The sequence below is a fragment of the Heterodontus francisci genome, chromosome 10, assembly GCF_036365525.1.
Source record: "Heterodontus francisci isolate sHetFra1 chromosome 10, sHetFra1.hap1, whole genome shotgun sequence".
NCBI classification, from domain to species: domain Eukaryota; kingdom Metazoa; phylum Chordata; class Chondrichthyes; order Heterodontiformes; family Heterodontidae; genus Heterodontus; species Heterodontus francisci.
In genome coordinates this window covers 86,550,344-86,694,522 of record NC_090380.1, presented here as the reverse complement: position 1 = coordinate 86,694,522, position 144,179 = coordinate 86,550,344, and the positions used below count along the sequence as shown (strand labels likewise).

Genomic DNA, 144,179 nt, shown 5'->3' with positions numbered 1-144,179 from the left:
TGAGAACATTAAAAAGACACAGTCTGAACACAGCAAGAACATTAAAAAGACACAGTCTGAAAACAGCAAGAACATTAAAAAGACACAGTCTCAAAACAGCGAGAACATTAAAAAGACACAGTCTGAAAATAGCAAGAACATTAAAAAGACACAGTCTGAAAACAGCAAGATTATTAAAAAGACACTGTCTGAAAACAGCGAGAGCATTAAAACGACACAGTCTGAAAACAGCAAGAACATTTAAAAAGACACAGTCTGAAAACAGCAAGATTATTAAAAAGACACAGTCTGAAAACAGCAACAACATTAAAAAGACACAGTCTGAAAACAGCAAGAACATTAAAAAGACACACTCTGAAAACAACAAGAACTTTAAAAAGACACAGTCTGAAAACAGCAAGAACATTAAAAAGACACAGTCTGAAAACAGCAAGAACATTTAGAAGACACAGTCTGAAAACAGCAAGAACATTAAAAAGACACAGTCTGAAAAAAGCAAGAACATTTAGAAGACACAGTCTGAAAACAGCAAGAACATTAAAAATACACAGTCTGAAAACAGCAAGAACATTAAAAAGACACAGTCTGAACACAGCAAGAACATTAAAAAGACACAGTCTGAAAACAGCAAGAACATTAAAAAGACACAGTCTGAAAACAGCAAGAACATTTAGAAGTCACAGTCTGAAAACAGCAAGAACATGAAAAAGACACAGTCTGTAAACATCAAGAACTTTTAGAAGACACAGTCTGAAAACAATGAGAACATTAAAAAGACACAGTCTGAACACAGCAAGAACATTAAAAAGACACAGTCTGAAAACAGCAAGAACATTAAAAAGACACAGTCTCAAAACAGCAAGAACATTAAAAAGACACAGTCTGAAAACAGCAAGAACATTAAAAAGACACAGTCTCAAAACAGCGAGAACATTAAAAAGACACAGTCTGAAAATAGCAAGAACATTAAAAAGACACAGTCTGAAAACAGCAAGATTATTAAAAAGACACTGTCTGAAAACAGCAAGATTATTAAAAAGACACAGTCTGAAAACAGCAACAACATTAAAAAGACACAGTCTGAAAACAGCAAGAACATTAAAAAGACACACTCTGAAAACAACAAGAACATTAACAAGACACGGTCTGAAAACATCAAGAACATTTAGAAGTCACAGTCTGAAAACAGCAAGAACATTAAAAAGACACAGTCTGAAAAAAGCAAGAACATTTAGAAGACACAGTCTGAAAACAGCAAGAACATTAAAAATACACAGTCTGAAAACAGCAAGAACATTAAAAAGACACAGTCTGAACACAGCAAGAACATTAAAAAGACACAGTCTGAAAACAGCAAGAACATTAAAAAGACACAGTCTGAAAACAGCAAGAACATTTAGAAGACACAGTCCGAAAACAGCAAGAACATGAAAAAGACACAGTCTGAAAACATCAAGAACATTTAGAAGACACAGTCTGAAAACAATGAGAACATTAAAAAGACACAGTCTGAACACAGCAAGAACATTAAAAAGACACAGTCTGAAAACAACAAGAAGATTCAAAAGACACAGTCTGAAAACAGCAAGAACATTAAAAAGACACAGTCTGAAAACATCAAGAACATTTAGAAGACACAGTCTGAAAACAGCAAGAACATTTAGAAGACACAGTCTGAAAACAGAAAGATTATTAAAAAGACACAGTCTGAAAACAGCAAGATTATTAAAAAGACACAGTCTGAAAACAACAAGAACATTAAAAGGACACAGTCTGAAAACAGCAAGAATATTTAGAAGACACAGTCTGAAAGCAGCAAGAACATTAAAAAGACACAGTCTGAAAACATCAAGAACATTTAGAAGACACAGTCTGAAAACAGAAAGATTATTAAAAAGACACAGTCTGAAAACAGCAAGATTATTAAAAAGACACAGTCTGAAAACAGCGAGAACATTAAAAGGACACAGTCTGAAAACAGCAAGAACATTTAGAAGACACAGTCTGAAAGCAGCAAGAACATTTCGAAGACACAGTCTGAAAACAGCAAGAAGATTTAGAAGGCACAGTCTGAAAACAGCAAGAAGATTTAGAAGACACAGTCTGAAAACAGAAAGATTATTAAAAAGACACTGTCTGAAAACAGCAAGATTATTAAAAAGACACAGTCTGAAAACAGCGAGAACATTAAAAGGACACAGTCTGAAAACAGCAAGAATATTTAGAAGACACAGTCTGAAAGCAGCAAGAACATTTAGAAAGCACAGTCTGAAAACAGCAAGAACATTAAAAAGACACAGTCTGAAAAAAGCAAGAACATTTAGAAGACAGTCTGAAAACAGCAAGAACATTAAAAAGACACAGTCTGAAAACAGCAAGAACATTTAGAAGACACAGTCTGAAAACAGCAAGAACATGAAAAAGACACAGTCTGAAAATAGCAAGAACATTAAAAAGACACAGTCTGAAAAAAGCAATAACATTTAGAAGACACAGTCTGAACACAGCAAGAACATTAAAAAGACACAGTCTGAAAACAGCAAGAACATTAAAAAGACACAGTCTGAAAACAGCAAGAACATTAAAAAGACACAGTCTGAACACTGCAAGAACATTAAAAAGACACAGTCTGAAAACAGCAAGAACATTTAGAAGACACAGTCTGAACACTGCAAGAACATTAAAAAGACACAGTCTGAAAACAGCAAGAACATTTAGAAGACACAGTCTGAAAACAGCCAGAACATTAAAAAGACACAGTCTGAAAACAGCAAGAACATTAAAAAGACACAATCTGAACACTGCAAGAACATTAAAAGGACACAGTCTGAAAAAAGCCAGAACATTTAGAAGACACAGTCAGAACACAGCAAGAACATTTAGAAGACACTGTCTGAACACAGCAAAAACATTTAGAAGACACAGTCTGAACACAGCAAGAACATTAAAAAGACACAGTCTGAAAACAGCAAGAACATTAAAAATACTCAGTCTGAAAACAGCAAGAACATTAACAAGACACAGTCTGAAAACAGCAAGAACATTAAAAAGACACAGTCTGAACACAGCAAGAACATTAAAAAGACACAGTCTGAAAACAGCAAGAACATTTAGAAGACACAGTCTGAACACAGCTAGAACATTATAAAGACACAGTCTGAAAACAGTAAGAACATTAAAAAGACACAGTCTGAAAAAAGCAAGAACATTTAGAAGACACAGTCTGAACACAGCAAGAACATTAAAAAGACACAGTCTGAAAACAGCGAGAACATTAAAGAGACACAGTCTGAAAACATCAAGAACATTTAGAAGACAAAGTCTGAAAACAGCAAGATTATTAAAAAGACACAGTCTGAAAACAGCAAGATTATTAAAAAGACACAGTCTGAAAACAGCAAGAACATTAAAAAGATACAGTCTGAAAACAGCAAGAACATTTAGAAGACACAGTCTGAAAACAGAAAGATTATTAAAAAGACACATTCTGAAAACAGCAAGATTATTAAAAAGACACAGTCTGAAAACAGCAAGAACATTTAGAAGACACAGTCTGAAAACAGCAAGAACATTAAAAAGACACAGTCTGAATACAGCAAGAACATTTAGAAGACACAGTCTGAAAACAGCAAGAACATTAAAAAGACACAGTCTGAAAAAAGCAAGAACATTTAGAAGACACAGTCTGAAAACAGCAAGAACATTAAAAATACACAGTCTGAAAACAGCAAGAACATTAAAAAGACACAGTCTGAACACAGCAAGAACATTAAAAAGACACAGTCTGAAAACAGCAAGAACATTAAAAAGACACAGTCTGAAAACAGCAAGAACATTTAGAAGACACAGTCCGAAAACAGCAAGAACATGAAAAAGACACAGTCTGAAAACATCAAGAACATTTAGAAGACACAGTCTGAAAACAATGAGAACATTAAAAAGACACAGTCTGAACACAGCAAGAACATTAAAAAGACACAGTCTGAAAACAGCAAGAACATTAAAAAGACACAGTCTCAAAACAGCGAGAACATTAAAAAGACACAGTCTGAAAATAGCAAGAACATTAAAAAGACACAGTCTGAAAACAGCAAGATTATTAAAAAGACACTGTCTGAAAACAGCGAGAGCATTAAAACGACACAGTCTGAAAACAGCAAGAACATTTAAAAAGACACAGTCTGAAAACAGCAAGATTATTAAAAAGACACAGTCTGAAAAGAGCAACAACATTAAAAAGACACAGTCTGAAAACAGCAAGAACATTAAAAAGACACACTCTGAAAACAACAAGAACTTTAAAAAGACACAGTCTGAAAACAGCAAGAACATTAAAAAGACACAGTCTGAAAACAGCAAGAACATGAAAAAGACACAGTCTGAAAACATCAAGAACATTTAGAAGACACAGTCTGAAAACAATGAGAACATTAAAAAGACACAGTCTGAACACAGCAAGAACATTAAAAAGACACAGTCTGAAAACAGCAAGAACATTAAAAAGACACAGTCTCAAAACAGCGAGAACATTAAAAAGACACAGTCTGAAAATAGCAAGAACATTAAAAAGACACAGTCTGAAAACAGCAAGATTATTAAAAAGACACTGTCTGAAAACAGCGAGAGCATTAAAACGACACAGTCTGAAAACAGCAAGAACATTTAAAAAGACACAGTCTGAAAACAGCAAGATTATTAAAAAGACACAGTCTGAAAAGAGCAACAACATTAAAAAGACACAGTCTGAAAACAGCAAGAACATTAAAAAGACACACTCTGAAAACAACAAGAACTTTAAAAAGACACAGTCTGAAAACAGCAAGAACATTAAAAAGACACAGTCTGAAAACAGCAAGAACATTTAGAAGACACAGTCTGAAAACAGCAAGAACATTAAAAAGACACAGTCTGAAAAAAGCAAGAACATTTAGAAGACACAGTCTGAAAACAGCAAGAACATTAAAAATACACAGTCTGAAAACAGCAAGAACATTAAAAAGACACAGTCTGAACACAGCAAGAACATTAAAAAGACACAGTCTGAAAACAGCAAGAACATTTAGAAGTCACAGTCTGAAAACAGCAAGAACATGAAAAAGACACAGTCTGTAAACATCAAGAACATTTAGAAGACACAGTCTGAAAACAATGAGAACATTAAAAAGACACAGTCTGAACACAGCAAGAACATTAAAAAGACACAGTCTGAAAACAGCAAGAACATTAAAAAGACACAGTCTCAAAACAGCAAGAACATTAAAAAGACACAGTCTGAAAACAGCAAGAACATTAAAAAGACACAGTCTCAAAACAGCGAGAACATTAAAAAGACACAGTCTGAAAATAGCAAGAACATTAAAAAGACACAGTCTGAAAACAGCAAGATTATTAAAAAGACACTGTCTGAAAACAGCAAGATTATTAAAAAGACACAGTCTGAAAACAGCAACAACATTAAAAAGACACAGTCTGAAAACAGCAAGAACATTAAAAAGACACACTCTGAAAACAACAAGAACATTAACAAGACACGGTCTGAAAACATCAAGAACATTTAGAAGTCACAGTCTGAAAACAGCAAGAACATTAAAAAGACACAGTCTGAAAAAAGCAAGAACATTTAGAAGACACAGTCTGAAAACAGCAAGAACATTAAAAATACACAGTCTGAAAACAGCAAGAACATTAAAAAGACACAGTCTGAACACAGCAAGAACATTAAAAAGACACAGTCTGAAAACAGCAAGAACATTAAAAAAACACAGTCTGAAAACAGCAAGAACATTTAGAAGACACAGTCTGAAAACAGCAAGAACATGAAAAAGACACAGTCTGAAAACATCAAGAACATTTAGAAGACACAGTCTGAAAACAATGAGAACATTAAAAAGACACAGTCTGAACACAGCAAGAACATTAAAAAGACACAGTCTGAAAACAACAAGAAGATTCAAAAGACACAGTCTGAAAACAGCAAGAACATTAAAAAGACACAGTCTGAAAACATCAAGAACATTTAGAAGACACAGTCTGAAAACAGCAAGAACATTTAGAAGACACAGTCTGAAAACAGAAAGATTATTAAAAAGACACAGTCTGAAAACAGCAAGATTATTAAAAAGACACAGTCTGAAAACAACAAGAACATTAAAAGGACACAGTCTGAAAACAGCAAGAATATTTAGAAGACACAGTCTGAAAGCAGCAAGAACATTAAAAAGACACAGTCTGAAAACATCAAGAACATTTAGAAGACACAGTCTGAAAACAGAAAGATTATTAAAAAGACACAGTCTGAAAACAGCAAGATTATTAAAAAGACACAGTCTGAAAACAGCGAGAACATTAAAAGGACACAGTCTGAAAACAGCAAGAACATTTAGAAGACACAGTCTGAAAGCAGCAAGAACATTTCGAAGACACAGTCTGAAAACAGCAAGAAGATTTAGAAGGCACAGTCTGAAAACAGCAAGAAGATTTAGAAGACACAGTCTGAAAACAGAAAGATTATTAAAAAGACACAGTCTGAAAACAGCAAGATTATTAAAAAGACACAGTCTGAAAACAGCGAGAACATTAAAAGGACACAGTCTGAAAACAGCAAGAATATTTAGAAGACACAGTCTGAAATCAGAAAGAACATTAAAAAGACACAGTCTGAAAACATCAAGAACATTTAGAAGACACAGTCTGAAAACAGAAAGATTATTAAAAAGACACAGTCTGAAAACAGCAAGATTATTAAAAAGACACAGTCTGAAAACAGCGAGAACATTAAAAGGACACAGTCTGAAAACAGCAAGAATATTTAGAAGACACAGTCTGAAAGCAGCAAGAACATTTAGAAGGCACAGTCTGAAAACAGCAAGAACATTAAAAAGACACAGTCTGAAAAAAGCAAGAACATTTAGAAGACAGTCTGAAAACAGCAAGAACATTAAAAAGACACAGTCTGAAAACAGCAAGAACATTTAGAAGACACAGTCTGAAAACAGCAAGAACATGAAAAAGACACAGTCTGAAAATAGCAAGAACATTAAAAAGACACAGTCTGAAAAAAGCAATAACATTTAGAAGACACAGTCTGAACACAGCAAGAACATTAAAAAGACACAGTCTGAAAACAGCAAGAACATTTAAAAGACACAGTCTGAAAACAGCAAGAACATTAAAAAGACACAGTCTGAACACTGCAAGAACATTAAAAAGACACAGTCTGAAAACAGCAAGAACATTTAGAAGACACAGTCTGAACACTGCAAGAACATTAAAAAGACACAGTCTGAAAACAGCAAGAACATTTAGAAGACACAGTCTGAAAACAGCAAGAACATTAAAAAGACACAGTCTGAAAACAGCAAGAACATTAAAAAGACACAATCTGAACACTGCAAGAACATTAAAAGGACACAGTCTGAAAAAAGCCAGAACATTTAGAAGACACAGTCAGAACACAGCAAGAACATTTAGAAGACACTGTCTGAACACAGCAAAAACATTTAGAAGACACAGTCTGAACACAGCAAGAACATTAAAAAGACACAGTCTGAAAACAGCAAGAACATTAAAAATACTCAGTCTGAAAACAGCAAGAACATTAACAAGACACAGTCTGAAAACAGCAAGAACATTAAAAAGACACAGTCTGAAAACAGCAAGAACATTAAAAAGACACAGTCTGAACACTGCAAGAACCTTAAAAAGACACAGTCTGAAAAAAGCAAGAACATTTAGAAGACACAGTCTGAACACAGCAAGAACATTAAAAAGACACAGTCTGAAAACAGCAAGAACATTTAGAAGACACAGTCTGAACACAGCTAGAACATTATAAAGACACAGTCTGAAAACAGCAAGAACATTAAAAAGACACAGTCTGAAAAAAGCAAGAACATTTAGAAGACACAGTCTGAACACAGCAAGAACATTAAAAAGACACAGTCTGAAAACAGCGAGAACATTAAAGAGACACAGTCTGAAAACATCAAGAACATTTAGAAGACAAAGTCTGAAAACAGCAAGATTATTAAAAAGACTCAGTCTGAAAACAGCAAGATTATTAAAAAGACACAGTCTGAAAACAGCAAGAACATTAAAAAGATACAGTCTGAAAACAGCAAGAACATTTAGAAGACACAGTCTGAAAACAGAAAGATTATTAAAAAGACACATTCTGAAAACAGCAAGATTATTAAAAAGACACAGTCTGAAAACAGCAAGAACATTTAGAAGACACAGTCTGAAAACAGCAAGAACATTAAAAAGACACAGTCTGAATACAGCAAGAACATTTAGAAGACACAGTCTGAAAACAGCAAGAACATTAAAAAGACACAGTCTGAAAAAAGCAAGAACATTTAGAAGACACAGTCTGAAAACAGCAAGAACATTAAAAATACACAGTCTGAAAACAGCAAGAACATTAAAAAGACACAGTCTGAACACAGCAAGAACATTAAAAAGACACAGTCTGAAAACAGCAAGAACATTAAAAAGACACAGTCTGAAAACAGCAAGAACATTTAGAAGACACAGTCCGAAAACAGCAAGAACATGAAAAAGACACAGTCTGAAAACATCAAGAACATTTAGAAGACACAGTCTGAAAACAATGAGAACATTAAAAAGACACAGTCTGAACACAGCAAGAACATTAAAAAGACACAGTCTGAAAACAGCAAGAACATTAAAAAGACACAGTCTCAAAACAGCGAGAACATTAAAAAGACACAGTCTGAAAATAGCAAGAACATTAAAAAGACACAGTCTGAAAACAGCAAGATTATTAAAAAGACACTGTCTGAAAACAGCGAGAGCATTAAAACGACACAGTCTGAAAACAGCAAGAACATTTAAAAAGACACAGTCTGAAAACAGCAAGATTATTAAAAAGACACAGTCTGAAAACAGCAACAACATTAAAAAGACACAGTCTGAAAACAGCAAGAACATTAAAAAGACACACTCTGAAAACAACAAGAACTTTAAAAAGACACAGTCTGAAAACAGCAAGAACATTTAGAAGACACAGTCTGAAAACAGCAAGAACATTAAAAAGACACAGTCTGAAAAAAGCAAGAACATTTAGAAGACACAGTCTGAAAACAGCAAGAACATTAAAAATACACAGTCTGAAAACAGCAAGAACATTAAAAAGACACAGTCTGAACACAGCAAGAACATTAAAAAGACACAGTCTGAAAACAGCAAGAACATTAAAAAGACACAGTCTGAAAACAGCAAGAACATTTAGAAGTCACAGTCTGAAAACAGCAAGAACATGAATAAGACACAGTCTGTAAACATAAAGAACATTAAAAAGACACAGTCTGAAAACAGCAAGAACATTAAAAAGACACAGTCTCAAAACAGCAAGAACATTAAAAAGACACAGTCTGAAGACAGCAAGAACATTAAAAAGACACAGTCTCAAAACAGCGAGAACATTAAAAAGACACAGTCTGAAAATAGCAAGAACATTAAAAAGACACAGTCTGAAAACAGCAAGATTATTAAAAAGACACAGTCTGAAAACAGCAACAACATTAAAAAGACACAGTCTGAAAACAGCAAGAACATTAAAAAGACACACTCTGAAAACAACAAGAACATTAACAAGACACGGTCTGAAAACATCAAGAACATTTAGAAGTCACAGTCTGAAAACATCAAGAACATTTAAAGGACACAGTCTGAAAACATCAAGAACATTTAATGGACACTGTTCTAATGTGAATGACGTGGTAGGCTCGGGGAGCCCTTCTTGATCTGCTCCCGCCTCTGCCGCCACTTTACACGGGGCGGTGGTGGCGAAAAATGGCCCGCCCACCCCAGGCCAATCAGAGCCCTTATGTGGCCAATTAACGGCCACTTAAGGGCCGCCAGCTGCCGCCACTGGGCTTTTACCATTGGCTGGTCGGGCAGCCAGGCCCAAGAAAAGCTGCCTGTTAAAAGTAGGTGGCTTTCCGACAGCCTGGTGAGTGCCCTCCTGATCTGGTACCTTGCACCTGTCGGAGGACCGCCCTCAATGCCCCAACCACCCCTAACACCCAACACGCCCCCTGTCCCCTCAATCGACCACCCTTGCCTCACTGGGGCCTGACTGATTGCCCCCGGCGATGCCCCAAAAACTTACCTGGTCTTTGTGGCTCCCTGCCTGAAATCTTCCATCTTCAGCTGGGTTGCTGTCTCAGCAGTTTGAATATTACAGCGCAGTACAGGCCCTTCGGCCCTCGATGTTGCGCCGACCTGTGAAACAATCTGACCTACACTATTCCATTTTCATCCATATGTCTATCCAATGACCACTTAAATGCCCTTAAAGTTGGCGAGTCTACTACTGCTGCAGGCAGGGCGTTCCACGCCCCTACTACTCTCTGAGTAAAGAAACTACCTCTGACATCTGTCCTATATCTATCACCCCTCAACTTAAAGCTACGTCCCCTCGTGTTTGCCATCACCATCCGAGGAAAAAGATTCTCACTATCCACCCTATCTAACCCTCTGATTATCTTATATGTCTCTATTAAGTCACCTCTCCTCCTCCTTCTCTCTAACGAAAACAACCTCAAGTCCCTCAGCCTTTCCTCGTAAGACCTTCCCTCCATACCAGGCAACATCCTAGTAAATCTCCTCTGCACCCTTTCCATAGCTTCCACATCCTTCCTATAATGCGGTGACCAGAACTGCACGTAATACTCCAGGTGCGTTCTCACCAGAGTTTTGTACAGCTGCAGCATGACCTCGTGGCTCCGAAACTCAATCCCCCTACTAATAAAAGCTAACACACCATATGCCTTCTTAACAGCCCTATTAACCTGGGTAGCAACTTTCAGGGATTTATGCACCTGGACACCAAGATCTCTCTGTTCATCTACACTACCAAGAATCTTCCCATTAGCCCAGTACTCTGCATTCCTGTTACTCCTTCCAAAGTGAATCACCTCACACTTTTCCGCATTAAACTCCATTTGCCATCTCTCAGCCCAGCTCTGCAGCCTATCTATGTCCCTCTGTACCCTACAACATCCTTCGGCACTATCCACAACTCCACCGACCTTAGTGTCATCCGCAAATTTACTAAACCACCCTTCTACCCTCTTCCAGGTCATTTATAAAAATGACAAACAGCAGTGGCCCCAAAACAGATCCTTGCGGTACACCACCAGTAACTAAACTCCAGGATGAACATTTGCCATCAACCACCACCCTCTGTCTTCTTTCAGCTAGCCAATTTCTGATCCAAAGCTCTAAATCACCTTCAACCCCATGCTTCCGTATTTTCTGCAATAGCCTACCGTGGGGAACCTTATCAAACGCCTTACTGAAATCCATATACACCACATCCACTGCTTTACCCTCATCCACCTGTTTGGTCACCTTCTCGAAAAACTCAATAAGGTTTGTGAGGCACGACCTACCCGTCACAAAACCGTGCTGACTATCGCTAATGAACTTATTCTTTTCAAGATGATTATAAATCCTGTCTCTTATAACCTTTTCCAACATTTTACCCACAACCGAAGTCATCCCTACCATGGGGAACAGACTCTGGCTATCTACCCTATCTATATCTCTCATAATTTTATATACCTCGATCATGTCCCATCTCAGCCTCCTTCACTCCAGGGAAAACAGACCCAGCCTATCCAATCTCTCTTGATAACTCAAGCCCTCCAAATCAAAGTAATGTTCAAAAGACAAGCCTTAAGGCTTTGTGCCTTCATGCGCAGAGCACTCGCAATAAAGTGGATGAATTAATCGCGCAAATAGATGTAAACGGGTATGATATAGTCGGGATTACGGCGACATGGCTGCAAGGTGACCAGGGATGGGAAATGAACATCCAGGGGTATTCAGTATTTAGGAAGGACTGACAAAAAGCAAAAGGCAGTGGAGTTGCATTGCTGGTTAAAGAGGAAATTAACGCAATAATGAGGAAAAATATTAGCTCTGACAATGTGGAATCTGTATGGGTAGAGCTGAGAAACACTAAGGGGCAAAAAACATTAGTGGGGGTTGTATATAGACCCCCAAACTGTAGTGGTGATGTTGGGAATGGCATTAAACAGGAAATTAGAGACACATGCGGTAAAGGAAAATCTGTAATTATGGATGACTTTAATCTGCATATAGAACACAAAAGTCCGAGTGTATCAGGCCTGTGTCCTCAGTACCTTGCTCTATGGCAGCGAGGCCTGGACAACGTATGCCAGCCAAGAGCGACGTCTCAATTCATTCCATCTTTGCTGCCTCCGGAGAATACTTGGCATCAGGTGGCAGGACTATATCTCCAACACAGAAGTTCTTGAAGCGGCCAACACCCCCAGCTTATACACACTACTGAGTCAGCGGCGCTTGAGATGGCTTGGCCATGTGAGCCGCATGGAAGATGGCAGGATCCCCAAAGACACATAGTACAGCGAGCTCGCCACTGCTTTCAGACCCACCGGCCGTCCATGTCTCCGCTGTAAAGACGTCTGCAAACGCGACATGAAATCGTGTGACATTGATCACAAGTCGTGGGAGTCAGTTGCCAGCATTCGCCAGAGCTGGCGGGCAGCCATAAAGTCAGGGCTAAATTGTGGCGAGTCGAAGAGACTTAGTAGTTGGCAGGAAAAAAGACAGAGGCGCAAGGGGGGAGCCAACTGTGCAACAGCCCCGACAAACAAATTTCTCTGCAGCACCTGTGGAAGAGCCTGTCACTCCAGAATTGGCCTTTATAGCCACTCCAGGCGCTGCTTCACAAACCACTGACCACCTCCAGGCACGTATCCATTGTCTCTCGAGATAAGGAGGCCCAAAAGAAAGATTGGGCAAATCAAATTAGTCACAATACCGTAAAGGAGGAATTCTTGGAGTGTATACAGGATGGTTTTCTGGACTAATATGTTGAGGAACCAACTGGAGAACAGGCCATCCTAGACTTGGTATTGTGTAATGAGAGAGGAACAATTGACAATCTCGTGGTGTGAGACCCCTTGGGGAGGAGCGACCATAATATGATAGAATTCTTCATCAAGATGGAGAGTAACATAGTTGATTCTGAGGCTAGGGTCCTGAAACTTAGTAAAGGAAACTACGAAGGTATGAGGCGCGAGTTGACTATGACGGATTGGGAAACGTTACTTAAAGGGATGACGGTGGATCGGCAATGGCAAACATTTAAAGAGCTCATGGATAAACTGCAACAATTGTTTATCCCTGTCTGGCACAAAAGTAAAAAGGCAAAGGTAGCCAAACTCTGGCTGACAAGGGAAGTAAGAGATAGCATTGAATCCAAGGAAGAGGAATATAAATTTGCCAGAAAAACAACAGATCTGAGGATTGGGAGCAGTTTAGAATTCAGCAAAGGAGGACCAAGGGATTGATTAAGAAGGGGAAAATAAAGTACGAGAGCAAGCTTGCGGGGAACATAAAAACAGACTGTAAAAGTTTCTGTAAAAGATTGGTGAAAACAAATGTAGGTCCCTTACAGTCAGAAACAGGGGAATTTATTATGGGGAACAAAGAAATGGCTGACCAATTAAATGCATACTTTGGTTCTGTCTTCACAAAGGAGGACACAAATATCATACCAGAAATGTTGAGGAACAAAGGGCTGAGTGAGAGAGAGGAACGAAAGGAAATCAGTATTAGTAGAGAAATGGTGTTGGGGAAATTGATGGGATTGAAGGCCAATAAATCCCAAGAGCCTGATGGTATGCATCCCAGAGTACTTAAGGAAGTGGCCCTAGAAATAATGGATGCATTGGTGGTCATCTTCCAAGATTCTATGGACTCTGGAACAGTTCCTATAGATTGGAGGGTAGCTAATGTAACTCCACTATTTAAAAAGGGAGGTAAAGAGAAAGCAGGGGATTATAGACCAGTCAGCCTGACGTCGGTAGTGGGGGAAATTCTAGAGTCCATTATCAAAGATTTTATAGCAGAGCACTTACAGAACAGTGGTCGAATCGGGCAGAGTCAGCATGGGTTTATGAAAGGGAAATCGTGCTTGACAAATCTACTAGAATTCTTCGAGGATGTAACTAGTAGAGTTGATGAGGGCGAGCCAGTGGATGTGGTGTATTTGGACTTTCAGAAGGCTTTCAACAAAGTCCCACATAAGAGATTGGCATGTAAAATTAACCGCATGGGATTGGGGGTAGTGTATTGCGATGGATAGAAAATTGGTTGGCAGACCGGAAGCAAAGAGTAGGGATAAATGGGTCTTTTTCCGAATGGCAGGCAGTGACTACTGGGGTACTGCAGGGATCAGTGCTAGAACCTCAGCTATTCACAATATATATTAATGATTTAGATGAGGGAACTAAATGTAATATTTCCAAATTTGCAGATGATGCAAAACTGGGTGGGAGGGTGAGTTGTGAGGAGGATGCAAAGAGGCTTCAGGGTGATTTGGACAAGTTGAGTGAGTGGGCTAATGCATGGCAGATGCAGTATAATGTGGATAAATGTGAGGTTATCCACTTTGGTAGCAAAAACAGGAAGGCAGATTATTATCTGAAGGGCGATAAACTAAGAGAGGGGAATATGCAGTGAGATCTGGGTGCTCTCGTACACCAGTCACTGAAGGTAAGCATGCAGGTCCTACAAGCGGTAAAAAAGGCAAATGGTATGTTGGCCTTCATAGCGAGAGGATTCAAGTACAGGAGCAGGGATGTCTTGCTGCAATTATACAGGGCCTTGGTGAGGCCACACCTGGAATATTGTGTGCAGTTTTGGTCTCCTTATCTGAGGAAGTATGTTCTTGCTATAGAGGGAGTGCAGCGAAGGTTCACCAGACTGATTCCTGGGATGGTGGGACTGACGTATGAGGAGAGATTGAGTCGGTAAGGATTATATTCGCTGGAGTTCAGAAGAGTGAGGGGGGATCTCATAGAAACCTATAAAATTCTAACAGCACTTGACAGGGTAGATGCAGGAAGGATGTTCCCGATGGTGGGGGAGTCCAGAGTCCAGGTCATAGTCTAAGGATACGGGGTGAACCTTTCAGGAATGAGATAAGGAGAAATATCTTCACCCAGAGAGTGGTGAACCTGTGGAATTCACTAACATAGAAAGCAGTTGAGGCCAAAACATTGTATGTTTTCAAGAAGGAGTTAGATATAGCTCTTGGGTCTAATGGGACCAAAGGGTATGGGGCGAAAACGGGAACAGGTTACTGAGTTGGATGATGAGCCATGGTCATAATGAAGGGCCGAATGGCCTACTCCTGCTCCTATTTTCTATGTTTCTATGTTAAATCTCAGAGAGGTGTAAAAATAATAGGGTAATCATAGTAGGGGATTCCAACTTCCCCAATATTAACTGGATAGTCTTAGTGCAAAAGGCTTAAAGAGGGTGGAATTCTTAAAATGCATACAGGAGAGCTTTTTGAGCCAGCACGTAGAGATTCCTACAAGAGAAGGGGCAGTACTGGACCTAATCCTAGGGAATTAAGCTGGACAAGTGGTAGAAGTGTCAGTGGGGGAGCATTTCGGCGAAGGTGACCACAACTCTGTAAGATTTAAGGTAGTTATGGAAAAGGACATAAATGGACCAGAAATAAAACTACTGAATTGGGGGAAAGCCGATTTCAAAATGATAAAACAGGATCTGGCCAAAGTAGACTGGGAGCAGCTACTTGTATGAAAGTCTACCTCAGACCAGTGGGAGTTATTCAAAAAGGAAATAGTGAGAGTTCAGGGTCAACGTGTTCCCATAAACGTGATAGGTAGGACCAACAAGTCCAGGGAACCCTGGATGTCAATGGATATAGAGGATTGCATAAGGGAAAAAAAGGAGGCTTATGGAAGATTCAGAGGGCTGAAAACAGCAGATACTCTAGAGGAGTATAGAAAGTGTAGGGAGATATTTAAAAAAAAATTAGGACAGCAAAGAGGGAGCATGAAAAAACAATGGCAGGCGAGATAAAGAAAAATCCTAAGGCGTTTTATAAGTATATGGAAAAGGACCATGTAGGTTTAGTCATCAGGGAGTGGGATTGTGATATACTTGAACAAATCAGCATTGAAAGGGAAGAGGTATTGGTGGTTTTAGTGGGCTTAAAAGTGGATAAATCCCCAGGCCCAGATGAGATATATGTCAGGCTGTTATGTGAGGCAAGGGAGGAGATAACAGGGGCTTTGACACAAATTTTCAAATCCTCTCTGGCCACAGGAAAGGAGCCAGAGGACTGGAGGACAGCGAAAGTGCTATTATTATTCAAGAAGGGTAGCAGGGATAAACCAGGTAATTACAGGCCGGTGAGTCTAACATCAGTGGTAGGGAAACTATTGGAAAAAATTCTGAATCAGGATTAATCTCCACTTGGAGAGGCAGGGATTAATCAGGGATAGTCAGCATATCTTTGTCAGGGGGAGATCATGTTTAACTAACTTGATTGAATTTTTCGAGGAGGTGACTAGATGTGTAGATGAGGGTAAAGCAATAGATGTGGTATACATGGATTTCAGCAAGGCTTTTGATAAGGTCCCGCATGGGACCAAGGCAATTTGGATCCAAAATTGGCTTTGTGGCAGGAGGCAGAGGGCTGATGGTCGAGAGCTGTTTTTGCGATTGGAAGCCTGTGACCACTGTTGTTTGTGATATACATAAACGATTTTGAGGAAAGTATAGGTGGTCTGATTAGCAAGTTTGCAGACGACACTAAGATTGGTGGAGTAGCAGATAGTGAAGGGGACTGTCAGAGAATACAGCAGAATATAGATAGATTGGAGAGTTGGGTTAGAGAAATGGCAGATGGAGTTCAATCAGGGCAAATGTGAGGTGATGCATTTTGGAAGATCCAATTCAAGAGTGAACTATACAGTAAATGGAAAAGTCCTGGGGAAAATTGATGTACAGAGAGATTTGGGTGTTCAGGTCCATTGTTCCCTGAAGGTGGCAACGCAGGTCAATAGAGTGGTCAAGAAGGCATACGGCATGCTTTCCTTCATCAGACGGGGTATTGAGTACAAGAGTTGGCAGGTCATGTTACAGTTGTATAAGACTTTGGTTCGGCCACATTTGGAATACTGCGTGCAGTGCTGGTCGCCACATTACCAAAAGGATGTAGATGCTTTGGAGAGGGTGCAGAGGAGGTTCACCAGGATGTTGCCTGGTATGGAGGGCACTAGCTATGAAGAGAGGTTGAGTAGATTAGGATTATTTTCATTAGAAAGACGGAGGTTGAGGGGGGACCTGATTGAGGTGTACAAAATCATGAGAGGTATAGACAGGGTGGATAGCAAGAAGCTTTTTCCCAGAGTGGGGGATTCAATTACTAGGGGTCACGAGTTCAAAGTGAGAGGGGAAAAGTTTAGGGGGGATATGCGTGGAACGTTCTTTACGCGTTGCCAGCGGAGGTGGTAGACGTGGGCACGATAGCGTCTTTTAAGATGTATCTAGACAGATACATGAATGTGCAGGAAGTAAAGAGATACAGATCCTTAGAAAATAGGCGACATGTTTAGATAGAGGATCTGGATCGGCGCAGGCTTGGAGGGCCGAAGGGCCTGTTCCTGTGCTGTAATTTTCTTTGTTCTTTGTTTCATTACAGTTTTTCCTATCAGTCGCTGGTTGCATTTTATCCTGGCTAGATCCCTTTTCATCGCATTGAAATCAGCCCTCTTCCAATCTAGCTGGTCTACCTGATATCTTTTCTGCATTACTAGTCTAAACCTTATGATTCGATGATTACTCTTTCCCGTGCTCTCCTCGAGACAGTTGGTCCACTTGGCCCACCTCATTTCCCAGCACTAGATCCAACAATGCCTCCTTTTTAGTTGGGCCGAGAACATACTGATCAAGGAAGTTCTCCTGAACACATTTCAGAAATTCATCCCCCTTCTTTCCCTCTGAAATTATCCCAATCGACATTTGGGTAATTAAAGTCTCTGAATATCACCACTCTATAGTTCTTGAACATCTCTGTGATTTCCCTGCAGATTTGCTCTTCTATCTCTCTCTCTCTCACTGTTTGGAGGCCTATTGAATACCCCTAGTAGCATGATCATACCCTTTTTACACCTCAACTCTAACCAAATGGATTCTGTCATTGCCCCCTCAAGGATATCCCTCTATCCAACATTACAATGTCTTCCCTAATCAGTACTGCCACCCCATCTCCCTCTTTTCCTTCTCTATCTTTCTGAACACTTTATATCCTTGTACATTAAGCACCCAGTCATTACAGTTTTTTTTGGCATTTCTGGGAGGTAAGCCCTTGGCATTGACCTCATCAGTGACCTTTTTCTACTGATGGCGATGATGATGCCAAGAGGGCTCTCTGCCAGACATCCTCTCCACCCAACCCTGGGAGGAACAGGATCTCCCTCCTCTTGCCTAGCTGGACCAAAACCTCCAAAACTGCCTCAGGAAAAATGGGTGCCCTCGCTGTTCCTCTTCCGGCTATTTTCCCCATTTGAGGACGTATCCCCGTTGTCTGCAGTTCAAGTGCACGTCCCCTTTAAGAGGTGCTGCTTGCCTTTAAGTGGCATCAGTCAAACCTGAATTCCCACCACACCTCCCAACAAACAGGAATGCAGCAAATAAGTAACACTGCCTGCATAGATGACTCATGATAATTTAACGTGTTCCCTCTGACCACAGGAACAGGCACATGCAGGATGTGCCTTGCTGACTATTTGACCCATTTTCAGGTGTGGTTGAATTTCTATACTCCCATCTCCAACCACTTTGCATCACATTCGATTTCCTGTGGGCAAGGAAGGGCAACATGTGAACCACCTGTGTGAAACAGGTGACAACTTCATTTATATATTAACTTGGGAGCAGGAAGGTCCCGCGCGGCATTTTCTGAAGTTTAGGTATTCAGGTCGTCCATTGGCACTCAGACATGAGGAAAACAAGATGCGGCAATGACTTCTACCCTTAAGGAATATAGACTCCTGGTCGTAGCAGAACATTGACGGTAACAGATTGATGGGGTGACTTCTTCTGCTGAGCTGCCTTTAGTTTGCCGTAATGATTCTGTCTTATCAGTCTGGATCAGTGAAAGCATTCTTCCCTCTGAGGTGGTCAGGTGTCATTTTAAATCCCATTCCAGGATCTGAGTACATAAACTGTGTTTACACTTCAGTGCAGTACTGAAGGATTTCTGTATTACTGGACGGCCTCTATTTCAGCCAGAGCTATTCAACAGGGTGTTGGCTGGGTCTTCATTCTTCCTTCAAACACAACACCATTAGAAAGAGATTAACTTCTCATTCATACCATTTATTGTTCATGTATAAATCTACGCAGCAAATTATTGTCAGGTCATTCAAGCATTGGAGCATCACACTTAAAACTAATCCTGTCCTCACCCAAATTCCACGCACAGAAGATCCTGCGTAGTAACTCGGTCCAGAACCCTGGCTGATTTTTTTTATTTCCCCTGTTATTTAACCGAGGAGAACTGAAGCCAATTGTAGTGCACTCTAGCACCTATCACAGGACAGACTGAGGAATGAACTTAACTGCCCTACACAGTTCAGTTGTACTCCAAGTTATTGTATTTATCAAATGCTCCATCAGAAGAGCCACAGGGCTGGATTTTATCTGACCATCAGGAGCGGGAGTGGAGGCATGGGGGCGGAATAAACTGGGTGGACGCGTCGCCCAGAAACCCAATGTTGTGATGTTGGTTATGGATTTTGTCAGCGTGGTAAAGCTCCAAGGCGGCATTGCTGTCATGAAACGGTGGGGCTGCAATTTGAATTGGTGAACAACTGGTTAGAATGCATTTACATTGAACTGAAGCCAATTTTGTGGTGGGGGGTGGTGGGGAGCGTTCAAATTTAGGCAGTGACACATGCGGATCACATGCCTTCAGATCCCTGATTATTTAAAGGTGGCGGCACCAAGGCAAGGCCCCAATGATGCCAATACCAAAGCAACTATGATGAACAGCCGATGGGGACGAGGAGGGAGTGGAGGCCACTGTTGGCCTGCAGGGGTGGGTGCAGTCCTGTGTGCTGGCTTTCTGTAAGGGTGGATACTGAGGGGCATTAGTGTGCCTTTAGAATGGAGTAGGAACAGAAAGGTCCCAAGCATGTCCCTCCAAACACAATGCACGGGAGGGACAGAAATCGCTGGCATGGGTCTCATACTCCCAGCCTTTGTGGATCCCTGTGGCGCGCAGCAACGGCTCCTAAGGAGGGAGCGCCAAGTTTTGGCTGGGCTCGCCCGTGAAACTCCAGTAGAGGAGCGGCAGCAACTGGCCACACCAAGAAGGGTTTATCCATGCCAGAGAGTGTATTAAACGCACGTCAGCTGTCTCCAAATATCCAAGTGGCAGTGTCAGCAAAGAATGTGGCTCTCCAAGGAGACCACCATTGAATTATGCACCATGCTGCAGGTTGAGCTGTGACCCATGGGCTTCAGTGGACACTTAATGCCCGTGGCCCAGCAGGTCACTGTGGCACTCAACTTCTACATGCCTAGTTCTTTCCAGGGATCCACTGGGGATATGTGTGGTGTCTCCCAGGCAGCAGCCCACTGCTACATCAAGGAGATGACCAATGCCCTGTGCAGGAGGGCTGGTGACTATGTGTGCGACCGGACCGATCCTGACAGTCAGGCAGAGAGTGCCATCAGCTTCTGGGACATCGCTGGATTCCTCCAGGTGCAAGGTGTCATTGACTGCACACTGGTGGCCATCAAGGCTCCCATGGAGCACCCAGCCCCCTTCATTAACAGGAACATCTTCCATTCCATCAACATACAACTAATCTGTGACCACTGGAAGCGCATCCTGCAGGTGTGTGCCTGCTTCATATTTCTACATATTTCGACAGTCCCAGGTGCCACAGCTTTCCAGACCCCATGCTCGCCTTCAGGGATGGTATTTACGAGGACAATGGCTGCCCATTGAAGACATGGCTACTGACGTCTGTGAGGACATTGCAACAGAGGACACAAAACCCACCACGGGTCCACCCGAGTGACCATTGAGCAGGCTGAAGAAGAGATTCTGTTGCCTCGCTCTATCCAATAGAGCCCTGCAGTATGTCCTAGCGAGGGTCTCGTGTATTATGGTCGTTTGCTGTGTTCTGCACAATCTAGCACTGCAGAGGGGGGAGGCCTTGCATGAAGAGGACATGATTGATTGCCAGTCCTCATCCGATGAGGAGGAGGTGGAGGAGGTGACTGAGTAGGCAATGCTAGATATTGAAACCTTTGCACTGGAGGCCAGGGCCATTGAGAGATGTGCAAAGGAGGCATGAGACAATCTCATACATACCCATGTCCTGATGCCATGATAGCCTCTCAAAGTGAATTCAATAAAGACTCAACTCACTGTATTCCACCTGTCCTTCCTATCTCACTCCAGTGCCAAGTGCCCAGCTTCACCACATGCTCTGAGATGTTGACCAAACATGATCTGTGCCGACACTGGCAGTTATTGAGAGAGCAAGGACGAAGGCTGCTCATAAGTCAGCAATGAAAGCAAGAGCGATTTACAGCAATGAATCTGACCCCTATTTATTACAACAATTAAATAAACAATGCAAAGGCCATAATTAATACACCTGTGAAGCCCCAGGTGCATCGAGGTGTTCTTCTTTATACACTTTTGTGTTCTTCTACTTGGTGTGACCCCTGCGCTGGCAGCTGAAGTGGAGGCAGGCTGCTGATCGGGCTGTCCCCTGGCCTGGGATGACTTTGGCAGGTATCCTCTGGCTACCTGAGGTCTGGAGGTCCCTGGCTGGCTGAGGGGTTCCTGCACAGTTGCAGCAGTCTCCTCAGTTATCGTGGTTACTGGGGCTGGGGTCACTGATGGAGGGGCTGAAGAGCCACTGACCACATGGCGAACACCCTGAGAGGAGTCCCCAGATGTGGAGAGTAGACTGTTCTCCTGCCTTTCAAGACTCACTTGCATCTCCCTTCTAACCTGAGACAGATGAGGACCTGGCGGAGACTTCAGGCGCCTCGTCCCTCTTTCATTTTGCCACCGCTGCGTTGATCTCATGGCAAAGGTAAAGGTGTGCAGGTCTGCGCGCATCTGTGGATCTGTCTGTCCGTGAGGGTCACCAACCTCTCCAAGGAGGAAGTCATACACTCGCAGGCCTAAAGCATGGCAGCACTCATGGCATGGATGGACTCTTTCATCGTCCGTTCATGGCCGTGCATTGCTGCTGGCAGATCTGCCAGATTTTTCCTTACCTTCTCTGCAACTCCAGTGTGTTCTGTGCTGTTGATACCAGAGGCCCATCATTAGCCTGGGTCTCAGCATGGGGCTGGTCATCCACAGTCCTCCAACTATCAGCAGCTTTGGCTGTTACAGCCTCTTTCAGCTGCATGGGCGTGTTTGTGATGCTTTCATCAGCATGTGACCCTGAATCTAAGCCAGTGTGCATGTCCACTAATGTGAGAGTATCTGCACTGTTGACTGGTGCAAGGGAATGATGTGTCGGTGTATCCTCTGACTATTCCTCCTCCTCCTCAGAGGCCGACTGCCGCCCTCGTGTCCCAGCTGCTGAGCTTGCCTTCAAAGTGCCATGACCTGCACAAGAGAACACAAACATTTGTGGGTTCGGTTGTTCAGATCTCATGCCAACCATGCGTGATGTGGATCTCCAGAAATGTACTGGAGGACACATGATCACGATGTCACCTCACTCTCTTGTGTGGACACTCCAGTCTCACTGTCCATGATCGGACAGCCGCCCTGGGCCCCCACTAGCTCCACTGTGCTCGGGTGGCACAGTGGTGCAGTGTTTAGCACTGCAGCCTCACAGCTCCAGCAACCTGGGTTCAATTCTGGGTACTGCCTGTGTGGAGTTTGCAAGTTCTCCCTGTGTCTGCGTGGGTTTTCGCCGGGTGCTCCAGTTTCTGCCCACCACCAAAGACTTGCAGTTAATAGGTAAATTGGCCATTATAAATTGCCCCTCGTAGAGGTAGGTGGCAGTGGAATATAGGGACAGGTGGGGACGTTGTCGGAATATGGGATTAGTGTAGGCTTAGTATAAATGGGTGGTTGATGGTCAGCACAGACTTGGTGGGCCGAAGGGCCTGTTTCAGTGCTGTATCTCTAAATAAAAATTTTAAAAGAAGAACCTCCTCTGCCGACATCAGAGGATGCACATCACAGATCCCACTGCCAGTCCTCGACATCTCCCTGGTGTTATGGACCCATTTCTCCTGCAAGCGGAAAGAAGGATACAGTTAGACCTTGCACAAAGAACAACAGGACACTTACACTGGTGGCAGCCCCTCTTCCCCTCATGGGGGTCTCCCAAATGGCTCCTCCCCACATTCACTCTCAGGAAGCATAATGGGGTGAGCTTTGAAAGAAGGCGGCCTGTCGCCAAGGTGCAGCCATGCTTTTGACAGAGAATGTAGTGATGACTAACCTCCTTGCCACCGCCTTTTTGGTCACTCCCTCCCCGTGTCATGCACTCTCCTGCGTAGCCCCATGCATGCAAGAGCCAAAGATGCGATAGATATGGAGGACTCACCTTGGCAGAGTGGAGGAGGTCATTGACCCTCTTGCGGCACTGGACCCAGTTCTGGGGTGGTTGGGGGGGGGTTGGTGGTGTGGTCCCATGGCTACTGACCTCCTCTGCGATCTCCATCCAGGCTTACTTGGTCAGGTGGGAGGGTCTCTTCTTGCCATTCTTTGGAAAGAGGATCTTCCAGCTTTCAGTTGTAGCCTGGAGGGGAAACTCCAGGGAGGCATCGCTAAACCGTGGGATCACCTGGTGTCTTGCCTCAGACGTGGTTCCTTTCGGCTCCCGCACTGCCTGTTCCTCCGCAGTCCTGGTGCAGGTGTTCAGGGGGATCCAGCAGCAGCACTATCAGTGAAGGAGCATGGTGGTTTCAGCAGCAGGAGCAATAGAGATGGAGGGGGGGAGGTATCGCAGCAGCAGCAGCAGAGGGGCTCAGGAGTCGCAGGAGTAGTTGGCTAGTCCAGGAGTCACAATAGTAGTGGGGCTGGCCCAGGAGTCACAACAGTAGTGGGGCTAGTCCAGGAGTCACAGCAATAGTGGGGCTAGTCTAGGAGTCACAGCAATAGTGGGGCTAGTCTAGGAGTCACAGCCGCAGGGTGGGGGTCCAGCAGTTACAGCAGCAGTAGAGGAAGGTACTGGAGTCACAACAGTAGCAGAGTGGGGTCGATGAGTTATAGCTGCAGCAGCGGGGTCCAACAGCACTCCAAATTCACTGCATTAGTGAAAGGCATCCATACAGCAGGACTGGCAGTGCTTTAAAGATGGTGCCAGCACCTGCATTTTCATCAGCTGACACCGCCATCAATGCCTCATATCCTGCCCTCGTCCTGCATTATGATGGGCCCCGTGCCTCGGTTATATTAATTGGCCGGCCGCCGCATGATCACAGTGTGGCGATGACACCCATTTCTTGTGCTGCCGCTGAGACCCACAATGTGCTGACAAAATTCAGCCCATAGGCGCTAGCTTTAGTTGTGGTCAACCTCACTACTGAATGAGTGGGGTACAAGAAAAAAGTTCACAAACTGGAAATTTTATTTTTAAAGTGTAAAAATAAAACTATATGTACGTTGTTCTTCCTTTTTCTTTGGGTTTTCCATAAAGTATGTGCTGTTGTAATGTTTTTTGTTACTTCATTCTGAAACTATTTTCAAATATTTTGTTGGAACTTGCAACCACATTACTAAACCTGTGAGACAAGTGGCCCGGATTTTGCAGTCAGCGATGAAAGAACAGCCCTCGCTGTTCATTACTCTTACCCTTGCCTGTAGAATTTCTGTAGGCTTTTGCAGTGATTAATAACCCGAAAAAGCATGGCACCCTCTACAGGGGATCTGGGGCCTGTGCAAACAGGGCAATTGATAGTGTAAATCCTTAACCAATCAGACTGAAGAATCTTTACTCAGACAGCAATCTTAACACCCCTCCAAAAATGGGTGGATTTGGGTCAGGTGGCTAAAATGTAAAAAATCAGGAAAAGGAACCCAACCCACATCGAGCCCACACTCTCCCAGTTTGAATGGAGATGGGACAAAGGGTGGCTGACTAGTTTAGTTTAGTTTAGAGATACAGAACTGAAACAGGCCCGTTGGCCCACTGAGTCTGTGCTGATCATCAACCACCCATTAATATTAATCCAACACTAATCCCATATTCCTACCACATCCCCACCTGTCCCTATATTTCCCTACCACCTACCTACACTAGTGACAATTTATAATGGCCAATTTACCTATCAACCTGCAAGTCTTTTGGCTGTGGGAGGAAACCGGAGCACCTGGAGAAAACCCACGCAGACACAGGGAGAACTTGCAAACTCCACACAGGCAGTACCCAGAATTGAACCCGGGTCGCTGGAGCTGTGAGGCTGTGGTGCTAACCACTGCGCCACTGTGCCGCCACTAATCCACGCTCAGGAGGCAAGTCTGTCATTAAAATCTTTTAAAGAGGCTACATGGCTTCATTTTAACAAGGTTTTTATTTCCAACCATTCTGAACCAGCTTTCCTGAGCTTCAGGAAACACAGCAGGTAAAAAGAGGAGCAAAGGGCTTGATCCATCAAGTAAGTGCATTTACTGCATTACCTGTGGGCCAGGGGGGTGCAGAAGTGTTTCTCTCCAGACACAAACAAGCTAACCTGTAATTTTTGTTTTAAATCTCCAACAATAATTAAATTCTGAAGGAATGAGACTCCTGGCTTGTTAAAGTTAATTTTCAGTGCCAGAGATGTTGTTTGGCAGTAATTAAGACTTATTACACCATTAAAAATTTACTTGCACTTGAATGAACAAGCCTGTTTTCTTGGCTGTTTAGTGAGCATTGGTCACATTAGTAGTAACTGAACTTCACACCCTTCCATGTATTTCAATGCCCAGTCTGTTGGCAGGATACTCATAGCTAAGCTTCTGGAGGAGCAGAGCAACCACAACAGCAACTTCTTGATTTCTATTTTTAACTGTGCATATCCGGTTGCTGGAAGTTGCTGTCCGATTTATTCTTTAATAATGATGAATGCTGTTAACCTTACTGTCACTTTTACCACAAAATCTGGGCCATTGCTAAAAAGGAAGCAAATCTGTGAATTTTAAAAATGAAACTCAACAATAATAATAATGGCAACATTTTTCAAATTGAAAAATGAAAGAAATTTGTGCACCTCAGACCAAGCATGGTGTGGGGCGCAGTGTAGCTCAGTAATCCTCCAACCAATCTATTCAATCTCATCCTGCATGAATGATCGTTCGATCGTGGGACTGTATCTTACTTTAGCATTACCAACATGCTTGGAAAACAACACTGGCACACAAGAACTCAAGAAATGTACTGGAACAACCTTGGTCTAATACACTCTCAGAGAAATGCAACAGATAATTTATCTGCTCTTAACTTCAAACCATGTTGTTCATATCCTGTATTTGGTCTTTGTTGTAGCTCTGTATCAGGTATACAAATAGTCATTTGATGGTACAGAACTTGTGTATTGCTGAAAATAGAGACATACTGGCAAAACTTTTTGTCTTGTACTCATCAGGACAGACACAAGAATACCAAATTTAAAAGGGAGCAACAATTTATACTGCATGAGAAAAGGGTGCTGATTGTTTGGCAAATTGATTCTGATTGGTCGAGGCATTACCATGGAGAATGCACCAGAACTATTGTCCCACACACTTTGGTTTAATTCAAAAAATGGCCCAAAGCCTGCACATGTTGCATTTGCCTGCAGAGGACAGGTCCCTGTGAATGAATATATGTAGCTTCTAGCAAGTGTATGTGAGACACATTGTGAGCCCAGCTGATAATCTTAAATTGCTTGTTCGTGTAATTCTTAGCACACTCAGGATTGTTCAACAACTGTTCAGCACTCAGGATTGTTCAGCACAGTGAATTATTCTGCTGTTATTAGAGATACCTGTAAACACTTTTCTGACATCAGTAAAATTTCATGATACTGTTCATGATTCAGTGTTTCTTTGGATGAAGTCATTCATCTAATATATTATTCCAAGGAAGTGATTAAATTTTAAATAATACCAGAAATTATTGGAAATGCAGAGCAGGCATTTAGAGAACAGAAACAGAAATTAATGCTTAAACTGTTACGATATTTCCAGCATTTGCTGGATTTGTTCCAGATTTCCAGAAACACAGAGCTGGATTACTTCTGGCGACTGGGGTCTCAGTGATGGGCTGGAAGGCAGGGACAATTACAATTCGACAGCGGGCAGACAATTAACTGCCCACTTTCAGGGACGTCGTCCCTTTAAGGGATGAGCTCTTGTCTCCAGAGCTGCTGGCCAATGGGAGGACTGGCAGCTCTGCAGTATTGGCAGCATCACTGGGAGTGGTGTCCACTGCCGGTACTGCAGGAGCCCCTGTCATACTGTAGAAGGGAGGAGACTCCAGGAGAGGTAAGTGGGGCCTGGTGGCTGGCAAAATGTCCCTGGTGACATAATGGAGGGGTGTTGGTGAGAGTGGGGTGGTCTTCCCGGGGTGGGGGGGCTTGGCAGCATCTCCCTGCAGTGGTGGGTCCCTTCGCTTTCAGTAAACTTGAGGTTGAGTTGGCATCAATTGGCCTGGGGTGGAAAGGCCATCCTTGGACTTCCCAGCCTTGGACAAAATGGCAGTGGGCCCAGGCTTGTCAGGTATGGCACCGGGAACACCACACCCTGCCATTTTGTTTGTCCCCCCCCTGCTGTCTCCATGTCCGCCTCCAAGGGAAGAACAAAATCCTGCCCACAGTTTTTAAAACCACAATTCTAATACTTATTTTAGACTTTTTAAGTCAAGTGGAGCATACTATGTTGCAAGGGATAACATAGGACATGCAAAACATGAAGACCACAACATTTGCCTTCGTAGCACCCCTGGTGCTACAGAAACAGAGTGGATAGCCAGAGACTTTTTCCCAGGGTGGAAAGGGCTATCACCAGGGGGCATAATTTTAAGGTGATTGGAGGAAGGTTTCGGGGAGATGTCAGAGGTAGGTTCTTTACACAGAGAGTGGTGGGTGCGTGGAATGCGCTGCCAGCGGTGGTAGTAGATGCAGATACATTTGGGGGATTTAAGCAACTCTTGGATAGGTACATGGAAGATAGCAGAATGAAGGGTAGGTAGTTATTTTGATCTTAGAGTAGGTTAAAGGTTCGGCACAACATCGTGGGCCGAAGGGCCTGTACTGTGCTGTACTGTTCTATGTTCTATGTTCTAAGTATTGTTACATGGCAACATCCAGCAGCTGCCTTATCCTGTGAGTAATGGCATCAAATTGTCTATCCTGTGGCCAATTATGGCTGCAAGAACATGTACATGCATTATGCAGCTACAATTCATCAGAAGGATTTTCTGAGTGAAGCCTATTAATGATGTTTGTGCAGCAAAGATTTCAGATATGGGTTGGAGCTGCAATATATGCTGTACTGCAAAATGGGCACATATGGTAAGCATTCAAAGAACTGTATAATAATCTTGAATGTGAAAATCTGTGGGGGAAATTGCTTTGAAGGATCATGTTAACACACAAAAAGGGTTCAAGTTTCACTAATACCTCAAAATGAAAAAGGATTACGACAATCAGGAGTTACATTTTCTTCCATTCACAAACTTCAGTATGAAGTAGAGATGAGTATAAAGTGCAGGATTCTGTTTTATATTAACAATCACTTTTATTGTTAAAGATTAGTGAGCTGAGTAAATTATAGCCTAAATTAACAAATAAAATGCTATGTCCTTAAAATTTCTCTACACAGTGCACATTTTTCAGGCATTAACTGCCCTATGAAGTCTCCAATATATTGGGCAGGAATCACATGTGCATTTCCTGCCAGATGTACACATCACATTGGGAAAGGACAAAAAAAAATCACTGTGCAGTGCCGACTCCTGAAACAGATGTTAAACCTTTTGTGTTTGGAACTCCGGGAACTAATGCCTGTTTGAGGCCATACTGCACTGAGGTAGCCTGCGCCAGCAACAACTGCACTCAGTATAACCAGTCCTCGCATGCCAACAAAAAGTAAGCTTTTGAAATTTACTCATTTAAATGTGGAATCGGCTTCTGATCCCCCTTACCCTAAGCCCCTGCTCCACACTCCCCCCTTCCCCCAGCCTCTGATCACCTGACCTGACACAGTCTCCAATGCCCACCTCCCTACCCAGTCCCCCCTTGGCCTCTGATGCCCCCTCCCAGTATCCAATCCTCCCTCAGCCTCCAACACCCCTTCCCAGTTTTCAATCTCCACAAACCCCCCAAACTGGTCCTCCCTCAGCCTCCATCCCCCCACCGCACCCCCCCCGGCCTCTGATGCCCCCTCCCCAGCTTCCACTCCACACCCTTCCACATGGACTCCAATCCCACCTCCGTCATCAATTCAAACACTCTACCCAGCTTCCAATTCCCCTACAGCTTCTGATGCCCTATGCTGGCCTTTGCATCCTTCCCTGACATCAGCACTGCTGCAACACTGGAGCTTCATTTACACCCCACTGACTGGCTATTTGCTCCTCATTGGTTTGATGTTAATGAGACCTGATGCCCAATTTAGAGATACAGCATCGAAACAGGCCCTTCGGCCCACTGAGTCTGTGCCGACCATCAACCACCCATTGATACTAATCCTACACTAATTCCATATTCTTATCACATCCCCACCTGTCCCTATATTTCCCTACCACCTACCTATACTAGGGGCAATTTATAATGGCCAATTAACCTATCAACCAGCAAGTCTTTGGCTTGTGGGAGGAAACCGGAGCACCCGGAGGAAACCCACGCAGACACAGGGAGAACTTGCAAACTCCACACAGGCAGTACCCAGAATTGAACCCGGGTCGCTGGAGCTGTGAGGCTGCGGTGCTAACCACTGCGCCACTGTGCCGCCAATATTGAGGATGCCTCAAGTTTGATCATTTAGATGCAGGGATCTTACCCTATACACCAGCACATCCTAAAATGGGCGAGCCTGCATTGGTATCTTTGGGTAGAATTGATGACTTCTTAGAAAATTCATAATCAGAATCTTCCAAAGGACTTATGCTATTATTAAACAGACTGTTCAATAATAAGGAAGCCTTTATTTTACTTTATGCTGGAACAACATTGAAGGGCCTTTAAGATTTAGCTGTTGATTAAAATGCAGTGGATGTTGCTCGCTTTACATACACTAGATTTGCTCAGCCTGCTCTGAGTCAAGGACTACGATCACTTTGAAATGCCTGAGTTCAATCAGACAGGAGAAAGTTGCAAGTGGGCTGAGTAGCAATAACAAATCAAAATGAAGGAAGTACAATTGCTGACATTGCAAAGGTCACAAGAGTGCTGTGCTACTGTATGTCTGCGCGTCATGACACCACCTAGCATGTACGTCAGGATACAATAATGTTTCAAGGCCATTTCTTAAGTTAACATATATTACTTGTCTGAACAGGATGTGGTTTTAACAATTCTAACTAGAACTCTGTTAGGTTACGAAAAACTGAATATATTCATTATATTGGTGATGCCTGTTCTCTTATCATCAGGAAATGAGATCCTTAACAACATTCTAATATTTCGGTATATGAAGCACTGAATTAACTAACAATTTGACATCAAATTAGGTCAGACATACCTGGGAGTCAGATTAACTCACAGATACGGTCAAAGTCCCTTCCTTTTTATTGTCATAGTGTAAATATGTCTCATGCTAGTTGGTGGTGAATCACATTTAGAATTATAATAGACCACAATTCAGATTAATAGTCGGTGAGTTATTTTCCAACATTGACCAGCAAAGAATCAGAGAAACTTCCCCAGGTTTCATGATGTTGAAATGTTTCAAAAATGATATAGAGCGGGTTACTGGTAATAATATAAAATTTGCTTTTGGCAATAACCTATGTAGTGAGCCAATGAAAAATGGATAGCATTAAAAGAGACATGGGATAATTTAGAGGATGGTCTAAAGAATGTTAGATGGATTTTCAGATAGTGAAATATAAAGTTAATGTACGTTGGAAGAAGGATCCTATTTTAAGTAGGCCATTGGGGATTTATTCAAGGTAATCTGGCTCTGCAGGGACAAAGTTTAGTGTCTAACCTTAGCGAGGTGATACCACTAATAATTCTTCAAGGTGATGAAGAGACCCTATTTTGAAGTAGGCCAATCTACTTGTGAGGTTAGGAAAGTGAATCTGTCCAGAAAATAAGCATATATCTCCCTTAAAAGGTGGGACGCCACTAAATAACATGAAAGATTCCTTTTGTCCTCGAGGCCAGTATAAAATTAGAACCACATAAACCTAATGTTACAGCAATATAATCAAAGAAATGACAGCACTATTATTTCTTTAACATGATGAAGGAATGTTGTTTTTAAGTAGACCAGTTTAGATGCAGGAACAGGTTAGTCTATGAACATGCTATTGCCTCCCAATCTGTGTCCACCTTTCCCAGATTCACTATGTTTGCATCCTTTCAATCAGGTTTTGCCTCGCCGCAAGATCAAAACGGCTCTTACCAAAGTCACAAATGACACCCCATGTGACTGTGACAAAGGTAAACTATCCCTTCTTGTCCTTCTGGACCTATTGATAGACTTTGACATGGTTGTCCACACTATCCTCCTCCAATACCTTGCCACTAGAGTCCATTCTTATCTATCCAGCCGTAGACACCTGCAATTGCTTCTTTTCCCATTCCACGCCATTGCCTATGGTATCCCCCGCGAATCTATCCTTGGATCGCTCCAAATTCACATCTACCTGCTGCCCCTCAGCAATATCATCTGAAAACACAGCATCAGTTTCCACATGTACAATGCACAGCGCTACCTCATCACCACCTCTCTCAACCTATCCACTGTCTCTAAATTATCTGTTCCACATCCAGTACTATATGAAAAGAAAATTCCTCCAATTAGATATTGGGGAGGCTGAAACCATTATCTTTGGTCCCCGCCACAAGTTCCATTCCATAGCCACCTGCTCCATCCCTCTCTCTGACAACAGTTTGCAAATATATGGCTGGACTTTATGGGCCCCCCCTGAGGCGGGGTTGGAGGAGGCAGGGCACAAAAAGAATAATGGTGGGGTGACGCGGAGGGCTCGTTACCTCCCCATCACCAAGCAATCTTACCCGCTGTGGGATAGGGAACGACGGCCTTCCCGTCCATAGTCCAATTGGGGCTCTTAAGTGGTCTATTAACGGCCAATTAAGGGCCTCTTCCCGTCACCACTGGGATTTTACCAGCAGTGGGAGGGTGCTTCTGCCATGTGGGGAGGGCACCTTGTAAAATGAGACACCCTCGCAATGGGCTTTGGGGAGGAGGTCCCTCCTCCGTGGGGAATTTGTGGCCCATGGAGGACCCCTGCTGGGAATTACTTCACCCCCCAGATGCCCATCCCCCTGGACTGTACCCCCTTGCTGGGGCCAGTCCGGAAGGCCCCGGCGACCCCGCCTCACCCATCTCTGGTCTGGTGTTCCACCGCAAAGCCTGGGTCCAAGGCCTCTGTAGTACCAGCAGTGTCCACCCCCTCCAGGTGGCGCTGCCAATATTGCTGAGCTGTCGGCCCTCTGATTGGCCGACATTTCTTGGAGGCGGAATCCTCATTGTTAAAGGGACGGGGATCTCGGCTCGTGAAACTTTGATGTAAAAAGACTGGAGGATCGCTCTGGGGTGGCAGGACAAGGCTGAGGCGGGGTTCCTCCTGCTTTTTTGGCCCGGCACTGGGATCCCCGCCGCCTATGCAGAATCCAGCCCTTGGTGTTATATTTGACACTGAGATGAGCTTATGATCATATATCCACAACATCAAACCTATTTCCACCTCTGTAATATCCCCCGTCTCCACCTCTGCCTCAGCTCATCTGCTGCTAAAACGCTCATCCATGACTTTGTTACCTCTGGAGTTGACTATTCCAGCACATTCCTGGCCAGCCTTCCTCTTTCCACTCTCCATAAACTTGATGTCATCCAAAACGCTGTTGCCTGAATCCCTACCAAGTCCCAGTCACCCATCACCCCAGTGCTCGCTCTCCGAGATTGGCTCCTGTTTAAGTAATGCCACAATTTTAAAATTCCCATCCTTGTTTTCAAATCCCTCCACAGCCTCGCCCCTTCCTGTCTCTCAAGATTATAAAAGATCACATAATATTTATGGTTGAGGAAGGCCATTGGGCCAATATTAGTTAATTCATGTCAAAAGATCCTAAAGTCCTCCCATTTCAGCATCCAATTATTTCTTGAAAGATTCTATAGTTTTTGTCTCCAGTACTTGTTCTGAAAGTCTATTACTCTTAGCAAGAAGAAACTCCTGATGTCAGTCTGAAATTTACCTTCTATTTGTTTGAATCTATATCCTGTTGTCTAATGCTGACAATTTGAATTAAAGTCAAATTCCTGATTTGTTCATTCCATTCCTTTAACCTTCATATATACCTCAATGTGATCACCCCTCAGATCCTTCTCTTTAGTGCTGAAAATGTCCTGTTTCTCCAACATTTCCTCATTACCCAGATCTTTGATATTAGGGATCAGCCTTTTGGCTCTTCTCCTCACTATCTCTAAAGCTTTATTTTCTCTTTTTTATATTGGCGACTAGAGCTGGATGCAGAACCATTCCTTGGCAGTGAAGTGATTTAATGGAAACAAGCATTACAATTATGGATAAACTAAAAAAAAAGAAATTTCTTCAGCAAACTAAACATCATCGATATTAAATAATGTGTGATGTATGTTGTTTTGGTACGCTGCCACCTTAATTAGTCTAGCTGATAGAGATACTTCAGTCTGAAATAAAAACAAGACATGCTGGAAATACTCAGCAGGTCTGGCAGCATGCCAAAATGTATTGAACAAAATTCAGGTTCCACGACAAATTTCACAGTTTTAGGTCAGGATCTGCCCAACACTATATTTTCACCTATCAAAACTGGTTTCAGCAGTGATGCAGTAGGCAAAGGCTGCTCATTAGCGTTACTCCTCAAAGCTAGTTTGTTGTGGGGGTGTAAACCGTGGCGCGGAGTCAACTCCCCCTTGGCCCCTTTATTCCCGTCACCCACTTGATCCTGGCCGTCACGTGGGACTAAGTCCTCTTAATTCAGGCTCAGGCTGGGTGTTTGGGATAACGGGTTACAGGAGAGCCACCCTCCACTTAATCCACCGGCTACAGTTAATAGCTTAGTACAAAGAGGAGGAAACTCAGTCCTTTCTTTAACTATCAATTTACTTTATTCACGTTGTTGTACAATGTAAGAATAAGGCTTATACACTTAGTTAGACAAAAGCTTGCAACTCAAACAGGGTTATACAGTTAATAACAAAGCTAGCTGGAATTGATAAGCACACCCACTAGGTTCCTCTGACCTTTCCCTGACCTAATCACAGAAAACAAAGGATAATACCCGAAAAAGGGGAGAGCTGATGCTGGCCAGGCGTTCCGTTCTCTCTCTCTTTTACGTCGTCGCCGTGTTGCTCACGCAGGGTCTTCCACTTCCGCGATGGTTGTTCTCCGGAGTTTCTCGCTGGCTCTATGCCCAAGATTCTCTATTCTTATTCTCCTTCTTATCTCTTCAAAACTGAGCTGTCTCTTTCCGGTTGGTTTAAGCCTGCTCACCTCTTTCGTATCTTCTCCTAATTGGCCTAGGCCCAAAGACCCTGGTATCACACCGTGTCCAAATAAGGCTCCTTTCGTGAGATCTCTCCTTTGTCTTGTCACATAAATTAATTGGTTCAAACTGGTTTTTACCAGCACAGGCCAGTGTCTGAGCTCCAGGTTACAATAGTTCACAAACAATCCAGCAGTTTGTTAAAGATTCTGTACTTCTTGCAGCCCCTGGCCAACAGGGGTAGGCGGTTAGCATCTACTTTTTTCCTCAGCAATTTTTGAACATTCTTGGGATTATCATTTCATAATCTTTTAGGTATAAGGTGCATTTACATTTTAACTGGCAGTTGTCTGGAGCAATCTAAATAACATCTGACAAGGTTGTAAAGATAGGACTTGCTGATCCAACTCCCATATTGTTGTATGATCTGGATATGCTCCATGTGCTCCCACTACTACCCCAGGATCTGTACAAAACAGACAATGCCAATCCTACCTGGGCATGCCAGAAAAGACCTGCCTGCTTGATTGTCACCCCAGCCACCACCTTAAACATTCACTCCCTTCACCACTGTCGCACAGTGGCAGCAGTGTGTACCATCTACAAGATGCACTGCAGCGACTCACCAAGCCTCCCTAGACAGCACCTTCCAAACCCACGACCTCTACCACCTAGAACAACAAGGGTAGCAGATACTTGGGAACACCATCACCTACAAGTTTCCCTCCAAGCCGCACACCACCTTGACCTGAAACTATATCGCCGTTCCTTCATTACTGCTGGATCAAAATCCTGGAACTCCCTTCCTAACAGCACTGTGGGTGTACCTACACCCCAAGGACTGCAGCGGTTCAAGACTGCCACTCACCACCAACTTCACAAGGGCAATTAGGGATGGGCAATAAATGCTGGCCTTGCCAGCGATGCCCACATTGTATGAAAGAATTTTAAAAAAAGGATTTCTGCAGAGGCAGTGACTGAGTTTTCCTAGCTACCATAGGCTGAATTACAACAAACAAGAACTGGTCTTCCTGTAGCTGTCACAGTCACCACAGCACTCTTGCCTGGAATTTTCTGAGGGTTCTCCCAATTAGCAGTCATAACATAGGCAGAAGATCAGCGGAAACTCCGGGATAGGTGGATAAATGGGAGTTTCCACCGATCTTTCCACCAAAGTCACAATAGTTGATCAGGAGAACCCCTGAGAAAATTCTCAGTGTAAGCTTCTTTGTCACAGAATTTTTCCAGGTCATTGCAAGAGACATCTGCCAGAGAAGCCAATCACTTAAATAGGAAAAATTGGTGAATAATTTGGCACCAACAGACTTCCCAACTTCGGTTGGAATATAAAAATTTGTAGATTGTTTGGATAAGTGTTTTATCAAAGGCTATGACGCATCAAGAATGTCAGCTACTGTTTTTATGAATAAAACTTGTACTTCACTTTCTGTTCATTCATCTGAAAGAACTGTATTGTAGCAGGTCATTTACTACGTGTTAAACGGAACCACTGATGCCAGTGCGGTTTCAAAGAAAATTCAACATTTCTGTGGTGTTTACATTAGTGGGAAATGGGAATAGAAAGTCAGCCCCTGTAAGCGTCTTGTGACAATGGTGAGTCATATTGGAAGTTAACTACCACAGAGACTGAAATTCAACAAACCAAAGACAAATAACTGCAGCACCATAACTACCAAAGCATTCTTAGCATTCTAGTTAACATAATGATAAACATACTATTAATTTGTAACCAATTTCATGAATACATGCCAAAAAGCCTGAATTCACAAGCTATATATTATGTCAAAAAGTACAAGAAGCTGTATGGGGTGCACTTCACATGTGTTCACTCAAGATGAAGCCCAATGCAGCCAAAACAGTTTTGTAATTTTGCAATTTATAGGTATATAGTGAAACAAAAATGATCAGATTAACAAAAACAAAAGTTGGGCAACTGATTGAATCAGTTCATGTTGAGCAAACGTCCAGGGAATAGTCTCAACATCTTTTATTTTGTTTTACTTTCTGTGGGCGAAAAGAGAGCTGTTCAAAACATGATGACTATCAATTGGAATGAGATGACTCTCACATGTTTGTGATCTCTAATAAGTTGCTAATGGGGAACACACATATGTACAGTCGATATAGCACGGATAAATGAATTTTTCTACTGTTGTACACTAACACTGGGATGAATCATAACATTCACACAATATCAAATTCCAGTGCCTGTCTTTTCTCAGCACCGTTGTTATAATGTTAGGGTTTTAGGTAACCTAACATATCGAGGATCAAATTTCTGTTCAGTACTATCCAGAATAAGGAAATAGGCCCAATTTTTAAAAATTATTCTTGTTCCATTGTAAGCAAAACTCCTTTCTTGTCTTTGGGGTAGAAATTGATATGCGTGGCATCCATTTTTGGGTATAAGGTACAACACTGACCAATTTAGCAATGTGCCAATCTGTGATGATGTTTGGTTCATTGCTAAATTCATCAGGTCCATTTTCTAAGTGTCCAGGCAGCTATCTAAAACAGGTGTGAGGCCCATTGCCTATGTTTATTAGGGGCTTAATGCCTGTTGAAGGACCTCTCTGCAAAAAAAATGTTTACAATGAGTGGGGCAGACATTGAGCCTGGTCAGCTCAGCATTCTTCAACTAAATCACCAACTAAAGTAAAACATTTTTTAACATAACAAAAAACCTTCCTGGGGACTCAGAAGGAGCAGGCATTCTCCCCAACTCCACATTTGTCATGGTCATCAACCCCACCATAGTCCGCTCCAAATCCCATCCCAGAATTTACTTTTGGGCTCCTGCCAGTGAGGTAAATGGCTTGACATTGGTGACCCGTAATGCACTTGCTGGTTGTCAAAATAGTGGCAGTTTGTGCATTAAATGCCAATGAAGCTGAAGGCCCAATTTCAGGTTGGCCTTGAGACTCTTGATTCAGGCATGCACTGCATTTGTAGCATCAAGTCTGGGCCCACAAAATGATCCCAGATGAATTCCTACAACTTACTGTTTCAATGTCCAGCAGGAAGTTGTGCAATGTAGCTCTTGATTGTGTCATCAATATTTTTCCCTTAGGATTACCATATACACGCAGAAAATCTCCTCCGATGATCTGAAAGCCCTCAGAATGCTTTAGAACAGCTACTTCCTGCATTTCAAAGTATATCTAGAGAGTTCTAGCCCAGGTGGTGTTGCAGAGTGTAGGATCCCAGCTTAAACCACATAGCTTTTCATATGTGTTGTGGAACAGAATGTAATCTTTAACACTACTGTAAATAATAAAGGATAGAACTGTAAATATATACTTAGATGAGTTTAGAATTAACTGACGTCTCAAACAGCAAAAGCAATTTGCTGCAAAATATTCCAGGCCTCCAGTTGTTGACTAAAAATATTTTTTCATTACCTGTTTTTAAGAGAACAAGTAATGGATTAATTATATCTGAGTTTACATTCTTGGTACGTATTCCCATGACCTGCAAAGGACTCTGGAGTTTCCCACTCTCATGAGATCACAGGAACTGTCAGGCTGGCAGCTTGTGAGCCACGTCAACCTTTAATTTAAAATCCTTTCAGTCAAATTCACCTGTTTTATGGAGTGAACAAAATTACAATGTACAAAAATTGAATGTCACTCAGTAAAGAAAAGGTGCAGTAAAAATCTAAAGTAGGCTTTCTTTTTTTTTGTAAACAAAATACTTCATTTCAAAAATTAAATAAAGAAAATGCCATTCCAAAAGAACTGTCTCTGGCATCAGCTCTATGGTGAAATTGTGCAATTCATGGAAACATCTGTTCAGAACCTAAACTGTAATAATAATAAAAACGTTCTTCCACTCCTTCTTACCCAAGAACTGGATTTGCTGCCTTGCCTCCAGCTGATTTTCCTGGGTGGTGGTTGTTCTGCCTGCAGGACAGACTGCTGATGGGATCCCTGTCAGCAAGTGGGAGACTGCCACGACCAACTAGTACAGTTCAGCTGCTGTGGCACCTACAAAGGTGAAGCCCAGCTTAAAGGGGAAAGATTGGACAGATTAGAGGGCAAGCATAATGTTAGGCCTTGGAGGCTGACGAGAGGGGTGAGGTGCCCTCCAGAATGGAAACACAGGGCCTTTTGCTGTTGCCAGTGGGGCAACAGTGGAATGGGAAGATGGCAGTCAATTTGGGCAGCTTGCTGGGAGCCACCTCCCTGCCATAATTTACGTGTAGCAGGTGGGGAAGGCGTAGGCAACAGAGGAACATCCAGGTCCTGAATTCTATTGCTGTTTGCATTTTGCAATGGGAAAATTACCTGGCTTTGAGCAGAAGATAATACTGTAAATTATCAAATCTCAGTGAACTTCACGTCATTGCCAGGATTCTGTGCACAATATGTCAAATATTTGATCACTGTACTGATAAGCATGGTTTATGGAGTCAAAGACAACATTTTATTCAATTTATCTATGCCTCAGTAGGTGGTGGAGGCGGGGTCATTCAATATTTTTAAGGCAGAGGTAGATATATTCTTGTTAGGCAAGGGCATCAAGGGTAGATGGGAGTGTGGAATTCGAAACACAAACAGATCAGCCATGATCTTATTGAATGACGGAGCAGGCTCGAGGGGCTGAATGGCCTACCTCTGCTCCTAATTCATATGTTCGTATGTATTGCAGCGAGAATTAACTTGCAGTGAAATTCATATCAGATATAGACTTTGCTGAGGTTCCCTATCTACCTCCTTTATCCCTCTCCCTCGCAATAATCTGAGACTAAGCCAGTCTGTTGGCAATGTTTGTATCATATTTGACCTTGAGATGAATCTCTGACCTCATATTCACGCGATCACTAAGACCGCTTATTTCCATCTCCATAACATCGCCTGACTTTGCCCCTGTCTCATCTCATCTGCTGTTGAAACCATCATGAACTGATGCAGGGTCACAGACCTGAAACATTAACTCTGTTTCTTTCTCCATATATGCTTCCAGCATTTTCTGATTAAAAAAAAAATTAAATGCCAAATTATTGGACAAATAATTGAAGCTATAACATCTATGAAAGCTACACAATAGATATGCAGCATCCAGGGAAAAGGGCAGAGTATAATTGTGAAAACCTATAACTGACACAGATTATGGAATGAAATGTCAGTCTTATTCATTAACCAATATTGAAATCCAGGATTGTGATAGCTACTGCACCCAGTTCAATGTTCTACACTGTACTGAGATTATGTTTTAATAAATTTGCCAAGGACAAAAACAGGAGATAGTACTGTGCTCCTAATTTCATGGTGGGGTGCCCGGCCCATGATTGTGGGCCTGTTGAAACACCAGTAGGGAAGACGTAGGTGTATTCTGTTACTTTCAAAGACTGCTTTTGCGATCCTGAAGAAGTCAGATCCTGGATACAATTGAAGGCACTCAGTTTGCCTCTTTTATTTTGTTGGCAGGCCATGGTGGGAATATTATGTTCTTGCCCCTGATTGCATATTGTTAATGTAAAAACAATTTGATACAACTCATTTCTCATTCACGTTTGAAAGGTGAGCAGCTGCTGAGTTACTCCACTATTGGTGGTCGTGCCTTCAGTTGCCCGGCCGGCCCTAAAGTCTGAAAATCCCCCCCAAACCTCTCCGTCTCTCTAATATAATATAAAAACAAGAAATGCTGGAAATACGCAACAGGTCTGGCAGCACCTGTGGAGAGAGAAGCAGAGTTAATGGTCAGTGACCCTTCATCAGAACTGGCAAAGGTTAGAAATATAATAGGTTTTAAGCAAATAAAGTGGGGGTGGAGCAAGGTGTTGCTAGGACAGGGTCGCAGAGAATAACTGACCAGAAGGTCATGGAGCAAAGGCAAATGGTATGTTAATGGTGTGCTGAAAGACAAAGCGTGAGTGCAGAGAGGGTGTTAATGGACAGAAAAATGAACAGCCCTGGCCCAAAGCACAAACATGAAAAAAACAGTGGGCAGGCACATGGTAAGAAAAATGAATGATGAAGCAAACTAAAATGAAATAAAATAAAAAGAAAAAAGAAAAAAATAACTGAAAATAAAAAGGTGGTGGGGGGGAGGTGGGTGGCTGTCATGCTCTGAAATGGTTGAACTCGATGTTCAGTCTGGCAGGCTGTAGTGCGCCTAATCCGTAAATGAGATGCTGTTCCTCGAGCTTGCGTTGATGTTCACCGGAACACTGCACCAAACCCAGGACAGATATGTGGGCATGAGAGCAGGGGGGAGTGTTGAAATGGCAAGCAACCATAAGCTCAGTGTCACGCTTTTGGACTGAGCGGAGATGTTCTGCAAAGCAGTCACCCAATCTACATTTGGTCTCCCCAGTGTAGAGGAGACCACATTATGAGCAGTGAATGCGGTATACTAAATTGAAAGAAGTACAAGTAAATCACTGCTTCACCTGAAAGAAATGTTTGGGGCCTTGGATAGTGAGGAGAGAGGAGATAAAAGTTCAGGTATTGCCCCTCCTGCGAATGCATGGGAAGGTGCTGTGGGAAGGGGACGAGGTGTTGGGGGTAATGGAGGAGTGGTGTCATGAAGGGAACGATCCCTTCCAATTGCTTTTATCTCCGTCTCTCTACCTCTCTTTCCTCCTTTAAGACACTCCTTAAAACCTACCTCTTTGACCAATCTAATGACAAATGGATTAAGGGATATGGGGAGAAAGCGAGAACAGGGTACTGAATTAGATGATCAACCATGATCTTATTTGAATGGTGGAGCAGGCCCGAAGGGCCAAATGGCCTACTCCTGCTCCTGTTTTTTATGTTTCTATGGTCATCTGCCATAATATCTTCATATGTGCCTCGGAGTCCAATTTTGCTTCATAACATTCCTGTGAAGTGCTTTGGGATGCTTTATTATGCTAAACACACTATATCAATGCTTCTTGAATGTAGCCTGAAATCTCTAAAGTCGATGCCTCGGATACTAAATACTCAATTTTCTCCCATTCTGCTACGGAGCACGTATTACTTGCCAAGGAGCTGCTATAGTTTTTCCTTCCGGTTAAAGGCAAGAGACAAAGTCTGTATTACAGGGGAGGCAGTGGCGTAGTGGTAATGTCACTGGGCTAGCAATCCAGAGGCCCATGCTAATGCACTGGGGACAGGGGTTCAAATCCCACCATGACAGCTGGTGGAATATAAATTCAATGAATAAATCTGGAATTAAAATGCATTGTCGATTGTTGGAAAAACCCATCTGGTTCATTATTGCCCTGAAGGGAAGGAAATCTGCCCTCCTTACCTATTCTGGCCTACATGTGACTCCAGACCCACAGCAAAGTGGTTGACTCTGAAATGGCCTCGCATTTATTGCACCAAAATGGCTAGAGAAAAGCTTAAAAGGTCTAACTGAAACTAGACGGATCACCCGGAAACGACAACGATATAACTGACACACCAGCCCTGTCGACCCTGCAAATCCTCCTTCATAACATCTGGGAGCTTTTGTTAAAATTGTGAGAGCTATCTCTCAGACTAGTCAGGAAACAGCCTGACATAGTTATACTCATGGAACCACACCTTACAGACAATGTCCCAAACTCCTCCATCACCATCCATGGGTATGTCCTGTCCCATGAACAGGACAGAAACACTAGAAGTGGTGACACAGTTGTATACAATCAGGAGGGAGTTGCCCTGAGAGTCCTCAACATCGTCTCCAGACCCCTTGAAGTCTCATGGTATCAGGTTAAACACAGGCACGGAAACCTCCTGCTGATTACCACACACAGCCCACCCTCAGCTGATGAATCAGTACTCCTCCATGTTGAACACCACTTGGAAGAAGCACTGAGGGTACAGAACGTACTCTGGGTTGGGACTTCAATGTCCATCTGACCGAGCTGGCCGAGTACTAAAGGACATAGCTGCCAGACTGGGTCTGTGACAGGTGGTGACTGAACCAACAAGAGGAAAAAACATACTTGACCTCGTCCTCACCAACCTACCTGTCGCAAATGCATCTGTACATGATAGCATTGGTAGGAGTGACCACCGCACAGTTCTTGTGGAGTCGAAGCCCCCTCTTTATATTGAGAATACCTTCCATTGTGTTGTGTGGCACTATCACCATACAAAATAGATTTTGAACAGATCTAGCAACTCAAAACTGGGCATCCATGAGGCGCTGTGGGCCATCAGAAGCAGCACAATTGTATTCGACCACAAGCTGTAACCTCATGGCCCGGCATATCCCCCACTCTAACATTACCATCAAGCTGGAGGATCAATCTAGTTTCAATGAGAAGTGCAGGAGAGCAGGTCAGGAGCAGCACCAAGCATACCTCAAAATGAGGTGTCAACCTAGTGAAGCTACAACATCAGACTACATGCATGCCAAACAGTGGAAGCAGCATGCAATAGAAATAAGCCATCCCACAATCAATGGATCAGGTCTAAGCTCTGCAGTCCTGCGACATCCAGTCATGAATGGGGGTGGACAATTAAATGACTAACAGAAGGAGGTGGCTCCACAAATAGCCCCATCCTCAATGATGGGGGAGCCCAGCACATCAGTGCAAAAGATAAGGCTGAAGAACTTGCAACAATCTTCAGCCAAGAGTGCCGAGTAGATGGTCCATTTCTGCCTCCTCCTGAGGTCCCTGGCATCACAGATGCCAGTCTTCAGCCAATTCGATTCACTCCGCGTGATATCAAGAAACGACTGAAGGCAGTGGATACAGCAAAGGCTATGGGCCCTGACAACATTCCGTCAGTAGTACTGAAGACTTGAATATATCAAGAAACGGCTGCAGGCACTAAATACTGCAAAGGCTATGGGCCCTGACAACATTCCGACAATAGTACTGAAGACTTGTGCTCCAGAACTGGCGTGCCCCTAGCTAAGCTGTTCCAGTACTGCTACAACACTGGCATCTTCTCGCAGATGTGGAAAATTGTCTAGGTATGTCCCATACACAAAGCAGGACAAATCCAACCTGGCAAATTAACGCCCTATCAGTCTACTGTTACAACCAGGTGAGAAAGGGGTCTAGGGTTCCCTCTCAGCCTTCACCTGGTCTTATTGTAACACGGTTTAATTTTAAACAAACTGTGTTTTTAGCTCCCCCTTGGAGAATCCTTTTGCACTGCTTTCCAGTTATAAGGCAAAGAAACCAGCACAAACAGGTTTTTTTAGTTTTAAAGAAGAAAGATTGAAATTTATTAAACTTAAACTCTAATTCGGTTAACGCCTACGGATACACGCGCCCACGCTAGCATGCATAGGCGATAAACACACATGCAGATAGAGACAGAAAAGAGTGGAAGAAATAAAGTGGCAAAGTTTGAGGCAATATCAGAACTTGGTTTTGGTTACTGTTCTTCAAGCTCGCTGCAGAATTCTTGATTATAGGTAGGTCTTGCTTTTCATTGGGGCACAGTATTCTTCTTAAACCTTGTTCGATGTCGGAGACTTTTCTCTCTTGAGGTTCATGTCTTCAGTGGATTTAGAGTTCCATGAGAAAGAAATGGGATCAGACAGGAGAGGCTATGGTGAGCCAGCCAGGAGAGGTCTTTACATTCCAGGAGCAAACAGTCTCCCTTGCTCAAGCTGTTTGTACAATTCAAAAAGCTCAGGTTGCCCAGTAGGTTAGTCATGTGACCAGCTGGTTTGACCATGTCTGTTTGTGAATTCGGCCATATTAGCAGTCATCCTGGAATGTGTGCTTCCTCTCCTTCAATGTCTGGTGATCAAAGTCCATTGTGGGTTGAATGTGTCAGGGAATGGTCCCTTATCTCCACAAGCACTGTCTGTTCGTATGTAAATGTTTTTTCCAACCACTGCTGACCTGTTTAACAAGACATTTCATTGCCCCAGCAAACGTTTAAAATTCAGTTCTGAAGAAGGATCACTGACCTGAAATGTTAACTCTGCTTCTCTCCCCACAGATGCTGCCAGACCTGCTGAGGATCTCCAGCATTTCTTGTTTTTATTTCAGATTTCCAGCATCTGCAGTATTTTGCTTTTAGTTTAAAATCAATGTTCTTTTGACAAAATTAATATGCCTCTTTCTTGGCAGGTAGGGGTCTGCATGACACTACTCTCGATCATCAGCAAAGTGATGGAAGGTGTCATCTACAGTGCTATCAAGTGGCATTTATGCAGCAATAACCTGCTCAGTGATGCTTAATTTGGGTTCTGCTAGGGCCACTCAACTCCTGACCTCATTACAGCCTTGGTCTAAGCATGGACAAAAGAGATGAACCCAAGAGGTGAGATGAGAGTGTCATCAAGACAGCATTTGACTGAGTGTGGCATAAAGGAACCCTAATACAACTGGAATCAATGGGAATCAGGGAGAAAACTCTCTCCTGGTTTGAGTTACACCTAGCACAAAGTAAGATGTTGTGGTTGTTGGAGGTCAATCATCTCAATCTCAGGACATCACTGTAGGCGTTCCTCAGGGTCATGTTATAGGCCCAACCATCTTCAGCTGCCTCATCAGTGACCTTCCCTCCATCATAAGGTCAGAAGTGGGGATGTTCGCTGATGATTGTGCAATGTTCAGTACCATTCACAACTCCTCAGGTACTGAAGCAGTCCCTGTAGAAATACAGCAAGACCTGGACAGATAAGTGGCAAGTTACATTCACATCATACAAATGTCAGGCAATGACTATGCCAAACATGTGAGAATCCAACCATCTCCCCCATAATGATGTAAAATGGCATTACCATCACTGAATCCCCCACTATCAACATCCTGGGGATTACCATTGACCAGAAACGGAATTGGAGTAGTATATAACTACTGTGGCTGCAACAGCAGGTTGGAATTTGGAAATTCTGCAGCAAGTAACTCACCTCCTGACTCCCCAAAACCTGACTACCATCTATAAGGCACAAGTCAGGAGTGTGATGGCATTCTCTCCACTTACCTGGATAAGTACAGCTCAACAAATCCAGAAGCTTGACACCATCCAGGGCAAAGCAGTCAGCTTGATTGGCAGCCCGTTCACCACCTTCAACATTCACTCCCTTTACCACCGATGCACAGTGGCAGTAATGTGTACCATCTACAAGACGCACAGCAGCAACTCACCAAGGCTCCTTTGATAGTACTTTCCAAACCAGTGACCTCTACCACCTAGAAGGACAAGGGCAGCAGTTGCTTGGGAACAGCACCACCTGCAAGTTCCCCTATGAGACAGACAGCAGCCTGACTCGGAACTATATCGCCATTCCTTCACTGTCGCTGGGTCAGAATTCTAGAACTCCCTTTCTATTAGCATTGTGGGTGTACCTACACCACGTGGACTGCAGCGGTTTAAGAAAGCAGCTCACCACCGCCTTCTCGAGGACAATTAGGGATGGGCAATAAATGCTCGCCGAGCCAGTGACGCCCACATTCTGTTTAAAAATAAAAACAATGTTTATTTTGGCTTATTATGTGTGTGCTAGGGTGCTTTGCTTTGAGAGGAGAGCCATTAAAGACGATGCCCCCTGTTATGAACGCTGGACGTTGTAACATGATGATGTTTGAAAAACTATAATTTTTAAAATTTGTAGATAGAGTCAGAGAAATCAGGTGACCTCACATCCAATTGGTTTAAAGACAAGACAGAAATCTTGGTTACCAGAGCAACAAAGAAACATAGATCAAAGTCATTTTTTGAAAACCAGAGATTGCAGGGGTATCACACATGAAGAACAGTGGGTTTCATCCTCCCAGACATTTGGGTTGTAAACATGGAGTAAATGATTCTGGGGATGCAAATGTGCAGGGCAGCTGTTAACACCTGGAAACAATGAAAAGCTCAGGTGGGTCTGCTGAAGCCAGACTTGTGGACTTTGCATATTGGAAATGGGCAAAGAGCTTTTGATTCCAGATAAATTTAACAGATTTTCTGAAGGCAGACAGGCTGTAAGAACGGAAGACAGTGGTGGCAGCCTCAAGGGAGAGAGAGAGGAAACACATGCTCTCAGGAAAAACTGTTACAGCAAAAAACTACAAACATCTGAATGTGTTTTGAAAGTTGAAGTTTGCGGAGAAGTAGAAGATGAGCAGGATCACCAGGAATCGTTTTATTCATGGATGTCCAGGTCAAAAGTGCTCAGGGAAGTGAGTGAAGAGGACATGGGCTTTGAGAAGGTCTGGAAGATCCAACCAATTGCAACTAGGAGGAGGTTGGACTTTTAACTGCAAAGAGGACGGTGTGAGGATTTTTTTGTAATTTTGTAATTTGGGGTATCAGCTACTTACAAAGCACGATTTAGTTAATGGGAATTTCTTTTAGTTTAGTTGTTATAATAAAAGTCTTAAAATGTGAAATTTTGTCCTGGAAATCTTTAAATTGCTCTGGGGGCTCATATCTTGTATTTTAACATTAACTGTCAAACTGAGGTCATAGAACCCAAAGATAATTTTGAATACTCCTGCCATAATTTTGGTGCAGTCAGAAGCAAGACTACATGGAGGTATCTATGATTGCCTGTTGAGGCAAAGCCTCTATCTACTACTTGCTAACTATAAATAGGTGCCCAGTAATGTGCAGATAAACATCATCTGAAGGCTGACCTACTTGCCTGCCCGTTTTAAAATATTTTTTCATTGCTACTTCAACAGGAAAGGAATCCAGCAAGTCATAGAGTCATAGAGTAATAGAGTTATACAGCACAGAAACAGGCCCTTCCGCCCACCGTGTTTGTGCCGGCCATCAAGCCTATCTACTCTAATCCCATTTTCCAGCACTTGGCCCATAGCCTTGTATGCAATGGCATTTCAAGTGCTTATCTAAATACCTCTTAACTGTTAGAGTCATAGCGTGATACAGCACAGAAACAGGCCTTTCGGCCAAAGTGTCCGTTCCAGACATCAACCACCTATCTATTCTAATCCCATTTTCCAGCTCTTGGCCCATAGCCTTGTATGCAATGGTGTTTCAAATGCTCATCTAAATACTTCTTAAATGTTGCCTCTACCACCTCTTCAGGCAGTGTGCTCCAGATTCCAACCACCCTCTGGGTGAATTTTTTTTTCTTCAAATCCCTCTAAACCTCCTGCCCTTTACCTTAAAGCTATGCCCCCTGGGTATTGATACCTTCGCTAAAGGAAAACGTTTCTTCCTATCTACCCCATCTCTGCCCCTCATGATTTTGTATACCTCTATCAGGTCTCCTCTCAGCCTTCTCTGCTCCAAGGAAAACAACCCTAGCCTATCCAGTCTCTCTTCATAGCTGAAGTGCTCCAGCCCAGGCAACATCCTGGTGAATCTCCTCTGCACGCTCTCCATTACAATCACATCCTTCCTATAGTGTGGTGCCCAGAACTGTACACAGTACCCCAGCTGCGGCCTAACTAGCAATTTATACAGCTGCATCATAACCTCCCTGCTCTTATATTTTAGGCCTGGCTAAGGCAAGTATCCCATATGCCTTCCTAACCACCTTATCTACCTGTGCTGCTGCCTTCAGTGATTTATGGACAAGTACACCAAGGTCCCTCTGACTCTCTGTACTTCCTAGTGTCCTACCACCCATTGTATATTCCCTTGCCTTGTTAGTCCTCCCAAAATGCATCACCTCACACTTCTCAGGATTAAATTCAATTTGCCACTGCTCTGCCCATCTTATCAGCCCATTTATATCGTCCTGTAATCTAAAGTTTTCCTCCTCACTATTTACGACACCACCAATTTTTGTTTCATCTGCAAACTTACTGATCATGCCTCCTATATTCACCTCTAAATCATTAATGTACACTACAAACAGCAAGGGTCCCAGCACCGATCCCAGCAGTACATTATTGGTCACAGGCTTCCAATCGCAAAAACAACCCTCGACCATCACCCTCTGCCTCCTGCCACTAAGCCAATTTTGGATCCAATTTGCCAAATTGCCCTGGATCCTATGGGGTCTTACCTTCTTAACCAATCTGCCATGTGGAACCTTATCAAAAGCCTTACTGAAGTCCATGTAGACTACATCAACTGCTTTACCCTCATCTACACATCTAGTTAGCTCCTCGAAAACTTCAATCAAGTTTGTTAGACATGATCTCCCCCTGACAAATTCATGCTGACTATCCCTGATTAATCCCTGCCTCTCCAAGTGGAGATTAATCCTGTCCCTCAGAATTTTTTCCAATAGTTTTCCTACCACTGATGTTAGACTCATCAGCCTGTAATTACCTGGTTTTTCCCTGCTACCCTTCTGGAATAATGGTACCACATTCACTGTCCTCCAGTCCTCTGGCACCTCTCCTGTGGCCAGAGAGGATTAGAAAATTTGTGTCAGAGCCCCTGCTATCTCCTCCCTTGCCTCACTTAACAGCCTGGTATACATCTCATCTGGGCTGGGGTTTTATCCACTTTTAAGCCCACTAAAACCACTAATACCTCCTCCCTTTCAATGCTAATTTGTTCAGTATATCACAATCCCCCTCCCTGATCGCTACACCAACATCGTCCTACTCCATAACGAACACAGATGAAAAGCAATCATTTAAAAGCTCATCTTCGTCCTCTGGCTTCACACACAGATTGCCACTTTGGTCCCTAATGGGCCCTACTCTTCCCCTGGTTATCCTCTTGCCCTTAATATACTTATAAAACGCCTTGGGATTTTTCTTTATCTTGCTCGTGGCCAGGTTTATTTATTTTCTTAATGGGCCCCGTTGTATATATTCATACTGTGAGATGGGAGTGCAGAACATGTTGAGAGTTTTTATCTTTTCATATACATTCTTAATTAGGTCAAGAGATTAGGATATTAAAATCATGCTATGTCAGTTAACTGCATTGCATTAAAGAAATTATTAGTTCTGAACAGTAAGGGAAGGTTTCACAATTGACAGAGATCCAAATCTAATTCATTTATTTATTTTTTATTTAGAGATACAGCACTGAAACAGGCACTTCGGCCCACCGAGTCTGTGCCGACCAACAACCACCCATTTATACTAACCCTACAGTAATCCCATGTTCCCTACCACCTACCTACACCAGGGGCAATTTACAATGGCCAATTTACCTATCACCTGCAAGTCTTTGGCGGTGGGAGGAAACCGGAGCACCCGGCGAAAACGCACGCGGTCACAGGGAGAACTTGCAAACTCCGCACAGGCAGTACCCAGAATTGAACCTGGGTCCCTGGAGCTGTGAGGCTGCGGTGCTAACCACTGCGCCACTGTGCCAAAAATCATGTTTGGTTAGGCTCATTGTTTATAATATTTCCACATCGGTACATTTCTTTATCTCTGATACGTACTGCAGGAAGTAATCTGAAGCGGAGCATTCTGATTAATAGGTGTAGGATACTTTGGCATGCATTAGTTTAGACAACCTCCCTTCCCTCTCCAAAGTCCTTGAATGTGCTGTTGCCTCCCAAATCCATGCCTATCTTTTCCAGAACTCCATGTCTGATCTCTCCAATCAGATTTCTGCCCCGCCATAGTACTTAAACCAGTCTTACCCAAGTTACAAATGACATCCTGTGTGACTGTGGCAAAGGTAAGCTATCACTCCTTGTCCTTCTTGATCTGTCTTCAACCTTTGAAACGGTTGATCACACCATCCTCTCCAACGCCTCTGCAACATCGTTCAGCCAAGTGGGGCTGCACTCGTCTGGTTCCAATCTTAGCTATCTAATCATAGCTATATATAAATGACTTGGATCTTGGAATACAGAGCGGAATTTCAAAATTTTCTGATGATACCAAACTTGGAGGAGTGGCAAACAGTGAAGATGATACGAAGCGCTTGCAACAGGACATAGATAGGCGAGCAGAATGGACAGACAAGTGGCAAATGGAAGTTAATAGACAAGTGTAAAGTGATGCATTTTGGAAGAAGGGAAAGGATCAGGCAATCTAGACTTACTGGCACAGTTTTAAAGAGTGTGCTGGAATAGAAAGACCTGGGGATACATGGGCAATGATTTCTGAAGGTGGCAGAACATATTGAGAGATCTTGGGCTTCTGGGCTTCCTAAATAGAGGCATAGAGTACAAAAACAGGGAAGTTATGCTGTATCTTTATAAAGCTCTGGTTAGGCCCCAACCAGAGTATGGAGTTCAGCTCTGGTCACCACACTTTAGGAAGGATGTGAGGGTGCTTGAGAGGGTGCAGAAAAGATTTACCAGAATGGTTCCAGGGATGGGGGACTTTAGTTACAAGGTTGAGTTGGAAAAGCTGGCGTTATTCTCCTTGGAGCAAAGGAAGTTGAGGGGAGATTTGATAAAGGTGGACAAGATTATGACAGGCTTAGGTAAGTTAGACACGGAAAAAATGTTCCCAGTTCCCAAAACTGATGGTACAAGTTCTAGGGGATACAGATTGAAGGTATTAGGCAAGAGATGCAGGGGAAACGTGAAGATGATCTTTTTTTACGCATGGAGTGGTCATGACCTGGAACTGCCTGCCAACGAAGCTGCAGGAAGCGGAGACAATCAATGATTTCAAAAGGAAATTGGATGAGCACATGAAGGAAATAAACCTGCAGGCCTACGGGGATCAAGCGGGGAAGTGGGACTGACTGGATTGCTCCGTGGAGAGCTGGCATGGACTTGATGGGCCAAATGGCTTCCTTCTATGTTGTAAATGACTCTATGAATCTATGACAGGGTATCACCTGCAATAGCTTCTCTTCCTGCTCCTGCACCCTTACCTCTGATGTCCCTCAAGAATCTATTCTTAGCCTCCTCCTATCTTCCACCTACATGCTGTCCCTTGGCGACGTAATCTGAAAACACAGTGTCAGTTTCCACATGTATGCTGACGACACCCAGCTCTACCTCACCACCACCCATCTCAACTCCTCCACTGTCACTCGATTATCTGACTGCTTGTCCGACATCCAATACAGGATAAACAAAGATTTCCTGCAATGAAATATTGGGAAAACTGAAGACACGGTCTTTGGTCCACTCTACAAACTCCTTTCCTTAGCTCCTGACTCCATCCCTCTCCCTGGCAACTGTCTGAGGCTGAACCAGATTGTTTGCAACCTCGGTGCCATAGTTGACCCTGAGATGAGCTTCTGACCACATATCCACACTTTCAATAAGACTGATTATTTCCACCTCTGTCACACCATCTGGACAAGGCGGTGGCGTATTGGTACTGTCACTGGAGCAGAGACCCAAGGTCTCTGGGGATACGGATTCGAATCCCACTACAGTAGAAGGTGGAATTTGAATTCAGTGAATAATTCTGCAATTAAAGATGCCAGTCAAATGATGGCCATTGTCGATTGTCATAAAAACCCATCGGGTTCACTCATGTCCTTGAGGGAAGGAAATCTGCTGTCCTTACCTGGACTGGCCTACATGTGACATCAGACCCACAGTAATGTAGTTGACTCTTGGATGCCTTCTGAAATGGCCGAGCAAGCCACTCAGTTGTATTAAACCACGACAAAGTTAGTAAGGAATGAAACCGGGCGGACCACCCGGCTTCGACCTAGGCACTGGAAATGACAACAGCAAACCCAGCCCTGTCGACCCTGCAAAGTCCTCCTTACTAACATCTGGGGGCTTGTGCCAAAGTTGGGAGAGATGTCCCACAGACTAGTCAAGCAATAGCCTGACATAACAGCAAAATACTGAGGATGCTGGAAATCTGAAATAAAAACAAGAAATGCTGGAAATATTCAGCAGGTCTGGTAACATCTGTGGAGAGAGAAGCAGAGTTAATGTTTCAGGTCAGTGAACCTTCTTCAGCAAATATTAGAAATGTAAAAGGTTATAAGCAAGTAAAGTGGGGGTGGGGCAAGAGATAACAAAGGAGAAGGTGTAAATAGGACAAGGTCACAGAATAGCTGACCAGAAGGTCGTGGAGCAAAGGCGAACAATATGTATATGGTGTGTTGAAAGACAAAGCATTTGTACAGATAGGGTGTTAATGGACTGAAAATTGAACAGCCGCAAGTACAAACATGAAAAAAAAACAGTGGGTCAGCAAACTGAGCAAACTAAGATGAAATAAAATAAAATAAATACAAAAAAATATATAAAAAAAAGGAAAAAGAAAAAAATAACTAAAAATAAAAGTAAAATGGGTATCCTGACATGCTCTGAAATTATTGAACTCAGTGTTCAGTCCGGCCGGCTGTAGTGTGCCTAATCGGTAAATGAGATGCTGTTCCTTGAGCTTGCGTTGATGTTCACTGGAACACTGCAACAATCCCAGGACAGAGATGTGAGTATGAGAGCAGGGGGGAGTGTTGAAATGGCAAGCAACCGGAAGCTCAGGGTCCTGCTTGCGGACTGAGCGGAGGTGCTCGGCAAAGCAACACCCAGTCTGCGTTTGGTCTCCCCAATGTAGAGGAGATCACATTGTGAGCAGCGAATACAGTTTACTACATTGAAAGAAGTACAAGTAAATCACTGCGTCACCTGAAAGGAGTGTTTGGGGCCTGGGATAGTGAGGAGAGAGGAGGTAAAGGGGCAGGTATTACACCTCCTGTGATTGCAGGGGAAGGTGCCATGGGAAGGGGATGAGGTGGTGGGGGTAATGGAGGAGTGGACCAGGGTGTCACGGAGGGAACGATCCCTTCGGAATGCTGACAGGGGAAGGGAGGGGAAGATGCGTTTGGTAGTGGCATCACGCTGGAGGTGGTGGAAATGGCGGAGGATGATCCTTTGGATATGGAGGCTGATGGCATGGGAAGTGAGGACAAGGGGAGCCCTGCCGAGGTTCTGGGAGGGAGGGGAAGGGGTGAGGGTAGAGGGGCGGGAAATGGGCCGGACATGGTTGAGGGCCCTGTCAACCACGTTGGGGGGGGGGGGGGCGGAATCCTCGGTTGAGGAAAAAGGGAGACATATCAGAAGTGCTGTCGTGGAAGGTAGCATCATCAGAGCAGATGCATCGGAGGTGGAGAAACTGGGAGAATGGAATGGAGTCTATGTTTTATGTTCTATGAGTCCTTACAGGAGGCAGGGTGTGAAGAAGTGTAGTCGAGGTAGCTGTGGGAGTCAGTGGGCTTATAATGGATATTAGTAGATAGCCTATCACCAGAGATGGAGATAGAGAAGTCGAGGAAGGGAAGGAAAGTATCAGAGATGCACCATGTAAAGGTGAGAGAAGGGTGGAAATTAGAAGCAAAGTTGATAAAGTTTTCCAGTTCGGGGGCGGGAGCAGGAAACGGCACCGATACAGTCATCAATGTACCGGAAAAAGAGTTGGGGGAGGGGGCCTGAGTAGAACTGGAACAAGGAATGTTCAACATATCCCACAAAAAGCCAAGCATAACTAGGACCCATGCGGGTACCCATAGCAACACTTTTTACTTGAATGAAGTGAGTGGAATTGAAGGAGAAGTTGTTCAATGTGAGAACAAGTTCAGCCAGGCAGAGGAGGGTGGTGGTAGATGGAGACTGGTTGGGCCTCTATTCAAGGAAGAAGTGGAGAGCCCTCAAATCGTCCTGGTGGGGGATGGAGGTGTAGAGAGATTGGACGTCCATAGTGAAGAGGAGACGTTTGGGGCCAGGAAACTGGAAATTTTCAAAATGACCTAGGGCGTTAGAAGAGTCTCGGATATAGGTGGGAAGGGACTTGACCAGCGGAGAAAAGATCGAGTCAAGATAGGAAGAAATATGTTCAGTTGGGCAGGAGCAGGCTGACACAATGGGTCTGCCGGGACAGTCCTCTTTGTAGATTTTGAGAAGGAGGTAGAAGTGGGCTGTCCGGGGTTGTGGGACTATGAGGTTGGAATCATACCTTACAAACAATGTTGCTGCCAATGCCATCACCATCCCGGGTATGTCCTGTCCCACCAGCAGGACAGATCCAGCAGAGGTGGTGGCACAGTGATGTACAGTCATGAGGGAGTTACCCTGGAAATTTCCAACATCGACTCTGGACCCCATGAATTCTGATGGCATCAGGTCAAACATAGGCAAGGAAACCTCCTGCTGATTACCACCTACCGCCCCTCCTCCACTTTGAACACCACTTGGAGGAAGCACAGAATATGGCAAGGGTGCAGAATGTACTCTGGGTGGGGAACTTCAATGTCGAAGAGTGGCTTGGTAGCACCACTGCTGACCAAGCTGGCCGAGTCCTAAAGGACATAGCTGCTAGACTGGGTCTGCAGCAGGTGGTAAGGGAACCAACAAGAGTGAAAAGCATACTTGGCCTCGCTCTCACAAAAATACCTGTCGCAGATGCATCTGTCGATTACAGTATTGGTAGGAGTGACCACCGCATAGTCCTTGTGGAGACAAAGCCCCGTCTTCACATTGAGGATACCCTCCTTCGTGTTGTGTGGCACTACCACTGTGCTAAATGGGATTAATTTCGAACAGATCTAGCATCTCAAAACTGGGCATCCATGAGGTGCTGTGGACCATCAGTAGCAGCAGAGTTGTACTCAACCACAATCTGTAACCTCATGGCCCGGCATTTCCCTTACTCTACCATTACCATCAAGCTGGGGGATCAACCCTGGTTCAATGAAACGTGCAGGAGGGCATGTCAGGAGCAGCACGAGGCATACCTCAAAATGAGGTGCCAGCCTGGTGAAGCTACAACAGAGCGAAGCCATCCCACAATCAATGGATCAGATCTAAGCTCTGCAGTTCTGCCACATCCAATCGTGAATGGTGGTGGACAATTAAACAACTAACGGGAGGAGGTGGCTCCACAAATATCTCCATCCTCAATGATGGGGGAGCCCAGCACATCAGTGCAAAAGATAAGACTGAAGCATTTGCAACAATCTTCAGCCAGAAGTGCCGAGTGGATGATCCATCTTGGCCTCCTCCTGAAGTCTCCAGCATCACAGATGCCAGACTTCAGCCAATTCAATTCACTCCGCATGATATCAGGAAACGACTGAAGGTACTGGATACTGCAAAGGCTATGGGCCCTGGCAAAATTCCAGCAATAGTACTGAAGACCTGTGCTCGAGAACTGGCCATGGCCCTAGCCAAGCTGTTCCAGTACAGCTACAACACTGGCATGTACCTGGCAATGTGGAAAATTGCCCAGGTATGTCCTGTACACAAAAAGCAGGGCAAATCCAACCCGGCCAGTTACCGTCTCATCAGTCTATTCTTGATCATCAGTAAAGTGATGGAAGGTGTCATCGACAGTGCTATCAAACGGAATTTGCTTTGCAACAACCTGCTCAGTGACATTCAGTTTGGGTTCTGCCAGGGCCACTCAGCTCCTGACCCCATTACAGCTTAGGTTCAAACATGGACAAAAGAACTGAACTCAAGAGATGTGGTGAGAGTGACTGCCCTTGACATCACGGCAGCATTTTACCGAATCTGGCATCAAGGAGCTCTCGCAAAACTGGAGTCAATGGGAATCAGGGGGAAAACTCTCTGCTGGTTGGAGTCATACGTAGCACAAAGGAAGATGGTTGTGGTTGTTGGAGGTCAATCATCTGAGCTCCAGGACATCACTGCAAGAGTTCCTCAGGGTAGTGTCCTTGGCCCAACCATCTTCAGCTGCTTCATCATAAGGTCAGAAATGGGGATGTTCGCTGATGATTGCATAACGTTCAGCACCATTTGTGACTCCTCAGATACTGAAGCAGTCCGTGTAGAAATGCAGCAAGACCTGGACAATATCCAGACTTAGGCTGATAAGTGGCAAGTAGCATTTGCGCCACACAAGTACCAGGCAATGACCATCTCAAACAAGAGAGAACCTAACCATCCCTCCTTGACATTCAATGGCATTACGATCACTAAACCCCCCACTATCAACATCCTGGGTATCACCATTGACCAGAAACTGAACTGGAGCAGCCATATAAATACAGTGGCTACAAGAGCAGGACAGAGGCTTGGAATCCTGCGGCAAGTAACTCACCTCCTGACTCCCCAATGCCTGTCCAACATCTACAAGGCACAAGTCAGGAGTGTGATGGAATACTCTCCACTTGCCTGGATGAGTGCAGATCTGACAACACTCAAGACGCTTGACACCATCCAGGACAAAGCAGCCCGCTTGATTGGCACCCCATCAACAAACATTCATTCCCTCCACCGCCAACGCACAGTGGCAGGAGTATGTACCATCTACAAGATGCATTGCAGCAACGCACCAAGGCTCCTTAGACAGCACCTTCCAAACCTATGACCTCTACCACCTAGAAGGACAAGGGCAGCAGTTGCATGGGAAGAGCACCACCTGCAAGTTCCCCTCCAAGCCACACACCATCCTGACTTGGAAATATATCACCGTTCCTTCACTGTCACTGGGTCAAAATCCTGGACCTCCCTTCCTCACAGCACTGTGGGTGTACCTATCCCACATGGACTGCAGAGGTTCTGGAAGGCGGCTCACCACCACCTTCTCAAGGGCAATTAGGGATGGGCAATAAATGCTGTCTAGACAGCGGAGCCCACATACCATGAATGAACTAAAACAATTCTCCACCCTACCTCTGCTCATCTGCTGCTAAAATCCTCATCCATGCCCTTGTTACCTCTAGACTTGACTAGCCAACCTCCCACATTTTACTCTCTGTAAACTTGTGTCATCCAACAATCTGCTGCCCATGTCCTTACTTGCACCAAGTCCCATTCAGCCATCACCCCTGCGCTCACTCCTGGTTAAGCAACACCTTGATTTTAAAATTCTCATTCAGGTTTTCATAATCCTCCATGGCCTCATCACTCCCTGTCTCTATACGCTCCTCCAGCCCCACAACCCTCCAATTTATCTGTGCTCATCTAATTCTGGCCTCTTCAGCATCCTTGATTTTAATTGCTCCACCATTGGGAGCCATGCTTTCAGCTGCTTTGGCCCTAAGTTCTGAAATTCCTTCTCTAAACTTCTCTGCCTCTCTACCTCTCTTTTGTCTGTTAAGATGTTCATAAAAGCCTACCTTTTTAACCAAGATTTTGTTCATCTACCCTAATATTGTGCCTCAGTGTCATATTTTACTTTATAACACTCCTGTGAAGCACCTTAAGATATTTTATTATTGCTGAAAACAGAGACATTTTATCGAAGCTTTTCATCTTGCATTCATCAGGACAATTCGCAAGAATACCAATGTAAGGGAAAACAACAAGTTTATACTGTATGAGAAGAGAGCGCTGATTGGTTGACAAGTGGACTCTGATTGGAAGAGGCGTTGCCATAGAGAATGCACCTATTTATAGTGACTGACGGTTAACTGCCAAGGCTTGTTTGAAATTTAAACCAGGCAGCTTGACTCTGATTGGTGAAGGCATTGCGTTGTGGAATGAACCAGTGAATGGCTGTCACTTATTTTGTTTAGCTGAAACAGGCGCAATGTGTGTACATGTTCTTTCTGTCTGCAAAGAACAGGGCCTGTGTATTACTATACGTAGCTTCCAGTATGCGCAAATGCGCCAAGTTGCGAGCCCGACTGACTATCTTAAATTAGTTGTCAGTGTAATTCTTAGCGCACTGCGGATTATTTAGCAAATGTTGACCAATCGTGGAATCACATCTGATGTTGGACACTGTGTTTTGAGATTTGCAAGCATGGGCTGGTTGGATACGGCCTGTACCTTGCCCGTTGAGAACAGTCTTTGGAACGTACGGCCTATATACTGAGCATCACACTGGCATTGACATTCATACATCACATTACTCATTCGTGTGATAGGCAGAAAGTCTGTTTGGCTTGAAGGCAGCATCCTGCAGCATTCGCTGGTTAGTGGTGAACACCACACGTGTTGCAACTGCGTAGCAGCAGCATGAAACAGCTAGCTTCACCCGTTGCTCAAATTTTTGGGATACATTAACCTTCCAGGGTTAGCTGAGGTCGACTGGACACCTTTCAGGGCTGAAAATTATGGCCTTCGGCCCATTCATAAGTATGCGCGATATAGGAACATAGGAGCAGGAGTAGGCCATTCAGCCCATCGAACCTGCCAGCCATTCAATGTGATCATGGCAGATCATCCACTTCAATGCCTTTTTCCCACATTATCCCCATATTCCCTTATGTCATTTGTATTTAGAAATCTGTCAATCTCTGCTTTAAACATACTCAATGACTGAGCTTCCACAGCCCTCTGGGATAGAGAATTCCAAAGATTCACAACCCTCTGAGTAAAGAAATTTCTCCTCATCTCTGTACTAAGTGGCCTCCCCCTTATTTTGAAATTGTGTCCCCTGGTTCGAGACTCCCCAATCAGGGGACACATCTTAGCTGCATCTACCCTGTCTATCCCTTGAAATAGTTTGCAGGTTTCAATGAGATCACGTCTCATTCTTCGAAACTCTAGAGAAAACAGGCCCCGTTTCCCCAGTCGATCTTCAAAGGACAGTCCCTCAATCATGGGAACAAGTCTGGTGAATCTTCGTTGTACTCCCTCAGTGTCAATAATATCCTTCCTATGGTAAGGGGACCAAAACTGCACACGGTACTCCAAGTTTGGTTTAACTAAGGCTCGATATATTTGAAGCAAGACTTCACTATTCCTGTACTCAAAACCTCTTGCGATGAAGGCTAACATACCATTAGCCTTCCTAATTGCTTGCTGCACATGCATGTTAGCTTTCAGTGACATTGACAAGGGCACCCAAGTCCCTGTGTACACCTACACTTTCTTACCATTTCTTACCATGTGCAGCTGAGCCACCCATGGTGCCACAGACTTTGCTCTGGCTGCACTCCCCCGAGGAACAATCACTCTCACCAGTATCCAAAATGGAAAACCAATTAGCAAGCAAAATGGACTCAGGGGACCCCTGCACTGCCTGCCTGGTTCTCTTAGACTGCCTGGCGGTCACCCATTCTCTCTCTGCCTGCATGCTCCTAACCTACGGTGTGACCACTTCCCTAAATGTGCTATCCAGGTAGTTGTCTGCCTCGTGGATGCACAACAGTGACTCCAGCTGCCGCTCGAGTTCCAAAACCCGGAGATCAAGCTTCTGCAGTCGGTTACACTTCCTGCAGATGTGTTTGTCTAGGACACATAGTGTGTCCATGAGTTCCCACATAGCGCAGGACTTACATTCGACTTGGCCAGGCTGACCTGCCATACCGTAAATTTAAAAACTATTTATTACAATTCAAAGTAGAATAACATACCAGTTACTCACCAATCAACTTCTTCCCTTGTATCGATGATAGAGGCAGCTGAAAAAAAGGTAGAAGAAAGAAAGGAGCCACACCCTCATGCACAAAACTCCCACTTTACACTCTGTGCACTCAAATTTATTTTCTTCTTAATTTATGCTTTCATCCTTACCAAACTCCCTCAATTATCGAAGTTCCTTCACACTCTGTGTCCTCCAGCAGCACTCAGCGCAGACAAGCAGCACTGAGAGTGTCCTAGATTTATACTCTGAAAACAATGCTGCGTCAGCTCTGTGAGAGCTCTGCTACAGCTCAGAAACCAGTTTAAGTTAGCTACCTAATTAACCAGCTGCAGCTATTCTCAGTGTTGGTATACCCCTGTTTAAAATTGCAAGAAATCTAACTTACCTCTTAACTGAAACAGGAATTTCAATTAATTGCTAGATGAAAACAAAACAAAACTTAGTCTTGAGAGATTAACCCTTTAAAATTCACTCACTTACCAAACTCCCTTCTTCACTCTCAGTACAGACTAAGCCTCAAGACTACAGATATACAGCGAGAAATGATCGGATCAGATGAGCCTTTGATTTGCCCTATTTCAACATCAAGCTTGCAAGCTTGCATGGTGAGCAAATGGCTCAGGCCCTATTTGTGAGGTTGCCAATAAGGCCAATCTTCTCGCATGTGGAACTGTAAGAATCTCAATCCGTGTATTGACCAGTGAAGGTGGGCTTGCGGTAGATCATGGTAGAGAACCCCTTAGCAGGTTTCTCAACTAGTACATCAAGGAAAGGGAGCTCATTTGACTGCTCCATTTCAAAGGTGAATTTGAGCACAGGATGGAGCACATTAAGACATGTAAGGAAATTATTACATGCAGCTGCGGATTCAAATATAGCAAACATATCATCTACATATTGGAAATATGCAAGAGGTAGGAGGTTAGGTGTCATTCCCTTGAAGACCACGTTTCTCATAGAACCCAGCAAAGATATTTGCGAGAGCTGGGCCTAGAGGTGTTCCCATGGCAACACCATCTATTTGGGCATACATGGTGTCATTAAAACTGAACTCAACTGCGTGAGTTGCCGAGTTCATAAATTAAATGAATACTGATTCACACAATCGTGGCAGGTCCAGATTGCCATGATGTAGTGCTGCAGCACAAATACCTATGGCTTCCTTAAGTGATACATTGGTGAAAAGCCTAGCAATATCAAATGAGCACATGGACATGGCATTGCAATTGATATGCAAGTCCTGTATGGTCTTTGTAAATGTGAAGGAATCCTTCATTGTGTATGTGGAGAACTTGCTCAAAACTGGTTGTAACAATTCGCCCAACCATTTGGACAATTCATGTTGAGCAGAACCAGTCATAGATAGGATAGGGCTTAGAGGAACTTCAGTTTTGTGTGTCTCGGGCAGCTCATACATACGCAGACGCAGTGAGATGTGAGGACGAACCATGTCATATATATCATCTGGCTCATATTGCTCATACACAAGTCCAGCAAGAGATATTTTAGCTTGCTTTTGAGCAAGGCTGTCTGGTCATGTTTAGCTTGCTGGGCTTGTGTAAGTTTATTTACCTTATCACTCTAAACCAGTTAAAATTACTAAAATATGCGACGCATCCATGCTCACATGCTTAGGAGAGGCACACACATACACACATAGATAAAGAGGGGATGAAAAAGTTGGGAGGTTGAAGTAAATTTTCTAACAAATAGAAGTCAAATACTGGGTTGTAATGTCCTTAATTGAAGTTAAAGTCTTGGAGTACTCGCTGGAGCCACGTGCACAATTTCAGGCTTGCTTCTCTGGTTCCAGAAGGCCGAAGAGAGGTTTTATCTGTCTTCTTGGTGGTCGCCAGAAAAGTTCTGTAGTCTTGAGGCTTAGTAGCTGCCACCATGGTTTCCCTGGGACTTTGCTGCAGAGAGAGACAGAGACGGAGAGATTCTTTTCCTTGGAGTTCAGTTCCAGTCTCTTTTTTTACTCTGAGGCACAATTCAGAAACCTCCATGTTACACCAGCTGGTATGTCATTGTTTGAAAGAGCAGTTTTTTGAACTTCAGTGTCCTTCAGACATACTTGGTTGGGGTAGTGGGGGGGGCGGGGGGGTTGGCACTGTTGTCCTCTGTGGTTTAATAACCAGCCAACATTCACTGACTCGCTTGCACAAGAATGCCCATTTATGCAAAATATTGAAGGGAGACTAGTGTCTCTGGAGCTGTATCCAAGCAGGAGTCAGTGCCTACTGGCGGGGTGAGGAGTGGAAGAATATGGGCAGCAGGGATTGGGGGTGGGGGCAGGATAGGTGTTGTAAAAAAAAATTAACTGTGATGGTTTTTACTTAGTGGAACAATTTGATGAATAGACTTGTTAACTTAGTTTTGGGCTTCAAGGACAATGTAAAATTCGTGTCATGATTTATCGTTTCAAATCTGACCATTGTTTGAATGCATAGGTGGTTTCAGAAAACTGTTGTGTCGGAAAACTTTTTAAATAGATGTAACCTCACCGGAGGTGATAGTGAAATGTTATAACATTTTGAAGAGTGGGAAAAGCCCACCGTCAGCCTTTGGCAAAATAAAACACTCTGAGCTCACTGTTAGCAGTCAGATAATGTGTTTATTTTCTGAAAGTGTGGCTGTATGCTTGCATGTTTTGTGAGAGATGTCTTCTTTAATTAAACCTTTGTTGAATTTTAGTTTTAAAGCTTTAGTCTACAAATAGGTCTTGGGAAATGTGTTTTTCCACTAGATGGGTCTGTTGCTAAAGTTGACAGCAGCATTAAAAGACTCAATAATACTTCAAAAATAATTTCAAATTTAAATATAAATTTTAAAAATAATATTGCTCCGTCCTTCATTTCATACATTTTATCTGGTTACCGATTCTGTATTCCTCCTTTTTTATAATTTTAAATTGATTTTTATTTATTCTGATGTAACTGTTTTCTAATTCTAAATATAAATTTGGAAGTTTTCACTTGCCTGTTTATTTCTGCCTTGCTGCAACTGTCCAATTTGTTCAAAGTAGCTCAAAAAATGTTTTTTAATTTCCTGAAAACCATCTTTAAAAGCGAGTTTCAACCAAACAAAATCTCTAAATCTTTGTTTCATGATGGATGATTATTCAGTAAATGCTGTTCTACTTGGGTACTAAGCACCGGCCCTGAGGTTTCTTCTATGATCTGACCAAAAATAGGGAGAGATCACAGTGAACAAGGAGGAAACATTTGAGCAGTGCGGCCTGTTGCCACCTTAACCCCTGACCAGAATTTCTCTCCTCGCCCCACAAGGTCTGCCATTGGTCACTCCTTCCCCATCTGTTGCATGTAAATAACAGCAGTGGTACAAGTCCCAGAGAAGCAGCGAGATTTCTTTCCCACAATCCCACTTCCCACTGCTTCCAGGATTGCCATGTGGAAGGTGGGTCTAGGCCCAATGATTACATAGAATATACAGCACAGAAATAGGCCATTCGGCCCAACTAGTTCTTGATGACTTTTTTGTTCCACATGAGCAATTTCCCATTCTTCCTCATCTAACTCTATCAACATAACCCTCTATTCCCTTCTCGCTCATATGCGTATCCAGCTTTCCCTTAAATGCATCTATACTATTTACCTCAACTACTCCCTGTGGTAGCAAGATCCACTTTCTCACCAATCTCTGGGTAAAGAGGTTTCTTCGGAATTCCCTCTTTGATTTCTTGGTTACTATCTTATATTGATGAGCTCTAATTTTGCTCTTTCCCACAAGTGAAAACATTCTCCCTGTGTGTACTATATCAAATCCTTTCATAATTTTAAAGATTTCTATTAGGTAATCCCTCAGTTTTCCTTTTTCAAAAAGAAAGAGACCCATCCTTTTCGTCTTTTCTGATATGTATAACTTTGCGGTTCAGTAATAAAGAAAAAAGAACAAAGAATAGTACAACACAGCAACAGGCCATTCGGCCCTCCAAGCCTGCGCCGATCTTGATGCCTGTCTAAACTAAAACCTTCTGCACTTCTGGGGACCGTATCCCTCTATTCCCATCCTATTCATGTATTTGTCAAGATGCCTCTTAAACGTCGCTACTGTACCTGCTTCCACCACCTCCCCCAGCAGCAAGTTCCAGGCACTCACCACCCTCTGTGTAAAAAAACTTGCCTCGCACATCCCCTCTAAACTTTGCCCCTCGCACCTTAAACCTATGTCCCCTAGTAACTGACTCTTCCACCCTGGGAAAAAGCTTCTGATTATCCAGTCTGTCCATGCCACTCATAACTTTGTAAACCTCTATCATGTCGCCCTCCACCTCCGTCGTTCCAGTGAAAACAATCCGAGTTTATGCAACCTCTCCTCATAGCTAATACCCTCCAGACCAGGCAACATCCTGGTAAACCTCTTCTGTACCCTTCCAAAGCGTCCACGTCCTTCTGGTAGTGTGGCGACCAGAATTTCACGCAATCCTCTAAGTGTGGCCTAACTAAAGTTCTGTACAGCTGCGGCATGACCTGTCAATTTTTATACTCTATGCCCTGACCGATGAAGGCAAGCATGCCGTATGCCTTCTTGACTACCTTATCCACTTGCATTGCCACTTTCAGTGACCTGTGGACCTGTACGCCCAGATCTCTCTGCCTGTCAATACTCCTAAGGATTCTACCATTTACTGTATACTTCCCACCTGTATTAGATCTTCCAAAATGCATTACCTCACATTTGTCCGGATCAAACTCCATCTGTCATTTCTCCGCCCAAGTCTCCAACCGATCTATATCCTGCTGTATCCTCTGACAATCCTCATCACTATCCGCAACTCCACCAACCTTTGGGTCGTCCGCAAACTTACTAATCAGACCAGCTACATTTTCCTCCAAATCATTTATATATACTACAAACAGCAAAGGTCCCAGCACTGATCCCTGCGGAACACCACTAGTCACAGCCCTCCATTCAGAAAAGCACCCTTCCACTGCTACCCTCTGTTTTCTATGACAGAGCCAGATCTGTATTCATCTTGCCAGCTCACCTCAGATCCTGTGTGACTTCACCTTTTGTACCAGTCTGCCATGAGGGACCTTGTCAAAGGCTTTACTGAAATCCATATAGACAACATCCACTGCCCTTCCTTCGTCACTTCCTCAAAAAACTTAATCAAGTTAGTGAGACACGACCTCCTCTTCACAAAACCATGCTGCCTCTCGCTAATAAGTTCATTTGTTTCCAAATGGGAGTAAATCCTGTCCCGAAGAATCCCCTCTAATAATTTCCCTACCACTGACATAAGGCTCACCGGCCTATTATTTCCTAGATTAACCTTGCTACCCTGCTTAAACAAAGGAACAACATTGGCTATTCTCCAGTCCTCTGGGACCTCACCTGTAGCCAATGAGGATGCAAAGATTTCTGTCAAGGCCCCAGCAATTTCTTCCCTTGCCTCCCTCAGTATTCTAGGGTAGATCCCATCAGGCCCTGGGGACTTATCTACCTTAATGCTTTGCAAGACGTCCAACACCTCCTCCTTTTTGATAACGACATGACTGAGACTATCTACACTCCCTTCCCTAGGCTCATCATCCACCAAGTCCTTCTCTTTGGTGAATACTGATGCAAAGTACTCATTTAGTACCTTGCCCATTTCCTCTGGCTCCACACATAGGTTCCCTCCTCTGTCCTTGAGTGGGTTAAACCTTTCCCTGGTTACCCTCTTGCTCTTTATATACGTATAAAAAGCCTTGGGATTCTCCTTAATCCTGTTTGCCAATGACTTTTCATGACTCCTTTTAGCCCTCCTGACTCCTTGCTTAAGTTCCTTCCTACTGTCTTTATATTCCTCAAGGGCTTTGTCTGTTCCCAGCCTTGAAAATCTTCTTTGCAACCTCACTAGTGCTTCTTTATCATCTGAATAAGATGGCAACCAGACTGCACACAATACTCCAAGGGTGGTCTAACCAAGGTTCAACATAAGTTTAGTTTAACTTCTCTGCTTTTCAATTCTATCCCTCTTGAGAAAACCTTAGTGTGTGGTTTGCTTTTTATATAGAAGCATAGAAAAATAGGAGCAGGAGTAGGCCATTCGGCCCTTCGAGCCTTCAACGCCATTCAATATGATCATGGCTGATCATCAGTACCCTGTTCCCGCTTTCTCCCCATATTCCTTGATCCCTTTAGCCATAAGAACTATATCTAACTCTTTCTTGAATATATTTAATGATTTGGCCTCAACTGCTTTCCATGGTAGAGAATTCCATAGGCACACCACTCTCTGGGTGAAGAAATCCCTCCTCATCTCAGTTCTAAATGGCTTATCCCTTATACTTAGAATGTGACCCCTGGTCCTGGACTCCCCCGCCATTGGGGAACATCCTTCCTGCCATCTAGTCTGCCCAATACTGCTAGAATTTTGAAGGTTTCTATGAGATCCCCTCTCATTCTTTTAAACTCCAGCAACTACAAGCCTAATCGACCCAATTTCTCTTCATACGTCAGTCCTGCCATCCCCGGAATCAGTCTGGTGAACCTTCGCTGCACTCCATAGCAAGAACATCCTTCCTCAGATAAGGAGACCAAAACTGCACGCAATACCCCAGATGTGGTCTCACCAAGGCCTTGTATAATTGCAGCAAGACATCCTTGCTCCTGTACTCGAATCCTCTCGCTATGAAGGCCAATATACCATTTGCCTCCTGAACCCCCAGCTGCAACTGCATGCTTACTTTCAGCGACTGGTGCACAAGGACACCCAGGTTTTGCTGCACCTCCCCCTTTCCCAATCTTTCGCCGTTCAGATAATAATCTGCCTTTCTGTTTTTACCACCAAAGTGGATCACCTCACATTTATCCAGATGATACTGCATCTGCCATGTATTTGCCTACTCACTCAACCTGTCCAAATCACACTGGAACTTCTCTGCATCCTCCTCACAGCTCACACTCCCACCCAGCTTTGTGTCATCTGCAAACTTTTAATTCCCTCATCTATATCAGTAATACACATTGAGAATATCTGGGGTCCCAGCAGTGATCCCTGCGGTACCCCACTAGTGACTGCCTGCCACTCGGAAAAAGACACTACTCTTTGTTTCCTGTCTGCCAACCAGTTCTATATCCATGTCAGTACTTTACCCCTGCTCTTATGCCTAAGAGCGAAGACCAAAGTGTGGAAAGTCCTCATCAGGGAACTCCTCTTTGCTGACGATGCTGCATTAACATCTCACGCTGAAGAGTGTCTGCAGAGTCTCATCGACAGTTTTGCGGCTGCCTGCAATGAAGTTGGCCAAGCCATCAGCCTCAAGAAAACGAACATCATGGGACAGGACGTCAGAAATGCTCCATCCATCAATATCGGCGACCACGCTCTGGAAGTGGTTCAAGAGTTCACCTACATAGGCTCAACTATCACCATGTTTATTCCTACTCTTTGTTTCCTGTCTGCCAACCAGTTCTCTATCCATGTCAGTACTTTACCCCTGCTCTTACACCTAAGAGCGAAGACCAAAGTACGGAAAGCCCTCATCAGGGAACTCCTCTTTGCTGACAATGCTGCATTAACATCTCACACTGAAGAGTGTCTGCAGAGTCTCATCGACAGGTTTGCGGCTGCCTGCAACGAATTTGGCCTCATCATCAGCCTCAAGAAAACGAACATCATGGGACAGGATGTCAGAAATGCTCCATCCATCAATATTGGCGACCACGCTCTGGAAATGGTTCAAGAGTTCACCTACCTAGGCTCAACTATCACCAGTAACCTGTCTCTCGATGCAGAAATCAACAAGCGCATGGGAAAGGCTTCCACTGCTATGTCCAGACTGGCCAAGAGAGTGTGGGAAAATGGCGCACTGACACGGAACACAAAAGTCCGAGTGTATCAAGCCTGTGTCCTCAGTACCTTTTTTTTTTTTAGATTAGAGATACAGCACTGAAACAGGCCCTTCGGCCCACCAAGTCTGTGCCGAACATCAACCACCCATTTATACTAATCCTACACTAATTCCATATTCCTACCAAACATCCCCACCTGTCCCTATATTTCCCTGCCACCTACCTATACTAGTGACAATTTATAATGGCCAATTTACCTATCAACCTGCAAGTCTTTTGGCTTGTGGGAGGAAACCGGAGCACCCGGAGAAAACCCACGCAGACACAGGGAGAACTTGCAAACTCCACACAGGCAGTACCCAGAATTGAACCCGGGTCCCTGGAGCTGTGAGGCTGCGGTGCTAACCACTGCGCCACTGTGCCACCCCACCTTGCTCAACGGCAGCGAGGCCTGGACAACGTATGTCAGCCAAGAGCGACATTTCAATTCATTCCATCTTTGCTGCCTCCGGAGAATCCTTGGCATCAGGTGGCAGGACTTCATCTCCAACACAGTAGTCCTCGAGGTGGCCAACATCCCCAGCTTATACACACTACTGAGTCAGCGGTGCTTGAGATGGCTTGGCCATGTGAGCCGTATGGAAGATGGCAGGATCCCCAAGGACACATTGTACAGCAAGCTTGCCACTGGTATCAGACCTACCAGCCGTCCATGGCTCCGCTTTAAAGACATCTGCAAACGCGACATGAAGTCCTGTGACATTGATCACAAGTCTTGGAAGTCAGTTGCCAGCGATCACCAGAGCTGGCGGACTGCCATAAAGGTGGGGCTAAAGTGTGGCGAGTCGAAGAGACTTAGCAGTTGGCAGGAAAAGAGACAGAAGCGCAAGGGGAGAGCCAACTGTGTAACAGCCCCGACAACCAATTTTTTCTGCAGCACCTGTGGAAGAGTCTTTCACTCTAGTATTGGCCTTTATAGCCACTCCAGGTGCTGCTCCACAAACCACTGACCATCTCCAGTCTCCCAAGACAAGGAGGCCAAAGAAGACTTTACCCCCAATCCCATGTGCTTTAATTTTATACGCTAATCTCTTATGTGGGACCTTATCGAAAGCCTTCTGAAAGTCCAAATACACCACATCCACTGGTTTTCTCTTATCTATTCTGCTCACTACATCCTCAAAAAATTCCAGTAGATTTGTCAAGCATTTTGTAAATCCATGTTGACTTTGTCCGATCATGTCACTGTTTTCCAAGTGCTCTGCTATTACATCTTTTATAATGGACTCTAGCACTTTTCCCACTACTGATGTCAGGCTAACTGGTCTATAATTCCCTGCTTTCTCTCTACCTCCTTTATTAAATAGTGGGGTTACATTAGCTACCCTCCAATCCATTGGAACTGTTCCAGAGTCTCTCGACTTTTGAAAAATGACCAGCAATGCGTCTACTTTTTCTGGGGCTACATCAAGTTCCTCGTGGTGCAGATTATCAGGCCCTGGGGATTTATCAGCCTTCAATCCTGTCCATTTCCCAAACACCATTTCCCTACTAATACAGATTTCATACAGTTCCTCCTTCTCAGTAGACCCTATGTTCCCCAACATTTCTGGGAGGTAATTTGTGTCTTCCTTTGTGAAGACAGACCAAAATATGCATTTAATTGGTCTGCCATTTCTTTGTTCCCCCATTATAAATTCCCTCGTTTCTGACTGTAAGGGACACACATTTGTCTTCACTAATCTTTTTCTCTTCACATATCTATAGAAGCTTTTACAGTCAGTTTTTATGTTCCCTGCAAGCTTACTCTCATACTCTATTTCCCCTTCTTAATCAATTCTTTTGTCCTCCTTTGCTGAATTCTAAACAGCTTCCAATCCTCAGGTTTGCTGCTTGTTATGGCCATTTTATATTTCTCCTCCTTGGATCCAATACTATCCCTAATTTCTTTTGTAAGCTCGGTTGAGCCCCCTTCCTGTTTTATTTTTGCACCAGACAGGAATGAATGAACAATTGTTGTAATTTATCCAAGCACTCTTTAATTGTTAGCCATTGCCTGTCCACTGTCAACCCTTTAAGTAACGTTCCCCAATCTATCATAGACAACTCGCGCCCCATACCTTCATAGCTTCCTTTATTTTGATTCAGGACCCTAGTCTCAGCATCAACTCTCCCCTCTCCAATCTAATGAAGAATTCTATCATATGGTCTTCTTAACCTGCATCAAAACTTTTAGTGATTTGTGTATTTGTACTTGAGATTCCTTTATTCCTCTGCCCCATTTAGATTCTTATTTTCCAAGCAATATGTGACCTCCTTATATTTATTACCAAAATGTAATAATTCACAGTTATCTATATTGAAATTCATTTGAAAATGTATGCCTATTCTGCATACATAGTATATTAATGTCTTCTCGTAATTTGTTGCAATCCTCCTCAGTATTGACTATCCCTCTCAATTTTGTGCTGTCTGTAAATTTAGAAATTATGCTTTTGATTGTAAAGTCTAAGTCATTGATGGAAATTGTGAACAGCAGTAGCTCCAGCACTAAAATAAAAACAAGAAATGCTGGACATACTCAGCAGAACTGGCAGCATCTGTGGAGAGAGAAGCAGAGTTAACGTTTCAGGTCAGTGACCCTTCATCAGAACTAGCAAAGTATAGAAATGCAATAGGTTTTAAGCAAGTAAAGTGGGGGTGGGACAAGAGACAACAAAAGGCAAGGTGTTGATAGGACAGAGGGTCACAGAGAAAAACTGACCAGAAGGTCGTGGAGCAAAGGCAAATGGTATTTATTTAGAGATACAGCACTGAAACAGGCCCTTCGGCCCACCGAGTCTGTGCCGACATTCAACCACCCATTTATACTAACCTACACTAATCCCATATTCCTACCATATCCCCACCTGTCCCTATATTCCCCTACCACCTACCTATACTAGGGGCAATTTATAATGGCCAATTTACCTATCAACCTGCATGTCTTTGGTGGTGGGAGGAAACCGGAGCACCTGGCGAAAACCCACGCAGACACAGGGAGAACTTGCAAACTCCGCACAGGCAGTACCCAGAATTGAACCCGGGTTGCTGGAGCTGTGAGGCTGTGGTGCTAACCACTGCGCTACTGTGCCACCCATATGTTAATGGTGTGTTGAAAGAAAAAGCGTTAATGCAGAGAGGGTGTTAATTGACAGAACATTGAACAGCCCTGGCCCAAAGCACAAACATGAAAAAAACAGTGGGTAGGCACATGGTAAAAAAATTAATGATGAAACAAGCTAAAATAAAATAAACAAATAAAAAATAATAAATAATAAAAAAAAGAAAAAAATAACTAAAAATAAAAAGTGAGGCCCGACATGCTCTGAAATGATTGAACTCAATGCTCAGTCCAGCCGGCTGTGGCGTGCCTAATCGGTAAATGAGATGCTGTTCCTCGAGCTTGCATTGATGTTCACTGGAACACTGCATCAAGCCCAGGACACATATATGAGCGTGAGAGCAGGGGAGTCTGTTGAAATGGCAAGCAACGGGAAGCTCGGGGTCATGCTTTCGGACTGAGTGGAGGTGTTTCGCAAAGCGGTCACCCAATCTGTGTTTGGTCTCCCCAATGTAGAGGAGGTCACATTGTGAGCAGTGAATACAGTATATTAAATTGAAAGAAGTGCAAGTAATTCGCTGCTTCACCTGAAAGGAGTGTTTGAGGCCTTGGATAGTGATGAGAGAGGACGTAAAAGGGCAGGTATTACACCTCCTGTGATTTTATGGGAAGGTGCCGTGGGAAGGGGATGAGGAGTTGGGGATAATGGAGGAGTGGACCAGAGTGTCGCAGAGGGAACGATCCTATCAGAATGCTGACGGGGCGGCAGGGGAAGATGCGTTTGGTAGTGGCATCAAGCTGGACATGGCGGAGGATGATCCTTTGGATGTGGAGGCTGGTGGAGTGGAAAGTGAGGACAAGGGAAACCCTGTCGCGGCTCTGGGAGGGAGGGGAAGGGTGAGGGTAGAGGTGCATGAAATGGGCTGGACACAGTCTAAGGCTCTGTCAATCACAGTGAGTGGAAATCCTCGGTTGAGGAAAAAGGAAGATATATCAGAAGCGCGGTCATGGAAGGTTGCATCATCTGAGCAGATGCGTCAGAGACAGAGAAACTAGGAGAATGGAATGGAGTCCTTACAGGAGGCAGGGTGTGAAGAAGTGTAGTCGAGGTAGCTGTGGGCTTATAATCAATATTAGTAGACAGCCTATCCCCAGAGATGGAGATAGAGAAGTCAAGGAAGGGAAGGGAAGTGTTGGAGATGGACCATGTAAAGGTAAGAGAAGGGTGGAAATTGGAAGCAAAGTTGATAAGGTTTTCCAGTTCGGGGCGGGAGCAGGAAACAGCACCGATACAGTCATCAATGTACCGGAAAAAGAGTTGGGGGAGGGGGCCTGAGTTAGACTGGAACGAGGAATGTTCGATATATCCCACAAAAAAGCAGGCATAACTAGGACCCATGTGGGTACCCATAGCAACACCTTTTACTTCAATGAAGTGAGTGGAGTTGAAGGAGAAGTTGTTCAATGTGAGAACAAGTTCAGCCAGGTGAAGGAGGGTGGTGGTGGGGACTTTTTGGGCCTCTGTTAATGAAGAAGCGGAGAGCCCTCAAACTGTCCTGGTGGGAGATGGAGGTGTAGAGAGATTGGACATCCATAGTGAAGAGGAGGCGGTTAAGGCCAGGAAACTGGAAATTGTCAAAATGACATCGGGCGTCAAAAGAGTCACGGATGTAGGTGGGAAGAGACTGGACCAGGGGAAAAAAGATAGAGTCAAGATAGGAAGAAAAGAGCTGAGGTGAGAGTGACTGCCCTTGACATCAAGGCAGCATTTGACTGAGGATGGCATCAAGGAGCCCTAGCAAAACTGAGGTCAATGCCAATCAGGGGGAAAACCCTCCGCTGGCTGGAGTCATATCTGGCGCAAAAGAAGATGGTTGTGGTTGTTGGAGGTCAATTATCTGAACTCCAGGACATCACTGCAGGAGTTCCTCAGGGTAGTGTCCTTGGCCCAACCATCTTCAGCTGCTTCAACAATGACCTTTCTTCAATCATAAGGTCAGAAGTGGGGATGTTCGCTGGTGATTGCACAATGTTCAGCACCATTTGTGACTCCTCAGATACTGAAGCAGTGTAAAAATGCAGCAAGACCTGGACAATATCCAGGCTTGGGCTGATAAGTGGCAAGTAACATTTGCGCCACACAAGTGCTAGGCAATGATCATCTCCAACAAGAGAGGATCTAACCATCTCCCCTTGACATTCAATGGCATTACCATCACTTAATCCCCCACTATCAACATCCTCGGGGCTAACATTGACAAGAAACATAACTGGAGTAGCCATATAAATACTGTGGCTACAAGAGTATGTCAGAGGCCAGGAATCCTGAGGTGAGTCATCCAGGCCAAAGCAGCCCGCTTGATTGGCACCTCATCTACAAACATTCACTCCCTCCACCACCGACGCACGGTGGTAGCAGTATGTACCATCTACAAGATGCATTGCAGCAATGCACCAAGGCTCCTTAGATAGCACCTTCCAAACCTGCGACCTCTACCAACTAGAAGGACAAGGGCAGCAAATGCATGGGAACACCACCACCTGCAAGTTCCCCCTCCAAGTCACACACCATCCTGACTTGGAACTACATCGTCGTTCCTTCACTGTCGCTGGATCAAAATCCTGGAACTCCCTTCCAAACAGCACTGTGGGTATACCTACCCCACATGGACTGCAGTGGTTCAAGAAGGCAGCTCACCACCACCTTCTCAAGGGCAGTTAGGGATGGGTAATAAATGCTGGCCTGGCCAGCGTTGCCCACATCCCATGAATGAATAAAAAAAAAATCACAGACCTGTGATTTTATTCTTTTGGGCGGCACAGTGGCGCAGTGGTTAGCACCGCAGCCTCACAGCTTCAGGGACCCGGGTTCGATTCTGGGTACTGCCTGTGCGGAGTTTGCAAGTTCTCCCTGTGTCTGCGTGGGTTACCTCCGGGTGCTCCGGTTTCCTCCCACATGCCAAAGACTTGCAGGTTGATAGGTTAATTGACCATTATAAATTGCCCCTGGTATAGGTAGGTGGTAGGGAAATATAGGGACAGGTGGGTATGTGATAGGAATATGGGATTAGTGTAGGATTAGTATAAATGGGTGGTTGATGGTCAGCACAGACTCGGTGTGCCGAAGGGCCTGTTTCAGTGCTGTGTCTCAAAACTAAACTAAACTAAGTTCAGTGGGGCAGGAACAGGCTGAATCAATGGGTCTGCCAGGACAGTCCTGTTTGTGGATTTTAGGAAGGAGGTAGAAGCGGGCTGTCCAGGGTTGCGGGAGTATGAGGTTGGAAGCTGTAGAGTGAAGATCTCCAGAGGAGATGAGGTCAGTGACAGTCCTGTGGACAGTAGCTTGATGTTCGGTGGTGGGGTCATGGTCCAGGGGGAAGTAGGAAGAAGTGTCTGAGAGTTGGCGCTCAGCCTCTGCAAGGTAGAGGTAGATGTGCCAGACAACAACAGCACCACCCTTGTCTGCAGGTTTGATGACAATGTCGGGGTTAGACTTGAGAGAACGGAATGCAGCAAGTACAGAGGGTTTCAGGTTAGAGTGAGTGAGGGGGCCAGAGAAATTAAGATAGCCGATGTCTTGCTGGCAGTTTTCAATGAAAAGATCAAGAATGGGTAAGAGGCCAGAGGGAGCGGTCCAGCTGGATGGAGAATGCTAGAGGCAGGTGAATGGGTCTGCTGGCCAAGGGGAGGGCTCCTGGTCAAAGAAGTGAGCCCGGAGGCGAAGGCGACGGAAGGAGAGCTCATCGTCATGCTGAGCACGAAATTCACTGAGGTGGGGGCGAAAGGGGATAGAACTAAGTCCTTTGCTGAGTACAGAACATTCAGCGTCAGAGAGGGGAAGGTCAGAGGCTACAGTGAATACATGGCAAGGAGTCAGATCAGAAGGGGTGGGGTCAGAGGGAAGTGAAGAGGAAGAAGGATCTGGAGGGGCATTAGTCCCCATCAGCTGCTGGAGCTTGTGTTCCTTAACATCTGAAAGGAAGAAAAAAAGTTTTTTAAAATGCGTCGGATAAGACGAAGGATGAAATTAAACTGCGGAGTAGAACAGCTTTGAGATAAGGTGAGGCGGTGCTTCTGGAGAATGTCCAGCGTGATGCCACAAGCCCCAAACGCACCTTTCCCGTCTATCCCCTGTCAGCATTCTGAAGGGATCATTCCCTCCATGACACCCTGGTCCACTCCTCCATTACCCCCAACACCTCGTCCCCTTCCCACGGCACTTTCCCATGCAATCGCAGGAGGTCTAAAACCTGCTCTTTTACCTCCTTTCTCCTCACTATCCAAGGCCCCAAACACTTCTTTCAAGTGATGCAGTGAGTTTTGATTGGAAAAGACCTTCTCTGGCTGTGCTCCTCTCTCTATCCAGAGATACCTTTTAAGGTTGAAACTTGTCAGGTTGGGGTGTCAGTCAGGTGTCTAAGGGCTCTCTCCCCTGGGGTGATTCATACAGTGTTCCAGGAGATGGGAACCATTGTTACATGATGGCATCTGAATGTGGTCCATTTTGGGAAATAGATGTTATTTCAAATGACTTCGTAAGCTCCATTCCTGCGAATAAGAGTTGTTAGCGTGGAATGTGCTGTTTTGCCATTTCAATTTGTTTTCCCCAAAGTTAATTCAGATGTGAATAATGGATCTCATCTTCCACAGATAAAAATGTTTATTGACAGTATGGGGGTGGGCGGGGGGGGGGGGGTCACCTGACTCTACTTAATTTTGTCTGTGGTGCAAATGTGTCCTTTTTTGTAGTTCACTTCAACAGTTGACTTTTATTTCATAATTTCTCCAGATCATTTCATATTTCATCACTCTTCCCTTCATGAGTGAAACATCTGACACTACATGGTTATCTAATAGATATTTTTAGATGCACAGATGTAATCCACTTGGACCAGGAGTTTTATTCTCTTTGCATTTGATTAGTTTAGTTAATATTTCTCCTCTTTTTATTTTAAATGTGCTTATATCATTTCTAATTTCATCTTTTGATGGAATGCTCACTTGATCTATTTCCCTGAAGCAAAATAATTATTTGATATTTCTGCCATTTTACTATTTCTGCCTGTGATATTATCCTGATCATCCTTTAATAGCCCTAATCCTATCCCAACTTTCCCTGTAGAATATTTTAATATTTTGCTTTATGTTCTTGATAATTCAATTTCATAGTTCCTCTTTGTCTTCCCTATTATTTTTTCCTTTTCACTTATCTCCTCGTCTCTTCATGTTCTCTCGTCTTTTTCTCCTTTTCTGTCAATGTATTTAATGCATGTACATGCATTCCTTACCCTCAATTTTATTGTTATGTCTTTATTCATCCATGGTGCATTATTAGTGTTTAGTTTGTTCTTGTTTTTTAAGGGGAATATATTTTTCATGAGCTTTGTTGAACACCTTTTTGAATATTTTCTATTGCTGTTGAACATCTTTGTTTGTCAATATTATTATCGATTTTATTTTCCCAAGTTGTATTCTCAGCCCCTCAAAATCAGTTTTTCTCCGATCTATTACCCTGGTCTTTGACATGCTTATGTCCTTCTCAATAATTATCTTAAACCATTGTATGTTATGGTCACAATTGCCTAGACGCTTCCCTACTTTTACTTCTCTTATCAGCTCTGATCAATTCCCCATTAGCAGATCCCGTAGCAAATTCTCCTTTCTTGGGCTTCTTATATACTGGGTTAGAAAGGAATCCTGTAAACATTGTAGGAACTCCCTTCCCTTACTCATTTACCTCCATCTTCTGGCCAATTAATTTTGAGGTAGTTAAAATTCCCCATGATTATCAATCTATGTTTGTTACTAATTTCCCTAATATACTTGCCTATATTTTCCTCCACCTTCCTTCCACTATTTGGTGATCTGCAGACTATCCCTATGAGTGTGGCTTATCCTTCTCTATCTCTTATCTCTACTAAAATGGATAATATTTCAGTTTTACCAAAGGCCACCTTACTTATTTCTACAGTCATTACATCTCTCTAATTACAGCAACTTCACCTCCCCATTCTCACTCCTTAACTTTACCGTTTAACGTTAACTTTAACATTATACCCTGTAATATTCATTTCCCAGTCCTGATTTTTCTGCAGCCATGTCTCTGTAATTCCAACTATATCTGGTTCCTCATTATTGCCTCCAGTTCCCCTGTTTATTACAGAAACTGTGTGCATTGCTATACAGACAGTTTAATTCATTTTTAATAGCAGTTCCTCTCACTTCATTTTTAACTGTCTTTTGCACTCCTGTTCTATAACTCTCTTTATTCCATGACCATTATGTCCTCCCTTTGTTTAGTCTGTCCATAGCTGTCTTTTCTTGCTTCATTTATATTTAAGCTTGTTTCATTTCTTGTAGTTCACTCCCCCATCTTGCTAGTTTACAGTCTTTGCAACCTCCTTATTTACCCTTTCCACAAGGAGACTGGTCAAATTCCCTCCCATCAGTTCCTTCCTGTTGCAGTTGTGGTGTCAGTGCCCCATGAAAAGGAACTAGTTTTTCTCACACCAACCCTTTATCCATATGTAAACTTACCTGATATGTCTGTTTCGATGCCAATTTACATGTGGTTTGGGGAATAATCCAGAGATTACTACTGTTGGATCCCATCAGTTACGAAGAGAGACGAAGTCTGACCGTAACTTTTAGAAACTTTATTGCAGTATATGGTTGTTACATTGCAAAGTTACAAGCAAAACAAAAGAACATGCAAAAGAACAAAACAAACGAACATGTGCTCACTACAGCAAGTCTTTCTTATAGTTATTCAAACAAAACTAGTAACACCCCCCCTCCCCCTTGTTTCTGAGTGGTTTGCAGACTTCTGTTATCAGTGCATGATTGGTTCATTCGACTCAGCATTTTATTCTTGCATTTTATTTCACGAGTTTCACATCCCCCCTCCTTGAACTGTTAGCTTAATAGTAGCCTATTGTTTAATAATCAGCCTATCTGCAGCTGTCCTGTTAGCTTCTGCTTGTTATTTTTTATAAATTGGCTCCACAGCTTCACAGTTAGTCTGTTAGCTGATCAGTTAGTTGATTATCTTACTTTTAATCTGTTCCCACAGTCCCCCCTTTTATTCTTCAAACTCCTTTAAGAATCATTCCATCAATCCCACCTTGGTGCCTTTAATGGTCTCTACTGGTCTAGAAACAGCCTTCAACACCTGGAGGGGTTGCGCTTAATACGTCGCCCGCTTGTGCCACAAGAGGGAACGGTGGGAGCTCTGTAAAGGCATAAGCTTGGCAGGGGCTTCAGTTACTTGGTTTACAACAGCACTTAGTAAGCAAAAACATAAAATACGAAGTTATGATTATAACAAAGAAGAAGATCAAACCCTGTACCATTGAGGTCCCTATTGAGCCCAACCACCTGGTCGCCCAACCCCATAAGGTGGGAGTCAGGGGTTGTTTGAGTTTTTCTATCAACGTGCACTTCCCTGGACACTCGATTAGTTCCCCAAAATGGAAAGGTTTGGTTACCCAAAAGTAAGCAGATACTTAAAATGCATGCAAAGAGGATAATAAAAATTCAGAACATATTGGCAAATGGTAATTTTCCTGATAGCAGGTCAGTGTTTAGTCACGGGTCGCTCGCTTGTCGTGAGAGGTGTGCATCCAGGCTTTCTTCCCTTCGACTTTAACTGCTGCCTGGGTGGTCAGCAGCACCTGGAAAGGTCCCTCCCACTTGGTGCCCAATGGTTCTTTATGTATTTTCTTCACGTAGACCCAGACCCCCGGGACGATGTCATGCCCTCCTTCTGGTGGGACACCCCAAGCTGCCGATACCTGCGAAGAAGCAGAATTGATAGCATTTGTTAGGTCCTGACAATATTCTAAAGAGCGTCACTCATCAGGTGACAATCAGCTTTTCACAAATCAATTGTTCCCGGCAGAGACATGGGTCTCCCTGTTATTATTTCAAATGGACTCAGGCCCGTAATTCTGTTCGGAGTCGCCCTAATGCTGCACAGAACTGTCACCAACGCCTGGGGCCATGGTATTCCTTCTTGGTGATACTTGGATAGTCGTTGCTTTAGGGTCTGGTTCATTCGCTCCACTTGGCCTGAGGACTGTGGGTGGTGAGGACAGTGTAAATCCCACGTAATGTTCAGTAGCCGACAGACTTCCTGACACACTGCGCCTGTAAAATGAGTCCCTTGGTCAGAATCAATGCTGACCGGTACTCCCCATCTGGGGATGTAGTCCTTACACAAGATCTTAGCGGTGTGGTTGGCGGTGGCTCTTCTGGCTGGGACGGCCGCTACCCATCTGGAAAATCTGTCGACAATAACGAGAATGCTGGTGTATCCCTGGCAAGGTGGGAGAGTGATATAGTCGACTTGCAAGCATTGGAATGGGCCAGCTCTTAGTTGAGGTATTATTGTGGTGGGTCCTGGATTGTTTTTCTGACAGACCACACAGCGGTCAGCTACCAACTGGGCGTGTTTTTTAAACCCCCAACCCCACCAACGTTTCTGGAACCGAGCCATCATCTGTTGCGGGGCCAGGTGCCCCCAGGAGTGAATCTGTTGGGCTAAAAAGGGCATCAGCACCTGTGGCGCGACTGACCGAACGGTGTCCCTTTGTCTCCAGATGCTGTCTTCACGTAGCTTGATCCCTGCCTCTATCCATGTCCATTTTTCGTCTCTGGAGCACTTGCCCTGTATTATTTGTAGATCTTGTGCCAGACTGGGTGCATCCAGTTTACATATTTGCGTCCCTACATCCGAAGAATCACCCTGCGAGGCGGCTCCCTTGGCTGCCTGGTCGGCGAGGGCGTTCCCCTGCGCCTCTATGGTATTGTCCTTCATATGGGCTTTACATTTCAGAATGGACACCTCCTGTGGTAATTGCATGGCCTCCAGAAAGTCTCGAACCTCTTTCCCGTTTCGGATCGGTGTACCAGCGGCAGTGAGAAATCCTCTCTTATGCCACAACTGACCAAAATCGTGAGCAACTCCAAAGGCGTATCGCGAGTCCGTATAGACATGAGACATCCTTCCCTTCGCTATCCGACATGCCTCCGATGTGGAAGTGAGCAGAAAGGCATGGCACTATGCTAGATGGGAAATATAGCCAAGTTAGGAGTAGTCACTTTGCTGAGCTCTGATGAAATGATTTAAAGCTTGAGAAACTGCAATGAAATAGTTAAAAGTAAAGGCTGAGAGTGTGAGATCGTATAAACTTACAGGCACTGGTAATTGCAAGGACATTTATTCATTCATGACTTGATTGTGTGACTCCTTGTGGTTTGGAACAAATGGATTCCTGTGAGAGATGCTGGCCATCCCTGTGTGAGTGATGATAAGGAATGAAAGGCCACACTATCACTGTATACTGTTGCTGCTTGGTGTTACTTCATGATGTGACTTGATAGAGATTACAGGATCCCAGGACTTATCACAATTGTGGGAAGCAAAATCAGTATCTGTGGGAATCAAAATCAGTATCTTGTTTCTAACTCCTCTTCCTTTGCTAATTGTCTTAATGTCTGTTTTCTTTTAATCTTGCTGATACAAAACGATATTTTATTAGTAACAAGTATGTATTGAGAATGGAGTGTATTGTAACCTCAGTAACAGATGTACTGCATGTCACCACGTGGGTGAAGTCGAATTGTACCGCACTGATTGGTTAAACAAGGAGGTGTAGCATGAATCTTAATGTATAAACAGTAGTACCTGTATCACAAACTTCACTTACTCTGGGGGGGGACCCGACAGACTCTGGTGGAGTCAGTGCCGCTGTTCTCAGAGTAAGTCCGCTGGCGACTGCGCAAATAAAGTAATTGATTTTACCTACACATCCGACTCGGTATATTTACTGAACCAGACTGAAGGCAAAAAGAACTCAGATTTACATTTTGGTGTCAGAAGTGGGATCTCAACAGACGACCGCCAATCATCAGCGAAATCAGAATCAGACTAGTGTTGGACGGAGAGAGAGGAAATGGGCCCCCGACGTGAGTAGTTGATGTGTGACCACGCCGGTTTTCCCCTGTCTCGTAGTCCGATAAAAGTTTGATCACTCGCTTATGGTCAAGTAAGATCGTCTGGACGAGATCAATGATCAGTCTGGCGGATTAGAAAAGATAAGGGTCAGTCGAAGTAGGTACGACTGAGGTTAAGGTTAAAGTAGGTCGTATTAAGCTACGGCTGAAGGTTGATTAAAGTCAGTGTCGTTTTAGAACGGCTGACACTCAGGTTCAGTCTGTTTCTTTAGAGGACGGCTGATGGGGACTGAGGTAGAATTAAAGTAGGTCGTATTGACTACGACTGAAGGGTGATTGAAGTCAGTGTCGTTTTAGAACGGCTGACACTCAGGTTCAGTCTGTTTCTTTAGAGGACGGCTGATGGGGACTGAGGTAGAATTAAAGTAGGTCGTATTGACTACGACTGAAGGTTAAAGTAGGTCGCGACTGAAGGTTATGCGAGGTTGTTTTAGAACGACTGAGATTAAGGTTTTATTTTTATTGTGAGTAACTGTTTAGATAATTTGTAAGTAATAATAGTTTGTAATAATAGTTGTAATTATAGTTTGTGATAATAGTTGTGAATATGGGAAACTGTTTAGATAATACAAGTGATCCATCCTGCCCATTACAAGTACTGTGTGATAAATATCCGGATAAAGGGAAAGACTTCAGACAATTATCGGCAGCCTTAAATAAGAAATTAATAGACCAATGGCCCTTAGGGGGGGGACAAAAGATTTGGAAGTGATTAAAAAAAAAACCAAGAAAAAATCTGGAAACAAAATAAAGGCAATAGGGCCAAAGAATTAATTGGATTATGGATACAATATTGTCAAGAGAAAAAAAAATAGAATCCTCCTATCAAGTTGGCACGAAAACGCCCTCAAATTAGGAATACCGATTAGTGAAGGGGGAAACCAAAAGACTCTAAAAATTCCCTCCTTGTGTGTGGTTCGTCCTTTGTTTGTGTTACTGTGTCTATTCGTTTTCTTGTGTCGTTTGTTTTCTTTCGTTTTAATGCTGCTTGATTCATAGAAAAGAACTATATAGGAAAGAACTAGGGTTTGAGAAAGTAGAGGAAGAATGGGCTTGACGGCTTGTAAGGAGGAAGGGTTGCCCCCGGGGACAAGTAAATCATGTCCTCTGGAGAAAGGCGACCCACGTCCGTTTGCCCACTTGAGAAAGACGCAGAAGCGCCACGGCAAATATGTGTTTTAAAGATAGGTATGTTTTAGAGTAAAAACAAGTTACTGTGTCTTTGTTCTGTACAACTTGTGTTCTGTAAAACTGACTGTCGTTAACTCTTTGTTGTCTGGCCTTAATGATGACAGAATGAGTCTGTTACTTTTTCTATTTTTACAAGTGTATATTTTGTGGGAACCTTGAGTCATGTTTTGGTTGTGAATTAGTTGAACCTGTGTGTGTTCCTTGACATCGGGAAAGGGAATTTTGAAAGAGATTTGGTATTTTGAATTCGTAACCCATTACAGAAATCAATTTTCAAAGTTGTTTGGAATTGAATGAGTGTGAAAAGTGATTGTTGAGTGTGTTCATTTCAATTTAGTGTTGTGCATCCAGGAATGGGATATAAAATTGAACTATATTTTAAGTTAAAATTTTATTTTGATTTTAAAAGCTGGTTTTGCAACTGTAAAAGGCAATGAACAATTTTCTAAGAGATAAGCTTCAGCCTTGAAGGTCTGAAGATGTTTGGCAGAAATCCAATTTGAAGTTTACAACTCCTGCTGTAATTGGAGTTCCAGTTTAAAATCTGTTCTAGTTTTTTTTGGAGTTTAAATTAAAGACATGTTTTACTGACTGCTTTAAGTAGCAAATGTTAGGAATTGGATATTGGTCTAAGGGAGAGAAGGATAAACAAAGGAGATATAGGAAAGATTATGTCTGTTTAAAGTTTGTTTAAGAAGCTGGTGTTAAATATTTTGTGTTAAGAATGTTAAATAACTTTTTCTTTAGTTTTTGGTTTTATTACAGTCATTTGAAAAGGCGCCTGAAGAAAGAACAAGAAAATGACGTAATTTACCTATCTTTTAAAATAAGCACATGCTATTCTGTTCTGTGTGTAGTTAATAAGTAGTATAAGTTAATAAGTCTGAATTGAATTAATACTATTAAGGTTAATTGACCTGTTTAAGTTGAAGAACTGGAAATTTCATTTGTTGCCACAATGAACTTTCAAGTTTATTATTTCATGTTTTGGAGGAGTCTTCAGTTCCGGAGAGAGGACTCACTCATATAACATTGGCAGTTTTGATTTTAAATATTATTGCAGTGAATTGGAATTTGGAATCATCTTTGTTATAAAAAAATAATCATCCTTAGATTAGAAACCTCTTATAAAAGATGCCAAAAAAATAAGTTTGGAAACAATTGGAGTTTAATCTAAAATGCTGTCTTTCCTGATGGAGATGGTTTCCTTTGAAGTTGATAATGTTACTAAAGATTTTGTTGTTTGAAAATCCTAAGGATAAAAAAACATTTAAAAAGGAGTTTAGTTCTTTTCCATTAAAAAAAGGGTTACGTAAAGCGACGCAGCGGAGAATGCTTTGCTCCGCCCCCTTGGAGACAAGCAAGAAATTAACCCTGCTGCAACCATCCTTATCAATGAGACAAAGTGCTTGAGAAGGAAAGATAGTTGCAAGCACTTCTGTCTTTAACGTACAAAAAGTACAACCAAGTCTGGGCATAAGAAATTGGAATCAATAAACAAAATTAAATTGATATGAGTGGTTATTTAAAGCATTCAAAGGGAAATTTACTGTTATTTGAATTTGGAATAATCTGAAATGTTGAAAATCCAGTTTAATTTGGCAAGTGATTTAAGGAATCAAAATGTCATCTAAGGTTAAAAAAAAACATAAACAATATACACTAATGTCTGGAATCAAATGGAAATGTTTGATTTCTGTTTTAAGGAATTATGAATATTAATTGTAAAGGTTCTCCAGGGCTCAAAATGAGAGAGAATTATAATTAATGGGAATTGGCAATCAGATCTGGCTGATGCAAGCACTAATAAAGGAATTCTGGGGATAAACAAATAGTGAAATAAACAGCTAATTTCCAAGAAGCCTCGAATTTTCCAGTGAATGTCAGGAAAGTGTAGTTAAGACTAGCAATTGATAGTTTTCTCTTGGAGCTATGAGTTTTTAAGAGAGCTACATTTGAAAGTCTGGCCATAACCTGAGATATCAGGACCCTGCAGGGGGAAGTAAGCAAAGATCTCAGATAGACACCACCAGCCACCCCCCCCTTTTCATCACCGCTGATATTTGATCTTTTGATAAGATCACCTGAGAGTTCAGAATATGTGGCATGACAGTGGAATACCAGTGTAAGTGTGCAGATGTGATTTGTTATTTTGAAAGCAGCGGAAGCATTTGTGGCATTTTCAACTTCAAAGGCGAGCAACCCTAAGGATACCAAAAGGCTCGAAAAAAATAGATTAAAATGGAGTGTGGTTTTTTTTCCGATCAGAGAAGGAAAAGGTTTTGTAAAGTGACGCAGCTGAGACGATTTTGCTCCACCCCTTGGAAAAAAAACCCGCTGCAGCTGCTGTTTTTCCATTTAATCCACCACACAATTTTGCATTGCTGAGAGTAAAATTTATACATATTGGACATTGTTAAATTTTAAATTTCTAAATTGACAGATAGAATTGGACAAATTAACCCATTGGGCTCAGGGGCAGAGCCACAGTGGATTCTTTGTGGGTTGTTTTTAAGCAGGTGACGACAGGCCATGTGAGAATTGATGCCACGGCAAAAGATCCAGCAGCTTTGAGAATTTAAGACCTTAATTGCAGACATCAAATATCACAATTTTCAGCATCTGCAGTATTTTGCTTTTATTTTAGTGGACAATTTAATCTACCAGGTGTGTCAGCTTTTGACAGCAAAGGCCCTCAAGGGACCTTTTGTGTCAAAATCATTGGGGGGGTGTACAAGGGAAGGAGCCAACAATCAAACCAGCATTCAAAATTTATCAAACGGACAACAAGCTCCAATCACCTCGATTACCCCCACATTTTAATTACTAACAAGTAAGGTTACGACCCAACAGCCACAAGTGACTGGTCTCCCTTGCCCAGCCTTGACTACAGAATGGACTTGCGATAATAAAAACTAATAAAATTGTATATGATAACATAAAACTTGAGTTGGTACCGGTAATATTGAATATCTCAGATATCCAGCTACCTGGCTGGTGCCCTAAGAACCGAGAGTTGTACAAGGTTACTGTAACAATTGCTGAGACAGGAATTTGGTAATGAGGGAATAATAAAGGGAAAGAGACATAAACATAGTTTAGTGAATGACGCAGCCACAGTCCTTAATACGGGAACTTCAATTGTCAATACTATAGATTTGGAAAATGTGGACCAGAATGTTAGAACATTTAGTCAGCTAGGAAAGGATATTTTGAAAAAGGAACAAAAAGGACAGAGTGGTGTAGCTAAAGTAGGAAAGTACTTGATGAATATGGTGACAGGAAGGGTGATGAGACTGCCAAGGTATGTCGTAGCAGGTAGTGAGGAAATAGGACCCGCAAGAGAAAGAGTTAAAGATTTGTGAAGGAGCTGTGCAGACAACTGCATAAGGTGAGGCAGGAGGTTCTATAGAAACATGATAGAGGAACAGACAAAGGTGCCTGTTGTGGAAGGCAAAGTAATGGTAAAGGGAAGGGCCGATAGAAATACATGGTACCAACTAAAAAAAACATAATCAAGGGAATAATGGTAGTATTAATAGGCATTTGGACTATTATTAGATGGGTTACTAACTGGGCAAGGATTGTGGGGAACGAAACCAGAGTACAACGGGACCATATAGATAATTTCAAAAGAGTAGAGATGATAAGAATATAAATTAACTCCTGGATTCCCCAGGACATGTTCGGTCCCCACAGGTAGACATGTATCCCTCATCGGAGGATACTCACAACATGGACAAGTACTAACACCTGGTGACCACCAGGGCAGTGTGTTTAAATTACAGATATAACCACTAGTGGCGAATGGGAAAGAACCGGACTGCAGTGGCTGTGGGGCCTGATGCTAATATCCGGAGAGGAAGAACAAAGACCCGGTAATGGATGCACAACGGATTAATGAAAGGAGTATTAATATGGACTATATGAACTATGGGGCATTGCACAACATGTTGGATGGGAAGTGTGTACGGTGTTCCTCAGATGACCGTGCTAACTGCGTGACCAGACAGAAAGGGGAAGGGGTAACTGAGAGCTGTGTCTTTGGAATTATTTGTGCCCCTCCCATTGGGCAACAGATGATAAGGAAAGTTGAAAGGAACATGGATGTGTGTGGGTACATCGAGCCCAGGGGAAGCGTTGTATGATAATGTTAAACATGAGATTGTGCCTGCCCTGGTCAATATCTCAAATGCCGGGATATTGTACGGAACAGGCAAGAAATATAATAGTGTATTAAGTAAGATTGTAATGCAGCAGGCTGCTGATGCCATGGGTGCCACCAGATTTAGAGGCCAGGATCAGCTTTATAGAACAAAGAGTGGGATAGTTAATGACGTTGCTACCAGATTCAATACCGGTGCCTCCATAGTAAAATACAGTTAATACTGGCCATAATATGGGGCAGACTAGCTTGCCGTTCATACAGGCGCTATGTGCAGCAAAGGAGGATGAAAACCAGAGCAAAGGCAAGGGAGACAATTTGTCTATCTAGAAATATTATTTTAGTAACCAGTAAAATATAATATTAGTGAACAGTGACATTTCAAATAATGAGAGTGTTTGTAGTACATACAGTTTGTGAATGTTAGAACAAATTCGAGAAAATTCGAGGCAAATTGATGCAAGACAGGTGCCAGTTTGGATCAATGACACCCAGTTGGAATACTTAACTAGTCACACAAATGATAAAATTACCAGGTGCCAAATCAGAAAATTTAAAGTATGGAAAGATCAGGAATGTGTAAATACAGGATCTATGAGTATTGGAGTAGTGTTGGGAATACCTGTAATTCTGAGAGATAAGTTAGGGATGCAATTACACAAAGTAGAAAATACAGGAGTGATAAGGGGAAAGATTACATAAAATACAATGATATTTTACCCTATGTTATGGAAATTGGAAAAGAGGTAATTGGAACAATATTGTCCATTGTCTGAGTGTAGTCTGGAAAACCAGGTGGTCATACATCCTCATCCTAAATATAAAACGGCAGAATCAAAATGTGGGTTTAATGCCACTGTAAATTACACCATGGAGACTAGGAAAGCATTGTCAGAGCTAACCCATGTGGCCTATATGGGAAAGGGGAGATATTGCTTAACCACCACAGCGAAGGAGTACCAGTATGGACATAAACAGACTTGGCCGGTGAGCAACAGTACATTTTGGTTCAACCCACAAATACCAACCCGAGTAGGGAAGATGGAGTTGGTACAGATACATAAGCAAAAGACAGAAACAATAACTGTGACAGAAAGTATTAAGGAGGATTTGACTATTCAGCCATTGCCCACACGCTTGGGTAAAGAGAGACAGCAGCTAGAAGTCATTGCTGTAGTGTAATACAATTTGGAACAACAGTCGAAGATGCAACAAGATGAGATTGACAAGATAAATGATTCTACCTGGCAGGATGGCAGGAGGACTTATGGAACTGGGGGTCAGACGTGCAGATACACCCCTGGTTTAGAATTATCTCCCATGTCCTGATAGTGGTTTTGGGTATCATGGTGTTATATGTGACCTACTTAATTTGGCAACTTTAGAAATTAATTAGGCGATGTAAGAGGATGTATGAACACAGGTTGGACAGCTACCCGAAAAAGCAATCTGTATTCGAACTTACTCTATAAATGGATAGGCAATTAGTTATGCCACACAAGGGTAAATGTATAACCTATTCATATATTGTTAAAATGAATTAGTTGAAAGATCAGTATACTCTAAGAATGAAATTGCGACTGTATTATGTTCGCACAATTGATTGATTATGTAATAGTGATGTTTAAATTGTGCTTTCTTCAATATTACACTGCTTATGCTTTTGCTTTGCAAATGAAATTGTAATTGTACAAGTGTATCACCTTTTATGTTCTAAGAAAGTAGTTGAAGCCCCTGCAAAACTTATGCCTTTACAGAGTTCCCGCAGGCCCCTCTTATGGCACAAGCAGGCAACGTATTGAGTGCGACCCCTCTGGGTGTTGAAGGCTGTTTCTAGACAAATAGAGACCATTAAAGGCACCTAGGTGGGATCAAGGGATTGACTTTTAAAAATGTTTTGAAGAATCGAAGGGGGGACTGTAAGAACAGAATTTAGATTTTAGAATTTTTAAGAACAGAATTACATGGGAACATTTAAGATGAAACAATTAATCAGTCATGTACTGCTAACAAGCTAGCTTCAGTGCTGTAGGGAGGGACAGCTTATCAGAAATGACTTCATGACTTCAGGGCTGCAGAGGCAACTTGGCCTTGCAGCTGGTACAGCGAGAGAGAGAGACATTGTACTTCAACAGCACTCTTCTTATCACCCAGACATGACAATCCTAGGGAAAGGCTAGAATGCAAAACATACCGACCAGGCTAATACACGCCCCCTTATTAGAGGGTGGCTCAGCCTACCCTTCAGATTCAGCAGTTGCTGAGTTTTTTATATTAGCTTTTATATTATACTGTTTAAATGTTATTTGAGTAAATAGATCCATATAATCCTAGTGAATATATATAATCATATATACGTTGATCAGTAGAGAGAAGGTTATCATAGAATGATAAAAGGGGGGAATGTGGAAGTGAGCAGAAAGGCATGGCACTATGCTAGATGGGAAATATAGCCAAGTTAGGAGTAGTCACTTTGCTGAGCTCTGATGAAATGATTTAAAGCTTGAGAAACTGCAATGAAATAGTTAAAAGTAAAGGCTGAGAGTGTGAGATCGTATAAACTTACAGGCACTGGTAATTGCAAGGACATTTATTCATTCATGACTTGATTGTGTGACTCCTTGTGGTTTGGAACAAATGGATTCCTGTGAGAGATGCTGGCCATCCCTGTGTGAGTGATGATAAGGAATGAAAGGCCACACTATCACTGTATACTGTTGCTGCTTGGTGTTACTTCATGATGTGACTTGATAGAGATTACAGGATCCCAGGACTTATCACAATTGTGGGAAGCAAAAGCAGTATCTTGTTTCTAACTCCTCTTCCTTTGCTAATTGTCTTAATGTCTGTTTTCTTTTAATCTTGCTGATACAAAACGATATTTTATTAGTAACAAGTATGTATTGAGAATGGAGTGTATTGTAACCTCAGTAACAGATGTACTGCATGTCACCACGTGGGTGAAGTCGAATTGTACCACACTGATTGGTTAAACAAGGAGGTGTAGCATGAATCTTAATGTATAAACAGTAGTACCTGTATCACAAACTTCACTTACTCTGGGGGGGGGGGACCCGACAGACTCTGGTGGAGTCAGTGCCGCTGTTCTCAGAGTAAGTCCGCTGGCGACTGCGCAAATAAAGTAATTGATTTTACCTACACATCCGACTCGGTATATTTACTGAACCAGACTGAAGGCAAAAAGAACTCAGATTTACACCGACAGGGCCTGTAATTCGGCCTGTTGGGCTGACCTCCCCGAGGGCAGACATCCCGTCGCCATGACTTAGTGTCGGGTTGTAACTGCTCATCCTGCTTTCCGGGTACCGTGGTCAACAAAGGAGGAGTCGTCTGTAAAAAGGATTAAATCTAGATTGTGCGATGCTTCCTCCGCCGCCAGGGTCAATTCCTTTGTCTCTCTCATAGCCTCCATGCAGTCATGCTCTTCCCCCTCTTGCTCCCCAGGCAACAGGAGCATATTTGCTGGGTTTACCGGGCTGGCTCGGACTATATGGAGGTTGGGGGCCTCTAGGACCGTTGTCCATCGGGTCCATCTGGCTGCTGTCACTTGGGATACTCTATTCATGGATAGCAATGCGTGGACGATGTGCGGACACTTGAATTTTAGCTTTTGATCCAATACCAGACCTGCAGTAGCCATCACAGCTTGGCATGTAGCTTCCATGGCCCTTAGGCAACTACCCCATCTGAGGGCTATGGTGTCCAGTTTTCTCGAATAGTATCCAATAGGTCTCTGTTGGTCCCCATGCTCCTGTGTCAATATGGCAGTCATATATCCCTCTTTTTCATGTACAAACAGGGTAAACGGTTTCCCATTGTCGGGGATTCCCAGGGCTGGTGCCGAGCACAAGGCCCTCTTTAAGTTTTCGAAGGCCTCTTGTTGTTCTTTGGTTCGAGTAACTGATTCTTTAGAGGCCCGCTTTCCCTTCAAGAGATCAGTTAATGGTCGGGCCAGCTGTGTGTAGGAGTCGATCCAATTTCTGTTGAAGTTACACAAACCCAAAAAGGACCTAAGCTCCTGGATAGTGGTGGGCTATTTGGCAGTCCGAATGGCTGTGGTCCTGTCCTGGGTAAGTTCCCTCTTTCCTTTCGAAATCTTTTGTCCCAGGTACACGACCCCTCCTTGGGCTATTTGTGCTTTGTCGATACTGGCCTTGTGTCCTCTCTGATGAAGGTGGTCCAGCAGGGTACACAGATCTTGTCCGTGTTGTCCTTCCATTTCAGAGGCTAACAGGATGTTGTCCACGTACTGGATGACCATGGAGTGCATGGAAGGTAACTCCCTCAAATGGTTTTGTCGGGCCATATGAAATACCGTAGGGCTGTTGTGAAAACCCTGTGGCAGCCGGGTCCAGGTGTACTGTTGTTGTTAAACGGTAAAAGCGAACCACGGTTGGACCTCGGGTGCCAGTGGCACCGACCAAAATCCATTGGCCATGTCGATAACAGAGAACCATTCATGTTCCGGCCTCAGGGCATTGAATACCGTAGAGGGGTCAGCTACCAGAGGAGCCTTTTGATCAATACACTGGTTAGCCCTTCTATAGTCAACAGTAAGCCGCCAGGTCCCGTTTGGTTTCCGTACTGGCCACACAGGGCTGTTGGAGGTACTGTGTGTCTTAACCAGCATGCCTCACCCTTCTAATTGTCTAATTATGGGTAAGATTCCTGCGATAGATGTTGGACTAATGGGGTATTGTTTAGTACAGGGCGGAGCAGATCCCGTAAACGTTGCCAGTTCCATTTGAAGTAGCCCACAATTGTTCTTATCCTGGGCCCATATTGGGTGCTCCCTCAGCTCCTCCTTCTTTAGACTTCAGATGGACCAGATTACCTGGCCGTCTTCAAAATGCAACGAGGAGTTCAGCTGAGGAAGAACGTCCATACCCAGAAGGGCCTGGTCCATCGGACCTATCCAGACTGATGTTATCAATTCGTGTGGGCCAAGACCAATGCGTATGGGCTGGGTTTTCCTGATTACCAACCAATGGCTACCGACTCCGTGGGCAGTCTTAACTTTACCATCCATCGGTATGGAGTTCCCGTATCGTTGAGGTAGACACATCAATTCGGCTCCGGTATCCAATAGGCAGTCTATGTCTTGGTCGCCCACCCTCGCAGTTACATACAATCCATCTCTTCGTTTTCTATTAGCGCCAGAAGGGGCGCCGAAAGGGCGAGGGGGGGCTCCCCTAGTTTTTTGTCACATCAGGTAACTCCTTCTGTTGCTGGGGTGTCAACTGTTTGAACTTCTCTAGGAGGTCATTACCATCAGGGGATGGACCTGGTCTTAGTGCCGGATTGTATCCTTGCCGTCCTCTGCTCCGTCCCTTTACTCTACATGTCTTAGCCCAATGGCCTTCCTTTCCGCAGTAGTGACATGCCCCGGGTCGCTTATCAGGGCCTTTGGGCGTCCAAAGCGCCTGCAGGGCTCGGAGCTTTGCTCCCATGACCCTTCCAGCTGACTGCATCGGTCAACCACTGTTGCGAAGGATAAATCTGTGCCGTCCCAATTCGGTAGGGTTACCTTCAACATCTTTGATAGTTCTGGTTTTTATCCCGCGACAAACGCCGACTTCGGAGGTGGAAAGCGGGAGTCGTCTAGTGCCTCTGGGGTAAGGTCTGTTATCCCCGAGTATTCCGACCAAACAGATCTAAACCTCTCTTCATACTCCTGCATCTCTTCGGTACCGTGTTGGTGACAGACTATTCCAATTTTATTCCAATCCGTCTTTGCGGGACAGAACGCTCGCAGCCACTGTCTAATCGCAGCCCATCCGGCATCTAGTTGTTGCTCGTCCTCACCCAAAGCAGTTTGGACCTCTCTGTTCAGCTTTTTCCCCGCTTGCCCGGGCATCATGACGGTCAAAATCTGTACCCATCCCACGGGTGGAGGTGGTAAATTCCCTTCAGATGTTCCAACTTTTCCCATGTTTTCTGGCCCCCCTTTTTCGGGTCAGGCAATTTTTCAGACCATTTGTCAATTTTCTCAGGGTCCGCCGGGACATGTACCCAGTGTGTCTGGTGCTCAGACGTGATCACCTCATTACCGTCTGTAGTCTTCTTTTCCTGCTTGACCTTAACACGTTTCTGTTTAAGGGGGGCAAGCCACGCAAAAGAAAACTCATCATCCGAATCACTTTGATCGCTGGAGGACTCAGATTCCTCTATACTGGCTTCACGCCGTTGTGTTTTCTGTAATTTTTTTTGTCATGAGTCCAGGTTTGGATACAAGTGGGGTGGTGGAGGTCCGCGGGGTCCGCAGGGTGGTCCCGGTCCATTCGGTTGGGTCGCCTGTTCTTCCCGTAATTGTTTCTTAATTTCTTTTAATTCGGTTTCTAACTTTTCCGATTTAAGTTTCTCCTTCCTCAGTTGTTCGCAAACTGCCTTCTATTGGTCCTTCGCACTGGTCAGATCGTGGTCGCATTGAGCTTGTTGGATAATTTCATTACGCTGTCGGATCTGTCCCATTACAGTTAAGGACCATTGGGTTCGTTCTTTATCCTTTGCGAAGCAGGCTCGATGGACCATATGGTCTACTCCTGCTCCTATTCTTGTGTTCTTGTGTCATTTGTTCCAACATGTATTACAAGAGCTGAATTATCCCCCTCCCTTTCCACATTCCTCTCCAGTTGCCTGTGACAGGGAAATGCTGTAAATGGAGGAGTGCCTTAAAATAAAAGTGACATGGTTGTTGCCTGGGAATAAAGCATTGTAGACTTATCACTGACCCTCTGTACCTTGATGGAGTGGAAGTCTTTCTAGTTCATGAATACCATGGCCTTGTGTTTCAGAAGCAAGTGTTCAAATGGATGAAAACAATATCCCTCTGGACTTAGGAGAATCCTGTGATAAATTGCCCTGCCCTGCCATTTTGCTCTAGTTTTTCCATGGGTAAAGTCTAAAAAGGATGCAGAGCCACAAAAGTTGAGCATAGCTGTGACCCTGTAGTAGTTCTCTCTGTGATGTAGAGCAGCTATCAACAGATGATACAATTATTTCATGGTACCCCAGTGAACTTTACCCTGCAAAGGCAGGTCCCCTGCAATCGGGAGGTGACTGTGTCTTGTACGCAATGTGGAATGGAGGTATTTAATCCTGTCACCAGGCAGCTGCAAAGTCCCATTCTCTCAATCTCCGATGGCAGATGCAACACAGTGCATAAGGGTTGGGTAAGTGGCAGTGGTGGAAAGATAACTGGGGATGTGAGGAAGTGAACGATGGGTGCTCTTGAAACATAAGTGGGTGCGGGGAGTGATGTGGATACACTTGACAAGACAGAGTGGGGAAGGGGGAAAGTGGTGATGTGCACAAGATATAGGTGAATCTGCAACTGTACTGACTTTTTCTGACTTTGTTAGGTCACTAAAGCTGTTCCTGCACTGGATCAAGGAACAGATCACAATGCCCCTGCTGCTGACCACATCAGCCACTTCAAACCATGCTTCCTTAGTGACAGCAACAGGTTTCTTCCTCCTTTTGCTGGGGAAGAAGATATCAAAGAACAAAGAAAATTACAGCACAGGAACAGGCCCTTCGGCCCTTCAAGCCTGCGCCGATCCAGATCCTCGATCTAAACATGTCGCCTATTTTCTAAGGGTCTGTATCTCTTTACTTCCTGCCCATTCATGTATCTGTCTAGATACATCTTAAAAGACGCTGTCGTGCCCGCGTCTACCACCTCCACTGGCAACGCGTTCCACCCTCTGCGGAAAGAACTTTCCACGCATATCCCCCCTAAACTTTTCCCCTCTCACTTTGAACTCATGTCCCCTAGTAATTGAATCCCCCACTCTGGGAAAAAGCTTCTTGCTATCCACCCTGTCTATACCTCTCATGATTTTGTACACCTCAATCAGGTCCCCCCTCAACCTCCGTCTTTCTAATGAAAATAATCCTAATCTACTCAACCTCTCTTCATAGCTAGCGCCCTCCATACCAGGCAACATCCTGGTGAACCTCCTCTGCACCCTCTCCAAAGCATCTACATCCTTTTGGTAATTTGGCGACCAGAACTGCACGCAGTATTCCAAATGTGGCCGAACCAAAGTCCTATACAACTGTAACATGACCTGCCAACTCTTGTACTCAATACCCCATCCGATGAAGGAAAGCATGCCGTATGCCTTCTTGACCACTCTATTGACCTGCGTTGCCACCTTCAGGGAACAATGGACCTGAACACCCAAATCTCTCTGTACATCAATTTTCCCCAGGACTTTTCCATTTACTGTATAGTTCACTCTTGAATTGGATCTTCCAAAATGCATCACCTCGCATTTGCCCTGATTGAACTCCATCTACCATTTCTCTGCCCAACTCCCCAATCTATCTATATTCTGCTGTATTCTCTGACAGTCCCCTTCACTATCTGCTACTCCACCAATCTTAGTGTCGTCTGCAAACTTGCTAATCAGACCACCTATACTTTCCTCCAAATCATTTATGTATATCACAAACAACAGTGGTCCCAGCACGGATCCCTGTGGAACACCACTGGTCACACGTCTCCATTTTGAGAAACTCCCTTCCACTGCTACTCTCTGTCTCCTGTTGTCCAGCCAGTTCTTTATCCATCTAGCTAGCTAGTACACCCTGGAACCCATGCAACTTCACTTTCTCCATCAGCCTACCATGGGGAACTGCTACTCTTCTTAAACAAGGGGACAACATTAGCAATTCTCCAGTCCTCCGGGACCTCACCCGTGTTTAAGGATGCTGCAAAGATATCTGTTAAGGCCCCAGCTATTTCCTCTCTCGCTTCCCTCAGTAACCTGGGATAGATCTCATCCGGACCTGGGGACTTGTCCACCTTAATGCCTTTTCGAATACCCAATACTTCCTCCCTCCTTATGCCAAACTTGACCGAGAGTAATCAAACATCTGTCCCTAACCTCAACATCCGTCATGTCCCTCTCCTCGGTGAATACCTATGCAAAGTACTCGTTTAGAATCTCACCCATTTTCTCTGACTCCACGCATAACTTTCCTCCTTTGTCCTTGAGTAGGCCAATCCTTTCTCCAGTTACCCTCTTGCTCCTTATATATGAATAAAAGGCTTTGGGATTTTCCTTAACCCTGTTTGCTAAAGATATTTCATGACTCCTTTTAGCCCTCTTAATTCCTCATTTCAGATTGGTCCTACATTCCCGATATTCTTTCAAAACTTCGTCTTTCTTCAGCCGCCTAGACCTTATGTATGCTTCCTTTTTCCTCTTAGCTAGTCTCACAATTTCACCTGTCATCCATGGTTCCCTTATCTTGCCATTTCTATCCCTCATTTTCACAGGAACATGTCTCTCCTGCATGCTAATCAACCTCTCTTTAAAAGCCTCCCACATATCAAATGTGGATTTACCTTCAAACAGCTGCTCCCAATCTACATTCCCCAGCTCCTGCCGAATTTTGGTATTGTTGGCCTTCCCCCAATTTAGCACTCTTCCTTTAGGACCACTCTCGTCTTTGTCCATGAGTATTCTAAAACTTACGGAATTGTGATCACTATTCCCAAAGTAGTCCCCGACTGAAACTTCAACCACCTGGCCGGGCTCATTCCCTAACACCAGGTCCAGTATGGCCCCTTCCCGAGTTGGACTATTTACATACTGCTCTAGAAAACCCTCCTGGATGCTCCTTACAAATTCTGCTCCATCTAGACCTCTAACACTAAGTGAATCCCAGTCAATGTTGGGAAAATTAAAATCTCCTATCACCACCACCCTGTTGCTCCTACATCTTTCCATAATCTGTTGACATATTTGTACCTCTATCTCACGCCCGCTGTTGGGAGGCCTGTAGTACAGCCCCAACATTGTTACCGCACCCTTCCTATTTCTGAGTTCTGCCCATATTGCCTCACTGCTCGAGTCCTCCATAGTGCCCTCCTTCAGCACAGCTGTGATATCCTCTTTGACCAGTAATGCAACTCCTCCACCCCTTTTACCTCCCTCTCTATCCCGCCTGAAGCATCGATATCCTGGGATATTCAGTTGCCAATCATGCCCTTCCCTCAACCAAGTCTCAGTAATAGCAATAACATCATACTCCCAGGTACTAATCCAAGCCCTAAGTTCATCTGCCTTACCTACTACACTTCTTGCATTAAAACAAATACACCTCAGACCACCAGTCCCTTTGCGTTCATCATCTGCTCCCTGCCTATTCTTCCCCTTCGTCACGCTGACTTCATTATCTAGTTCCTTACAGGCTTTAGTTACTACCTCCTTACTCTCCACTGACCTCCTCATTTGGTTCCCATCCCCCTGCCACATTAGTTTAAACCCTCCCCAACAGCGTTAGCAAAAGCACCCCCAAGGACATTGTTTCCAGTCCAGCCCAGGTGTAGACCATCCAATTTGTAATAGTCCCACCTCCCCCAGAACCGGTCCCAATGTCCCAAAAATCTGAACCCCTCCCTCCTGCACCATCTCTCAAGCCACGCATTCATCCTGACTATTCTTTCATTTCTACTCTGACTATCACGTGGCACTGGTAGCAATCCTGAGATTACTACCTCTGAGGTCCTACTTTTTAACTTGGCTCATAACTCCCTAAATTCTGCTTGTAGGACCTCATCCCGTTTTTTACCTATATCATTGGTGCCTATGTGCACAACGACAACTGGCTGTTCACCCTCCCCCTTCAGAATGTTCTGCAGCCGATCTGAAACATCCCTGACCCATGTACCTGGGAGGCAACATACCATTTGGGAGTCTCGTTTTCGACCACAGAACCACCTATCTACTCCCCTTACAATCGAATCCCCTGTGACTATAGCCCTTCCACTCTTTTTCCCGCCCTTCTGAACAGCAGAGCCAGCCACGGTGCCATGAACCTGGCTACTGCTGCCTTCCCCTGGTGAGCTATCTCCCTCAACAGTATCCAAAACGGTATACCTATTTTGGGGGGAGATGACCGCAGAGGACACCTGCGCTGCCTTCCTGCTCTTTCTCTGCCTTTTGGTCACCCATTCCCTTTCTCCCTCAGCAATCCTAATCTGTGGTGTGACCAATTCGCTAAACGCGCTATCCACGACCTCCTCAGCATCGCGGATGCTCCAAAGTGAGTCCACCCGCAGCTCCAGAGCCGTCATGCGGTCTAACAAGAGCTGCAGCTGGACACACTTCCTGCACGTGAAGGAGTCAGGGACATCAGCCGTGTCCCCGAGCTCCCACATTGAGCAAGAGGAGCATAACACGGGTCTGAGATCTCCTGCCATTTTTAATCTTAAGCTTAACTTAGTCTTAACTTAGATAAATGAAAAAGGAACGAAAAGTTTTTACCCATCACATGATGAAAAAAAAAGAAAAATAGAAAAAGCCTTACCTTATCTACACTCCACCGAGTCCTTTTTTTTTTGGTTAGAGGAGGAGGGCGGGTGGGAGACACTACACGTGTAGTGTCTCGGGTTCAGAAACGGCCCAAATATACAGGTTTTTACTTACCCAGCAGCGCCCTGGTCTCCGCTGAAAACAAAAGGAAATTAAGTTTACTTTGAAACTGACCTTCCCAGCTGATCACTCGCTCGCACTCTCTGCTTCCGAATAAGCTGCTTCCCAGCTGATCACTCGCTCGCACTCTCTGCTTCTGAATAAGCTGCTGCAATGAAAAGTTTCTGTTTCCTCACTGCACCCATCAATCCATCAAGTAATGTGTCATTAAACTGGGGTGCAGCCCTAGACCGTCCTGAATCCATCTTTAAACTTCACTGTTTCTTTGCACAAAGCCCTAACCCCTGCAAGTGCCATCTTTGAATTGGCCCTTTTAATAGTCAAGTTGAGATCTCATCATGCGGGTGCACATCACGCCCGCTGTCATGCTACAGAGACGTGAAAAACCTTACATTCTGATGTGCCTAAACTACTTCTGGGTTTTGCGCCTGCTATTGCCCCCACCACCCTCCCAACACACACACCTCCACTTCGAACTCAGCTCAGGGTTATTATTGGGCTCATACAGTCCATTCTGGAACATTGCAGCTTCAGCGTTTGTGGACTGGATTTTACCAGCCCCTCGACATGGTGGGTCGTGGTGGAGAGGCCTGTAAAATGCTAGCAGGAGCAGCCCACCATGACCCACGGCGCTGTGAAGGCCCCTCCGGATATTAGCGGCGGCAGCAAGGCCTCAGTGCAGCTCCCCGCACCGCCGCTTGGCAGGGGGTGCCTTCATTAAAATATGTAAGTGAGAGTAATAAACATGCAAATGAACTTACCTGTCACCGGCAGCCAGCCCATGCCGATTTAATGGCCACCAGCCGCAACTTGCGCGCTTTCGGAACTCCGTATGGAGTTCTGAGGCAAGACACTGGTGGGGAGGGGGGAGGAGTCAAATTATCAGGGCAGGGAGAAAAGAGGGAAAAACATTTTCATTGGGTGTGGGGATGGTGGGAAGGGGGCAATAGGGTCAAAGGGAATAAATTTTGGGGGGAAAAGGTTGCTATTGAAAACTAATTTTTTTGGGGGGGATAGGCCAAAAAACTAACTGTTTATGCATTGGGGGGTGGTGGGAGAGAGGATTGCAGGTGTGAACAAATCTTTATTTAAATTTTAATTGATCTGGCACCTTTAAAAATGTAAATTTCTCCTGAAGGGCTGGAAGCCCTTTAAAAATGGCGCCGGCGCCTGCGCAGTGGTGCCGGACGCCATTGCCAGGGACACGGCAACCACCTCCTCTACGTCATCTGGGGCAGCCACCATGTCCCCTCTATTTAAATGATCCCCTGTGCGAAATATCGTGGGGACTCGGTGGTGGCTTCTCAGTGCGGGCAGGCCGTCGATTTCAAAGCGCGTTGCCGCAATGCGTGGCATGCTAATGAAATTCAGCTCGGTGTGTTGATCTTTTCTAAACCTAGTTGGCCTAAGGTGCTGGAATTGCTTGCAGTTGTTGACATTCTAAGAGTAAATTCTGGTAAAGTACGTTATTATTTAACTGAAAATCAGTGGGCTGTGACAAAAGACATGAAACAGTTGTTATACTCTACTAAAGACAGGAATTTTGTTTTCCTTGCTCTATCCTGCATTAATTTGCAATTCTAATAGGAAAGCAGATGGAAAATCTGAGAAATTGAGGGACAGAAAAAACTTACATCACCCTTAATTCATTTGATTTAAGAGTCCTGTGGTGTTGCCAATAAACAATCCAAGATTTATGTCAGTGTTTCTGTCATTCCAACATTGCTGTTTAATCATCTTTTCTGGATTATTTTTACATTTACTTTTTCCATCCATCCCTTTTCTCCTTCTTGCTTTCTTATTTATTGCAATGCACCCCTTTAAAAATACTCTTGAAACGTCAACATTTCACTAAATATTTTGGGTGGGATATTGCAACCTGTGCCAATGTTTGTCCTTATTTGCACAGAGTGGTAACATGTGGGTGTTATATTATTGCACAAAGTAGATAATGCCGAAGTGAATTTGGAACAGTGTCAAATTAGTCATTATTTTCCATTACTTCTTTGAGAACTAAAATGGTTGATATTAAAGACCATTTGAAGTAATCTATTCCTTTTGGGAGCTCCAGAGATTCTGTACTCATTGGGTTACCATAACTAACCATTTCCTAATATTCCAGTAAGAATGCTGCTCAGATGCCAGGAGATCATTCACTGGAACTTTCGAGTCAAAGTAACGCTGTCACTAAAAAAAGTCAGTGGCGTGAAAACTTTCTGTTGCTGCAGCTGATTTCCTGCTCACGGGGAAAATATGTGTGCCCCCTGCAGACCTCACCAGAATTGCAAAGTCATCCCAGTGAAATAATTTAAGCACATTGCCTGCTCGTTGTCGTCAGGAGCAGGGGGTGGTCTGCCAGTCAGTTGGTTGAGAATGAAGAATGTAGGAGCTCTGGAGATTTTGTGGACAGGTCCAGGATCAGTGTGGATGTGCTTGGCTTGGCTTCCTCTGGCACACTTTGAGCAGGGGAAGAGGGTGAGGCATTCTTTTGAGAAGCTTTCACTACAGTTGTCAATGGATGGAGCAACATGGTAAAATGTTTCAGTATATGGTTTGTTACTGGTCAGTGGATGAGACAATAGCAGGATTGGAGTGGCTGGGGTCAAATCTCCTACTTCTTCAACTCAAAGTCCCTCTATTGCTTCTTCTACCCACCTGCCTGATTTGGGGCAGGATAGGAGAGGAAAATCCAGGGCAGATTTTTATATTATTGCCTCATTATTAAGTTGATGCACAACTTTTTGTCTGAATTCCCAATATGGTGGGTAAGGCTCATACTGGGGGCTGGATTTTGTTATCGGGCTGCCGGGAGTGCCAGTGGGTGTGTAAAATGTTGTCCGTCCTGCATGTGACACTTGTGGCTGTGCCACCGTGGTTATGTGGCGGGTGGCCCCTTATCACAATGACAGCGGCCTTCCCCCCAATCACATGACTGGGGTGGCATTGGCGATGCTGTGAATTGTGTCACCTGATGTTGGATCACGTGCTGGTACCATCTCTAAATGGCTTCCAGCCCTGCATTTACACTCTTTGCATTCAAGACCATTCAAGTGTTGCAGCAACACATCTTCGGTTTGACGTCAGTTTGCATCTCAGCAAAGCTCCCAGCCCAGGCATCATTTGTTACATGTCAGTTTTAAGAGCAAGGGTGGCCCCATGGTTCAGTGATGCCTCCCTGCTGATTCTCCTCCAGGCTGCAAGGGAAAGGCAGCAGGTCCTCTTCCCCAGTGATGGCAAGAAGAGGTCCTCCTGCCTGACCAGTCAAGACTGGACAGGAATTGCAGAGGAGGTTAGCAGCTGTGGGGTTACCCTTCGTAACTGAGTGCAGTGTGGGAAGAGGGTCAATGACCTCCTACGCTCAGCCAAGGTAAGTTGCGCAGTAACATATAGCTGGCTGCGGTCTGCTTGCCCACAAGCATTAAGGCGCACATTTGACACAGTCATTCTAATGATAGGAAGGTCATAGCATAATGATAGCAGATTACTGACTGCAGTGAGACCAGTCTCCCTCATTTTTATCTTAGCCCAATTGAGATGCATGACATATAGAGTCAGTATGAGAGCAGCGACATCCCTCAGGTGCTGAAGAGGGGCCCATGTTAGCATTCACATGCTGTAGAGATATTTGGAACTGAACAGTAACTGCATCCTTGATCTTTCAGGAGAGGATGGCTCACAATAGCAGGGAGGCAGCCAGGACCAGTGATGGGGTGCCTGACCTGTGGCCTCTGTCTCAGGCCGAAGAGGAGGCACTCGAGTTAGCCAGGAGCCAAGGAGCATGTGCCATATGAAATGTTGAGCTCAGGGTGCCAGTTCAAGAGATTGATTATTGACAAACACAGGATGAACCAAAATTACATTTTTCATAGAGTTGCAATGCTGTTAGCATTGTGACATGTGTACCATAAAACTTAAGTGTCTGTTCTTCACATTGTATCTTGCAGGGCAGCACTCACAAATGCTTGCAGACACCGAGGGAACAACGACAGCCTCTGAGGACGAGCAACACTTAGAGGATGCACGGTGCCACGATACTCCTGCACCTTCCACCAGTGCAGATACTCTCACTTTGGTGGGTATCTGATTGGCATTAGATTCGGGGTCACAATCTGTTGAGAGCACCACACATGTGCCCGAGCAGCTGGCTGAGGCTGAGACAGCCGAGGCCTCCAACAGTCGGAGGACTGTGGATGGCCAGGCCCATGCTGTGCCCCAGGCTGATGGTGAGCCTATATGTCGACAGCACAGGGCATGCTGGAACTGCAGGGAGGGGTAAGGCAACATTTGGTGGAGATGCCAGAGGCCGTGCGTAGCCATGATGGTGGATGAGCCCATCCATGCCATGACTGTTGCCATGTCCCAGGCGTGTGAGCTCATGGCTTCATCCATGGAGAGGATGGCGACCTTCATGGAGAGCCACATTCGACTGATGCAACAAGACCTGCAAACCCCCGCCTTGGCCATGACTTCAAATCAGCAGTGGCAGGGCGAGAGAAGGACCAGGACTCTGGAGAGTGTTTCTGCTCTTTGTCCTTCTCTGGAGAGCAGGGAGGTTTTAACGGGCCTTGAGAGGGAGGAGGAGGGGCTGTGTTCCACATTTTGGGTCTCCCCTCAGGGTGATTCCAGTCTAGACACGGGCTCCGCAGCCCCTCCGCCAGTGAGTCCAGCTCCAGCAGCCGTGATACCTGAGCACTGCACTGCACTGGTGCAGGAAGCCATCAGGCAGCCGTGGCACTCCAGGCGTCAGGCACCCAGAGGATGACTGCCAAAGTTATCACAGGCCAAGGGGCATCCTGATCAGCAGCCTGCCTCCAGTCCAGTTGCCAGCGCAGAAGTAACACCGTGAAGGGGCACCCGCAAACATATTAGAAAGACACTTTGACACATATGGGTATTCACGGGTGAGACAGAAATGCCATAGAGTAATAGAGTCATGGAGTTATTCAGCACAGAAACAGGCCCTTCGGCCCACCGTGTCCATGCCGGCCATCAAGCCAATCTATTCTAATCCCATTTTCCAGCACTTGGCTTGTAGCCTTGGATGCAATGACGTTTCAAGTGCTCATCCAGATACTTCTTAACTGTTGTGAGGTTTTCTGCCTCTATCACCCCTTCAGGCCATGTGTTCCAGATTCCAACCACCCTCTGTGTGAAAAAAAATTTCCTCACCCTCTAAACCTCTTTACCTTAAATCTATGTCCCCTGGTTATTGACACCTCCGCTAAGGGAAAATGTTTCTTCCTATCTATCCTATCTATGCCCATCATAATATTGTATACTTAAATCAGATCCCCTCTCAGCCTTCTTTGCTCTAAGGAAAACAACCCTAGCCTATCCAGTCTCTCTTCATAACTGAAATGCTCCAGCCCAGGCAACATCCTGGTGAATCTCCTCTGCACCCTCTCCGGTGCAATCACATCCTTCCTATAGTGTGGTGCCCAGAACTGTACACAGTACTCCAGCTGTGGCCTAACTAGCCATTTTATACCTCCCTGCTCTTATATTCTATGCCTTGGCTAATAAAGGCAGGTATCCCATATGCCTTCCTAACCAACTTATCTACCTGTGCTGCTGCCTTCAGTGATCTATGGGCAAGTACACCAAGGTCCCTCTGACCCTCTGCACTTCCTAGGGTCCTACCACCCATTGTATATTCCCTTGCCTTGTTTGTCCTCCCAAAATGCATCACCTCACACTTCACGAGATTAAATTCCATTTGCCACTGCTCTGCCCATTTTACCAGCCATCTATATCGTCTTGTAATCTAAGGCTTTCCTCCTCACCATTTACGACACCACCAATTTCCGTGTCATCTGCGAACTTACTGATCATAGCTCCTCATAGCTTCAAGTCTAAATCATTAATGTACACTACAAATAGCAAGGGTCCCAGCACCAATCCCTGCGGTACACCACTGGTTACAGGCTTCCAATCTCAAAAACAACCCTTGACCATCACCCTCTGCCTCCTGCCACTAAGCCAATTTTGGATCCAATTTGCCAAATTGCCCTGGATCCCATGGGCTCTTACCTTCTTATCCAATCTCCCATGCGGGATCTTATCAAAAGCCTTACTGAAGTCCATGTAGACTATATCAACTGCTTTACCCTCATCTACACATCTAGTCACCTCCTTGAAAAATTCAAACAAGTTTGTTAGACATGATCTGCCCCTGACAAAGTCATGATTTAGATTTTAGATTTAGAGATACAGCACTGAAACAGGCCCTTCAGCCCACCGAGTCTGTGCCGACCATTAACCACCCATTTATACTAATCCTACACTAATCCCATATTCCTACCACATCCTCACCTGTCCCAATATATTCCCCTACCACCTACCTATACTAGGGGCAATTTATAATGGCCAATTTATCTTATCAACCTGCAAGTCTTTTGGCTGTGGGAGGAAACCAGAGCACCCGGAGGAAACCGACACAGACACAGGGAGAACTTGCAAACTCCACACAGGCAGTACCCAGAATTGAACCCAGGTCGCTGGAGCTGTGAGGCTGCGGTGCTAACCACTGCACCACTGTGCCGCCTTGATTAATCCCTGCTTCTCCAAGTGGAGATTAATCCTGTCCCTCAGAATTTTTTCCAATAGTTTCCCTACAACTGACATTAGACTCTCCGGCCTGTAATTAACTGGTTTATCCCTGCTACCCTTCTTGAATAATGGTACCACATTCGCTGTCCTCCAGTCCTCTGGAACCTCTCCTGTGGCCAGGGAGGATTTGAAAATTTGTGTCAGAGCCCCTGCTATCTCCTCCTTTGCATCATATAACAGCCTGGGATACATCTCATTTGGGCCTGGGGATTTATCCACTTTTAATCCCACTAAAACCGCTCATATCTCCTCCCTTTCAATGCTAATTTGCTCGAGTATATCACAATCCCCCTCCCTGATCTCTACACCTACGTCGTCCTTCTCCATAGTGAACACAGTTGAAAAGCAATCATTTAAAACCTCACCTACGTCCTCCGGCTCCACACACAGATTGCCACTTTGGTCACTAATGGGCCCTACTCTTTCCCTGGTTATCCTCTTGCCCTTAATATACTTATAAAACGCCTTGGGATTTTCCTTTATCTTGCCCGACTGTGTCTTTTCATGCCCCCTCTTTGCTCTCCTAATTACTTTTTAGTACCCCCCTCTTCTTTTTCTTTGGCCTCCTTTTCTCGAGAGACAATGGGTGGTCAGTGGTTTGTGAAGCTGTGCCTGGAGTGGCTATAAAGGCCAATTGTAGAGTGACAGACTCTTCCACAGGTGCTGCAGATAAAATTGGTTGTCGGGGTTGTTACACAGTTAGCTCTCCCCTTGCGCTTCTGTCTTTTTTCCTGCCAACTGCTCCGTCTCTTCGACTCGCCACTCTTTAGCCCCGCCTTTATGGCTGTCTGCCAGCTCTGGCGATCACTGGCAACTGACTCCCACGACTTGTGATCAATGTCACAGGACTTCATGTCGCGTTTGCAGACGTCTTTAAAGCGGAGACATGGACGGCCGGTGGGTCTGATACCAGTGACGTGCTCGGTGTACAATGTGTCCTTGGGGATCCTGCCATCTTCCATGCGGCTCACATGGCCAAGCCATCTCAAGCGCCAATGGCTCAGTAGGGTGTATATGCTGGAGATGTTGGCCACCTCGAGGACTTCTGCATTGAAGATACGGTCCTGCTACCTGATGCCAAGGATTCTCCGGAGGCAGCGAAAATGGAATGAATTGAGATGTCGCTCTTGGCTGACATACATTGTCCAGGCCTCGCTGCTGTAGAACAAGGTTCTGAAGACACAGGCTTGATACACTCGGACTTTTGTGTTCCGTGCCAGTGCACCATTTTCCAACACCCTCTTGGCCAGTCAGGGCATAGCAGTGGACGCCTTTCCCATGTGCTGGTTGATTTCTGCATTGAGAGACAGGTTACTGGTGATAGTTGAGCCGAGGTAGGTGAACTCTTGAACCACTTCCAGAGTGTGGTTGCCAATACTGATGGATGGAGCATTTCTGACGTCCAATCCCATTTTCTTGAGGCTGATGGTTAGGCCAAATTAATTGCAGGAGCCGCAATCCTGTCGATGAGTCTCTGCAGACACTCTTCTGTGTGGGACGTTAATGCAGCATCGTCAGCAAAGAGGAGTTCCCTGATGAGGACCTTCCATACTTTGGTCTTCGCTCTTAGACGAGCAAGGTTGAACAACCTGCTATCTGATCTTGTGTGGAGGAAAATTCCTTCTTCTGAAGACTTGAACGCATGTGAGAGCAGCAGGGAGAAGAAGATCCCAAACAGTGTAGGCGCGAGAACACAGCCCTGTTTCACGCCACTCAGGATAGGAAAGGGGTCTGATGAGGTGCCACTATGCTGAATTGAGCCTTTCATATTGTCATGGAATGAGGTGATAATACTTAGTAGCTTTGGTGGACATCCGATCTTTGCTAGTAGTCTGAAGAGACCACGTCTGCTGACGAGGTCAAAGGCTTTGGTGAGGTCTATGAAAGCAACGTAGAGGGGCATCTGTTGTTCACGGCATTTCTCCTGTAGCTGGCGAAGGGAGAACAGCATGTCAATGGTGGATCTCTCTGCTCAAAAGCCACACTGTGCCTCAGGGTAGACACTCTCAGTCAGCTTCTGGAGCCTGTTTAAAATGACTCGAGCGAAGACTTTACCCACTATGCTGAGCAGGGAGATTCCACGGTAGTTGTTGCAGTCACCGCGGTCACCCTTGTTCTTATAGAGGGTGATGATATTGGCATCGCGCATGTCCTGTGGTACTGCTCCCTCATTCCAGCACAGACAAATCAGTTAATGGAGTGCTGAAAGTATCCCCCCTACACTTGCTATAATCCTCTAGGGCCTCAGCTATTTTCAGCCCCCTGAATCTGCCATAAGCCTCCTTTTTTTTCCTGATCCAATCCTCTATATTCCTTGATATCCAGGGTTCTCTGGACTTGTTGGTCCTACCCTTCACCTTTATGGGAACATGTTGGCCCTGAACTCTCACTGTTTTCATTTTGAATGACTCCCACTGGCCTGATATAGACTTTCCTGCAGGTAGCTGCTCCCAGTCCACTTTGGCCAGATCCTGTTTTATCATATTGAAATAGGCCTTCCCCCAATTCAGTACCTTTATTTCCAGTCCATCTTTGCCCTTTTCCATAACTACCTTAAATCTTACAGAGTTATCCCTGAAATGCTGACACTTCCGCTTCATTCCCTAGGATTAAGTCCGATACTGCCTCTTCTCTTGTCGGACTTTCTACGTGCTGGCACAAAAAGCTCTCATGTATGCATTTTAAGAATTCTGCTCCCTTTAAGTCTTTTGCACGAAGACTATCCCAGTTAATATTGGGGATGTTGAAATCCCCTACTATTATTACCCTATTATTTTTGCACCTCTCTTATGTATTTTAATTAAATGTGTTTTCCTGCCGATCATCAGCCTTTATTATCTGAAAACCATGTTCCACAATGGAGTGATTATGTGTCTTTCAATTACATTATAAGCTTTGCAGTTTTGCCAATGTGACCACTGACTTCATTGACATGCCAGTATGCATCAGGTGTCACTGCACGAATGATGTCACATGGGCAATGGCTCAGTTTGTTGCTGCTCGTCATGCTGGAGAGACAGATGTTACGGAGGCAGAGCACTTTAGATGACATGCATGATGGTGAGTTTTGTTGGCAAACATATTTATTGAAATTTATGGATTGTGGAAAAACCCAATTATCAGTCTCTGCCTTGCCTCACTTGCTCACTGCTCACCTTGTCTGGTCTCCAATGCTGCTCTCTAATTACCCATGCGTGCTTGTTCTTGTGTGCCCTCTTTATCCTCATCATCAGAGGATGTCTTGTACTCCCAGGCATCTTCATCTTGCAAGGCCTCCTCATTCTTGTACAGAAGTACAAGATTTTGCACAGAATGGAGCAGCCTACAACGATGCGCCCAATCCTCTCTGGGGCTTACTGAAGGGCTCCACCAGATCTATCGAGGCAGCGGAACCGCATATTCAGCATACCAATGGCCTGCTTGATGGTCGTTCGGGTGGAGCCGTGGCAGGCGTTGTAGCACTTTTCAGCATCATTGGTGGGGATCCTCACAGGCGTCAGAAACCCTGTCATCAAGGGGTAGCCCTTCTCCCCACAAATCCACCCCTGAAGATGAGCGGGGCGAGTGAATAGCAGTGGCACCTGGGACTGGCGCAGTATGAACGAGTCAAGGCAACTTGCCGGGAAGTGGACATACACTTGTGGGAAATGCTTTCTGTGGTCGCACACTAGTTGGACATTGATTCTGTTTATTAAGGTGACTGGTTGGTCTGTGGGAGCCTTGATGCCCACATGCGTGCAGTCGATCACACCTTGGATTTGTGGGAATCCCGCAATGGCCCCAAATCCAATGGCCCTCTCAGCCTGACTCTCAGGGTCAGTCCTGTAGCACACATAGTCGTCGGCCTTCCTAAAGAGAATGTTGGTCACCTCCTTGATGCAGCGGTGCACTGCGGGTTGAGAGACCCCACACATGTTCCTGGTGGATCCCTGGAATGATCCAGAGGTGTAAAGGTTTAAGGCCACAGTAATTTTGAGGGCTGCAGGCATAGGGTGACCACTAGGGCCCATTGGTCGCAAATCATCATTCAGTAGTGCGCAGAGCTGTGTGACGGCCTCTCTGGACATACGCAGTTGACTCTGGCATTGGTGCTCAGACATCTGCAGGTACGTCATCCGAGTCCTATTGACTCGTTGGTGTATCTGGGCTCTTCTTCGCCTTAGCGGTTGCTGCTGCTCGCATCCAGGAGCTTCCTCTTGAGCCGTACCTGTCTCTTGGGCCTTCCTCCGGTGGCGATACCTCATCACAGCAAGGGGATCCAAGAAAACAGAGTGGATCATATCCATCTCTCTGTTCCTTGTAACTTTGGATTTCTTCAATAGGTCAAATATACTTATCTGGGCAGAGATTTGTGTTCATTGAGATCTATAGTATGGCTTGATGTTGCCCTTACAAGTTTTAAATAAATGCAAGCCATCATGACCATCAGAATACCATTTCAGTTGCCTGCATTGGACCCGCGACAAAAACAACCAGCATAGTTTCCCAGTTCCGCACTCTCCCTCCCCTGCCAGCAGACAGTGTATCCATTTCCGAGTTCCAACCTCCCCTCACATCTGCAGATTAACCTTAGTGGCAACGTCTGTGTTAAAACAAATTCAACAGGATAACAAGGTGCAGCTTAACTAACCTTTGCAGACACCAAGGGCTCTTGCCTCAGTGGTACCAGCTTTTAAAGACGGGAAAGTGAGGCATGTGTGTGCCACACATCATGCAGAACATTGCAAATGGCTGGTAGGATTGTGGCGAGTTACATTCTAATTAATGCAAAATAGAATTTACCAAATCTAAATTCCGGTCACCTCGCAGGGTGGTGGAGGTGCCGCCACGGAACTTCGCTGCCTCCGAGATAATCGGAATCCGGCATTAGGTACTGCGATGGACAAAAGTGCGCCAGCTCTCCACCACCACCCCACCCCCCCCACCCCCACGCCCTGCCTTAAAATCCACCTCCAAACTGAGCACAATATCCAGCCCTGGAAGTGGGAATTTGGAAGATGACCCCTCAAATATCTCAATGTCTTTTGTGTCTACAAACTGTTTCATACTGTACACTTTAATTTATTTCAGGTATAGTTCAGTTACATTGATCTGCCTAAGGGCAGATCCTCTGCTCATTTCTCCATGCCTCGTGGTCTTGTGCTTTCCTTTTCAGTTGCTTGTAGGAGCCTCCCATTTTCAATTTCAAGTTGTCTAACATCATCATTCTCTTTCTCCCTCTTGGTCTACATCCCTCTAATCTTTCTTCAATCACCACCTTCAGCAAGTTCTCATGACATAGAAAGTGGCCAATCCAACCTTGTTGTCTTTTCTTGATGATATTCAACAATGATCTATCCTCCTTCACCACCCTGAGAAATTCTTCATCGCTCTTGGGTTCACTTCAAGTGACCCACTCCATCCTTCTCCAGAACCACATTTCACAACTTTATAGTCTTTAGATGTCCACTTTTCTCAAGGCCAACATTTCAGCCCATCACAATAAGACACTCCAAATCACAGCCTTGATAATTCTTTCTTAAGATCTCCACTCATTCCTATATTGAGCAATTCTTTTTGTTTTGAGAATGGATTCTTTGCCATTGTTATTCTAGCTTGGATTTCTTTCTGACAGTAACCATCTTCTGACAAGATGCTTCCCAAGTATTTAAGTTGTGATGCTTGTTCCAGCTGTTGACCATTTATCTTGACCTCTACTTTCCCACCATTATTTCGTCCAATTTTTGTAACTTTCATCTTTTTAAAATTAATTTTCATTCTGTAAGCTTTCAGCACTTCATTCATTCTATCCTTAGTATCTATAGATCTTCAGCTGTGCCAGCCACCTGGCCATCTGCAAATCTCACTATCTTCACCAATTGAGCTCCTACTTCGACATCTTTCTGTACTTCACCTATTGCCTCTTACATCATGGCTTCCACATAGATGTTATAGTGCAATGGTGATAGTGGACAGCATTGCCTCACCCTGTGTCCGATTACCCCAGGTTCAGTTTCAGCAAATACTGTCCTGATTGTATTCTGTCTGTCCATGTAGAGAGCTTCAATCATTCTTTTATCTCTCCAGTCAGCTCTGATTGCCTCCAGCACTTTCAACAGCTTTTGCCAGTTCACCTGGTCAAAAGCTTTTTCATAATCCCCAAAGTAAATGTACACTTCTTGCTGGTATTCTATGCTTCTTTTGCTTAATACTCTCACCAGTGCTACTGCCTGTCTAGTTCCACAACCCTTCCTAAAATTGAATTGATCACAGCCAATGCAATGGCTTGCTTTGGCTTCCAATCTAATTGCTCGGATCTTTAACATTACCATGGATTTTTTTTATTCTTTCATGAGACTTGAGCATCACTGGCAAGTTCAGCATTTGTTTAAGCTTGTGGATGGAGTGCCCATCAAGTGAGCTGCTTTGTCCTGGATGGTGTTGAGCTTATTGAGTGTTGTTGGAGCCGCACTCATCCAGGAAAGTGGAGAGTATTCCATCACACTCCTGACTTTTGCATTGTAGATGGTGGACAGGCATTGGGGACTAATGCCTCTCCAGATCCTCCTTCCGCTTCACTTCCCTCTGACCCCACCCCTTCTGATCTGACCCCTTGCCGTGTATTCACTATACCCTCTGACCTCCCCCTCTCTGATGCTGAGCGTTCTGTACTCAGCAAAGGTCTCAGTTTTATCCCCTTATGCCCCCACCTCAATGAATTTCGCGCTCGGCATGACGTTGAGCTCTTCTTCCGTCGCCTCCGCCTCCGGGCTCACTTGTTCGACCAGGAGTCCTCCCCCCGACCAGCAGACCCATTCACCCGCCTCCAGCATTCTCCCTCTACCTGGACCCCACCCCCTGGCCTCTTACCCGCTCTTGATCTCTTCATTGAAAACTGTCGGCGAGACATTGGTCGTCTCAATTTCTCTGCCCTCCTCACTCACTCTAACCTGTCCCCCTCTGAACTTGAGGCACTCCGTTCTCTCTGGTCTAACCCCGACATGGTCATCAAACCTGCAGACAAGGGTGGTGCTGTTGTTGTATGGCGTACCGACCTCTACCTTGCAGAAGCTCAATGCCAACTCACAGACACCCCTTCCTACCTCCCTCTGGACCATGACCCCACCACCGAACATCAAGCCACCGTCCAAAGGACTGTCACTGACCTCATCTCCTCTGGAGATCTTCCCTCTACAGCTTCCAACCTCATAGTCCCACAACCCCGGACAGCCCGCTTCTACCTCCTTCCCAAAATCCACAAACGGGACTGTCCCGGCAGACCCATTGTGTCAGCCTGCTCCTGCCCCACTGAACTTATTTCTTCCTATCTAGACTCTATCTTTTCTCCGCTGGTCCAGTCTCTTCCCACCTACATCCGTGACTCTTCTGACGCCCTACGTCATTTTGACAATTTCCAGTTTCCTGGTCCCAACCGCCTCCTCTTCACTATGGACGTCCAATCGCTCTACACCTCCATCCCCCACCAGGATGGTTTGAGGGCTCTCCGCTTCTTCCTGGAACAGAGGCCCAACCAGTCCCCATTCACCAACACCCTCCTCTGCCTGGCTGAACTTGTTCTCACATTGAACAACTTCTCCTTCAACTCCATGCACTTCCTTCAAGTAAAAGGTGTCGCTATGGGTACCCGCATGGGTCCTAGTTATGCCTGTCTTTTTGTGGGATATGTCGAGCATTCTTTGTTCCAGTCCTACTCAGGCCCCCTCCCCCAACTCTTTTTCCGGTACATTGATGACCGTATCGGTGCCGTTTCCTGCTCCCGCCCCGAACTAGAAAACTTTATCAACTTTGCTTCCAATTTCCACCCTTCTCTCACCTTTACATGGTCCATCTCTGACACTTCCCTTCCCTTCCTCGACTTCTCTGTCTCCATCTCTGGGGATAGGTTGTCTACCAATATCCATTATAAGCCCACTGACTCCCACAGCTACCTCGACTACACTTCTTCACACCCTACCTCCTGTAAGGACTCCATTCCATTCTCCCAGTTTCTCCGTCTCCGACGCATCTGCTCTGATGATGCTACCTTCCATGACGGTGCTTCTGATATGACCTCCTTTTTCCTCAACCGAGGATTTCCCCCCACTGTGGTTGACAGGGCCCTCAACCGTGTCCGACCCATTCCCCGCACCTCTACCCTCACCCCTTCTCCTCCCTCCCAGAACCGTGACAGGGTTCCCCTTGTCCTCACTTTTCATCCCACCAGCCTCCATATCCAAAGGATCATCCTCCGCAATTTTCGCCACCTCCAGCGTGATGCCACTGCCAGTCGCATCTTCCCCTCCCTTCCCCTGTCAGCATTCCGAAGGGATCGTTCCCTCCGCGACACCCTGGTCCACTCCTCCATTACCCCCACCACCTCATCCCCGTCCCAGGGCACCTTCCCCTGCAATCGCAGGAGGTGTAATACCTGCCCATTTACCTCCTCTCTCCTCACTATCCCAGGCCCCAAACACTCCTTTCAGGTGAAGCAGCGATTTACTGGTACTTCTTTCAATGTAGTATGCTGTATTTGCTGCTCACAGTGTGGTCTCCTCTACATTGGGGAGACCAAGCGCAGACTGGGTGACCGCTTTGCGGAACATCTCCGCTCAGTCCGCAAGCAGGACCCTGAGCTTCCGGTTGCTTGCCACTTCAACACTCCCCCCTGCTCTCATGCTCACATCTCTGTCCTGGGATTGCTGCAGTGTTCCAGTGAACATCAACGCAAGCTCGAGGAACAGCATCTCATCTACCGATTAGGCACACTACAGCCTGCCAGACTGAACATTGAGTTCAATAATTTCAGAGCATGACAGCCCCCCCATTTTACTTTCGTTTTTAGTTATTTTTTCTTCCTTTTTTTACATTCCTTTTTACATTTTTTACAATCTTTTTTTGCATTTATTTCATTTCATCTTAGTTTGTTCAGATGGTTACCCACTGTTTTTTTCAGGTTGTTTTTCTTCAGGTTTGCACTTGCTGCTGTTCAATATTCAGTGTATTCACACCTAATCTGTACTAATGCTTTGTCTTTCAACACACCATTAACATATTGTTTGCCTTTGCTCCGTGACCTTTTGGTCAGCTATGTGGCCTGGTCCAATCTGCACCTTCTCCTTTGTTATCTCTTGCCCCACCCCCACCTCACTCGTTTATAATCTGTGACTTTTCTAATATTTGTCAGTTCCGAAGAAGGGTCACTGACCCGAAACGTTAACTCTGCTTCTCTTTCCACAGATGCTGCCAGATCTGCTGAGTGATTCCAGCATTTCTTGTTTTTGTTTCAGATTTCCAGCATCCGCAGTATTTTGCTTTTATTATATTGGGGAGTCAGCTCCTGGCTCCCGGATTCAGAACATCTCTCTTTTGTCTGATCCCATCTCTTTCTCTCCAGCTTCGGAATCCAATGAAGACACACGAACTCCAAGAGAGAAAAGTCTCCTACAGTGAACAAGGTTTAGGAAGAATACTGGGCCCCAATGAAAAGCAACATCAGCCTACAAAAGGACTCTACAATGAGCTCGAAGAACGGTAACAAATTCTTCAGAAATTGCCTCAAACCTCTCCACTTTGTTTTTCTTCTGTTCTTTTTTGTCCCTATTTGCATGTGTGTATCGCGTATGCATGCTAGCGTGGGCACATCATGTATCTGTAGACGTTAACTGAATTAGAGTTTAAGTTTTAATAAATGGTGGACAGGCTTTGGGAGTCAGGTGGTGAGTTACTTGGTGCAAAATTCCCAGCTGTAATGAAGTCTGGAGATGAGTTGTCTTCGTGGAACCCAAATTAAGCAGGTTATTGGTGAGTAAGTGTCACTTCATAGCACTATCAACGCCACCTTCCATCACTTTGCTGCTGAGAGTAGACTGATGGACCTAGACTTGGGCGGTAATTGGTCAGATTGGATTTTTTCTGTTTATTGTGGGCAGGACGTATGTGGGCAATTTTCCACAATGTTGGCTAGATGCCAGTGTTGTAACTGTACTGTAACAGATTGGCAAGAAGTATGGCTAATTCTGGAGCACAAGTCTTCAGCACTACAGCCGGGTTGTTGTCAGGATCCATAGCCTTTGCTGTATCTAATATACTCAGCGGTTTCTTGATGTCACGTGGCGTGAATTGAATTGGCTGAAGACTGGCATCTGTGATCATAGGGACTTCAGCAGGAGGCTGAGATGGATCATCCACTTGGTTGCAAATGTTTCAGCCTTGTTCTTTGCATTGATGTGCTGGGCTCCCCCATCTTTGAGGATGGGGATGTTCGTGGAACCTCCTCCTCCTGTTAGTTGTTTAATTGTCCACTACCATTCATGACTGGATGTGGTCAGACTGCAGAGCTTTGATCTGATCTATGGTTGTGAGATCATTTATCTCTGTCCATAGAATGCTTCTTCCACTGTTTAGCATGCATGTAGTCCTGTGTTGTAGTTTCACCAGATTGGCATCTAAGATACTGGATATGCTGATCCATGAGGTTACAGACTGTGGTGGAATGCAATTCTGCTTCCGATGGCCCACATAGCCTCATCGATGCCCAGTTTTGAGCTGTTCGATCTGTTCTGAATGTTTAGCACTGTGGTAGTGCTACATAACACAATGGACGGTGTCCTCAGTTTGAAGACAAGACTTTGCTCCAAAAGAACTGTGCAATGGCCACTCCTATCTCTACTGACATGGCAGATGTATCTGTGACAGGTAGATTGGTGAGACCGAGGTCAAGTAGGTTTTTTTCCTCTTGTTGGTTCTCTTCCCACATGCCACAGGCTCAGGCTGGGAGTTATGTCCTTCAGGACTTGACCAGCCCAGGCAGTTGTAGCGCTACCAAGCCACTCTTGGCAACGGGCATTGACGTTCCCCATCCAGAGTACATTCTCTGCTCTTATTATCTAAAGTGCTTCTTCCAACTGATGTTCAACATGATTCATCATTTAAGGTAGAACAATAGGTGTAATCAGCAGGAGGTTTCCTTGCCCATGTTTGACCTGATGCCATGAGAATTCATGGAGTCCAGAGTCAATGATGAGGACACCGAGGGCCACTCCCTCCCGATGGTTTACCACTGTGCCATCACCTCTGGTGGTTCTGACCTGCTGGTGGGACAAGCAATACCCAGGGATGATGATGGAGGAATCTGGGGCATTGGTTAAGGATATGCCTCTGTAACTAAGACTGCCTCAGGCTGTTGCTTGACTTGTATGTCATCTCTGGTTATATTATTGACATTGACATGAAAGTACTGCTTTAACACAGGCCCAGAATTTTCTGGAGCCAAATTAGTTGTTTTGTTTCACTTAACAATTGTTAATGATGTGGCAATGTCAATGGGACGTCTGGGACCTGGTGAATGGCAGTCCAGTAGCCTACCTCTTCAACTGGTGAAGTTTGGATATCTGATTATTTAAACAAAATATATTGAAGTATTGCTGAATTACAGGCAGGAAAATGTGATGCTCTAAGTTTTTTTGCATGTGGAAGATGACACATGAACAAATAATATAAGACAGCCTTGTGCCCAAGGTTCAGATTGCATTTGAATTCATCTAGAGGGTGAAGCAGAGTTAATGTTTCAGTTCTGTGACCTTTCATCAGAACTGGCAAAGGTTAGAAGAGAGTTAGGTTTTAAGCAAGTGAAGGGGGAGGGGGTGGGGGTTGGTGCAGGTGGGGGAGAGAACAAAGGGGAAGGTGTTTGATAAGGCAGAGGGCAGGAGAGATTAAATAACAAAGCTGTCCTGGGACAAAGGCAAAGAGTGTGTTAATGCTTTTGGTGAAAGACAAAGCATTAGTCCAGAGAGAGTGTTAATAGTGGAATAATGAACAGCTCTGACTACGGGAAAATCAGGCACATGATTAAAAAATAAAATATGAAAAAAAGGCCAGTCATGCTCTGAAGTTATTGAACTCAATGTGCAGTCTGTAAGGCTGTAGAGTGCCGAATCGAAAGATCAGGTGCTGCTCTTCGAGCTTGCTTTGATGTTGGAGACAGAGAAACTGGGAGAATGGAATGGAGTACTTACAGGAGGCAGGGTGTGAAGAACAAAGAACAGTACAGCACAGGAACAGGCCATTTGGCCCTCCAAGCCTGCGCCGATCTTGATGCCTGCCTAAACTAACACCTTCTGCACTTCCGGGGCCCATATCCCTCTATTCCCTTCCTATTCATATATTTGTCAAGATGTCTCTTAAACGTCGCTATCGTATCTGCTTCCACCACCTCCCCTGGCAGCAAGTTCCAGGCACTCACCACCCTCTGTGGAAAAAACTTGCCTCGCACATCCCCTCTAAACTTTGCCCCTCGCACCTTAAACCTATGTCCCCTAGTAACTGACTCTTCCACTCTGGGAAAAAGCTTCTGACTATCCACTCTGTCCATGCCGCTCATAACCTTGTAAACCTCTAACATGTCGCCCCTCACTCCTCCGTCGTTCCAGTGAAAACAATCCGAGTTTTTCCAACCTCTCCTCATAGCTAATGCCCTCCAGACCAGGCAACATCCTGGTAAACCTCCTCTGTACCCTCTCCAAAGCCTCCACGTCCTTTTGGTAGTGTGGCGACCAGAATTGCACGCAATATTCTAAGTGTGGCCTAACTAAGGTTCTGTACAGCTGCAACATGACTTGCCAATTTTTATACTCTATGCCCCGACCGATGAAGGCAAGCACGCCATATGCCTTCTTGACTACCTTATCCACCTGTGTTGCCACTTTCAGTGACCTGTGGACTTGTACGCCCAGATCTCTCTGCCTGTCAATACTCCTAAGGGTTCTGCCATTTACTGTATACCTCCCACCTGTATTAGACCTTCCAAAATGCATTACCTCACATTTGTCCGGATTAAACTCCATCTGTCATTTCTCCGCCCAAGTCTCCAACCGATCTATATCCTGCTGTATCCTCTGACAATCCTCATCATTATCCGCAACTCCACCAACCTTTGTGTCGTCCGCAAACTTACTAATCAGACCAGCTACATTTTCCTCCAAATCATTTAGTCGCGGTAGCTGTGGGAGCCGGTGGGCTTATAAAGGATATTAGTGGACAGCCTATCCCCAGAGATGGAGACAGAGAAGTTGAGAAAAGGAAGAGAAGTGTCAGAGATGGACCATGTAAAGGTGAGAGAAGGGTGGAAATTGGAAGCAAAGATGGTAACGTTTTCCAGTTCGGGGCGGGAGCAGGAAACGGCACTGATACAGTCATCAATGTACTGGAAAAAGGGTTGGGGGAGGGGGCCTGAGTAGGACTGGAACAAGGAATGTTCGATATATGCCACAAAAAGACAAGCATAACTACGACCCATGTGGGTATCCATAGCAACACCTTTTACTTGACGGAAGTGAGTGGAGTTGAAGGAGAAGTTGTTCAATGTGAGAACAAGTTCAGCCAGGCGGAGGAGGGTGGTGGTGGGTGGGGACTGGTTAGGTCACTATTCAAGGAAGAAGCGGAGAGCCCTCAAACTGTCCTGCTGGGGGATGGAGGTGTAGAGAAATTGGACGACCATAGTGAAGAGGGTTAGGGCCAGGAAACTGGAAATTGTCAAAATGACGTAGGGTGTCAGAAGAGTCATGGATGTAAGTAATCTCTCCTGCCTCTGCCTTATCAAACACCTTCCCCTTTGTTCTCTCCCTCACCCTTCACTTGCTTTAAACCTAATTCTTTTCTAACATTTGACAGTCCTCATGACGGTTCACACAGTTGAAACGTTAACTCTGCTTCACTCTCCACAGATGCTGCCAGACCTGCTGAGTATTTCCAGCACTTTTTGTTTTTATTTCAGATTTCCAGCATTTGCAGTATTTTGTTTTTATTCCAATCTGTGTTCTTTGTTTCCTTTAAGTTCTATTATTTAGTTGTATTCCCTCATGCATCTTCTTTTCTCTGTGAAGGATTTATTTTCCTTTATAATTTCCCCAGTTCAAAATGCATTCTGGTCACATGTTTTATTTGATATGTGCAGAGCAGTTATCATTAATTGTTATCTGGTTTCTTAGTGGAAGGCCATTGGAAACATAAATTACCTCATTAACATTGTCCCTATGCTATGAAATTGTCCAACAATGTGTGTCAATTCGCAACTCACGGTGTATCTCTTCCTCGGCACCAAGTGCTGTGTTTTGAATGCATTAATAGCAGTGAATACCATGAAATTGCTGTTAATGTGGATTAATTGAGGCAAACCAGAATGGATTTGTTAAAGGCAAACCATGTTTAACTAATGTGATTGAGTTTTTTGATGAGGTAACAGAGAGGGTTGATGAGGGTAATGTGTTTGATGTGGTGTACATAGACTTCCAAAAGGCACTTGATAAAGTGCCACTTAACAGGTTTGTCAGCAAGTTAAAGCCCATGCAATAAAAGGGACAGTGGCAGCATGGAAACAGAATAGTGGTGATCTGGAGGAAGGTAGACAGTGGGGTCCCCCCAGTGGCCGTACTTTTCTTGTTTATATATTAATGACGTAGACTTGGGTGTGCAGGGCATAAATTAAAATTTTTTAGATGACACAAAGCTTGGACGTATTGTGAACTGTGAGGAGGATAGTTATAGACTTCAAAGAGGACAGACAACCTGGTGGAATGGGCGTACACGTGGCAGATGAAAATTAATGCAGAAAAGTGTGAAATGATACATTTTGGTTGAAAGAACAAGGATAGGCAATATAAAATAAAGGATGCAATTCTAAAAGCGGTGCAGGAGCATAGGGACCTAGGGGTATATGTGCACAAATCATTGAAGATTGCAGCGCAGGTTGAGAAAGTGATTAATAAGCCTTCAGGATCCTAGGCTTTATAAATAGAGGCACAGAGTACAAAAGCAAGGAAGTTATGGTGAACCTTTATAAAACACTAGTTTGGCTTCAACTGGAGTATTGTGTCCAATTCCGGGCACTACACCTTTAGGAAGGATGTGAAGGCTTTAGAGAGGGTGCAGAAAAAATTTCCGGTGATGAGCGACTTCAGTTACGTGGTTAGACTGGTGAAGCTGGGGCTGTTCTCCTTGGAGAAGAGAAGATTGAGAAAAGATTTGATAGATGTGTTCAAAATCATGAGCAGTCTGGACAGATTAGATAGGGAGAAACTCTTCCTGTTGACGGAAGTGTCAAGAAGTAGAGGATATCGATTTAAGGTGAATTGCAAAAGAATCGAAGGCGGCATGAGGAAATTGTTTTTACACAGTGAGTGCTTAGGATCTGGAATGCACAGTCTTACCATGTAACTGAAATCGCTCATCCTGGAAATCTTTTCTGCACCCTCTCTAAAGCCTTCACATCCTTCCTAAAGAGTAGTGCCCAGAATTGGACACAATACTCCAGTTGGAGGCAGATTCAGTCGAGACTTTCAAAAGAGAATTGGATAATTATCTGAAGAGAAAAAAAAAAATTGCAGGGCTACGGGGAAAAGGCTGGAGAGTAGGACTAGCTGAGTTGCTCTTGTGGAGAGGCAGCATGGATACGAATGGCTGAATGGCCTCCTTTTGTGCTGTAGCCATTCTATGATTCTTATTTTTTCAGCACTTTCTGGAATCAAAAAATGTGCAAATAACAATACAAAAAGGAATCAAATTTTTACCATGGTTGCTGGGATTCTAATTCTACTCTGCTGCCCTCTTCTGGATGCACTTCCACTTTGAATGTGTTGGGAGAATTCCAATAATACCAGGCGAATTGCAGAGCAGCACAAATCATCCAACAATTTGTGGCAATTCGCAAGTCACAGTGTATCTCTTCCTCGGCAAAACTGCTGTGTTTTGTGCACACTCATAATAGCGAGGGTCATGAACTCACGTTTTTAAGCACATTCTGGGAAACATATGTGAAAATAACAAATTATAAAGGAGTTAAAACTTGACAATTGTTGCTGTGATTCTAATTCTACCCTCCGCTGCCCTCTTCTGGATTCTAAAATATTTTCACCATAAACATATTGGGGGAATCGAAAGATGGTCGAAACGAGGAATTAAGAGTGCGAAAAGGGGTCATGAAATATCTTTAGCAAACAGGGTTAAAGAAAATCCCAAAGCCTTTTATTCATATATAAGGAGAAAGAGGGTAACTAGAGAAAGGATTTGCCCACTCAAGGACAAAGGAGGAATGTTATGCTTGGAGTCAGAGAAAATGGGTGAGATTCTAAACGAGTACTTTGCATCGGTATTCACCGAGGACAGGGACATGACGGATGTTGAGGTTAGGAACAGATGTTTGATTACTCTAGGTCAAGTTGGCATAAGGAGGGAGGAAGTGTTGGGTATTCTAAAGGGCATTAAGGTGGACAAGTCCCCAGGTCCGGATGGGATCTATCCCAGGTTACTGAGGGAAGCGAGAGAGGAAATAGCTGGGGCCTTAACAGATATCTTTGCAGCATCCTTAAACACGGGTGAGGTCCCGGAGGACTGGAGAATTGCTAATGTTGTCCCCTTGTTTAAGAAGGGTAGCAGGGATAATCCAGGTAATTATAGACCGGTGAGCCTGACGTCAGTGGTAGGGAGGCTGCTGGAGAAGATACTGAGGGATAGGATCTATTCCCATTTGGAAGAAAATGGGTTTATCAGTGATAGGCAACATGGTTTTGTGCAGGGAAGGTCATGTCTTACCAACTTAATAGAATTCTTTGAGGAAGTGACAAAGTTGATTGATGAGGGAAGGGCTGTAGATGTCATATACATGGACTTCAGTAAGGCGTTTGATAAGGTTCCCCATGGCAGGCTGATGGAGAAAGTGAAGGCACATGGGGTCCAAGGTGTACTAGCTAGATGGATAAAGAACTGGCTGGGCAACAGGAGACAGAGAGTAGCAGTAGAAGGGAGTTTCTCAAAATGGAGACGTGTGACCAGTGGTGTTCCACAGGGATCCGTGCTGGGACCACTGTTGTTTGTGATATACATTAATGCCTGTGCTGGGACGAGGGAGCAGTACCCCAGGACATGCGCGATGCCAACATCATCACCCTCTATAAAAACAAAGGTGACCGCGGTGACTGCAACAACTACCGTGAAATCTCCCTGCTCAGCATAGTGGGGAAAGTCTTTGCTCGAGTCGCTCTGAACAGGCTCCAGAAGCTGGCCGAGCGCGTCTACCCTGAGGCACAGTGTGGCTTTCGTGCAGAGAGATCGACCATTGACATGCTGTTCTCCCTTCGTCACATACAGGAGAAATGCCGTGAACAACAGATGCCCCTCTACATTGCTTTCATTGATCTCACCAAAGCCTTTGACCTCGTCAGCAGACGTGGTCTCTTCAGACTACTAGAAAAGATTGGATGTCCACCAAAGCTACTAAGTATCATCACCTCATTCCATGACAATATGAAAGGCACAATTCAACATGGTGGCTCCTCATCAGAGCCCTTTCCTATCCTGAGTGGTGTGAAACAGGGCTGTGTTCTCGCACCCACACTTTTTGTGATTTTCTTCTCCCTGCTGCTTTCACATGCGTTCAAATCCTCTGAAGAAGGAATTTTCCTCCTCACAAGATCAGGGGGCAGGTTGTTCAACCTTGCCCGTCTAAGAGCGAAGTCCAAAGTACGGAAAGTCCTCATCAGAGAACTCCTCTTTGCTGACGATGCTGCTTTAACATCTCACACTGAAGAGTGCCTGCAGAGTCTCATCGACAGGTTTGCGTCTGCCTGCAATGAATTTGGCCTAACCATCAGCCTCAAGAAAACGAACATCATGGGGCAGGACGTCAGAAATGCTCCATCCATCAATATTGACGACCACGCTCTGGAAGTGGTTCAAGAGTTCACCTACCTAGGCTCAACTATCACCAGTAACCTGTCTCTAGATGCAGAAATCAACAAGCGCATGGGTAAGGCTTCCACTGCTATGTCCAGACTGGCCAAGAGAGTGTGGGAAAATGGCGCACTGACACGGAACACAAAAGTCCGAGTGTATCAGGCCTGTGTCCTCAGTACCTTGCTCTACGGCAGCGAGGCCTGGACAACGTATGCCAGCCAAGAGCGACGTCTCAATTCATTCCATCTTCGCTGCCTTCGGAGAATACTTGGCATCAGGTGGCAGGACTATATCTCCAACACAGAAGTCCTTGAAGCGGCCAACACCCCCAGCTTATACACACTACTGAGTCAGCGGCGCTTGAGATGGCTTGGCCATGTGAGCCGCATGGAAGATGGCAGGATCCCCAAAGACACATTGTACAGCGAGCTCGCCACTGGTATCAGACCCACCGGCCGTCCATGTCTCCGCTATAAAGACGTCTGCAAACGCGACATGAAATCGTGTGACATTGATCACAAGTCGTGGGAGTCAGTTGCCAGCATTCGCCAGAGCTGGCGGGCAGCCATAAAGACAGGGCTAAATTGTGGCGAGTCGAAGAGACTTAGTAGTTGGCAGGAAAAAAGACAGAGGCGCAAGGGGAGAGCCAACTGTGCAACAGCCCCGACAAACAAATTTCTCTGCAGCACCTGTGGAAGAGCCTGTCACTCCAGAATTGGCCTTTATAGCCACTCCAGGCGCTGCTTCACAAACTACTGACCACCTCCAGGCGCGTATCCATTGTCTCTCGAGATAAGGATGCCCAAAAGAGAAAGAAAAGAGACATTAATGATTTGGAGGAAAGTATAGGTGGACTGATTAGCAAGTTTGCAGACGACACTAAGATTGGTGGAGTAGCAGATAGTGAAGGGGACTGTCAGAGAATACAGCAGAATATAGATAGATTGGAGAGTTGGGCAGAGAAATGGCAGATGGAGTTCAATCAGGGCAAATGCGAGGTGATGCATTTTGGAAGATCCAATTCAAGAGTGAACTATACAGTAAATGGAAAAGTCCTGGGGAAAATTGATGTCCAGAGAGATTTGGGTGTTCAGGTCCACTGTTCCCTGAAGGTGGCAACGCAGGTAAATAGAGTGGTCAAGAAGGCATATGGCATGCTTTCCTTCATCGGACGGGGTATTGAGTACAAGAGTTGGCAGGTCATGTTACAGTTGTATAGGACTTTGGTTCGGCCACATTTGGAATACTGCGTGCAGTTCTGGTCGCCACATTACCAAAAGGATGTGGATGCTTTGGAGAGGGTGCAGAGGAGGTTCACCAGGATGTTGCCTGGTATGGAGGGCGCTAGCTATGAAGAGAGGTTGAGTAGATTAGGATTATTTTCATTAGAAAGACGGAGGTTGAGGGGGGACCTGATTGAGGTGTACAAAATCATGAGAGGTATAGACAGGGTGGATACCAAGAGGCTTTTTCCCAGAGTGGGGGATTCAATTACTAGAGGACACGAGTTCAAAGTGAGAGGGGAAAAGTTTAGGGGGGATATGCGTGGAAAGTTCTTTACGCAGAGGGTGGTGGGTGCCTGGAACGCGTTGCCAGCGGAGGTGGTAGATGCGGGCACGATGGCGTCTTTTAAGATGTATCTAGACAGATACATGAATGGGGAGGAAGAAAAGAGATACAGACCCTTAGAAAATAGGCGACATGTTTAGATAGAGGATCTGGATCGGCGCAGGCTTGGAGGGCCGAAGGGCCTGTTCCTGTGCTGTAATTTTCTTTGTTCTTTGTTCTCTTTATGGTCCATTTAAAATTTGTTCTACAGGTACACACTTCCGAGTGGATGTGGTCTATTGTATGCTTGTTTGGTATGCTGCCACCTTAATTAGTCTAGCTGAGAGAGATACTTCAATCTAGGGTAGTTAGAACATTAATATTTATTATGTTAGAACGATATACATCTTCACACGAGTCTGTGTGACTCCACCAAAGCCACACTGCATATAGCTTCAAGTCTCTCTCACATCTAATCTCTTCCATCATCATGGTAGGAGGTATTCTTTACCCTCTCTCAAGGTTAACCCTTTCAGACCCTTATACTACAGTGCACGATCCGGTAGCAAAATTGGTTGTGTAGTTCCCATATTCTTGGTGCTATGGGCTCCGCTTTGAGTCCAATATGGCATCCACATCACGTGTGCACCAGATGACATTTTGGTAAGGGCATTAGTCTGGATGCAGGAAGCCTGAGCCAGACATATACACAGTAGGCAGATCCTGGCATCAGTCAGCATATCTGCTTATTTGATGCCAGCAGTGCCATTTTCAACTCGAATGCTTCAGTTATTTCCCTCTTATAACCTTGCACAGCTGAACATGCAAGAACATACTTTCATATTATTTATTTACTGATACAGCACTGAAACAGGCCCTTCGGCCCACCGAGTCTGTGCCAACCAAGAACCACCCATTTATACTAACCCTACAGTAATCCCTTATTCTCCATCACCTACCTACACTAGGAGCAATTTACAATGGCCAATTTACCTATCACCTGCAAGTCTTTGGCAGTGGGAGGAAACCGCAGCACCCGGCGAAAACCCACGCAGTCACAGGGAGAACTTGCAAACTCCACACAGGCAGTACCCAGAATTGAACCCGGGTCCCTGGAGCTGTGAGGCTGCGGTGCTAACCACTGTGCCACTGTGCCACCCTGATTGATTTTTACTGGCTGTTGCTGAGTTAGTAGAAGAGTTTATTGGTTTGTACTGCTATTTAAAAGTCCTGAAGTCTACGAGGGGAGGTGTGGCACATAGTGAAGGCCTTGGTTCCAAGTTCAAGGGTTTTGCTCAGACCATTTGCTTCCAGAAACTACTGGATGCAGCATTTATTGCCCATCCCTAATTGCCCTTGAGAAGGTGGTGGTGAGCCACCTTCTTGAACCGCTGCAGTCCATCTGGTCTAGGTACACTCACTGTGGTGTTAGGGATTTTGACCCAGCGACAGTGAAGAAACGGAATTATAGTTCCAAGTTAGAATGGTGTGTGGCTTGGAGGGGAACTTGCAGGTAGTGTTGTTCCCATGCATCGGCTGCTCTTGTCCTTCTAGGTGGTAGTGGTCGCGTGTTTGGAAGGTACTGTCGAAGGAGCCTTGGTGAGTTGTTGCCGTGCATCTTGTAGATGGTACACACTGCTGCCACTGTGCATCAGTGGTGGAGGGAGTGAATGTTGAAGGTGGTGGATGGGGTGCCGATTAAATGGGCTGCTTTGTCCTGGATGGTGTCGAGCTTCTTGAGTGTTGTTGGAGATGCACTCATAAAGGCAATGGAGACTATTCCATCACACTCCTGACTTGTGCTTTGTAGATGGTGGACAAGCTTTGGGCAGTCAGGAGGTGGGTTACTTGCAGCAGAATTCCCAGCCTCTGACCTGCTCTTGTAACCACAGTATTTATATGGCTGGTCCAATTAAGTTTCTGATCAACGGTAACTCCCACGATGTTGGTGGGAGAGTCAGTGATGGTAATGCCATTGAGTGTCAAGAGAAAATGGTTAGACTCTCTCTCGTTGGAGATAGTCATTGCCTGGCACTTGTGGGGCACGAATGTTACTTGCCACTTGACAGCCCAAGCCTGAATGTTTTACTTCTGCTCAGATCCCTCCTCCTCATCCCTCTTCTAACAGCTTGTCCTGCCCTAATTGGCCTCTTTTCATTTTCCAGTTATGTTCAATTTGAGACAAAGCACCACCACACCAACCATTCTTCCTTGAACAGAGGCCCAACCAGTCCCAATCCACCACCACCCTCCACTGACTGGCTTAACTTGTTCTCACATTGAACAACTTCTCCTTCAACTCCACTCACTTCTGTCAAGTGAAAGGTGTTGCTATGGGTACCCGCATGGGTCCTAGTTATGCTTGTCTTTTTGTGGGATATGTCGAACATTCCTTGTTCCATTCCTACTCAGGCCCCCTCCCCCAACTCTTTTTCCGGCACGTTGGTGACTGTATCGGTGCCGTTTCCTGCTCCCGCCCCGAACTGGAAAACTTTATCAACTTTGCTTCTAATTTCCACCCTTTTCTTACCTTTACATGGTCCATCTCAGACACTTCCATTCCCTTCCTCTATTTCTCTGTCTCCATCTCTGGGGATAGGCTGTCTACTAATATCGTTTAGAAGCCCACTGACTCCCACAGTTACCTCGATGAAACTTCTTCACATCCTGCCTTCTGTAAGGACTCCATTCCATTCTCCCAGTTTCTCCTTCTCCGACGCATCTGCTCTGATGATGCAACCTTCCATGACAGCGCTTCTGATATGTCCTCTTTTTTCCTCAACCGAGGATTCCCCCCCCCCCCCCCACTGTGGTTGACAGGGCCCTCAACTGTGTCAGGCCCATTTCCCACACCTCTACCCTCACCCCTTCCCCTCCCTCCCAAAACCGTGACAGGGTTCCCCTTGTCCTCACTTTCCACCCCATCAGCCTCCATATCCAAAGGATCATCCTCTGCCATTTCTGCCATCTCCAGCGTGATGCCACGACTAAACACACCTTCCACTCCCTTCACCTGTCAGCATTCCGAAGGAATCATTCCCTCCACAACACCCTGGTCCACTCCTCTATTACCCCCACCACCTCGTCCCCTTCCCATGGCACCTTCCCCTGCAATCGCAGGATGTGTAATACCTGCCCATTTACCTCCTCTCTCCTCACTATTCCAGGCCCCAAACACTCCTTTCAGGTGAAGCAGCGATTTGCTTGTACTTCTTTCAATGTAGTATTGAGTATTCACTGCTCACATCGTGATCTCCTCTACATTGGGGAGACCAAACGCAGACTGGGTGACCGCTTTGCGGAACACCTCCGCTCAGTCTGCAAGCATGACCTCGAGCTTCCGGTTGCTTGCCATTTCAACACTCCCCTCTGCTCTCATGTTCACATCTCTATCCTGGGATTGCTACAGTATTCCAGTGAACATCAACGCAAGCTCGAAGAACAGCATCTTATTTGCCGATTAGGCACACTACAGCCGGCCGGACTGAACATTGAGTTCAATAATTTCAGAGCATGATGGGTCCCCCATTTTACTTTTATTTTTAGTTGTTTTTTCTTCTTCCTTTTTAAAATATTTTTTGTGTTTATTTTATTTTATTTCATCTTAGTTTGTTCAGTTTGCTTACCCACTGTTTTTTTCATGTTTGTACTTGCGTCTGTTCAATTTTCAGTCCGTTAACACCCTATCTGTACTAATGCTTTGTCTTTCAACACACCATTAACATAATTTTTGCCTTTGCTCCATGACCTGCTGGTCAGCTATTCTGTGACCTTGTCCTATCTACACCTTCTCCTTTGTTATCTCTTACCCCACCCCCGCTTTACTTGCTTATAACCTTGCACAGTTCTAATATTTGACAGTTCTGAAAAAGGGTCACTGTCCTGAAACATTAACTCTGCTTCTCTCTCCACAGATGCTGCCAAACCTGCGGAGTATTTCCAGCATTTCTTGTTTTTATCCCAGACCAACCATGCCTGGAAGCAACTTGTTTCAGTACAAGATTTTCCTATATTACAACCCTGACCAGTGACTACTGTTACGAGCAGGTGAGAAAGGTGGCTAGGGGTCCCTTTCAGCCTTCACCTGGTCTTACTGTAATAGAATTTTGTTTTTAAACACACTGTGTTTTGAGCTCCCTCTTGCTGAATCCTTGTTCACCACTTTCCAATTATAAGGCAAAGAAATGAGCAAAAACAGGTTTTCTTAGGTTTAAAGAAGAAAAGTCAAATTTATTAAAACTTAAACTTAAACTCTAATTCGGTTAGTGCCTACGGATACACGCCATGCCCCACACTAGCATGCATACGCAACACGCACATGCAAATAGAGACAGAAAAGAGAAGAAAACTAGTGGAGAGATTTGAGGCAATCTCTGAAGAGGGGTTTTGTTACTGTGCTTCGAGCTCACTGTAGTCCTTGTTTGTAAGTAGGTCTTGCTTTTGTTGGGGGCCCAGTTTTCTTCTTAAACCTTGTTCACTGTAGGACACTTTTCTCTCTCGGGGTTCCTATGTCTTCAATGGATTCCAAAGCTGGTGAGAGAGATGAGAGCAGACATAGGATAGGCTGTGGCAATCCATCAGCAAACAGATTTCTGAATTCAAATTCTCTGTGGCAAGTTCAAAAAAAACCTTCAGCAGTCAGTTAGTCATGTGACTAAACTGGTCTGACCATGTCTGTTTGAGTATTCGACCAACTTAGAAGCTAACCTGGAATGCTAGCTCCTCCACCTGCAACGTCTGGTAATCAAAAGTCCATTGTGGATTGAATGTATCGGGGAATGGTCTTTTGTCCCTTATAAGCACAGTCTGTAAATATGCAATGTCTTTCCAGTCAAGGGTCTGGTGTTGCTTTCTTTTAAAAAGCAAGTTCTTTCTTTACTCCAGTAACAGTTTAAAAATCAATTTTCATGTGGCGAAATTAATATGCCTCATTCTTGGCAAGTGGGGGCATGCATTACAGTACACGTCAAACATATTTCATTGGCTGTGAAGCACTTTGGGAAATCATGAGTTTGTGAAAGGTGTTATATGAATGCAAATCTCCCTTTCTTTCGAAATGAGCAAATAAGTCATTCTGCACCAACCAACCACTCTCTGCAGCTTAGAAACAGTATTGGAACCACACAGTGGATCTTTAGAATTGTTGGATTCACTCCAGCGTTTCTCGTGGTAAAGGTACAGCTACTGTGATGCGGCAACAATAGTTCTCCCCTTAATTGGGATAGACGTATTTCGCCAAACTCTGTAGCTTTCTACTTGGGGATTTAAGATAAATGTTACTTAAAGTGTGATGATGAATTTCTTAAATGTTTTACTGCAACAATATTTAGACTTAAAACTTGGATTCTCTCCAAAAAATAAGATTATTGCCGGAATTTTATGTTGGGCGGGAGGCCCCACCCACCGGTTAAAAAGTTAGGGCCGAGCCCACCTCCACCGGGCCTATGGAGCCATGCCGGGATTTTACACTCCCTGAGCCCTTTATTGGCCTTGGGCGGGACCTCCACCTCTCTGAGGCAGGAAGTCCCACCTAATGGAGCTGCTGTGGGGTCAATCAGCGGGCCGGCAGCTCTTAGTCCCAGTAGCACCACTGGGAGCGATGGCCACTACTGAGACTACAACCCAGCTACAGCCGCAACAGGGACGATGACCCTGGAAGACAGGTACGTTTTTGGGGCCTTACCAGGGAAAATCAGCTGGGCTCCAGCGAGGCAAGGGGGGTTGGTTGTGGGGGGTGGGGCGACTTTCTTTCTGTGGGAGTGGTTGGGACTTCAGGGGCAGCCCTCTGTGTGGCACAGGGTGCTCCATCAGGAGGACCCCCCCTCCCCTCACAGCCCGCAAGGAGGCTCCAAGTTTTTAACCGCTTGCCCGCCGCTGGTAAAATACGAGCAGCGGCAGGAGGAGGCCCTTAAATGGCTGTTAATTGGCCACTTGAGGGCCTTGTTTGGCCTGGGGCAGGGGGGCCGTTTCTTGCCGCCACTGCCCCTTGCAAAATTTCAGTGGGGGCAGGAAAGCATTGGGAATGGCAACCCCCGCCTCCCACTCAATTTTATGGCCCCACCCCGCCACCAGCCCGCTCCTGTGGGAGGCTGTAAAATTCCGGCCTATACTTTCTTTCTTTTCCTAGAACCATTCATGTTGTGATTGACTTTCCCATCAAATGTGAATTGCATGTTCGGTTCTCCAAAAAACTTTTATATAATTTAGAAAATATATTGCCACATATAATCTTCTGTATCTCAAACTCAAGAACCTATCTCCGTAAACTCTTCAGTGGAGAGGTACATTATTGAGGAGAGGTGCCCGGACCCTTATAATATCTGGGTTGTTGTAATCTGGCCAGAACTTGTTGCAAAGGCTATCTGGAGGACGATAATATCCTCAGCTGGTTCCTCTCCTTTGGGGAGAGTTAGATCAGTTCTTCAGACCTATTCTAGTGTCTGTGAGATGTGTCTTTCTCAACCTGACGTGAGAGTGATCATCTGGGGAGTACATCTGATCCAGGATGGTCCCAAAAAGGGGCTAGGATTATAATCCACTTCACAGTCTGTCTTTTTACAGTCTGCTCTGTTCAAATTAGTGAACATTTTGCAGAACAAACACACAGGCCGGAATTTAATATGACCCAGTGGGGTCGTGGTCCGGGACGCGGAAGCCGGTGCCAAAGGCGCTCCCATTCTGCACTCAACGGCTGCCGTGATCGAGTGCTAGGTATCTAATTAGAGTCGCAGCAGCAGACTTTTGATTAGAATAGGTGCGCGTGGGCGGGAAGGTGTGTGCTGCGGGGTCAGGGCAAGAGCCAGAAGAAGGTGCTGATAGCCATATAAAAGGACTGTCAGCACCTTTAGTGGCTCTGAGAAAGCTGCATGCTTCTCAGAGTACAGTGGGACGAGCAAGAGCTACATTGAGGACACGTATAGCTGGTTCAGAGAACACGACCTGTCCTCTGACTGTAAAGGGCGAACCACCCGACCTTCACAGATACCAAGCTGAGACATTGGAGGATCAGTACCTGCTTGCGGAAATGGCAGAGAGAACCAACCCGATGGCCCCACAGTTCGCCGATGACTCCTGACAGATCTTTGCGGCCGGTGCACTCTGTGGCCTTTTGCCCCTCCCCCATTACCAGGCTGCAGCTGGTCAGCAGGCCGCTGGTTTCTTTGGCTACCTGTCCCTCCTTGTGCCGTCCTCTTCCTCGTTGGAGGACCCTCCTCCAGAATGGATAATGCCCATGGTAGCAGCGTCCCAAAGATGCATTAGGGACAGCTTTTTGCTGCCTGCTGCAAAGGACAGGCACTCGCAACCCCCACCCCCACCTGCCCACCCCCTGTCTGGGGTAAATCACAGAAGCTATGGCCTTACCAGAAGTATTAATCACTCAAGTGAGCCCTGGTGAGCCAGCAATATCAGCCCCAACCTTGGAATTTGATGCTAAATAAAACACACAAAATAGAAAATTCCAGTACCTCTAGCTCCTTCAGTGAGTTGCCACTCATTTAAAGCTGCTGGGTCTGTGAGCACTGTCCCCCCCACCCCCCCCCCGCACTGTGTGACCCATGCGTAGAATGTAAAATGGCACGGGTGACGCAATATGGCCGTCAATTGCCTTAAATTGGCAATTGACATTGTGGGTGTGAATCCCCTCCACAGAGTAGCTGTGGCCATCTTGGTATTTTGACTGTGGAGGGGGATTTAAATTGCCTGACGTCCAACAGGTGTAAGATGGAAATATAGCGTCATGATATCAGGGTCCCGTTTTGAAGTTATTGCCCCCCATTTTTCACTGCAGCCGCCTCCGAGGACGCCCAATTTGAGAAGCTAAAATTCCGGCCACAATTTCAGTGTTGGTTCGTGTGTATTTACTTCAAAAAAAACTTTCCCAAGGTTCATACAATGGATTGTGTGCTATCGGCATTGCACTTTACTTCTTGTTCCAAGGTTCCTTTGATTGACCACTGTAAAACCAATGAGTAGAAACAAGCAATATGAATACTCCAAACTGTGCATTACCAAACTCACCTCATCTGCCAGAACCTAAGTACCTTAATGAACCAGCTTTTCCTGAAACTGTAACGGCAGGTGAACAAAGCATGCCATTATTAATTCGCACATGCAGCAAGGAAGAGATGCCTCATGAATTGTAAGCTGCCACAAGTTGCTAACTGATTTTTGCCACTTCACAGTTCCGAAGAAGGGTCACTGACCCGAAACGTTAACTCTGCTTCTGTTTTCACAGATGCTGCCAGACCTGCTGAGTGGCTCCAGCATTTCTTGTTTTTGTGCCACTTCACTGTTAGCTTTGTGAAAGCGGCATCTCGAGCTTAACCACCCTGTTATTTTCAAGACGTTACAAACATAAGAGCGTCAGGTATAGGAGCAGGAGAAGGCCATTCAGCCCTTCGAGACCACTCTGCCATTCAATGTGATCTTGGCTGCTCTTCTACTTCAACACCATTTTTCTGCACTATCCCCAAAACCCTTGATGTTTTTAATATGTAGAAATCTATTGATCTCAGTCTTGAGCATACTCAATGACTGAGCCTCCACAGCCCTCTGGGGCAAAGAATTCCAAAGATTCACCACCCTCTGAGTGAAGAAATTCCTCCTCATTTCAGTCCTAAATGGCCTGCCCCTTATTCTGAGACTGTGTCCCCTGGTTCTAGACTCCCCAGCCAGAGGAAACATCCCTCCTGCATCAACCCTGTCGCGCCCTGTAAGAATTTTGTATATTTAAATGAGATCACCTCTCATTTTTCTAACTCCTGAGAATAAAGGCCCAAGTCAATTTAATCTTTCCTTCTAGGACAATCCCTCCATCCCAGGAATTAGTTTGGTGAATTGAGGCATTTGTACATTAATTGCCCATTAAACTCATCACAGAAAGTTAAGTTTTGTAATTATCAATGGAAGTATCCTTTCCACAATGTGAAAATTGTTAATGACTGCCATTCAACCTCATTGGCCCAGAAAGTAAACAATTATACTTGTGGGGCTGAATTTTCGTTTGTGGGTCCTGATTCTGCAGTCAGGAGGAACCACAGGTTGGGAACCCACATAAACCGGGGTTGGGACTCAGAGGACAATTTTTGAAGAAGCGGACAATTAAGTGGCCGCCTCCGGGAGGGTGGGCTTCCAAGGCTGGAGGATCTCTAGGAGGTCATCCAGCACTGGCTCATCGGCAGCCCCACCATCAGAGTTGGGAGCTGCCAATGCAGGGCTGAAGACCATTGTGGGTGTGAATCCCCTCCACAGAGTAGCTGTGGCCATCTTGGTATTTTGACTGCGGAGGGGGGTTTAAAATGATGCTGGAGTGCTGGTCCCTCGGTCTACCGCCAGGAGGCTGCCTCCATACATCGGCCGGGCTTCGGCTGCCACAGAGGGCCCGCTGGCCAACTGGAAAATTCCAGTCAGCCTCAGAATATAATGTTCTTTAATTCCCTTAATGGGCTACATGCTGCTTGCAAGCAGGTAGCTGTCACCACCCCCCCCGCCCCCCCCCCCCCCCGCTGCCCAACCCCTACCAGTCCTCTACCAAAATGGGCTACAGGCAGGAACATGCTGGCAAACTGGAGCTCTGCTCTAGAACACCACTTTTCTGGCTCTGCTGCCTCCGGTCTTGCCTCCGATGTGATTCGAAAATTCTGTCCATGGAGTATCACTCTTTCAGCATGTGAATTGTTTGAGGAGATTTAAAAAATTACATTTTTAATTATTTTTTTCTGACTTTCCCTGCCTCTTTTCTTTTTCTCTCTCAATATTTCTTTCCTTCTCTCTATTTCTCTTATAGGAACATGGGACAGGAGCAGGAGTAGGCCATTCGATAAGATCATGGCTGATCTGGTTATGGTCTCAACTCCATTTTCCTGTCTGCACACCCCCACCGCCCCCTACAACCACCCAATAACCCTTGACTCACTTGTCTGTCAAAATTCTAACTAACTCAGCCTTGAATAAAGAACAAAGAACAGCACAGCACAGGAACAGGCCATTCGGCCCTCCAAGCCTGCGCCGATCTTGATGCCTGCCTAAACTAACACCTTCTGCACTTCTGGGGCCCATATCCCTCTATTCCCTTCCTATTCATGTATTTGTCAAGATGTCTCTTAAACGTCACTATCGTATCTGCTTCCACCACCTCCCCTGGCAGCAAGTTCCAGGCACTCACCACCCTTTGTATAAAAAACTTGCCTCACACATCCCCTCTAAACTTTGCCCCTCGCACCTTAAACCTATGTCCCCTAGTAACTGACTCTTCCGCCCTGGGAAAAAACTTCTAACTATCCACTCTGTCCATGCCGCTCTTAACTTTGTAAACCTCTATCATGTCGCCCCTCCACCTCCGTCGTTCCAGTGAAAACAATCCGAGTTTTTCAAACCTCTCCTCATAGCTAATGCCCTCCAGACCAGGCAACATCCTGGTAAACCTCCTCTGTACCCTCTCCAAAGCCTCCACGTCTTTCTGGTAGTGTGGCCTAACTAAGGTTCTGTACAGCTGCAGCATGACTTGCCAATTTTTATACTCTATGCCCCGACTGATGAAGGCAAGCATGCCGTATGCCTTCTTGACTACCTTATCCACCTGCGTTGCCACTTTCAGTGATCTGTCGACCTGTACGCCCAGATCTCTCTGCCTGTCAATACTCCTAAGGGTTCTGCCATTTACTGTATACTTCCCACCTGCATTAGACCTTCCAAAATGCATTACCTCACATTTGTCCGGATTAAACTCCATCTGCCATTTCTCCGCCCAAGTCTCCAATCGATCGATATCCTGCTGTATCCTCTGACAATCCTCATCATTATCCGCAACTCCACCAACCTTTGTGTCGTCCGCAAACTTGCTAATCAGACCAGCTACATTTTCCTCCAAATCATTTATGTATACTACAAACAGCAAAGGTCCCAGCATTGATCCCTGCGGAACACCACTAGTCACATCCCTCCATTCAGAAAAACACCCATCCACTGTTACCCTCTGTCTTCTATGACCGAGCCAGTTCTGTATCCATCTTGCCAGCTTCCCTCTGATCCCGTGTGACTTCACCTTTTGTACCAGTCTGCCATGCGGGACCTTGTCAAAGGCTTTACTAAAGTCCATATAGATAACATCCACTGCCCTTCCTTCATCAATCATCTTCGTCACTTCCTCAAAAAACTCAATCAAATTAGTAAGACACGACCTCCCCTTCACAAAACCATGCTGTCTCTCGCTAATAAGTTCATTTGTTTCCAAATGAGAGTAAATCCTGTCCCAAAGAATCCTCTCTAATAATTTCCCTACCACTGATGTAAGGCTCACCGGCCTATAATTTCCTGGATTATCCTTACCACCCTTCTTAAACAAACGCACAACATTGGCTATTCTCCAGTCCTCTGGGACCTCACTTGTAGCCAATGAGGATGCAAAGATTTCTGTCAAGGCCCCAGCAATTTCTTCCCTTGCCTCCCTCAGTATTCTAGGGTCGATCCCATCAGGCCCTGGGGACTTATCTACCTTAATGCTTTGCAAGACACCCAACACCTCCTCCTTTTTTGATAATGAGATGACTGAGACTATCTGCACTCCCTTCCCTAGGCTCATCATCCACCAAGTCCTTCTCTTTGGTGAATACTGATGCAAAGTACTCATTTACCACCTTGCCCATTTCCTCTGGCTCCACACATAGATTCCCATCTCTGTCCTTGAGTGGGCCAACCCTTTCCCTGGTTACCCTCTTGCTCTTTATATATGGATAAAAAGCCTTGGGCTTTTCACTGACCCAGCCTCCACTGCTTTCTGAGGAAGAGAATTCCACAGACGAACGACCCTCTGAGAGAAAAAAATTCTCCTCATCTCAGTCTTAAGAGGGAGACCTCTTGTTCTTTAAACTGTGTCCCCCAGTTCTAACCTCCCCCACAAGAGGAAACATCCTCCCGGTATCCACTCTATCAAGTTCCCTCAGGATCTTATTTGTTTCTATGAGATGACCTCTCATTCTTTTAAATTCTAATGGGTATAGGCCCAACCTGTTCAACATTTCTTCATTTATTAAGCTCTTCATCCCTGGAATGAGTCGAGTAAAACATCTCTGAACTGCTTCTAACTGCAATTTTATTCTTTTTTCAAATAAGGAGAACAAAACTGTCCACAGTACTCCAGATGTGGTCTCACCAAGGCCCGATATAGCTGCAGTAAAACTTCCCTACTTTTATACTCAATTCCCCTTGCAATAAACAGCAACATTCCATTTGCCTTCCTTATCACTTGCTGTACCTGCATGCTAACATTTTTTTGATTCATGTACCCAGATCTCTCTGTACCATCGAGTTCTGCAATCTCTCTCCATTTAAATAATACACTGCTTTTCTATTCTTCCTGCCAAAGTGGTCAAGTTCACATTTTCCCACATTATATTCCATCTGCCAAATTTTTTCCCACTCACTTAACCTATCTACATCCCTTTGTAGACTCTTAACCTCCTCTTGACAACTCAATTTCCTTCCTATCTAGATGTCATCAGCAAATTTAGCTATCATACATTCGGTCCCATCATCCAAGCCATTGATATAAATTGTAAATAGTTGAGGCCCCAGCACTGATCCCTGTGGCACTCCATTAGTTACAGTTTGCCAACTCTGTTTCCTGTTAGCTAACCAATTCTTTATCCATGCTAATAAGTTACCACCAAAACCATGTGCTCTTATCTTGTGTAGTACCTGATTTGATATTGAATTCACCCACTCTAATTCATCTACCTCCTCAGCCCTTTCTCTGTTTCTTTCTCAATCCTTGAATCTCATTGGATAAGGAGAGATATTGTTGGTCCCGTTGTTCCCTGAGGTCCCTGATACCTGGTTACCCTCCCTACACCATTATCAGCTCACCCTTCCAGCAACTTTGTGGGACAAAATCTTTTAAACCTAAACATGTGGAAAAAGTCCAACTAATGAGGCATACCTGAGGTGCTCCTCTTCATCAAAATCTCACCCCATAACTCAGTAAGAACCATAGAATCATGGAATCATAGAATGGTTACAGCACAGAAGGAGGCCATTTGGCCTGTTGTATCCATGCAGCTCTTTGTAAGAGCAAATTAGCTAGTCCCACTCCCCCTCCTTTTCCCTATAGCCCTGCAGATGTTTTCTTTTCAGGTGCTTATCTGATTCCCTTTTGAAAGCCACAATTGAATCTGCCTCCACCCCACTCTCAGACAGTGAGTTCCAGATCCTAACCACTCGCTGTGTAAAAATGTTTTCCCTCATGTCACCGTTGGTTCTTTTGCTATTCACCTTAAGTCAGTACCTTCTGGTTTTTGGCTCTTCTGCCAATGGGAACAGCTTATCTCTATCTATTCTGTCTAGACCCCTCATGATTTTGAACACCTCTATCAAATCTCCTGTCAACCTTCTCTTCTGCAAGGAGAACAACCCCAGATTCTCCAATCTATCCTCATAACTGAAGTCCTTCATCCCTGGAACCATTCTTGTAAATCTTTTCTGCATCCTCTCTAAAGCCTTAACATACTTCCTAAAGTGTGATGCCCAGAATTAGACAGAATAGTTGTAGTCGTGACACTGTCAGCTGGGGACGATTATGCACTTGATTGCCAGTCTGTAGCCCAGAAGTTCAAGATACCTGCTCTGTAGCAAAGTATGCAGAAATACGCTGGATCAAATTCATACCTACTTTAAGGTTTCTTAACAGAGATTCATCAGGACTGTTCAGGGTGAACTTTGAACCCTTCACTTTATGATTCAGGAGCAGGTTTGCTAATTGGCATCAGAAGTGGCAGTCCAATGTCATGCATATTGGAGGTGCAGTTATACAATATTCACAGAGTAACTTTGAAGAGTTATGAAAAAATGGAGTTTGTCTTTAAAAAATGAACCTTTATTTTAAAAAAGGGAATAATGGTCCAAAATGGCCACCGAAGCAAAGAGGATTGGCTTTTGTGTATCCAAACAGTCTGACAAATGCAAAGGCCAAATCTTCAAGGCCAAAAGGTGATAATGAAATCAATCTTACACCTATCATAAAAACATTCCAGAATTGAATGTCTTCTAAAACAAAGGAGGTGTGAATAGCCACCCCCTGGGCCATTGTGTGTTCACCGTGGGTAAAAAAACCCAGAATGTTACTAACAGGAGGTGAGAGATGACCATCTTATCTTTTAATAAAAAGACAGCCAGAGAGAGAGAGAGAGAGGGTGAGACTGACCCTGAAGGTGAAGTGACTTGTAACTGCTCGCATTCTAGAAAACCAGAAAGCACATGCCCTGCTGGAAAAATCCAACATCTACATCATACAGCAGAGAGAGAGCTAGGAGTGACCCACAAACTTCAACAGTACCTTCAATCAAGAGAGAAATCTACAATTGCTACAGGCCTGCAACTATCTGGACTTTGAGTCTCAAGAGAATTCAACAGGTTTATTGTAACCCTTCTCCCCCACAAAAAACCCGACCTCTTTCTCCCCTGTTATGGCCATGGTGGGAGCAAAGCACTGTTAATTCAGTCCCATCGCTCCAGAGGTCACAGCATATTATTTAGGTGTCGCTGCAGTGGCACAGGCGCAAATGCAGCCTGTGCCACGAAAATTTCACAGTCTGTGACTTCAGTCAGCTGCCAGGACTAAAGATGGCGCTGCTCAAATAATCACACGAAGGCAACCTAACCTAAACACATAGCAGCACACAATAGCGGGAGGGAGAGAGCGAGCGAGTGGGCCAGGTGGGAGTAGTGCGGGCCGTGGGCCGGGGGGGGGGAGCGGAATGGGCCAGGGACGGGGGGGAGTGGAGCGGAGTGGGCCAGGGACAGGGCTGGGGGGGAGGGGAGCGGAGCGGGCTGGGCATGGGGGCGGGGGAGCAGAGCGGGATAGGGATGGGGGGAGGGGAGGAGTGGACTGGGCCGAGGTTGGTGGAGGGGTAGCGGAGCAGGCAGGGGAGGGGGCAAGACGGGGGGGAGTGGAGCGGCCGGAAAGAGTGGGGCAGCCGGATAGAGCAGCGAGGGGGGGTAAGCGGAGTGGCCGGAGAGAGCAGCAAGGTGGGGAGTGGAGCGGCCGGAAAGAGCAGCGAGGGGGGTTGGAGCAGCCGGAGAGAGCAGCGAGGGTGGAGGAGCGGAGCGGCTGCAGAGAGCAGCGAGTGGGGGGAGCAGCTGGAGAGAGAAGTGAGTGGGGGAGTGGAGCGGCCGGAGAGAGCAGTGAGGGGGGGGTGGAGCGGCCGGAGAGAGCAGCGAGGGGGAAGGAGCAGAGCTTCTGCAGAGAGCAGCGAGAGGGGGGGGGGAGCAGCTGGAGAGAGCAGTGAGTGGGGGTGGAGCGGCTGGAGAGAGCAGCGAGGGGGGTTGGAGCGGCCGGAGAGAGCGGTGAGGGGGGAGGAGCGGAGCGGCTGCAGAGAGCTGCGAGGGGGGGCTGGCGGCTGGAGAGAGCAGTGAGGGGGGGGTGGAGCGGCTGGAGAGAGCAGCGAGGGGGGCGGAGCGGAGTGGCTGCAGAGAGCTGCGAGGGGGGTTGGAGCGGCCGGAGAGAGCAGCGAGGGGGGCGGAGCGGAGTGGCTGCAGAGAGCTGCGAGGGGGGGAGCGGCTGGAGAGAGCAGCAAGTGGGGGAGTGGAGCGGCCGGAGAGAGCAGCGAAGGGGGAGGAGCGGAGCGGCTGCAGAGAGCTGCGAGGGGGGGGGAGCGGCTGGAGAGAGCAGCGAGGGGGGAGGAGCAGAGCGGCTGCAGAGAGCAGCGGGGGGGGGGAGCAGCTGGAGAGAGCAATGAGTGGGGGAGTGGAGCGTCCGGAGAGAGCAGAGAGGGGGGTAGTGGAACAGCTGGAGACAGCAGCGAGGGGGGGAGTGGAGCGGCTGGAGGGAGCAGGTGGGTGGGGAGGCGTGGATGGGCCGGGGACGGGGGAGCCGAGCGGCCATTGACAGAGGGCGGGGGGAGGAGCGGAGCGGGCCGGGGATCGAGAGGTGTGGGCGGGCACAGATTGGGCCGGGGACAGGGTGGGTGGGAGAAGTGTGGGCCAGGGATGGGGGGGCAGAGCGGAGCGGGCCAGGGAGGGGGCAAGCCAGCGAGCAAGACGGTGGGGAGCGGAGTGGCCGGAGAGAACAGCGAGGGGTGGGAGCAGAGTGGCCGAGAGAGCAGCGAGAGGGAGAGCGGAGTGGCCGGAGAGAGCAGCGAGGGGGGTGGGAGCAGAGCTTGCCGCATGGGTGAATACCCGTTGGCATTGCATTGCTGTACGCGTAAAGCGTATGCACAGAGGCCGACCAGGCGCATTGCCCGAAGATGCACACGTCACGCGATGACGTCATCGCGCATGCGCTAACCAGTCCTGGCAAGTCGGAACACAGCGCACGCGCAGACAGCAGGAGACCGTCTGCGCATGTGCACACCTTGGTGCAGCCAGATGACATCAGTGGCTGGCTGCGCTGTCAGGAATCACTTTAGTGTACAAAAGGTTAATCTTGAGACAATGTAAAGATAACCGCCCACCAGGATGAGGTAAGAGATCATGTGAGAGAGTCTCGAGAACAGTTGCAGCGTGGCTTTTGGAGGAGACATATAGGCCAGAGTGGAGTGTATATAGTTACAATACAATAAAGATTAATGTTTAAACAATACAGTCTAAGAACCTCTCTGGCTAGAGTCTATACAGTGGCAGCATGAAGAACCAAATATGTAACATGGTGAACAGCACTGGGATTGATGTCCTACACTCAGAAGAGAAGAAACTTTAAAACAAGTACCTGAAAAGATTGAAATAAAGTACAGATCTGAGAAGGCTGCGAAAAGCTCCATAGAACGGAAGCATGGCTAAAACACAAGCAATCAGGTGAGTCATTGTGCCGATGATCAAGAAATCCTGGTTAAAAAAAGCCTTTGAAGAGCTTAAAAAATTAATTTTCTAAAGGCTCCGTGTGAGAGAGAAAAAAAAGTGAAAACCCTGAAAAGTGCACAAACTGAAAAAACTCTGATAGAAGGTGAAAAAAATCATGAGAAACCCCCGAACGCAGAGTCTCCAGAAACAAAGTCAGGCTGAGTGAGAAAGAAATCATTAAAGCAGTCAAGTGTGAGGAAGACAAATAAATTCTAGCTCAAAAAACAGCTCTGCGAATTCTAATAAGCAGCTGTGTAAACATTTCAGTTAACTGCTTAAGCAAAGGGCAAGTCTCTACCAAATGCCTAAAAAACAAACAGGGAATACTGTCAAGCACTCTATTAAAGCAAGCTAGCTGAAAATAAGAATTTGTTAAAGGGGGAACACTTTAAAAAGTCTATAACATTTTTTATAATGAATCAAAAATTGGGAGTGCCAGAGAGTTTAAAAAGTCATGAGGGGTCTAATCAATCTCGAAACCAGAAACTATGGAGGAAAAGGATCCTCAGGTATAGAACTGCATCGGAATTGGACAGCAGAGCCAAAACAGAGCAAATGAATGCATTATTATGTTTAATTGATGCTATAGCTGATGATATAATAGCAAGATAATGTATTGATGAAAATTCAGCCACATTTGACAAAGTCTCAAAAGCTTGTGATTCCTACTTCAAGTGCAAGTAACATTCATGCCACACAAGTGTCAGGCAATGACCATCTCCAACAAGAGAGAACCTAACCATCTCCCCTTGACATTCAATGCCATTACGATAACTGAATCCCCCACTATCAACAGCCTGTGGTTACCATTGAACAGGAGCTGAACTGGAGTAGCCATATAAATACCCTGACTACAAGTGCAGGTCAGAGGCTAGGAATCTTGCGGCGAGTAGCTCATCTCCTGACTCCCCAAAGCCTGTCCACCATCTACAAGGCATAAGTCAGGAGTGTGATGGAATACTCTCCGCTTGCCTGGATGGGTGCAGCTGCAACAATGCTCAAGAAGCCCAACACCATCCAGGACAAGGCTGCCCACTTGATTGGTACCCCATTCACAAAATTCACTCCCTTTACCATCGATGCGCAGTGGCAGCAGTATGTACCCTCTACAAGATGCAATGCGGCACAGTGGTGCAGTGGTTAGCACTGCAGCCTCACAGCTCCAGGCACCTGGGTTCGATTCTGGGTACTGCCTGTGTGGCATTTGCAAGTTCCCCCTGTGACTGTGTGGGTTTTCGCCGGGTGCTCCGGTTTCCTCCCAGAGCCAAAGACTTGCAGGTTGATAGGTAAATTGGCCATTGTAAATTGCCCCTAGTGTAGGTAGGTGGTAGGGAATATGGGATTACTGTAGGGTTAGTATAAATAGGTGGTTGTTGGTCGGCACAAACTCGGTGGGCCGAAGGGCCTGTTTCAGTGCTGTATCTCAAAATAAAATAAATGCACCAAGGCTCCTTAGACAGCACCTTCCAAACCCACAATCATTACCACCTAGAAAGAGAAAGGCAGCAGTTGCATGGGAACACCACCATCTGCAAGTTCCCCTCCAAGCCATGCACCATCCTCACTTGGAACTGTATCGCCATTCCTTTACTGTTGCTGGGCCACAATCCTGGAACTCCCTTCCTACCAGCACTGTGGGTGTACCTGCCTCACATGGACAGCAACAGTTCAAGAAGGCAGCTCACCACCACCTTCTTGAGGGCAACTAGGGATGGCCAATAAACACTGGCCTAGCCAGCGACGCCCATATCTCAGGAATGAATAAAAAAAAAGACCAATCATACGAGGTGAGAAAAGATCTTGCTACAGGGCTGAACAAGAAGCACCAGGGGAAAAGCTATATGGGGGGAGAGCGAAAGATGTCTTTAAACCCTAACAGCGCTGTGGTGCAAAAGTACCCACAGGCATGAACAATGTTCTGCCAATAGAGCAGAATGCTTTTATTGCAGAAAAATAGGCCATTCAGTAAGTGTGCTGAAATAAAATCTCGACTACCTCAACCTCTAAAGGAAAAGAAGCGAAGAACAGAGAGGCAAATTAAGTTAAGCAACCGCCTGCAGCAGACCAATCGATATATTTTCTGGGCGAGATCAACAATCTGAAACAAGCATTTTGGTCAGCAGACATATATGTCAATGAACATATCACTAATTTCAAACTCGACACAGGAGAAAGTCTGATAAAAAAGCTGTGGCTATCCACACATGTTCTACAACAAACAGAAACGCAGTTACATGCCCCAGGAGGTGTTGTACCTGAAGGAAAGGGGAAGTTACATGCAACACTTCAATATAAGGGAAAGCAGATATTCGTAAAGCGATATGTCCTAAGCAATCAGGAGTTCTCACTCTTAAGTAGAAGAGCTTGTATTGACCTCCATATTATAAGGAAAGTTGAAGAAGATAAACAAGAAGAATTCAGGAACCAGGACAGAGAATCCCCCAACCTGACCTGAGCACTGCAGTGAGTCTGGATTCCACCAGAGAGCCCACACAACACAGAGAGAGCCCACACAACGCAGCACAGCCTGCCATGCTACGCAAAGACTACAAGACTGAGAAAGAGAAATGCAGCAGGTTTCTACAGGAGTGCTACATGGACAGAGAACTTGGGAATAAGCAAGTCCAACAAAATTGTCAAGTACACAGACAAGATCAAAGCGAACCAATAACTTCGACCCAATTCCCAAATATTCTGTGGGAATGGTTGGCGATGGATTTATTCTTCTTTGAGGGAAGATCCTATCTAATTATAGTTGATTACTTCTCAAGTTGCTTAGAAGACCTCTGAACAGTCAGAGGTCATGGTACACCTTGATACCAACCACATAGGTAGAAAGAGGGATGAAGTCCTGCAACAAGAATTTAGGGAGCTAGGTAGCAGATTAAAAAGCAGGATCTCAAAGGCTGTAATCTCTGGATTGCTCCCAATGCCACGTGCTAGTGAGTATAGGAATAGGAGGATAGAGTAGATGAATGTGTGGCTGAGGAGGTGGTGCAGGAGGGAGGGCTTTAGTTTCCTGGATCACTGGGTCAGTTTCTGGTGAAGGTGGGACCTGGACAAGTTGGATGGGTTGCACCTGAACCAGAATGGGACCAACATCCTTGTTGGGAGGTTTGCTCGTGCTGTTGGGCGGGGGGTTTAAACTAATTTGGCAGGGGGATGGGATACAGAGTGGAGGTACAGTAGGGGGTGATGCTCAGTCAAATATAGAAGGGAAAGTGAGTCAGTCTGGAAGGCAGAGCAAATATAGACCTGTTCACGCACAAGTGAAAAATGCAAGGCTGGATTGCATCTATTTTAATGCAAGGAGTCTTTCTAGTAAGGCAGATGAATTGAGGGCATAGATTAGCACATGGCATTATGATATTATTGCTATCAGAGAGACATGGTTGAGGGAGGGGCAGGACTGGCAGCTCAATATTCCAGAGTATAAAATCTTCAGGCGTGACAGGGGAGGGGGTAAAAGAGAGTTGGCATTGCACTGTTGATCACGGAGTCAATTACTGCAGTAAGGAGGGGTGATATCTTAGAAGGTTCCTCAAATGAGGAACTTAAAAACAAAAAGGGGGCAATCACTTGGCTCAGAGTGTACTACAGACCTCCAAACAGTCAGGGAGAGATAGAAGAGCAGATATGTAGGGAAATCTCAGAGAGGTGCAAAAATAATAGGGCAATAATAGTTGGGGATTTCAACTTCCCCAATATCAACTAGGATAGTCTTACTGCAAAAGGCTTAAAGGGGGCAGAATTCTTAAAATGCATACAGGAGAGCTTTTTGAGCCAGTATGTAGAAAGTCCTACAAGAGAAGGGGCAGTATTGGACCAAATCCTCGGGAATGAAGCCGGACAAGTGGTAGAAGTGTCAATGGGGGAACATTTCGGTATAGTGACCATAACCCTGTAAGATTTAAGGTAATTGTGGAAAAGGACAAAGATGAACCAGAAATAAAGGTACTGAATTGGGGGAAGGCTGATTTTAAGATGATAAAACAGGATCTGGCTAAAGTGGACTGGGAGAAGCTACTTGTAGGAAAGTCTACATCAGATTAGTGGGAGGCATTCAAAGAGGAAATAGTGAGAGTTCAGAGCCAACATGTACCCATTAAGGTGAAGGGTAGGACCAACAAGTCCAGGGAACCCTGGATGTCAAGAGATATAGAGGATTAGATCAGGAAAAAAAAAGGAGGCTTATGGCAGTTTCAG

The 144,179-nt window shown here is 44.9% G+C and overlaps 1 protein-coding gene and 3 long non-coding RNA genes across 4 annotated transcripts; 2 read left to right on the top strand and 2 right to left on the bottom strand.

The window, feature by feature from the left end:
- The first annotated feature begins 28,949 nt into the window (after positions 1-28,949).
- On the top strand, positions 28,950-137,835 carry LOC137374595 (uncharacterized). The gene is made up of 6 exons (XM_068040933.1): positions 28,950-28,956; positions 31,404-31,476; positions 101,228-101,355; positions 113,266-113,402; positions 127,058-127,190; positions 137,379-137,835. The coding sequence occupies exons 3-6, from the start codon at positions 101,242-101,244 to the stop codon at positions 137,670-137,672; spliced, it is 678 nt and encodes a 225-aa protein (XP_067897034.1). The 5' UTR covers positions 28,950-28,956; positions 31,404-31,476; positions 101,228-101,241; the 3' UTR covers positions 137,673-137,835.
- Positions 34,128-37,881, bottom strand: LOC137374596 (uncharacterized). Its single transcript, XR_010975855.1, has 2 exons — positions 37,551-37,881; positions 34,128-36,552 (listed from the first exon to the last, which is right to left on the bottom strand). It is a non-coding gene; the product is annotated as an uncharacterized lncRNA (long non-coding RNA).
- On the bottom strand, positions 77,081-98,159 carry LOC137374590 (uncharacterized). The gene is made up of 3 exons (XR_010975852.1): positions 98,045-98,159; positions 97,278-97,298; positions 77,081-78,232 (listed from the first exon to the last, which is right to left on the bottom strand). It is a non-coding gene; the product is annotated as an uncharacterized lncRNA (long non-coding RNA).
- Positions 79,478-88,973, top strand: LOC137374591 (uncharacterized). Its single transcript, XR_010975853.1, has 2 exons — positions 79,478-80,584; positions 80,826-88,973. It is a non-coding gene; the product is annotated as an uncharacterized lncRNA (long non-coding RNA).
- Positions 137,836-144,179: the final 6,344 nt, after the last annotated feature.

Coding starts and splice junctions, on each gene's coding strand:
- LOC137374595 (XM_068040933.1), top strand. CDS start 101,242: ATGCTTGCAGACACCGAGGGAACAACGACAGCCTCTGAGGACGAGCAA. Junction 101,356..113,265: donor GTGCAGATACTCTCACTTTG/GTGGGTATCTGA, acceptor CTTTCTCTCCAG/CTTCGGAATCCAATGAAGAC. Junction 127,191..137,378: donor GTGACTACTGTTACGAGCAG/GTGAGAAAGGTG, acceptor CTCGCATTCTAG/AAAACCAGAAAGCACATGCC.